Raw genomic sequence first — 144179 nt, 5'->3', positions numbered from 1 at the left:
TGTATGTATTCATAACTAAAATAAGGACCCAAAAGAAGATTTTTTGTTATATAAAATTTTATGTTTTTCGTTTGGTTTTTTGCCATTCAATTTCTAAATAAAAACAAAAAAATGTAAGGACACTTATCATAAGCATTACAATATTGTAAATGTAACCATATTGAAAGTCCACAAAATTTTAATAAAAATTTTTCATTATTCTTGGATTTATAATGAACTTGAGTGTATATGGTGTAGTGCCCTTAACACATTATTGTCTTTCCTTTTGCTCAGTTTGATAGCAAAAATGGCTCAAAAAATAGCTCAATGCGGCTCAAAGTCAGAAACGTCTCTAAGAATTCTGTTATTTTTTGCGAAATGGGCCAAGTTTTTGAGGCCTTTGGTTCTGGAAAGTGACTGGGAAAAAAAATTTAAATTAATAGGGTTTTAAAGATTATATGAATTTCGTTTAAAAAACTGATAAAAAGGGTTTTTTTGCAAATTTTGAAATCGAACTTACTTTGAGGCAACATGAGACATTGATACCTTTCAAATTTATGTTCGAGCACTGGTTTGGAAGTCAACAAACCCTGAAATCAATTCGCTCAAAAGATTCTTCAAAAAATATTTAAAATTTGCCTAATTGTGAGAAGCCTCATCTCTCCCTGTTTTGCCGGAAAACACATTTTCGAAGATAAAGTTTTCAATATTATTAAACGTAGTTTTTTGATTTATTCGATTTTCGAGGAATTTTCTAGGAGTATAATTTTATTCGGAACATTCATTGTGACTTTGGAGTAGAGCACAAATTTCGTTGACAAGCAGATAACTTTGCTAGTTTGAATATTAAATTAAAAGGATATTGTAACACTCTGAAATTTCTTGTGTTCCTGTTGTGATCGTCTTTTGTTGAAATTCAATTTTAAGGAATTAAGACCAAGTAAAGGCGCTATATTAGTTGTCTTTTAACTTATATGCAGCTAAATAATTTTAATAATTTTTTGCAGTGTCACGTCTCAACAAGGACCACTTTTAAGCTCCTTATAATTACAAAAATTTACAATCACCCAATCCAATTTCCGACAATAATCAAATCTGTATACTAAAGACCTTAATGAAATATCTTGTTAAAGTTGTAATCATTAAAATATTTATTACTTACATATTAGAATTACGTTCGTAATTGCACACATTTACAAATCTAATTTTATTTTTCTGCAATTGTAATGTCAAAATTTATATTTTCAATAGGAAAATGATCCCAACGTATAAGAGTTCAACTTTTGATCTTTTGATGGAACAATATGTTTGTGGTGTTTTACTGGACATTATAAACAATTCCGAATTACCTCCGCAATAATTATGTAGCTCATATGAACTTATAAATATGCATAAGTGTGTGATTCTATACTTTATTTAATATTGTATAAGATATTTTATATGAGATTAATAAAAAATAATTTAATTGGTTTTGCAACATACGCTCAGGATGTTTTTTTTTTCCATTATAATTACAAATTATGATTCACGATAATTTTATAGTCCTTTTTTATGCAAATATTATAAATAGAAAATTAATTAAAATCACTAGATCGAAATAATTAATCGAATTTTTTTTTTTCGTATTCGTTTAGTTATGAAACTTGTGTTTTGTGTTTTTCTATACTAATTCTATTGACAGACTGGTATCTGTATCTGTAACGAAAAAATATATAAATTTGTATGTACGAGTGTTCTATATTAATAAAGTTGTTAGTATTTTGCACCCAAGTGGGAATAAGATTGGAATTGTATCGAATATTATGAGTTTATATCATTTAATTGGAAAAGAAAAAAAAAGAAGGTAACAAACAATATTTTTAATTTGATAGGAGAATTTATTAGATATTTTAATGAACACAAATTTGTTTTTATGTTATCCAATAAGATTGCCGATTTTATTGAATTGGAAAGAATTATGGAGTTGGATAGCATCTGTATGTTGTTAAATTAAAGTAAAATTTTAAAAATTATTCGATGCAAAGCCATTGAAGATGAGTGCTGAGTTTTCATTCAGTATATACAATTGCCATTGTTGGACTCAATGTTCTTATAATTACAAATTATATTAGTAAACCAGTTAAGGTATAAACTTTATATTTACAGTCTCTATATACAACATTGGGGAATTAATAACATTCTTATGAAATGGAACGGCCAGCAACCAAAAGACAGAAATTTGTTTTTTAACAAATAGAACAAACAGAGAAAACTAAGAAAAATCCCAATAATATACGTGAATCTGGTAACCCTATTCCGAAATATGATAATGATGTGGTTAAAGAAAAAAAAAAAAAACAAAAACAAAAAAAAGGGATAAAGTACCAAGGATATCGATAATAATTGCTGAAATATTTCTGTTGACTCTTAGTTTTTTATCTGTTAGAAGATAAAATTAGTTTTTGAACAAATCTTTGTGGTATCGGTTTTCAATGAAATGAAAAAAGAAAACAAACAAAAAAAAAAGAAACTGAAAAAAAAAAAGCATGGCTTTTAGAAGCTTAAAATAAAATATTAAAAACCTTTTTAGTGTCTGTGTGTATGTAAAGGCATTAATAGCAACAAAAAAAAAAAAACGGAAAGGACTAAATATTTTTCTACTTTTGGGGATTCTACTTTAATTTGAAAGGAGTTTCGATAAAATTTTTGCACAGAAAAGATTTTCCAGATAAAATGTTTTTTTTATGTACGTATAACTGTAATTTAAACGTGACGCTTGCACTTTATTGTTTACCTACATGTAAAAACTATAAAATACTATAAACTTTCGCTTGAAAGGATTTAGGTTAAACAAAAAACATTAAGGTTGTCTTATAAATGGAATTATTAGAGATTTTGTAAAATGGAAGATTTTTTTCTTTTTTAAAATTGTTAATTAGTTTTTTTGATAAAAATCTTAAAATCGAATTAAAACTATGCGACGTTACTGTGGGCTTTTAAATTTTTTAAGTTTTATAACAATCTGTGGTAGAAGGGTGCATGTGAGAGAAGACGATGAAAGAAAGTAACCTTGAAATTGCTCTACGATTTTAATTTAGGGTGATTAGGGAAATGTAGATAATGAAATTATAAAATAGTGCACTTATGGTGTATTTAGGAATAAAAAGAGAAACGATGGAACGTATATGAGAGTGTTCTACATATGAAGGTTTCTTTGTATATAAAATGGTTGGAAAAAATTTCAGCAAATGTTTTTATAATTTTTAAAATATTCTTAAATAACAAATACATAGTTCTAAGAAAATATTCGGTAAGGAAAATAAAATTATACGCTGTAAAAAATATTCATGTAAAATTACTGTAATAAATAAATGAATGTATAGGTATCTTCAATAGTCTTAATAAAAGAGCCGAAATGAACAATCGAAACTAGAATCACAGTAGAGTTTCTACTAAATATTTAATTAAATAAGGTGATTTCCAGCGAAAATTCGAAAATATCCTTTGAAAGAGTAAAATATTACTCGAAGAAATTTCCATCTTATTATCAACTGACTGCCGGCAGAAATTGTTAATTGTCAGTAATTGGAAGGGAAACTGAACAAGATTTCTTTCAATAAAAAAGAAATTTACCCTGTTATACATCTATTATTAGGAAATACAGAAATCTAGTGTGATTGTCCTCATTTAATGTAGCAAGTTTTACCCAATTTTACTGTTAAACTGACTATAATTCCATAATTTTAATGAACTCTAAAAGCCTATACCTTTTGATAAGTTTTACTCTAATATAAAAATTATTTTCAAGTGTTTCGTATTAATATCAAAATAATCAAATTCCACTTGTTACAAAATATAAATTTAAGATTTTTAAAAGGAACACTAAACCTAAAAAATATAACAATTATAAAACATATTTTATGTAGTATATGAATAAATATTGTGTATATCATTAGTATAGTATAGCAATTAAAATTTAAAAAGTATCGAAAATTACTTTTATTTCGATATGCAATTAAGCTATATACATACATATATGAGGTACTGGTATATATAAAGGAATAAAAGGTTCACAAAATAATATAGGGCGAATAATAAAAAGGTGTTATAAATTCAAACGAATTATTTTCAATCAAAACTTTCTGAAAATTATTTTAATTTTATACATTACCTTTCTATATATATATATATGTATGTGTGTGCATATAAATATAGAATAGGATGAAAAGAACACTCTTCAAAACAATTTAAAATAAATGAATACTTAGAAAAATCGAATAAAAGATTTTCTTATTGATTTGGAGCACACAATAAAACAAGAATGTATGTAGGTATGTAATTATTGTTACGAAACATTTACATATATACAAACACAATACAATATACTTAAAATTTATAAAGAAAAACTTTTCATTCTTAACAAAAGGAAATAAATTAGATTGAATTTAAAAACTATGCATGTGGTTATTAAATGTTCCAGTGGCGTTGTAGTCATTGAAATTAAGGATGTTGTTGCATTGGATTTTCGGAATGTAAAATAGATACACAATAGATAATGTTACTTACTCTCGTTTCAATAGAATATAACACTCAATTGAACACATTTTGGAATAGTTTTGTGAGTAAATAGAACGCTGTAGTAGGTATAGAAATATATCCAAAAATATAATATTATATTCGATAAGAAGAATTTTCAGCCATCTTCACAAATTAATACGTGTTACTTACTCCTCATAACTACTCCTTTTAATTACTCTTTCTAGGATGGTTGGGACTTGAATCGTACTATATATAAGGTTATTTATTATATATCATTAAATGGAACTATTCTATTTATGAGAAAAAATTAATATAAAACTAATAGTAAAAACGAATTAATACATAATACCTATGCGTCTGCCTGGAACCAATCTACAAGCAATATAATAGGAAAAAAATTAAAATTTTATTTATAACGGTATATTATATATAATTAAATTAGTGACACTCGTAGTTGCAAAATAGTGTTAGCATCACTACTGTTGCTCCACGTTTATTCTGCATTAAAATAAGTAAAACTGTTATACTTGTTAATCTTGAAATAGGAGTTCATTATAAAACAGAAAAATGATACGAGCAACAATTTCCGAAATTTCCATAGAATATTCGAAATTAATGTACCGAGCAGAATAATTCATTGACATTATTCAGAAAATAAAATTCAAAGAACGCCACTGATACTTTCATATTTTTTGTAATAATAGAAACAATATCGATCTCTCTTGAACTTTCTACACAACAAGGATGTTATTATAATGAGACTTTGTGGGTTTGTGTATCTATGTATATACAAATAATATAAAATTTTCAGTTAAAAATTATATTAAATATAATTTCCTTTATAATATCAACTATATAGAGAAATAGGATAAAAAGTAAATATTTTTACCTCAAAAACAATGAAAGAATAATGCTTGCTGTTTTATAAGTCGATTATTTAAAGTTTGGTGGTAAATTTGACATATTAAAATTTTGTTGAAAAATTAGTAATAAAAATAGGTAGAAAAGGTTATACAAAACCAAATCTCATTAAAGAAATCATATCACCATTATTACCTCTAAATTTTTTGTTTTGTATAACAGAAAAACAAATGGAAATCCTTTAGAAAATCGAACATATTATACAATATAGGTTCTGTAAACCTTTAATTTAACACAAACTTTAAATGAGTGTTTTAATTACAAAAATTTTTATTACTTCTATAAAAAAAAAAACTTTAAGGTAAAAAATTTCCTTGAAAGTTAATAAAAATTTTGGTAATTTGGTAATATGGGTGAAAATTTTTTTTTTGTTTCTCTCTCTCTCTATTTTATTCGCTTTTAATTGAAGACCTAGAATGTATAGTCTATGCTTTACTATTTTTTATACTCTTAATATAATTTTTCATATATAAAAGGACTTTTTACTTATTATGATGTGGTAAGGAGACGAGAGTTGAATAATAAACATTCCAATTTTAACAATATATCCTTGTACAATTTAAAAATAAGAAAAAAGAAAAAATAAAATGGGAAAGTTTTTAATATACAAAAAAAGTTTTTATAATTGCTCGAAAGCAAGGAAGAGAGGGAAAAAGGGAGGCAATTCTCATGGAAATAAAATGAAAAATTGGTTTTCTTTTTTCGTATTTAACATGATTTTAAATGAAAGGATTCACTTTTAGGTCAAAATGAGAATATTTGGTTTTTGTATTTTTTGTCTTCTTTAATTAGTTGTTTTTCACTTTAAATGGAGTAAAACACCTGTATAACATTAAAAAGATTATTATAAAACAAGAATTTATGTATTTATGTATAACACATTTATTTTTATATATATACACTTACCCACATTTGCCATAGTTAATATTATAATTTCAATATTTGTAAAGGTTTACATATTATGTATACAATTAATTACGAACATATGATGGTGAAGAGGCATACGAACATATGAGGATGAGAAGCTAGAGGAATTAATTGGAAAAAAATATCTACTACATTGAACTAAAAATAGTTTTTCCTTAATGTGTTGGGAAAAAATATTTAAAATTTTTAATGGTTATTTTTTAATGTGCACTGTGTATTTCACATATTTTTTATAGAAAATTGGAAAAATTTTGTAAATTATTGATAAAAATAATGAAAATGGAAAATTAAGATGTTCATAAGTTTGGTTATGAACTGTTTTTTCGGTGCGTATTTGTCGTTTATTTTTTGAGTTCCTGTTGCAGAATAATAAGAGGAATAATAGCAATCACTCCAGTATTTGATTCAAAATACAATTATGTTACAAGTTTATGAATACATCCTGCCAAAGTTCCTTGAAAAGAATTTTCCCAAATCAGTCTAAAAATTTCTATGAGCACAATTTCAATTGAAAATTTTACAATTTAAGAATCCTTCAAAACAAATCCTGTTTTGTAAACATTGTACACCTTCTTTCCACTTTTCCATCAGGATATTTCGAAATTTCAATAATATTTTTAAATTTTTAAAATTTAAAGAAATTTGAATTTCCGTTGGGTTTTTGATTTATGGGAAGCATTATTTTATATGTACTTATAAAATATGATATCATACAATTTTTATAAGAAACTCGAATTCATCCAAAAAACAAAAACCATAAGGAAAACAATAATTTTAAATTTTCTTAAGAAAGAATGGAAAATTTTCATGAAAATTATCTTTAGGCCTTATATACGGTTTTTTTTTTTCAAAATTATTTCGAAATCAATATTACCTTAAGCATCTTCTAACCTTCTTTATAATAAGACAATAACGTACTCGTATACATTCGTATTTACTTTTATTTTTTCATTAGAATTTTATTTTTTAATTTTTTTTCATCTTATAAAAATTTTCTATAAATGCGAATTTGATTATGTTCTTGTGTGTTCGTGTGTAAATTGTACTTTGTATAAATATTTCTTAAGTAAATCTAAAAAATATTATTATTGTGAAATTGAGAACAATAATAAAATTCTATAAAATATTTTATTATATGAAAAATAAAAAAATATTTCTGCGCTATAATAAGGTACTTTAAATTTACATCCAATGAGTCTGAGACTTGACAGTTCTTCCGTAGCAGGATGATAGAATGTCTTTAGACGAACAAAAAATACGCAAAGATATTTTGATTTTTTAGCCCTCTTTCTTAAATTATTAGAGTTCAAAGTTGGAATTTGGAAAAACTGCTTAATTTTTACGTTTTTATTGATAATTTGAGAAATATGAAAGGTAAAGCTGACTTTGTATACTGATTTTAAAGCTCTTGAAGTACTCCTACTCAGTATTAATGTCGGCGAAAACTTTCATAGTGTCAGAGATATTTAAGTGGAAATCCAAAATTTTTAAAAAGGTTTTCCAAGAAATTTTCATTTATACGTCATTTTCTATCCTAGGCATTTAAATGTCTCAAAAAATATGACGGACGGAAATTTGGGTATATGGCGAGCTTTTTACTGGAATTTGTAGTGTAACCACATGAAATACGTGTTGAATCACGAATTTTCTACATATTGCACCAATATCCCACCTATATTTCCAAAAATTTTAATATTTATTTACTTACAATTTTTGGACTTGCAAATTCTTTAAAAATTACACTATTTTAATAATTTTTTCAGAAGTAATTTGGACCTGTATTGCTTGTTCAATATTTTAAAATTTACCTTATTGGCGTAAGAAATTAGATAATTGTAAAATTCTGAACATAATTTAGATTAATTACGAAAAAAAAGAATAATTTAGATTAATTTTGCCTGTAGATTTAAGAACTTACTGCATATTTTTCTCAACATTACAAATATTCAAGGTCATTAATGTTAAAAATTTTCATTAACAATTATTATATACCTCATATATTATAAACAAAAAGGACATAAATTATTCGCTCTATAAGAAAAAAAAAGCATTTCTTAATATTGTGCCAAGAAAGGAAATAGAAATAAAAAAAAAACAACCAAAAACAAAATTTCATTATCTAAAAATAAAATTAAACATAAAATTCTTTATCTACATCGCAAAACTGTTATACATATAATACATTGTAAAATTTCATTTCCTTCCTCTTAATACACAAATTAATGTTTTAATTACCATTTCCAATTTATTTATTTTTCCCTTTTTTCTCTAGATATTTATATTTTATTAGTATACTAGCTGTATTAGAAAAATAGAAGAGCGGAAAGAACGTCGTCGTAATTCAACAGAAAAACAAAAATACCCTATTTAAAGAGAAACGCCTAAAATTTTTATAAACCTAAAATTTGTAATGAAGTCCCTAATAGCTTTTCATCTTTAAAATAATCGACTTCTTCCTATAAGAATATTCGAAATACAAATACCTATGTATATGTATATAATTCTACTTAAGCAATTTGGGAAATTTGAATAGAAATTGAGAGAAAATCAATAATATGGTAATTAAACGAAGAAGAAGAAAAAAAAGGCATTCCAAACAATATTTAATTTCGCAGTCAGCAGAAGAAATAAATCACAAAACATAGAAAACAACTATTAAAAGCGGTACAATAAGAAAAACATACAAAATGAAGATGAAAAATAAGAGAAGGAGTAGGTGTATTCTATAAATTTTTCCTGATTCTCTTCACTTTGTTAGAACATTCTTTTTATAGTATACATAATATAAAACACACGTTCTAATTATAATGTAGTGCCTATATAGCCTTAAAGATTTAATGATAAAATTTCTAAGTAAATAATTTCGGTATTAATAATTATTATTCTATACACTTACCCATACATATACATAAACATTCACCCATACATATACACACAAATAATGGTAAAATTCTCATTAGATATGGTTTGAAAAACTCTTAAAATAGAGAGAATGTGTTATTTTGGTTTTGGGTTTACATATTTTTTGTTTGCATTTTATGTGTTTCATTAAGTGAAAAAGAAATTTTAAATATTTAAAAATTTTGGAGCAGGCTATTAAAAATTCATTTTTTCTTATCTCTTGTCTTACTTTTAGGAATTCTTTAATATAGGAAGCACAATATAATAGTGTGCAATGTAAAAGTTTAAAAAAATGCCTATAAGTGTTTCTCATATAATACTCGTATAAGAAACCAAAAGAATTCTTTGGTTTTACATAATATACGAGTAGTTTGTTCTTTTGGGGGGTAAAAAACTTAAAAAAATATTTTTAAAACCTATAATGAATGCATTGTAAATAATCCTTAGGTGTATAAAGGGTAAAATAGAAAAGGGAACAACACCTGAATAAAATTTTTTTTATAAATTTTATATCGTAAATGGTTTTCATTTCAAGAAAATATTAAAGTGGGTCTTCTCTCTATCTCTCCCACCCCATATCTGAATGTTTAATTCATGTAGTTTTAATTACAAAAGTATTCAAATTAAAAGTAGAATTAAAAAAAATACCTTTTTTTCTTTCTGAAAAAAATTTTACAAAATCTAAAAGTATCTAAAATATATTTAGAAATGAAGTATATATAAGGATAAAGGACACAAAGAGAAAATAATAAAAATGGTCATTAATATTTATTGGTTTTTTTCTTCTATACAGACAATATACATTTAAATAGGATAATTACAAGGTATAATCAAGAAGTATGAAATTACTTATATAAGGATATTATGAATCACAAAGGAAGGCAATATTATATATGAGTAACAAGAAGTAATTAATATGAAGATTAAAGTTATATAGGGTGAGTATAGTTATGTAGATCTTTTATATATTATAGAAAACATGTGTGGACTTCATTTTTATTGTGGTTTTCTGTAATTTTTTGAATTTGAATTTGAAAATGAATTTTGTGTAATATTTCAATCCCGGGCGAATAATAATTGAAATCAATTTTGTAGAGAATATTGAACCAGGAAATTATTAATTGAAATCATATTTTAGAACCTTCGTTATAGCAATAAATATTTTCATAAATTCTGGCAAGCGTTTTTTACAAACTTGAATTCATTATTAATGCAAAAATTGTAATAAAAGATTAAAAGATAAATCTAAGATTAATCTTAATAAAAAAGAAATCTTCAATGAAATATTGCATACTTTTAGGGGAATGATATTGAAAATTAATTTTTAGTATTTTTGAATGTAATCAAATAAGATGTAGTATTTTTGAATTTAATTGCCTTAAAATAAGGAAATGCTATGTTATGAAAAGAGTTAATATCGATTAGACATAGACCTAAATTTTTAGGTCAATCCATGCTACGAAAATTTTGTAAAAATTTTATTACTTTTAAATAATATTTTACAAATTTACTATAGGTTTAGGAATTACAGTTTCTTTACAGCTCTGGGAGGTACCAAACTGGTCACATGGGGCAGATACTGTGTGGCGGGGCTGAACGAGATATATGGATGGAAGATTTAGATGGATTTCTCAAGAGAACCGGCTGGCTTGTACACCTATAATCGTGCGCTCAATGACGGCCTAGTGAGTAAGAGATAGTGGTAGTAAGAAGGCACATTTGTGCTAATTGGGGCGCAGCACCTGCCATTTGAGCGCCATTGATTGGTATCCATGCGTAATATGTTAATCTTAATCGTACAAAGTAAATTTCTTAAAATTTTTGTCATCTTCTTTTCAGCACATCGCTCAATAATACGAAAAGAAATTAATTTTTAAAATATTTGTAGAATATTCAAAAATTTAATACACAATTTTAAACCAATTTTTTTCTTATTATGATTTTACCTTGTATTTTAATTTTAATAGATTTTACTCGAATTTCCAAGGATGAATAGAGAGATACAAAAACAAAAATAAATGAATCCTCTCTTCCTCGAAAACAAATTTTTTAAAAGAACTTTTATAAATAATAAACGATATGTTTACTCTCTTTTATGATAATTTTATTATTTAATAAGCGTATAGCAACACACAAATCTTTTAGTTAACTTTCATTTTATTTTTGTATCTTAATAAAAATCTAATCAATCATTATTTGATTTGTTAAACAAGAAAAAAAGTTAAAAAGGGAAAAAGTTGAAGAAAAATTATTTTTTGTTTTTCTAATTATTTTAACAAGTTTACTTTACTCTCTGAACACATTATAGAGAAGAATAGAGAGAGAAAGAGAAAGAAAGAGAGGGAAAATGTATAAAAGTGTTGTAGAAAAGTTGAATATTTTTATGCTTTACTCTTTTTCCTTTGTCATTTGTTGTCGGTTGTTTGCTGTCTCGCAAAAAATATTATGGGAGGGTGGGCAATGAATGAATTCAAAAGAAAATCCACTCTTTATGTGATTATTATTATTATTCTTTCACCTCACAACCCCCCACCCCACCCCCTCTCCAAAAGAATTTATATTTAATGTCATTTATAATTTATTGTCATTAATTTAATTGAGTATTAAGAAAAGTGATAACTCATTTTGGATTGATTTATAGAACTAAATTTTATTAAATTATATTTTAAAAATAAAGTATAGAAAAGAAATTTTCAATGAGTTGAATGAAGTTATGGAATTTCTTGGAAACTTTATTAAACTTTCTCTTTATAATTATGAGTTATCAAATAAGCTGTATAGTCAATTCAAATGATATTATTTTTTGGTAAAGTATTCAAATTTTATTAATAGTCTTGTTTCATCTAAATTATTTTTAATGTGTAATGTCTATTAGATCTTAATCTTTCTTATATATTTTATCTTTTATGATTTTGGCGGTATTATATTGAAAATTAAATTGAAAAATGCGATTATTTTAAGATTCTTGATCTTTTTTTTTCTGAATTAATTATTAATTTTGTTATTAGAATCATCGATTGTTCTTTAGATGCTGAATAAGGTTATTTTACCAATATAGACAGTGTTCTATCTTTTTATTCAAGAGTTCAAGTTCATTATTAAAAGATTAAAAACTAAAGAGTTTTTAAAATATTCACTTTAAATTTTTGCTTTTGATTTTTATACAAGTTCTTGTAGACAAAGACACTATTATTTTATTAATTGGAAACAAAATCGTGGATAATTATTATTGCATACATAATATTGGGTCAATTTGACCAAAATATTAGAGTCAAATATTATTTGAATTTAATACAAATTCAAATTTTTTTAAACATTTAAGAAAATGTTCTTATAGGTTTACCATGCTATGCAAATATAGATCAGCAAATTATGCTATAGACATTGGTAAAACTAAACAAAAAAAAAAATTCTGGCTCGTTCCTTTAAAGGACAACCATTAATAATTAAAAGACGCCTGAAAGTATTAAGAACCATAAAATGAGATTAACTTATTTGTCATACTTCTTAAAAATATAATGAAAGTCTAGTCAAAAATTTAAAAAAATCAATACAAAAAATCGCTTCGCCAAAATATATGCAATTTTCGAATTATCAATAATTAATTAAAATTACTATATTTGAATAGTTTATGTCGTATTTATTGAATAGTAATTAAAAACTTGGTTGACTGACTATTTGCTTAATAGCACATTTATTTTACTATCCATATAAATTTCAATTCCAAACTCTTGATATTGTAATTGCTCTAAAAATAAACGAGTTTTGAAATTCCAAATGAACTTAGATCAATTTTTAAATAAACCCTGAATTTACGTGCACTCACAAAATAAATTATTCGAACAGAATGGAACAACGCCACTCTGTAAAATAAATTTAGAATAATCTCATTTTATATTATTTCAATATGCATTAATCTTAATTTCTACTAAAACTACTATTTTAAACGGAAATTCTAAAACAAATAATTTTTAATTTCAAAACAATTAAATCTCATATCATAGACTGTACATGATATTTACATAATCCAAAATAATAAACAATAAAATTTTATTTAATTTCATTCGAAAATTTTTTTTTTGTTTTGCAAAATAATGTCCTTTCTCGTATACTCTATACATTTTAACTATTAAAATTCTAATTTGTATGTTTTCTATCACTTGTTTTCGGACATAATTTTTCCTCTATATACATTCATATACTTATATGTATATACTGTAATAATACTGTAATATTTAAACAATTTTTAGATTCTGATCCTTATCGGATGTATGTGTGTTTAATGTTCCTATTCTTTTTTTTTTACTCTCACTCTCTCTATTTAGTTTTTCACTTTCTTTATGGTTGGGCGATTCAATTATTTATTTTGTTTCCATAACACTTTTTAAAGATGGAAAATGAATAAAAATGAAAATAAAAGTGGAATATACTTAGTCTGAATTCTGAAATTTTATATGTATGAGTATAAGGTCCTGTATAGCTATAACACTATGAACTCTATGTTGAAAATAAATAGGAAAAAAAAAAAACAATTTTGTTACTCTTCCATTAAATGATTTCACATTAATTAAGATAAAGCGTTAGTAAACAAGCCATTATTCTTTAAAAACAAAATATAGTTTTATTTTTAGCACTTTTTCAAAAAATTTTTGAAAAAAAAGTGCTTATTAGTTTCACTTTGTCCGTTCGTCCGTCCGTCCGTCCGTCCGTCTGTCCATGTGTCTGTTTACAAAACTTCTATACCCTTGAAGATAGAAAGCTGAAATTTTGTTCGTACATAGATCTTTACTAGAGACTTATTTCCGTAGAACAAAATTTTTACCTATCTCCCCCCCTTTAGAAGTTATACCCCCCCAAATCCCTAAAAATTGCCATTTTTAACTATTTGTTGCAATGAAACCATAAGCATTTTTTTGATTCATAAATTTTGCAAACGCAGAAAGGCAGCGGCTTGCTTCCCCTAGCGCGATATACTATAGTTAAACTTTAGGAAAACAAAATGGCCGTTCAAATTAACCGTTATCTAAAGTCTTTTTTTTCCAAATTTTTGATATCGTTTTTCTTTTAGACCCCAGTCTGTAGAAACTTGAAATTTTAGAAGCTTTTAGATATTAATAAGTAGTTGATTTTGTTAGAAGAAAATTTTTTTCCATCTGCACCCCCTCTCAAGTTATCGCCTCTTGAAATTTGAAAAATTTGAATTTTTAACACCTTATATTTCCGAAACCGCAAGCTTTTTCAAATTTCTAAGAACGCAAAAAGCTAACGGTAAATTCCATGACATTAAAAAATATAATTATTTTTCTTAACTCACACAATTAAACCTTAACTCACACAAAATAATAAAAATCGAGCATTATGTTAACCCACTTTATATTAATTTTTGCTTTATTTCAAAGACTGCATAAATCACTCATCCTAAATATATGCAATCCTAGAAATAGTTTTGTATATGAATGAAAATAATTTTAATAGTGTGATAGGTATACATAGACTGTATTTAAAAGCAGTATTTTCACTTATTGAAGGGAAAAGTGCTACTATACAAACCATTGCTTTGATCCAACTTTATTTATATATACACGTACATACATACTTATATATAATGCAATATCAACACACATGTGATGCATGAATTATTGTGAGTGTAGGTGGAAATATGCTCAATGCATGTGTTGTTTATTTATAAAGCATATTATGTCAGAAAAAAAATAAATAAGATGTCAAAATAATAAAGGATCAACCAAACTTTAAGGAATTTTTTTTCTCTCTGCTCATTCTTAAGAATGAATACTATTATAGAATAATTATATTATAGACGCCTTTCCTTTAATTATCATATTATAATTTAAAAGTTTTTCTTTGCGGAGATCTGTTAAAGATATATGAGATCAAAGAAATTATTCATAATTAATTAATGTCATATGAGAAATTTATATTCAACTTATAGAAAGAAAAAGGCTGACTAAAATTTTTGGATATTTTTTTTTCTATTTGCTCTTAAAAGAAACATTACTAATATTCTAATTAATCGTGTAAATTAAGATATTTGAGGTACTACATCATAGAATACCATACAAAGGAGAGTAGCCGTGTGGAATTGTGAAGAAAAATTTGTCTCTCATAAATCGAATTTGGTTTAAGGATAAAATGTAATTTACTTCTTTGAAAATATTGTAGCTATTTCAACTTTAGTTCATAAAGTAAATCAAATTTTACAATAGCTTGTTAAATTAGTCAGCTGCATTTATTGCGTTTTTGTAGAGAGTGTTGTAACACGACTTACCATTTATATACTCGTATTATTTCGGTAGATTTTAATTTAATTCCCAATATAAAACGGTGCTCAATTTGGTAAAATAATTTTTTACCCTTAAATTAAAATTTTAAATAAAAAATATAATAAATTTTAGTCGTTTTCCTATAAATTTTGATTTAATTAGGACATGTTCAATGAATATTGGCAGAATATAGATTTAGCGAGTAAGACTTTGAATTTTTTGTTAAATTGGGAAAGACGATACTCGGCAACATCTGTAACAACAAGATAATGCGTTTAATTTGAATCTTAACACAAATTTAAAAGCCTTTGATATCTCATTCTCAATTCTAATTCGAATTTTATATAATTCAATAATTTTCTACAAGCTGTTGTTCGATATATTTTCCTTAATATCTCTATATTGATATTCTCACCACTTTAGTACACACTAATGTTTAAGAGGATCTTTACTACTATGACAATTTATATAAATTATATTTAATAATAATCCACAGCTTCACCTGAAATCATGTTATCCCTACATAAAACTGATTGTGTTGTTAATTGCAATTTTCTTGAATTTTGCTCTTTTGCTCCAAGACGTTTTTCTCTATAATTATGCAATTAAAAATTTTTACTATTTTTTCGCATACATATTACAAGAGATTGAGATATAAAAATGTCAGTACATTGCGGAAAATTTTGTTGCAATTTAATTGAATGTTTTTTTTATATTTTAAAATAAAGACGTGTTGAAGGACGTGCAATATAATTGCATTATAGCTATAATTAAATCCTTAATGTACAAAACGTTTTAATTATTTAAAGAGCATACGTTCGTTTTGTTATTTCTTGAAATTAAATGCTTATTTAACTACAACCATTAAGTAATTTAATGAACCAAAGCAAATGTAGAACATATTATCGAATTCCAGAATAGAAGGAAAATGGATATTTTAAAAATCTTTAATGCTATTTTAAATAACTACAATTGTCAGTTTAAGTTTTTTACTCGGTATAAGTGTACACGTTCATTTTACTGCCAGAATTGATTTATTAAGAAAGAAAGAATATTTTTTCAAAGAATTCGAATTTTCAAATAAATCCAATAAAATATCATTTTTGAAATTTAAAAAATCCTTGAAAACTCTAAACAACCGACAGTGTTTTAATAATAAAGCAGCGATTCTTGAACGGGGAATTGGGTCCACAAGTGCGATCGGAGACACTATAGAAGTAGTCACACAAATAATGAACTTATCCCATGTTTATATATCATTGCATACCCCTAAGATGACACTTCCGGTTTAGAACCCCCATTTAAAATAATAAAAATAAACTTTAATAAATTTCATTTATCAATCAATTTTTAATATTTCTTTTTCGATATTTTGATGGCCTAATATCAAATCGCTCTCTTCTGATACAGAGTATCATTTTCACAGTTACCACAATTTGATTCATAATCACTCGGACAATCATATAAAGCATCTGCGTGTAATTCATTGAAAGATTCTTCATAACGTTCTGTCATCGTTTTTTTTTAAATTTTTTTTAATTATTAAATATTTTTTACAACAAAAGATTTGGCGGGTCTTATGAGCTAGAGAAACAGCTTGTGTTATACTGATAAACAATTGCACTATATGATCTCCAACAGAATAAAAAACGCATAACGAGTTTACTCGTGGCCGGTCAACAACGTTCGGCCATAAAAACACGAGTTAAATCGTGACCGGTTAACAATGTCTTAAGGCAAAAATTTGAAATTTAAACTAATGAAGGCTACGAAATCAGTGGCTATCAATTTTTGTGGTCCCGTTATCATGGAATTTGAGAAACGCCGCTCTAGACCAAAGGGAAATGAATTCAATGTAGAAAAAGAAAAAAAATTTTAATTCTATGTATTCAAAAATATTAGATACAAAAAAAAATGGAAATTGAAGTAATGCTGTCAGTTTTTATCAAAAGGATTTCAATAATTATTTATGAGTAATAAAAATGGGGGAAAAAAAATCTTTTAAACTAATTCAATTCGTTTGATGTTTACGACAATGGTGGATTTTTTTTATCATATTTGACATATTGAAAAATTTTTTTACGAGTTTTTAATTATTTATATTTTATGTTAAAGGTTCTCATTGCTGATCACCAACAAAAAAAAAAATTGTACTAAAATTAAACTAAGGGAGATTTATTGTATAACCGCATAGTTTTGCACCAGAACCATTTGAATAAAATAGCTCCAACATCAATAACATTGAAAAGTATTAAAATAACAAAAATACTATTTTTTTTTTTTTTTACTAAAACTATTTTCCATAAAATCGATGAAAATTAACACAAAATGGAAACATCACAAAAAAATTTTTTTTTTGCGGAATTTAATTTGAAATTATTAAAAATTCATCATTGAAAATACAACGTTAAAAAATAAAACAAAATAGGAAATATCGGGAAAAATATTGGAATTAATAAATATTCTAACAATTTAAATGAATATTATTGATGCTCGTTCAAAAATCATTTATCATTTTTCCAAAAATGTGAAAAAAGGAGTAGAAAAACAGAGCTTGTATATGCAAACTAAAATTTGTAACTAATGTAAAATGAAGCCCAATGAAAAATTAAATTATCAAATTGTTATCCTTAAAATATTTTTTTCGAAATTTTCTGAAATATTTTTGTACCAAGTCGATATGGAACTATATAAGAAAATATTAATACTTTTCGGCTGATTTACAATAAAAATAAGAGAAAAGCAACAGAAATTGTTGTTTTTAACCCCCTTGAAATATTCTTTTTCCATTGTCAAAACAACAAGCACTCAGACAACAATAAGAGCTACCACGCACAAATGATAAGTTTAACTAAAAATTTTAATTATTTTTTCGAATCTAAATTCTCTCATTTCTAGAAAATATTGCCAATGTCAAAGGAATTTGTTTTTTAATCAATCATTTTCATATTGCTTTCAAGATTGTTGACATTCAAAAGAGCACAAACAATTTTTATAACACTTTTAACATAAATAAATCGGGAATGAAAATCTAAAAATATTGGCATAAGCTTGATATAAAAATAAAAATTATTCCAACCTCCTAGCATAATCTTCCATGTTCTTAAAATAGTAAAACCAAATCAATAATATTGTTGGTCATGATTTCATAAGGATTGAAAAGAAAGAAATGGAAAAAAAAAATTAATTTAATTTTTCAAATAAAATAGAAGAAGAGAAAAAAATTTTAATTTTTTTCCTTTACATTATTTTTGCCTTTTACCTTTTAAGATGCTAAAAGTATTAAAAATCGTTTAGAAATTCTTTTAGAAAAAAAAAATTGCGTAACAAGCAATAATTTCAAACCTGATTTTCTTAACTTTAACAAAATGGGGAAAAAGGACATTCCTCTTCAATTTATTTAACAATTTTTTATCTACTGTATTTAAGGTAAAAAAAAACAAAACAAGCAAAACAAAATAAAACAAAAAAATTAAGAACGGTGAACAATTTGTTGTCCTTTTCTCAATTTTTTTTATTAAAGTTTCGTTATTGGTCTTCTTCCTCATCCTCGTTTCTACAAAATAAAAATTTTTTCATTTGAATCTTTTTGAATAAAAATGTGTAAAAAACGATTCATAGATTTTGAACTCGTTTCCTGTCCTTTTTAATATTGTTAATATTTTTTTGGGTATTAAACAAAGCTCGTAAGTAATTCCTTCCCTTACTTTCTTTACTATATTGTCACCGTCTATACCATTTCCATTTCAATCTACTTATTGACCTAAAAAGGAAAACCCTTACATCAAAAAAATGTACCTTTTATATTTGCAAATATTTACCGGTAAATAAAAAATGAAAAATACAAAAAAAAAATTCAACACGACCATTACACATTGTCCCTTTTCCCAAAAAATTATTTTATTAATTGTATGTGAACTTTGTATCCTTACTTGAAAATTTCGGGTATTTTTTTTTTACCTTTTTTTCGAAATAAAATTGAAAAAATAAAAAAGGTAAAAAATATTTTCAAATAAAATTCACTCACTCTCTCTCTCTCTTCCCCTTTTTGTTTTTACTTTGTTTTTCTTTTTCCGAACAATCAATTGATCCGACCACACCATTTATTGCCTTTCAATTTTCAAAGTAAAAATCAAAAATTGAGTTTTATGTATGGGAGAAGTAAGAAGAAGAGAGATAAAAGCAAAATGCAAAACAAAAACAAATTATTATTTATTCTCTCTCATCCCCACTCCTCTTCTTAAATTTCACAAAATAAAAGCACACATCAGCAAATTTTTTTTCTACGTTTTTGTTTTTTATGTTTTTCTTCTTGTTGTCTTGTTAACTAACAAAATAAACACATTTTTAAAGTATCATTCAATAAACATATTTCGTTTGAGTACAATTGGAATTATGTAAGCAAGGTACCACTTATTGTCAGCATTAAAATCAAAGTTTAAATTTATCTTACATTTAATGTTAAAAATATTACAATTTTTATAGATTTAAGTCAACTGTACTTGGATGTAACTAGTTCTTAAATTTAGTATCAGGTCAATCAAATTTAAGATGGAGCAAAATGTGAATTCAGGGTAACAATACGAGTATTGTTCTTCTTTTTGTTAGTCGTAATTGATATAAAATTAAAATTTCTCAATAACCGTAAAAATTGTTGTAAGGGTCGATTACCTTTGGTCATAATGGATTTGCACTGAATTCCATCTTGTTATCTGTAAAATCCTTCTCCTTCAATTTCAGTCTATAGTTTAAAGAGGATGTGAAATAAGCGCAAAGATTTGAGCAAATTTAATAATTTGAAATAGAAAATTTTAGAAAATCAACTACTGCTATACATTCATTACAATTAAATTATTATTAACAGTATTATTAATATTACTGAGACTCCATATAAAATTATTGCTAATAACATATGCATAATAATGATTGAATAGTTCCGTAGGTGTAAGTAAATATTTCGTTACATGATAGTGAATTATCTTGTAAAAATATCCTTCCTTGCATGCAGTTTGTATAATAATTCAATTTTGTTATATTCGTACCATTTTTCCAGTTAAATGACACAAAAATTACAAAATCAGAATGAAATCCAAAGCATTTGATGTTTCGTAGAAAAATCTGACGCACTATTGTTTTTCTACCATTATAGTATTTACGTAGTAAGAGAAAACGAAAGGGCGGAAAATGTAGTCGTTCGTTTAAAAATAAAAAAAAGAAATGACGTAAAAATCCTTTTTTTTTTTTGTTGTTTTTTCTTGAATTGCATATTATGTAAATACATACATATATACTGAATAGTTTAATCAGATTACACTTATATAGACAAATTATTAACAATAACATTTTCTGAAAAAAAGGACAAATTGTAAAGAGCCATTTGAAAAAAATAAGAAAAAAAACAAGCCGTGATGCGTAGTTTTGCTTACCATTGGATCTGTTGGCGTATAGGCGGCGACATACAGAAAAAAACACATTGAATTTTTATTCAATTTTAATGTTTTTTTTTAAGATTTATTTTTCATTATTCATAAAATGGGAGAAAATGTTTTCTTTTTCACACAGCATGTTTCGATTGATTAATTTTTTTTCTTATTCTTCTTGTTTTCTTTCAAAATATCAAATGAATTGGTTTTCTTCTCAATTTCTCTTAAATTTCTCTTCAGTTTCTCGTTTGTTCTAATATGATTTTTCATTTTGTCATAAAAATCGTAAATTGCCTCATTTGTTGCTAGTTTAGATTTGTAGATTGTAGATTCTAAGGGAACTGAGTGGGGACAGGAGCATCCCCCCAAGCCACCGCAGCCATTTTTGACTTATTGTAGCCACCCCACCCTCCCGTCTATAATATCCCCGTCCCAATCACAAAGCCGGAGATATCCCTAAGGGAGTTGGACAATAGTTCCCGAACACTTAGGGACCCATGCCGGACAGTCGCAGAGAATGTGCACGGCGGTCTCATCGCCACCCCCACAAAATCTGCACAGAGGGGAGCCCGACTTCCCCAGCCTGTGCAGGTGGTATTTCACCGGGCAGTGCCCCGTGAAGAAATTCGCAATAGTGCGAACCCGGCTCCTGCTCATCCCCAGCAACTCCGCAGCGAATCCGCCGGAGCACGCCGGAACAAACACCTTCGCATGACGGCACCCTTTCGTGTCCCGCCAGTGACGACTGCATTCCGCCGCGAGTAGGCAGGCAAGCCTGGCCCCCACGGCGGAAGAAGGCAGACCACAGAAAGGCAGCGGCTGCACAAAGGCAGCCCCAGATCCCCTCCGCGCCAACTCATCGGCAACTTCGTTGCCCGCATGGCCACTATGGCCCGGCACCCAAATGAGCATCACTCTGTTTTCCGATGCCAATTCCATAAGTGCAGCAAGGCAGCTCCAGACCAGCTTGGATGTAACCTGAGCTGAACGGAGCGCCAGCAGTGCAGCCCTGCTGTCTGAGAACACATAGATGGTGCGGTTTCTATACCCCCTTTCCAAATTGATTCTCAGACAGATCTCTATTGCATGTATTTCGGCCTGGAACACTGTGCAATACGGGTCAAGGGTTGCATATACACGCGTGTCCGGGCGGACACCGTATACGCCCGAGCCCACACCCGACTCCGTTTTGGATCCATCCGCATACCACACGCTCGAACCCGACCTAATTACCGGACCACCCCGATCCCACGTCCATCGATCAGGAAACAGAACCCCGTACCTGTGGTCGAAGTTGTACCGCGGCAGACAGGTATCTGACATGGTTATCCTTAGAATCGGATCGCCCTCAATGAAGTCTCTGTGAGTTCTGTGGGCCAACTTTAGCCCTGCCCCGTCCTCGCCAGAGAGAAGTCGGTAAGTCACCAGCCGAGCTTCCTTCAATATATGGAGATGCAGTGGCGGCAATCCGATCATCACCTCCAATGCAGCGGTGGGAGCCGTCCGCATCGCCCCGGTCACTCCCAGGCAGGCCAGCCTCTGTAGCTTTTCCAGCTTGGCCCGCACACCCGCCTGCTGAGCTTTACGGCACCATACAATCGACGCATAGGTGACGATGGGCCTAGCAAGGGCCGTATATAGCCACAGTGCTATTCTGGGACCAATTCCCCAGGTCCCCCCGATGAAGCTCCTACACGTCCACAAGGCCGCCGTAGCTCTCCCGATAACTCTATCGATATGGGTATTCCAAGAGAGACGATCATCCAGGGTTACCCCCAGATACTTCACCTCCCTCGAGTAACTGATACGTTCACCAAACAGAATTGGGCTCGTTAATCTGTCCATGCTTCTGCGTCTGGTGAAGGCGACCAAAGTGCTCTTGCTTGGATTTATATTTAACTCAACGCCTTTGCACCACCTTTCCACAACACGTAAATTTTGCTGCAGAAGATCAGAAATAGTGCTCTCAAATTTTCCCCGCACGACGAAGGCCACATCGTCAGCGTATCCCCAGACACGCGCCCCGGAGCCCCTGAGAGCAGCTATTAGATCATCCACTACAATGGACCACAGGAGGGGCGAAAGAACCCCGCCCTGCGGACATCCTTTTGCAGCGGAGATGAAGAGTATATCGTCAGCTATGGTGGACTTAATAATCCTATCCTGTAGCATCCGATTGACCCATCTGCTAGTCGTCGCATCAATCCCTCGTTTGTGCAACGACTCACAGATGACATGATATGGGGTGTTGTCAAAAGCTCCCTCTATATCAAGGAAGCAGCCAACTGCTACCTCCCGCACTTCCAGTGAGTTTTCAAGGACCCCCACCAGACTCTGCAGAGCGAGTACAGTAGACCTTCCCGACTGATAGGCGTATTGAGATTCATGCAAGGGATTGCTTCCCAGTGCAGCGTCCCGTATAAATCTATCAATCACTTTTTCCATTGCTTTCAATAGAAAAGAAGTAAGGCTGATTGGACGGAAAGACCTTGGGTGGTTGCTTGGTCGCTTACCCACCTTCGGAATATACGTCACCTTAGCCACCCTCCATGCCTGAGGGATGTAACCCCACGCATAGCTGGCGCGAAAAATTCCCAACAGTGCTCTAGCGATATGTTGGAAACCCCTCTGCAAAAATGCAGGATATATCCCGTCATCACCTGGAGATTTGAAGGGCCTGAAAGAGAAAACAGCCCATCTAATCCTGCCCATCGTGAAGACTAGACGGGATCGTTGCCAGTCATCCCTCCTGGGCCAGGGTGCCCCCGGTTCGATGACTGCATTTGAGTGATTCCGAAGAATCTCCGAGTCAGGAAAGTGCGTTGACGCCATAAGCTCCAACGTCTGCCTTCCGTTCTCAGTCATGGAGCCATCAGGACGTTCCATTAGGCCCAACCTACTAGCATACTTTTTGGAAAGCACCCTGTGAAGACGCGCACTGCTGGGGAGTTCATCAATGCCCTTGCAGAACGCCCTCCACGAGATTCTCTTCGCTTTCCTAATTTCTTTATTGTATTTTGTGAGTGAGTCCTTATACTCTTCCCACGAACCTGACGCCTTGGCCTTATTGAATAGCTTTCTGGTCTTTAGTCTAAGCCTTGAAAGCTCTTCATTCCACCACGGGCACTTCCTATTGCTCCGCCTCGGCTTAGCACGGCAGCTCCCGTGATAGGCATTAGTAATAGCCGCCGTCAGGGCCTCGCTGGCCAGTTCGATATCCATCACCGTTCTGACAGAAGCAGGAACGGATCTAATCCCATCCATGAGGAGCGTTTCGAATTGACTCCAATCTGTGGATTGGGGCACCCGATATATTTCTTCTGCCAGGCCCCCGGAGACCATGATATCAAACCTAATCTGCCTATGATCGGACATGGATGTCTCATTTGAGACATGCCATCCACCAATCCTACTGCCGATAAATTCAGTGCAAAGGGTGATGTCAAGGACCTCTTCCCTAATTGCATTTATGAATGTCGGCCTATTGCCTTCATTCATAATCATTAATTTATTGCTATATATAAATTCAAGTAGGCACTCACCTCTTTTGTTTATATTGCTGCTTCCCCAGACGGTGTGGTGGGCATTGGCATCACTTCCTATTATAAGTTGGAAGTTCCTCCTTCCACAAAAGTCCACTAGATCCTTCAGTTGCTCGTCCGGGTGGGCACAGTCCCCCGGGAGGTAGGATGAGCACACAATGAACTCTGTCCAGCTCCCGCAGGACTTCACCTTCACCAACGCAGCTACCTGATCCTTAGAACAGTAATCTGGAATGGGAAAATACGTTAGCTTTTTACTAAACAAGATGCAAGCCCTAGGCCTGCCCCCAGTTGTATTATCATACAATAGCTCACCTGTTAGGCCCTTAACCTGATCCTTCACTATGTAAGGCTCTTGGATAAGGGCGATATCGAGGTGATCCTTCATAAATCTATGAGCCAGAACATCAGTAGATGCCCTAGCATGCTGTAGATTTATTTGGATGCACCTCACAGCCATATTATTTCCTCCGGCTCTTGTCTATGGGCTTTGGCCCTTTAGACAAAGGCTTTACATGAGCCTTACCTCCCATTTTCGCCTTTTTACACATCTTGGTGGGCGCCTGCCCTGCCACAGCCTCTTTTGCCGCACCAGGTGCCACGCTGGCCCCTCCAACAGCAAATACCGAAGCATTTCCGGGCTTCCCAATGGGCTTGAGCCCTTTTGGTTCCCCCGGGACGCTTGTATTTGGCGTGCTGGTCGATGGTCCTTCCGTTTCCCTTGCCGCCATTTTCGGAGCGACTTCAGACTTTCCAATGAGTTTTGGCTCTTTTGGTTGGCCTGAAGTGCTCGTCGTTGTCGTTGTCGCGGTGGGCACTGGTTTTTTATTTTGTCCTGCCCTGCCGCCAGCACCTTGAGAGGATTTTCTTCCTTTAACCCGAACGGTAATACGGAAGAAATTCAGGAAAAGTCGGAACTCCGCTTTCCGTAGATCTTCCAATCCGGAATCATCCACGGAAAAGGTGATGGAGCAGCCCCCGTCCTTTTCCTTATCCATCCTCAGCACCCTCCAGGAACTTATCTTGAGGCTGGGATTTTGCTTCCCTATCCTACTTAGAAATTTGTCCCTGGAGAGACTGACGGTTGTCTCGTCCTTTGGTACGTAGGTGACGCAGACATGCTGTTTGGGCATGCTGCCGCCATCCAGTACCACGACATCGCAACCGTCCCAAGGCTTTATCTTCCTGCAGACACTGGTTATCCACTCCCTGGTGTCTTGATTGTTGCATGTTACGGATATCCATCCGTCCCTTTGCAACGCTGCAGTGAATTGTGGATGAGAGTCCACAACCCTATCCATTTCATCCATGATGGCTACTTTGATTTTCCCCATCTGGACTTCGGATAGCCTTTCCTCTGGATGCAGTCTATGAGTGATGGCCACCTTGACCTGTGCTACTGCATCCCGATAAGAAGTCATTTTCGGGTTTTGTTGAGGAATGTTCCCAGGGAGCTTTTCCTCAACATTGCCCTTCATCGACCTCTTCTTTGAGGGCCCTGCATCAGGGGTGTTGCTTTCCGACCTTTCCCTCTTTTGGGGATGGTCGGCCACAACAACCGATCCGCAGGCCTTCAGCTTTTCCAGCCTTTCCTTCTCGTATCTGCGAGCTTCCTCTGGGGACATGCCATCCCTGATATAAGCCGCGATACGCCGCTTGGATGCACCAGAGAAATATTGTTTTTTTCCCCTGATGTCCAACCTTTTCAGGTCCTCCTCAGTTTTTTGGATAATAGGTCCAAGAGGATCCTGATTATCCGTCTCCATCGGAGGCGACGCCTTTTCCTCCACTGGCGTGAGAAGGAGTTCCTCCTCTGCGTCAGTTGAGAGAAGCTCTGGTTCCGAAGACCCTTGAGCACTAAGTGGTTGTATGTTGTCCTTAGTGTCGTTGTTGTTGTTGTCACTGTTGTTATTTGTCTTGTTGTTGTTGTTGTTGTTTTCCATTTCTGTCCCACGAGTAGCGCGGGAAAGTAAAGTCACCCATGGCAGAGCCCGGCATACCATGGGAAGGCTCATTTAAACTGGAGGGCGCCTGGTATCCAGAGTCCGTATACTAACGACTAAGCTCCCCCTTAGCCACGCAGTCATCGGCATATGCTGTTCCACCTTGACTTGGGACGCCTGTCGTCAGCTGACGTATAGATATAGGGCTGAAACTCACAAAGCAAGAGGCTCGCCGCGAGACATGACCACGACACGAACGTAACTTTGATCGTTTCAATCACCCCTTTATCCTCCGCCATTACCGGGGCCCACCACTAGGAGGTGACAGTGCGGTTTTGGGCCCCTAGTTTAATATTAATGTTGCTAGTTTAATATTATAATTCTCTTAAAAATTCTATTTATGGTTGTATATGAACCGGAAATTATAGGCGAATCTTGGAAATTGATTTTATTCTACATTGAATGAATCTATAATTAATTCATATTAACAAAATAAATTCTATAGAGCAAATAAAATTCAATTAATGAGCTCATGTAAAATCTGCATTAAGATCCTAAATATGTAAAAAATTTCTATATTGAGCTTCTCTTTCAATGAAGACCGAGCCCAAAAATGATTATTTTACCATACAAATAATTTGTAATACCAAATGAATTAAATTTAACATTGTGAATACAAATTGTTAGAAGACTAAATCTACTGTTTATAAAGGGATGTACAGTCTAATTCTTTATAGGCAATGTTGAGGGACTTTTAACGATTAACAATGCTAGAATAAACTTTAAAAGTTTATTTTGTAATATACTCAACTTTAATTTCAATAAATGATATGGAACATGTTTGAACACTACAATTCAACTTAATCGATGACAAAAGGAAAAAGGCATTTTTAGAAATCCAATTGATAAGATCAAAACTATCAAAAACCAATTCATCTTCAATTCTTCAAAGAAAGACACTCTTAACTTTTACCAAAATCATTGACTTTTCCTGAATTATCGAAAGTTTACGTTACCAAGTATGACTTCAAAAGTTGCTATACCCTTAAAGTTTTACTTTGAGCAGTTGATTAAATCAAAAACAAAAAAATTTTTGAATTCAATTGGAAATTGGCCTCTTTTTGCTTTCGATTTTCTGATTTAAATCAAATCAAATTTTTGGGAAAATATTTTTTGACCAAAAAAATTTTCTCTTTTTCATTTTTACAATTTTATCCGAATTAAGAATTCTTTTATGTTTTAATAGCTTTTGAAAATGAAAATAAATAAATTTAAAAAAAAAATTGAAATGCGAATAAAAATACAAAAATATTTTGATTTTTTCTTGTAATTTTTCTTTTTTCTTTGATTTGATCAGTTTTTTTTAATTCGATTTTCCAATTTTGTTATAAAATTTCGCATAAAAAAAAGAAATTTTGGATCCAAAATCCAAGTACAATATGAAATTGTTCCTCTTCTTCTCTTTTTGAAAAAAAAAATGCAAAAAAAATCGATTCATTGAAGGACCGATCACCAGCTGTGATAAACCATTCTTGTGGAAGACGATTTATTTTAGGTAGAAAAACAAAAAAACAAAAAAAAAAAAAGAGAAAAATTCATTTTTTTTTCCAAACTCCTTTTTCCATTTTGATTTTGTTTGTTAGTCAATGTTGTGACTTAAAAATCGGATAAACTTCACAAAGAAAAAAAAATATATAAAAAGTTTATTTAATAAAATAATAATAACCAAACACACACATATCAAAAAAAAAAAAAGAAAAGGAAACAAAAATTTAAGAAGAAAATAAAAAAATATAAAAATTTTAAGGATATTTGGAGATCGGAAAACGGATATTCAATAGCCTTTAACAAAATAATAGGACGAGATGGTTTTAAAAAAGACTACCCAAACACACACAGAGAATATTATGAAAAAAAAAAGAGAAAAAACAAACAGAAAAGAGAAAAAAATTCAAAATTGAATGTCCATGCAGAATACTGAACAGCAGATTTTTCTTCTTTTCCAAATACACGATTGTATACAAAGGATTCGATTTTATTGTTGTTGTGCTGCTCTTTTTTTTTTGAATTAAATTTTTGCTGTTATTAATATTTTCTTGTTGCTTTCTTTCATATATCCTTAGAAATTTATATCCTTTTTTTTTTTATTTTTTGTGTTCTATCTACTTATGAAATTTATATTTTGAAGAATAAAAAGAAAGAAAAGAAAAAGGTATAGTACATTGACATTTTCATATATAATATTTTTTTTTTTTTTGCGAGGATTATTTTTCATTGTTGTTATACGTATACATTACGTGTAACGTGTGTTCATGAAACATGGTCGATTTTCTTCCATAGAAAAAATATTTATAATATTATGAATATAATTTTATAATAATAGATCAATATTCTATTGTGCTTTATAGCAGATGTACAGTATAATCTTCAGATAATGTCCGTTCATATAATTGAGAGACACAATTCACTTAATTTGGAGGCTGATTTTATGCGAATTCGGTTTTGATTGCATTTAAACTCAGAGTAAGTTGCGTCATGTTTAAATAAGTCAGCTGTTAACTGTTTCACTTATTTTGATTTTATTTTATGAAGATGGACATGGAATTACATGGCATGAAAAAAGGACATGGAATTACTCGAATATGAGGTTTAATATTTCAGAGAAGTTTTAAATTTATTATTGACACAAGTACATTTTTTTTTCGAGTCTTGCAATCACTTCATGACAAAATAACAAAAAAAATTTTATTTATTCAGTTTCATTAGGGTCTAGTTATTCGGAAGAAAATCATGTCTTAGAAAATCATGTAAGAATTAGAATTTTAATGGTTTATTGAGTCAGTGGTGCAGATGAATGGAATTCTTTTAATATTAAGAACATGATCGTCTATCCCACTATTTTACTCTGCAAGTGAGTAGGAAATGAGTAACTATCATAATATTTGTATAATGCGATCTTGAAGTGAGAAGAATCATTCACTTCTACACAAAATTTATTCACTTTGTTTTTTAAAGTGAGACATTCAGTCGATAATTTGAGATAAAAGGAAAACACCCAATTGAAAAAAATTAGTATATAATAAAATGAGAATAAAAGACGGAGAATTCTGATTTGAAAGTGAATAGGAAGTGAGTAAAAAAGCGAAATACACGATTAGGCTTTAAATGAGTGCTCCTTTTCCCCCCTTCGTTCTCCAGAAAATTGCATTAGAAATTTTATTTTTCGCTTTACACAATTGCAATTATTTGTGGTTTACTGTATCCGTTCTCATGTACATATAATGTGATTTTAGATATGTACGCATGCAATTCAAATATTTATTGATAGCGTGTTGGTAATTTTAGAGATTTTTCGTATTCTTATAATTTGGCAGTTAAGAAAGCATAAAAAAAAACGAAAAAGAAGAAGAAAACAAGTAAAAGAACACTGAAAAGAGCAGTCATTTTAGACATATAGAAAAATAAGAACAAAATATAATAAAGGATAACGGATAGATATGCTTAAGTCCTTTATTCATTTTTATTGATTTTTTGTTTGTTTTTGTGTTTTTTTTTTTTTAATTCTCCGTATACGTTTTTGTATACGTGTACAATCTTTTGCGTACTTATTCTTCAATAAAGAAAAAATTTTTTTTTTGTGTCTTCAAAACTGATAAACTCAAAAAAATTTTTTTTTGGTTTTCTCTTTCTTTTTTTTTTTTTTTTGTATAATTTATTGGAAAAATTTAAGATTTTAATAAGATTTTTTTTTTCTCAAGATTTGAAAATTATTATGGGAAAAGTTTATGTTATAAAAAATTGTACTTAATAATTTGCCATTTTTAGATGATAAAAATCCTTGAATAATTTTCAAGATTTTCGTATTTTGTAGTGTTCCATGTTTTCTTTTGCTTTAACGAATTTTAAAATGTTTTAAATTTGAATTAATCATAAGATTCGGAATAAATCGAATAAGTAGTAGATTAAACAGTTCTAGAGAAATCGTTTTAAAGAACACAATTTAATTTAATTGACTTGTTGAATTTGAATTATTAAAATTATTGCAATTTTTACGATTTATTTACGATATTATTTTTATATTTGTTTAATAAAGTATGTTTATTAATGGTAAATCACTTGAATATCATAAAAATATCAGCTATAGTAAAAGATTTCCACAATTTGGTAATGTTTGTTCTTTTATCCTTCCAATAAAAACATGCCATAGTGCACGTTTTACAGCTCAGTTGGCTGATTCTAAATGATGGAAGAAAAATTTCATATACCAACCTGTTATTTAATATATCCCAAGGGAAACGAGTCTTTATAACGAAATTTTATAAATTTCCAATGTCTTATTATTATTTTCAGATTATAGAAACAATTTAACTATTCAGTGAGCTTGAAACACAAAAAAGCTAGTTTCTTGTTGTACATTTTAATATTCTACGATTTTCAATTGTGTAATTAATTTTGGGGAATTAATCTAGCATACGGCCTTCAATCGATAGAAAATATTCAATTAGATCTCAAGTCTGAAATGGGTAGAAGAACGTATTTCTATTTGCAGTATTTATTTAATACAATAATAATATTAAGGCGACAATTATGTGCTTTTTAATAAAGTAAACCCGGCTAACCATAATATTTTCGAAATTAGGCAATAATACTCGGCTACAAATAATATGCAAGGCAATGTTATACCCGAATATTTTATTATCAAAAATGTTCGAATAAATTAATTACCTCAATTACTTCAACTCTATATATTTTATACTATGCATTCACAAAATTTACAGCTTAAAGCGTTGATATAAAATAACCCAGAAAAATTTTTCAAACCGATACCTATAAAAATTACGTATATATGTGAAACGGTTTAATCAACAAATTTATTATAAAATTTTTTGAAAAATGTACAGGATAAGACAATTCCAATCAAAATGATTTCTCTACACATACGTGTGCAGGAGTGTGTATTAATCAAATATATTGCTTTCGATGACAATTTTTGTTTTGAACTTGTGAAAGTATACAAGTATACTGTGATGGTATTAAAACTTAAAATTATTAACTGGCCAAGAAAGTTAAAATGTTTCACATAAAACTTTAGAAAGAATTTAAGAAAAAATAATAAATGATTTTTTTTTTGTTCTGTTCTTCTTAGTCCTTAAATTTATTGTGAAAAAACAGAGGAAAAATTTAAAATCCGATAAAGTTTATTCGATTTTTGTTTAAATTTTTTATACCCTGCGCACCTTTGTGAAAAACTTTATCGTCCGTCCGATCTCACGATAACTTAAGAACGAATAAATCAAACTTTACTAAACATTCAGAGCCTGTTTCTTTGCCGCTAAGGACAGACCCTATTATAATTGGACTGATTAGGACAACGGATTCGAGTAGCTGCCATATAACTCCAAAAGTTTATTTTAAATATTTGAAAAAATAATAAGGCTAGCCACGTGAAATATGATAGTTTTGTGGCCAATTATAGGCCAGAGATATCGTCTAAGTTATATCAGAATGGTTTGAAAGGTTCGAATAGCTTCTACACAACTATGAAAGCTGATTGCAAATATTTCAAGAAATTCGTTTTTATGTTCAGATCGTCATGGTGCAGGGTATAATTCAGTTGATTTGAACCGACTGAACTATTTATACTTGTTTCTTCTTCTTTTTATGTTTTTCGGGAAAAGTTAATGATTCGAAGTACGTAAATTCTTTTAGATTTCCTACATTTATATAAAAAAAAACTTTATTCATTCTCAACTGTTATATCAAAACTTTATTTTATATATTTTTCTTTTTATATTTAAGTATGAAAAAAATCTTTTAGTTATTTTTCATATTTTCTCTTAAATTTTTGGTTTATTTCTCCATTTTATCTTCGTACATTTTATTGAAGTATGAAGAATTTTCTTCATAAAGGAATCCGGCCACAAACATGTAAATAATGTAGGGGGGGTATGTACAGCGGATATGTACAGCAGGCATATGAGAAGCGAACAGTGTTATTGGTATGTGCATATGAGAAAAAATAAAATTTTTGAAAATCAGATTGGGTTTCCAAGTTTTTTTTCGTTGAAATTTCTTTTAATATAAAAAAAAAATTTAAGTTTTATATCAAGTTTAAATATGAATTATAATATGAAAATCAGAGTGTATTTGATCTGGTCTAAAAGTTGTGTGAGGAAAAATTTAAATATTTATTTCAGAAAAAAATCAAATATGGTTTGAATGGAATATGCGATGTGGTTAGAAAATGCACATGAGTGGGTAATATTTTCTTTTTTGTATATTTTATGTAGGTCCTTATTATCTGTTGAATATTTATTCGTTTCCCAAATTTTTTTTTGCAAAATTTTCCTTCTTGCATACTTTGATCCGTTTTCTTCCCCTTAATTTAATTTAATTTTTAGAAATTTGGAAAAAATTTCCATAAAATTTGAGTACGTACGATATGACGAGAGTATGTGTTTGTTTGTATGAAACTTATGTGAGAAAATTTATGATGTATAATATTTTACTTAAAGAAATTTATGCACACTCGCTTACACAAAATAATAATATGTTGTGATGATGATGTGGTGTTACCGCCCCAATCATTTATTTTGATTTTATAACAAAAAAAATATTGTTAAAGTGCCTTGTTATAGCTGCGGTGGGTAAAAAAATAAATTCATTCTTGTTTTGTGTGTTTTTGAATGTTCGAATGTTCAAATAAAATTTCTTACCATAATATTGATTTGTTATATTTGATTTTTTTTCTCAGTGTTGGTTTTATGATTTAGGATTCGTTTTATAGCTTTTTTTTTGTATAAACATAGGTAAAGAGATTTATTTGTTTTTGTATTTTTTGTAACGCAACTATGGCAATAAATAATTTGTTTCTGGAAGATTTTTTCATCAATATCGAAAATGTCATAGAGAATTCGGCTACAAATTTTTTATTTTTTTTTTTATAAAAGCAATGAATTTTTGTGTAAATTTTGGTATCATATTGAAGGTAAAAGGGATTAATTGAAATTTATTCTTTGGAAATGAATTGAATTACTAATTGAAAGAATAAATTGTACGTGAAGTCAAGCCCTTTAATAGTCTACGAAATTATTTGAAAGAGAGAAAAAAAAATTTTATTGATTGAAAATTTTCAAAAATATTGAAAGATTTTTGAGGTTATGACCTGTTTAAATTCAGTCTTATATTCTGTACTGTATTAGAAATTCAGTAATTTTCAGATTAAACGAAAAATATTTTTGAAATTAGAAAAATTTTAAAGAAATATTTAATTGTTAATTGGTTAGTTTTCAAAAGCATGTGAAATCAATCTTGTGCACAATAGGCTTCAATTTCAAAATAACTATAATGTGACTATACCGCTCCATTATAGACTATAGTGTAATTGAATCACCTACAAATAATACGGCAAAAATCACATTTGGCATTGTATGACAATGTACTCAGATTAATAGATCTTACCTTAACGAAATTATTCAAAATAATTAAAATGAATTCAATGTTATTGTTAATATTTTAGTGAAACCAATATGAATGGATCACTTAGAGAAGAAGATTTGAGAATTAGAGCAATTATAAAATAAAATATCAAAATAGTATATTTGTGATTTGCGTGGTAATGACTTCTGTAAATTTGTTCGCGCTCTAGCCCTCGAAATCACCAAAAATTATGTCCAAGCATTGATTAAATTTTAAATCGAATATTTGAATAAGTTTAACATTCTATAAAGAATAATTCAAAGTATGCGTTAAAAGTTCTTGAAAACGACTCAAGTTATTTAAACAAATACGAGGAATTTTAAATATGACGACGATTCAAGTCCCACTTGAGGATAAGATAAGTTGTTATACAACCACAGCAAATCATTTCTTTATTTAAGAAATTAAAGGGTTGCATATTTTCTTAGAATTTTTTTCATTTCTTGTATTATACCCGAATTATTTTTCATATTTTTTAACTTTAAAAAAAAATACACTTTCATGTTTTTGAATATTTTTTACCTGATAATGACAAAATTTTATTTTTTTTTTTTTTTGTAAAAAACATACAATTTCCAACACAGTTATTTTGTATTTCAAACAAAATTCTTATACATACAATATACCTACGGACATTAAGAATACAAAATACAAGTGAATATGTGTACGTGTACTTGATAGAATGCCAATTTCCATTAACTTTAAAAAATAATAATTTAATATTAACACATGTATGTGAATAATATTTACGTAACAAGGTTTGTATTTTTTTTTCCTCTTTTTGAAAAGAAAAGGAGTAAAATTTCATGTAAATTCAATTTAAAAAAAAATTAGGAGAAAAGAAGTAAAAGGATAACAATATTTTGAATGAGAATTGGATGAAGAATGTGAAATAAAAATAAATAAGAAAAAAAAACAACAACAACAGGATCCTTCATCATCACTCTCTTATGCATATTTTATTTTTTTATATTTTATTGTATGTATATGATATACAAAATATCAAATTTTTTCTCATATTATTCTCATATTTTTATAATGTATAACACAATAATATCCTATAGGTGTATTCGATTATAAAGGCTTTTATCCCCAGTAAAAATGGGTAGCTGTTCACTGATCTGTAAAAAAAAAATTATCATATTATACTGTTATACTGTTATATAATTCAATACCGTTACTTTACGTTATCAATAATTATTTTTGATGTTAAAAAAAAAAAAAAATTTCATTTTTTTTATAATATGAAAATTTTCATTGATGTGGAAAAAAAATTAAAATTATATAAAAAAAAAAAAAAAGAAAAATGAAATGCCGTTAGCGGAAAATTTTCTTTTTCAATTTTTTTCTTGCTTTCCATTTTTTTTTATATTTTTATTGAATTTTGCATATATACAAAAAGGTGGTAAAAGGTAGTAAATTGATAGAGTATATTTTTTACCTGAATATAAAAGGATAATTATATTTATTATTATAGCATTAAAAACGACGCATGAAAACAACAAAAAAGTTCGCCATCAAAGTTATGAAAAACAGATTAGGGATAAAAATTGGCATCTCATTATATCAAAAAGGTTAACGAAGAAGAACAGCAGCACGTCTATAGTATAAGCGTTTTCATAATATTATAAAAAACTCATAACATTTTTCCTTTATTTTCTTATAATACTATGGTTTTAATTCCTGCGGCCCACAGCCCGTAAATGCTCTCATCATGACATTAAATGCTAAAAAATTGATTTTTATTTTTATTTTTTCCACCCGCTCGATATTCTTTTATTATAATTTTATATAGAGACCCGGATTGAGTGTTCAGAATTTTAAAAATCACATTATAAAGACGTAGTTTTGTATTGGGTTGGGGATATAAGGAAAGATAATAAATCTTTTATCTGAATTAAATTATATACTGTACATATTTGTACTATACACACAGATTTATTAATATAGTGAGTATGACAGTTATGATAAAATAAAAATTCTATTATAATTATGGATTTTCTTTATTTTCTATTATATGAAATAAAAAATAAAGTGAAAATTTTATTATAGAATAGCAAAGGTGGTTTGTTATTGAAATAAATAAAATAAAAAATAAAATTCGAAAGAGTTTATTAGTATTCATGGCAAGTTCTTTGTTTGTTCATTTAATAATTTTAATATTTATTTTTTATTTTATTGAAAAAATAATAAAATTTCTTAGTAATATTTAATTATGCATTCTACTTAATGTAATCAAAATTTTTAAGGCAATTTTGTGTTTTTGCAAAAAAAAATTACACCTTTAGCTACTTATAGCGTGAACGTGAGAAAAGATTGTGGGGTATAGGGATAATTTTTGAAATTGGGAATAAGAATTATTATTGCTGCTAGTGAATCAAAGATCTCACTTCTCAGGTCTGGTTCAGAATTGTTTGGCGCGCGACGCGCCGAAAGTGTATATGCAGAAAGTGTATATGACAAGCATACTGAATGCAAGATTATTCATAGAATTAAAGCCTCGAATTAAATTTTTATCTTTTTGTTTTGCTATGTTTGCATATAGGTGCATGTTATCGAGGTAATTTTTGCCGCAAAAAGAAAAACAAAATATTCTTTTATTTTTAAAAAACACGTTATAGAATGAATTTGAGGAAAATTTTTATTTTGTTAAGTTTCAATGCTACCCCGGCAAATAATTGCAAATGTTTACTTTGCATATATGGAGACCCCGGCACTGCTATACTACTACAAAATTTGATTTTTCCTTATATGGTTGTCAGAGATTTAGGATATTGTCGCTGGAACAATAAGAAATACTATCGATGTAAAATAATTCGAATCAGAAATAATTGGATTCAGCATGGCAATTATAGATCACATTATTTTGGTTATGGTGTACGCTTTCCAAAAAAACAACAATTACAACTCCTAAAAAAAAAACAACAATGTACTGCTGATATTTTCAGAGTTCATAATACATAAGTTCTCAATGCATATTTGTTAAGAAATTTTGTTTCAATTCAATTATTTTTATAAACCAAGTTCAAACACGATAAACTACTAGAGGTTAATTCTTTCAAAAATTATATATAGAAATTTCTCATGAAATTTACTACAATTTCTAAAAGTATATGTTCTACAGAGTCTATAAAATATGCCAATACTTCTTAGGTTTAGTCATTAAACTAGCATAAGACTACTAACAAATATATACCGCTAACTATATATACTAACAGATATATACCGCTTCCAAGTGGCATGTGCGGACCGCAGGTGGAGGGGCCTGAGCACATGTGCAACGGCTAGGAAGACGTGGCCGAAATACGACCATAAGAAATCAATGAGCCTCCTGGCGGTGCCTCGACCGGACATAGCTAAGTTAGTGGCTGTGTACACGGGGCATTGGCCTGTGGGGGATCATGCAGCTAGGCTGGGAATTCCCTTTAATACGTCATGCCGCAGTTGTCGGGAGATAGACAAAAAAGAGACGCTTTTTCACTATCTCTGCGAGTGTCCGGCTCTTCAAAGGGCCAGGTTGTTGTCATTTGGGGAAACGGACATAATGGAACTGGGGAACATTTCTAGTAAAAGTATCGGGGACGTAAATAAGTTCCTTAAAAGAACGGGGTGGCTCTGATCGCTGGCCCTGGACCAACGTACTTTGACAACCGGGTTTCACGAGGCGGTGGTAGCAAAACGGCACGTCAGTGCTAATTGGGGTGTTGGCCAGTCGGGTCGCACCGGCCACTCTAACCAACCAACCAACCAACTAACAAATATAGTGTGGAAGAATTTGGTATATAACACACGATGTGGTTCTTCGGCAATTAAAATAAAATTTTTTATGTGGAAAACAAAATTTCCACACCATTTTCAAATTTATTATTATTGTATACTGTTAAAAATTTAATTACAGTTCATACCTACTTTATACTTTTCTTAATTTTTTGTTAAACAAAAATAATATTATTATTATAAATAATTATAACCCAATTAAACTGCGATAGAACCCACACATTTACTTTATATTATAAAATTTAATTTATTTACATTCCCTTGTCTAAATTTTCTAATGTAAGCATCCCACATCAAAAAGACAAACTAATGGCTTATCCTAAATTTTATTATAAAACTTTAGATTTCTTATTGTTTTTCTCTCTCCTTTTTTTTACCAATATAAAATATCGTTAAAGAGAGAAGTAAAACAAAATAAGAGCAAATGAAAAAGTAGAAAACTTTTAAAGTGTCTTTATAATAATCGTCATGATAGTGTTGAAGAAGTTTAATGCCTTAATTGAAGGTTACTATTAAATATGTTCTTGTTATCAACTCATCCCGATTCCACACACACATTACACACTCTTATGAATATTGTTTATAAAATTCCTGTATTCTTGTTGGAGAAACCAATATAATAAATAACTATTTTGTCTATATAGTCGTATAATATTATTATACTTGATATTTAATAAATGTTGTTTGTTTGTATGTATATTGAAATTAATAAATTTGCCATTTTCATTTTATGTAACTGCTTTAAGTCTAAACATTTCCACCCATAAAATTGTAGAAAATTAGTCTATTTAGGCAATATAATATGGAAGAGGCTAAATTTCTAACAAATTTTCTTTTATATACCTACTACATGTGAATATAATCAGGATAATGTCGAAATTTCAACTACTTAACAAAAAAAGACAAGTTCCCTCTCATATATCATTTATTTTTATTCTTAAATTAGATTATTATGTATGAAAACTGTGTGTGTTTAGACAGTATGTATGTTTGTAGATCATGTCATACAATTTGTCTTCATACATTTTATTGGGTTATATAGACAATGTTGTAAATCATCATTGCTCTCTCACTATCTTTATAAATGGAAATAAAATAGTTTTTTTTTTCTGTTTCTTTTTGTTTTTTTTTTGGCAAAATGTCCTTTATTTTCGCATTTTTACGAGAAATGTACAGTAATGAAATTTTCTGTTTATTTATCATTTTATTTTTTCTGATATTTTTCTTATATTTTTTTGGTTCATTTTGTGTTTTAAATTCTCTTGTCTTTTAGTCTTTGGTGCCAACTATATACGACCACATCAAATGTCCAATAAAAAATAAAGAAAATGAAAACTGATGATTTTTGTTTTTAACTTTTTTTTTGTTCTACAATAATCTTTACGATATTATTTGTAAAAAGGGAGCTTTAGGCAATAAAAAGGTTTTACTTTACTGAATTTTCCAGACACACATGATATGATGAATTTTTTTTTTTGTGTATATCTACTCTGATGTTACGAACAGATTCTCAAAGGTCTTTTAAGTGGTTATCCTTATTTATAAAAAAAAATAATGTTCTTAAGATCATTTTAGAGACATCAGAAGAAAATCCAACATTACACACAACATTTGGGAATATTATGGGCAGAACATATCCATATATTAAGTATGTACATAGGATAGTAGTGGATTGCATTAAAAAGAAAGTGAATTTAAAATACAGTAATAAAGTTTTTAAGGGAATTTTTTTATAAAAATACACAAAACATAATAAAATTTGTAAAAAAAAAAAAAAAAAAATTGAAGTGTGATGTAAAAATATTTGAAAGTTAAATTTCGAACAAAAGAATTCCAAAAAAAAAATAATAATAAAAATTTGGCATAAAGGGGATTTTAATCTCAAAAAGGATGCATTTTGTTTTTGGAAGATAATGGAAATTTTTTTTTTATTTATAAAATGAGTTTTGTAGCCAGCATATTTAATCTTGAAGAATACAAATTTTCGGTTTAAAATGCGAGAAATAAAATAAATATAAAATATTTTATGAAAATATTTTTTTTTACGGTAAAAGAAGGAAATTGATGGGATTTGTTTTGTAAAAAAATAAAAATGGGGTTGAAAACACACATTCCTAGTTCAAAGTCTCTTTAATTTTAAGTTTAATTAGTAAAAATTCTGAGGAAAAGAAGGAGAAAATCTTGAAGAAAATTAAAAAAAAAAATTTTTGTGGTTGTAATTGCACCCTTCGGGGACTGCGTGATCCTAATAACCTATTTGATCATAACCATTGTAAATTGGAAAGGTTAAAATTTATATATGTATCGCTAGTTTACTTCCTCTCCAAGACAATCAGATGGAAGAACTCAACAAAAAGTTGCTGCTAAAATCTAACCGATCCTTTTCAACGGATATATGACGGGAATTTTTTAAACGGTTTTCTATTAAACAAGACTAGTGATTTTAGTTGTGAGTTCAAGGATGACGTATTACTGAGATTTACACAAAATAAATCATTGGTTCCTGGATGAAAAATAGATCTGACGCATGATATCGTAGATAATCATGAACCAGTTTTTTGCGTCATTGCGTTTTACTAGGTATAGGTGAAAAGCCTACCGTAATTTCTAACTTAAGAACTTACAAATGTGAAAACAGTTCACAACAATTTATGAACTCCAGGAATTCAGGTATTGAGTCATGAAAGAAGGAGATTTTCAAGCCATTTCAAAATGTTAGAATCAGAAGATAAAACCTCGTTTTGTAACAAAAAGATTGATATATCATTAAGATTGGAACCTATGTTCATTGTCAAAATAGGTGACAATATACGACAAGTGTAACTTGTTTAACAGATGTTGTGGCAATTTAAAAATAAAATTGTATTGAACATATGCAATTATAAACTTTATTAAAAATTTTCATTTTATATATGAAATATCACTGATTTTAAGTTGAATATGGCCAATATTATTTGACTACTGAAATCTTCATCGAACCTTAAGAAGTAAAAGAATATTCGTTTAGCAATAATTCTAAGCAAATAATATTTTAATTTTTATATACAAAAGATACAGATAGAAAATATTGAAAAAAAACGACTCCTGAAAGTATGCTAATATTTAAAATTCGTGTTAATATTTTAGCTTTTATATTTATTCATAAAAAAAAAAATTTTGAATTTCAGTCGGTTCATTGAGCAAAATTTTCATTATTTCTATATTAAAATCTTCATCACGCCCATTATAAATTTTTCATATTTTTGCATTTAGTCAATATTATTAAAATTAAAATTTTCATTTCAATCACAAAATCCTTCAGAATCAGTTTCAAATGTACCTCAGATATCCACATTTATTTTACTTCAAAATGTTATCCATTTTATTTATTCCGCAATTCATCATCAAAATCACATCTGTTTATGAGATTTTGTTAAAATTTCCTTCTTTTTTTTTGGTATATTTATAACTTAAATAATTTTTACTAATTCATAATTTTATATACATTGTATACGGAATACAAGTACTTCTATGTAAACATACATAATAAATATCCTTATGATAGGATCCTTTTGATAGGATTCAATGTTAATTTCTTTTCAAATATCCTAAAATAACATATTATACGATTTTATCTATATAATAAACTATTGGACATCAAACATATCCAAATATTTTAACAATATAATATACAAATAACTATGTAAGAGATAAAGTACTCATTATACACAGATATACAAACAAATATATAATTTAAATATTAGATTTTTTGGAAATCTATACATTTCAAATAAAGTATTAATGGTACTAATGTGTTTACATTGTTCACATATATACCAGATTTCAAATGAACATCCTGTTTTTGAAGAATTTTGATATTTTTTGACAGTATGATTTTGTATACATACTTGTCAAATAAAATAATATTTTGTTATTGTTAAATTTTCATATTATACAGTGAGAGAGAGAGAGAGAGAGTGATTGAAACTATAATGTATTTGAACACTTCATTATATTATAGGACCAGATAACAATTAAAGACATATGTTCCATTTAGAAAATGAAATATGAATTTTCAAAATATTAATTTGTAAATGAAAATTGAATTTTAAGAGAGGTTTGATGCTATAGTGAAATATAGGAAAATTTTTATATTTTAATTCCAATTTCTCATGATTCAATTTCTTAATCACGAAAAATTTGAATGAGAAATTTGTTTTAAATAATTAATAAATTAGGAAGCATGAATACGTTCTAGAACAATTTCATTTACATTATATTTGTTATGTTCAATCTCAGATGGGCGAATAGAATAACATCTAACATGTAACATGGCGACAAAAAAGTTGTAGCCAGCGCTAGACTTACGTCGCACAAGGGATCTGATATCTGTCCGGCGTTAAGACATTGGCGCGATGATAGGTGTTTTAACTGGACATTGTCTGATGGGCAAGTCATCTCTGTAGGAGCTTTTGTGACGAAGATGAGGAGGAGACCGTGGCCTTTCAGCGGACTACGGACTTAACAAATGTAAATGCTAAAGACTTCTGGGAAATGCAAATGCCAGTTTCTGAGGAACTCCGGCTGGTTCTAATTAGGGAGAAGGGATAGATTTGGCGACACCACAGCGAGCCTGATCTATCTCTACCTACCAATAATGGTTCTATTAAAACTGATTAATTAGATTAAGTAAATTAAATCTGGAAAATGGTTACACAAAATCCTAGATCTTTAAACAATTTATATAGACATAACAAAAACAGAGCAAAGAACAAGACTAAAATTAAACTAAAATGTAAGAAAACATAGAATACACTTAAGAAACTATATTAAGTTGATCCTTGTTGACAACATTAATAAATTTTAAGAGTAAAAATATTTGAATTTATATTTTACAGAAAACTGAAAATTTAACATCCTAATTTTGTTAAACAAATTATACATTTCTTAAAGAAGAATTCCAATTTGATTTATCACTTTAATTTATATAGACACCTATATATTAGCGCATATATATTTTATGTATATTAAGGTGAAATATATACAAAATAAATTTCAAATATCAGGTCATTAAGGCATATAACAAAGCAATTGGGAAGTAAAAATACACAATATAATAGTCTTGAATTTTATAGGAAAATAGGAAATTTGAAATGGTTTAATTTTTGATATTATTTACATTTTTATTATACATATTGTTATATAACGTTATACGCACATTATATAGCCACATTGTGTTCTACATAAAAGAAAATAAAATGCCTATTCATGTCCTTTTATCTAAACATTAAATGTTTAATAAAATTCTTTGATTTTTTGTTTGTTTTTTGTCTTCATTTCAACTATTTTTTTTTCCTCTATAAATCTTATAATTCTATTTTGTTAGTTTTGTATCCTATGTACATATAGTCCTAGAGATTTTCTTTTAACTTATGCATAAAAAGCAATTTTGCCTATGCCTATATATTTTCTTTTCGTGTTTCTTCTCTCAAATTAAATAATGTTAACAGTACATACAAACAGTATAGTAGAAAATTGAAATAGTATACACTAAAATATATGATGATAATGAGATAACTTGATTCAAGAGAGAATTATTGATATGAGAGGGAGTGAGTGAATAAAACAGTACAGTATTATTTTGTTTAGACTTAATAGTAACACTAACATGATATTTTTACACATATATAGAATTTACTGAGAATATAAGAGAGTGAAACATAAAAGCAAATCTTTGATTATATCAACAAGATAGTAATTGTGCGTTGTGACATTTGCTATTTTTTTTTTTTTTTGCTGGGTGATGAAAGTAAGTATAAAGACATTATTATACAAGGATTACAAATCAATGTAAGAGAGTAGATATTCTCATTTAATATTTAAAGAAGTTAATGTTGTAATATTAATTTTGTCATAGAGGTGATGTTGGTATGAGCATATACTTTGTCTTTTTTGAATTAAGAAAAGAAAAATGTATAGAATAATAAAAAGCAAATGAGCAAACAAAAAAAAAAAATTGAAATATATTATGTAGGGATCTTTTGACATAATAAATTTTCCAGAAAATTTAATTGAAATTTATTAAAAAAGAAATAAGGAATTTTTTATTTTCTCATACATATACATATATATACATATATATTTATATTATATAATAAATTTTGTTAAAGAGACAGATAATAAATTTTCTTTTTAAAATTAATTTTCAAAATACTTGGAATTCTTTAAAGTTTAAATGTATAATAAGTACATATATAAAATAAAGAAAGCATACAAATAGATTACAAGGTGATTAAGAAATGAATACTTTAAATAGTTTTTATAGTAAATTTTAATATTTGTGAAATCGTTTGGTATTTTGTGATGCATAAAACTTTTTAGTTTCGAATATTTTACTCAATTTTTAAATTTTCAAATGACTTTTTTTAAAAATTCTTCAACAACATTTTTAATATTTAAAATCTAAGTTTTGCTTATTGTTATATATTTCAATGTTATACAAAGAAAAAAATTTAGAAAATATTACAAAATTATGTAATTATAATTTCAAAAAATTTTAACAAATGTCTGAATTTTTGAACTTTTTTAAATAGTATCTAGAATATTAAAAGTAACTCGTAACTTGGTACCTTATCATAAACTCTGAATTATGAAAATCGACTGCAATTTAATCAAATTGCTATTAACAAGTTAATTTAGAAAGCTATGCTATTAGATAAGACGATTTTATTCAATAACTTTTTTGGATTTTCGATAATTTAGTTGTAAATTGGGCCTTAGTACGTTCGATGAATTCATACTGCAAAATTTGCAAAAAACTATCAGAAATACAAAAATATTATAAATTAGAAGAAGAGCACAATAGAAAATATTGTTGGATATTGAAGAATTACTAGTGTATTGCAGCGCATATTGAATTTTGTTCACTCAGTTGAGTTTTCGATTTTAAAAAAATTTTACTTTTATAATCCTTCTGAATTCGTCCAAAAATGCTTTCAAACAATATTTATATAAGAATTCGGCTTTCATTTATGCATAAACCTACCTTTTTCTTTGCATAATAATGTCTTTCTCATTTGTATGCCTATAATTACAAAAAATTTTTGCAAATAAATAATTAGATTTAAATTTTAAGATTGTAAAAGACTCACCAAATAGATTTAGACCAGAACCGTTTTTGCACTTATACACCAATATTAATTGCTTCAATCTGTTCTTATTTTTGTATTTCTAACATTAAATTTAATATTATTATAATCAAAATAAATTAGAAATTATATTTAATCTAATCAGGAAGAAAATAAGATGCAATGTTTAATATATTCAAGTAGAAAAATAATTCAATTAAAATGCCTGATTTTCAGGGCGAAAATATAATTGAGCAAACAAATTCTAGTTGGATTTTTGTCTTATGACGAAACAGACTTATGTTACAAGATTTCAATTAGGAATATCGGAATGCATTTAATGGCCCAAAAATTTTCAAATGGGATCAAAAAAAGAGAAAATTTTTTTTTAAAGGGCAATTAAAACAAAATTTTTTTTTTTTTTTTTATAAAAATCATTTTACGATTCGTTTTTATTACATTTTCTTTTAATTTTTTATTTTTTTTTTTAATTTTAATTTTTTTTTCTTGTTTTTCTTCTGTTTTTCATCAATTTAAATACAAACATTTCATTATTTTTCTCCCATATCCTGTTTTTTTTTTTGTTTTTTTTTATTAAGTCCTTTAACAATCATAATTTCCTAGATTTTTATGTTTGTTCTGTTCTTTGTTTTTGTATTTAATGAATTTTTATAAATTAAATTTTTTTTAATTCTGTTCTGTTTTTTACAATTAAATTTTTTATTATTTTTTTCTTCTGTTTTTGTGTTTTTCTTATTTTTTTTTTTCATTATTTATTGATTTATTCTCCATGTTTTATTTTTAATTTTTATACATTTTATATATAAATATTTTTGTTATTAATTTTTACTTATTAAATTTTATTGTTTTGTCCTATTTTTATTTTTCCTTATTTATTTTTAAAGATTTTTATTTTTTTTCTTTGTTATCGAATTTTAATTGTTTTTGTTTTTTTTTTATTTATATATAAAAATATATAATTTATTTATATTTAATATTAATATAGAAATGCATTGTAATTTTTTTTTTTTATTAATTTTTAATAATTTTTCTTTTAAACATTTTTTAAGTTATGGTAAAAATTTACAATTTTTTTTGTTTTGTTTTTTGTTATTGTTACATAGACAGTAGACACAGTGAAAATAAAAAAAAAAAATATTTTTATGTAAGTATTTTTTTTTTAATGTAAATATTATTTTTTGAGCGTTTTATAATTATTAAAATTATTTAAAATAAAAAAATTACACTGAGGAAAAATATTGTTAATATTTTAACAGTTTAAACAAAATAAAAAAAAAAAAATATGAAATAAATAAATTTTATCTACATTTTTTTTTCAATATAAATCGATTAACAATTAATAAAAATTATATGAATAGATTTTCATTAATAAAATTCTGTGCTATAATATGAGAAATATGAAAATTTCAGATTGAATATAAATCGAAATTAACCCTTTGAGACCAAAAATTTTCGTTCCCTTTAATTGTATTAGACTGAAACTATTTTGTTTTTTGACTGATTAATATTGTAAATAATAAAAATTTAAAATATCAAAATCATTATTAATTTTAATAACCTTTTGGTTATACATAATATCCAAAGAGTCATATTGACAATCAGTAAGTAAGGCAAATCAGATGATTTTTGTGCAAAATTCCCAAAAATTTATACAATAATTTAAATTTGAATTCCGAAAATTTCGAAATATTTTTGAATATTTTAAAAAATTTAACAAAATATTTCTAATAACAAAATTAAAATCTTTGAGCAGAGCCTTACTTTAATTACAGTTCTGAGAAGGAATATTTTTCGAAATTTAAGCGAAAAACAAAATTTTCCAAAAAAAAAATTGAATAATATTATTGCAAAATATTTAAAAAAATATTTGATTTAGGCTTCGCAGTGTACGTTTGTATTGTGTAGTATAAAATAAAAAATGTTGCTGAAATTTTAATTGAACGGAATTTCGTATAACATTTGATTCAAAAAAAAATTTAGTATTGGTTACGTATTTCCTGTATATAGGCTCCAGGAATTAATGTTATACAATATTTATTAAATAACAATTGGTTTATTTAATAATAATTTGGAAAATAGTCACATTTTAGTCTCATTTTATAAAAAAATCCGTCTTAAGATTTTGTTTTTTTTATAATAAAAGTAAATAATAATTTATTTAAAATATAAAATGTTAAAAATTGGTGGTTTTTTTTGTTTTTCCTTTATTAAATTTACCTATAATTTTTTTCTATTTAAATATGGTAGATTTATATAAATACACATATAATATATATAATTATATGTATACAGTGTAGAGGATGATGATTCTGTAATGAGTACAATATTATAGTAGAGCATTTAGAAAATTAGATTGATAAATTTTAGATTTAGAAAACAGAGGGATTGATAAATTTTCAATTAACAGTGGCAGAATATTGTGTCTGAAATATTGAATTTCAACGAAATTTTTAAGAAAATGGTGGGCACAATTCGGCAATTTTTCCGATATGTGAAATATATCAGAATTAAGTGAATGTAATAATAATCTTGTACTCTTTATAGAATCTCAATCCCCACCTGTATATTTAATTTTTTTATTCGGAATTTTCTGATCAATTCTCGTAGTGCTATTACTAAATTAGGAAAAAAAAAAATCAGTATAAAAGAAAAAATTTATTAAAAATTTTTTAATATTTTTTTAAATTATTAAATTTATTGTCTTTTTGCAAAAATTAAGGAAAAATTTTTAATTAAAAGAATTTTAATTAAGAAATTTAAACAAAATTTTGATTTTTTTTTTTGCAGAAATTTTCTATTTATTTTTAAAAAATATTCTTTTTTTTTGTTAATTTACTATAAAAAGCTTTTCTTTTATTTTTTTTTTTGTTTGTTTTTTTTTTTGAAAATTCGTGATGATAAGTACAATTACAAATAATAAAAATTATTAAAAAAGAAAAAGAAAAAATTGAAAAATTTAAGAATGAATTTTTTTCTTCAAATCACACACTAAACTGGAGAAGTTTCTCTCTTAGAATTTGTAAATGGTTTGGTTTGGTTTCACATTTTTTTTTTGTGTTAGTCCTTGAGAGCCAGAGTTCCAATTTAATATTTAAAATATTCAATCGCAGTTTTTTCCATTTTCTTTTTCTTTTATTATTTTCCTAATTTTCTTGTAACTATTTTAAGTATATATATATATATATATATTAAGTATATATATATATATATATATTAAGTATATATATATATATGTACGCATAAATATTTTTCAAAATATTACAACAACCGTTAAAATTAAAAATTAATAGTTTTTTTTTTCAAAAATGTTTTTTTTTGTTTTTTTTTTCTTAAGTCTTTTTCTTACACATTTTTTTTTTAATATTTTTTTATACATACAGTATATAAATAATCAGTATTACTTATTTTCGTGACTTTTGTAACGCAGAAAATTTTATTTAATACAAAAAAAAAATTAAACAACTTAGAGATGCCTTTGATTTCATTAAGGAATTGGTTATTAATCTAGGGGTCCAAATTCTTAATTGAATTTTAAATAAAAATTTTTCATAATTTAATTACAAAACTTCAATAACTTCAGAAATTAAATTTTGAGGGAAGAAAACAATATTGCAACAAATTAAACTTGAATTTTCTCAAAATTTTCTTAATAATCCTAGGCTATGGCATTTGAGACATAAATTCAAAATGATCGGTAGAAGGAAATAGAAAATTAATTAGAGTTTTTGGGATAAAGCAATATTATCAATAAAATTGTTACAAAACCTCCCTTAACATCTAAGGGTCTTAAATTTGTACCTAATAGTAAAGCAATAGAGAAAATTTCATTTAAATATGCAATAAATTTATTTAACTTTTGCTCTAGTGTGTGTTAAATTTTTGTTAATTTACAAAAAATTCATAAAATTGATAGTGCAACATAAAATGAACACAATTTGTGGGTTTTCAAAATATTTAAACAAAAAATCACAATTTTTTTGTTTTTACAACCTCAATTTTTACTCAATAGTGTTAATTACTAACAATAGTGTTATTTTATTTTGTAATTTACTCCCTTATATTGTTCTCTTACATTTCCAATTTTTTTTTATGTAAATTCATACTGTTTTATGCTCTTTTAATCAGTGTTAATTTTGTTATTGTGAGTAAAACACTTATGGAGAAATTAGGCGGGAGCTGTAAAATAAACTACAGTCTCGACGAATATGTAATAAAAAATTTCACCTTGTAAGTATTTTATGTATTTACATACGTGTTTTTTCCGAATATAATTGAGCTTTGATAAAATTTTTGATAAAATTTAGAATTTATGAGTAGTTATGAATGATGAAGTAGTTATAGATTGAGAATTTTATACTATTGTAGTGCATATACAATATACATACATTAATTACATACATTACTATATACCTACCTATTCACGATATACGTACATTACCATAATATATTCATAGCATACATACATTGCTTACCTAAACGGTTTAAAATTTCATTACTTGCAAACAAGCGGCATATTATCATATGGTGAACATATGTTTCGCTTACACTTTATGATGTGTATAACAACAATGCATACCTTTATGTTTATATTATACATTAGAGTATAAAGCGGTATGCATAATGTTAATATGAAAAATGCAAGCCTATGCATTTTCAGTCATTATTATTGTTTGACGTAATTTTAAGTAATGAGTGAATGAAGGTATATGAATTGCACTTTCTTTTCCAGGAAATAGAAATAATTAACTAGAAACCTAGATTTTAAGAAACATATTGTAAATATTACAATAACAATTTAAAGTAAATTTAGAATAAGAATTTAGTATAAATAGTAGAATAAGTTTTTGAAATAAACAATCAAAGTTTTGAATCGAAACTACAAACATCTTGTTTTTCTTTTTAAAACTGAAGATTCTCCAAATCGGCAGTAGTGCCAAACTTGGATAGATCGGCGTTTATCGCCATTAGGGAAAACATAAATAAAATATAACATAATTTTATTACACTATGTTAATTTCAAATAATTAAACAATTTCTGTTCAAGATGAAGTGAAATTTAATTACAGAGAATTCTTCTTTTTTAACAAATATGAAAAGCCTAGTTAAGAAAAAATTACATGCATGTTAGCTGTAAAATGTGGTGTTTGCAGGAAAGGGAGAGCATTTTTCCTTATTACATTAGTCACTAATTATGAAATTAATTGAACCTAAATTAAATTTTTATTATTAAATTTAATAAAATTTATTAAATTATGTTGAAAATATGTAGTTTTTAGTACTCTACACTAATTAGGTTTTGAAAGAATTTGAAATTTAATTTAATATTTCTGTTTTTTTTTTAAATAAAAATATTTGTAAAAAAAATATTAAAATCAACGAAAATAAGTAATCAAAAATGTCATTTTTTTTTTTATTTTAAAACAATTTCAATTTCTGACCTAATTTTTTTTAATAATAATAATAATTTTATAAAAAATGTTTTTTATTGTTTTATTTTGTTTTTTTTTTTCTCTTTTACATTTAATTTAATTTATAACAGCTCATATATAAATTTTTTTTTTCATTTCTTTGTAACATATTATGATTTTTTTTTCTAATTTTATATTTTTGTATAATTTTAAAATATATTTTATTCATTAGAATTAAAATAATAAAAAAAAAAATTATAAATTTTTTATTAAAATTAAAATTTTTTTCAAATTGCAACCTGATTTTGTATAAAAAAAATTGGCCTGTAAACAATGTACAGTGGAATCTTGATTAAAATTTCAATAAAAATAAATTACATAGTAAAAAAAAAAAATTATTATTGTAATTATTTTGAAGTAGTTTAAAAGTTTAATTGGTAGTTTTTGATTAAATTTTAAATTAAGGATTTGAAAAAATTTCTTCCATATTTAATTGAACTCTGGATTACTGTTGGAAAATCATGTTTACTCTTATTTTAGAATAACATATAAAATATATGAATTTTCGAGTTCAGTTTGATGGAAGGTACTATTCATGGAATACTTATACTGGACCCTATTTAAATATTTCATGTTCTGTTTAACCATGCGGTATCTTAATGTTCTTTGTAAAATTTCCTGAATTAAATTTTGTTGTTTAAAAGTTAAATATCCTTAATAATCAATTTTTATGTATGAAAAAGTTAAATTTTAATTTTGAATTGCACATGCAAAGATACGAGTATTTTACTAGTTGTCGGCACGGGTTCATTTCCATTATTATAATAGTAAGATTTCTATTATAATAATTATTATAACAAAATTCACTATTTTCTTTTTAAGAAATTTACATTTTAAATCATGGTAAACTCATTGAATTGTTTGGAAGCAATCTTATTATCTTTGAAGAATATTTGGATTTCAATAAAGAGAAATTAAAATTTTTTTTAAATTTTGAAAAAAATTTACATTTATGTGTAAATATAGTATCTGTACATTTATTTTCAGTAGAGTAAAATTAATATTAAATCATATTGATTGAAATTCCGCTATACAATTGAATACATTCGGCTTCAATTTTCATTTCAAATTATTATATAAAAAATAATATAAAATATGTAAATTAATTCCAAATATAACATTATGACAAAATAATGTATGAATATATTATATTCCTAAAATTTAATACAATGTGTTCAAATAAATTGTTCAAAATTTATTGGATATTGAGCTTGAAATTTTTACTAAATTTACAAAATAAATTGAAATTTAATTTGAAATTTATTATTTTCGAATTTAATTTTACTAATTTTTAAAATTATTAAATAACTATCTAAATAAGTAGCCATTTTTCTTTTTAAATACAATAACAGAAAAATAGAAATTTTCTGTAAAGTTTAAAGCAATTGAAGAAAATATGAGTTACTGTTCGTGCACATTAAATAATTTTTATGCATCTATATGAAAAAGTTTTTTTAAAAATAATAAAAATCTCTCTTGTTCTAGTCATTTAAATTGGATTTTTCATACAATACAACAATATACCACATCATAATTTGATATTGCTGAATAAACTGCATTAAATAGAGAAAAGCCAATTGCATATTCCGTAAAATCATTCTCGAAAACCTGTGAAAGTGTTATTGAGGCAAAAATCACAAAATTGGCATATGGATAAAAATTGCATTCACGCGACGAATTATTGTTGTAATTTACATTATTTTGAAAATTTTATGATAAAAATATTGTGATTTTTTATGGTTCTTTCTTACATTTTGTTCAAATGAAATTAATTAAGGTGTATGGGTTGGTATTTCTGGAAAATAAAATATTTTTAATAATATTTTCACATATATTTTTAAATACATATTATAAACATACCCTATAATTTTAAATTGAAACTAGCATCAGAGTATCGAAGAGAAAAATTTAATATTTTTAAAAAACTTTTTCATTAAATTATGATTTCAAGTTTGTTTTTCTGTATGTATACATGTAGAGTCAAAGGAAAATTAGAAAATTTTATAAATTAAAAATTTGAATTTCATATATGTATCTATTATTATTACATAATAAATTATGTATATATATATATATATATGTATATAATTGAAATTTATTATTTATTACATTTAATTTAACTGTACATTTTGTTTTTTTGTTAATATATGCGACACACATACACATATTTCACATTCTTCATTCTCATTTCATACAATTTTTTTTTTATTTTAAGTGTTTTTTTTTTTTGTTTTATAATTTTTCCTATAAATTATAATTATTATTATCTATATATTTCATCATAGTATTACAATTTTATATATTGTAATATTTTATGCATTTATATTTTTTATTTACACATAAAAATTACATTACAATTCAATTTACCTAAATTTTTCCATATTATATAATATAAAATGCATATATGTAATATGAATGTATGTATGTATATACATATGTTTTACATAAATAATAAGGATGCTTTTAAATGCATTTATAGAGAATTTTGGGAATTATTAATTTTTGAAAAACAAGGAAAAATAAAAAATTTTAGTCAGCTTATTTTGAAAATAATAAAATTACATAATATTTAATGATATAAATACACTCACATACGCACTTACATACATATAAATAATATTATTGTTATATTATTAAGTATTTTAGATTTTAAATTGAAATTTTTTTATTTTAAATTTTATAATGAATTGTTAAAATTTGTATTATTTTATAAAACATGAAGAAGAAGATGAATGATAATGCATAAATTTTTCAATTACACCAGAAAATTTTTCATTTTATTTTCAAATTAATTTATTTTTAACAATATAAATTTCGAAAAATAAGATTACAATTCGAAATTATGACAAATTTTATATTTTAATAAAACACAAAAATATGCTTTGTGTAACTGAATACAATATTACATTGAAAATTCGAAAATTATGTAACGAGTCTATTATAATAGAATTGAGTATTTAATATTATTTTGACATTATTTTAATTAAAATATCTGTCTAATACAAAAAAATATTGATATTGTAGTCAAAATGTATGAAAATAATCATAAAATTTTGGTTTTTTTTTTTAAAGAAAAATTATTAAATTTTCAGAATAAAAAAATATTTTAATATTGCTAAATATTATAATTTGTTAGATAAATTACGTAAACACTTCATTAAAATTTATGCTTTTTCAAAAAAAAAAGGTAAAATTATACCTTTTGTTTAAACATTTTCAAAATTTTATTCAATTTAAAACAACTATATTCAAGTCTAGAAGTAATTTTAAATAATTATGTACAATAAAAGTATGCAATTTTGTGTGATATTCAATTATCGACTACTACTAATTATTTCTACTTTGTAAGACAATTTCTTGTAAATTTTGTGATAATTCAAAGGATATTATTAATGAATAAAAATTTCAAGAGCAATTTGTTATTTCACTAACATATTATGCTACTGGTGTGTCTAGTATGATTTTGTCTTGGAATTTTATTTTGAATGGAAAATTCTGCAAAAATTTAATTCCAATGACGTTTTATTATTTTAAATATTAGTATACGAGTATGCAAATACATATGTGAGAATAGTAGAATTTATGTATGAAAGTAACAACTGGATACTTGTATGAACATTATTACAGCAATCGAATATAATTTCAATGTTTGTTATCCTGTTTAAATTAATTTAATATGGTACAATGTAACTCATTTTATATTAATAATTTATTATTATTTGAAATGTAAAAAAAAAACTAATTAAGAATTATTAGTTTCTTCTTTGGTTCATTATTGTTCATATACAATATTTCCCATTTTTTTTTTAAATAACATAATAATAGCTAACAATTAACACAATTAACTAACAAGCTCCTAGTCTCAGATTTCTTCATTTATTTTCATCATTTAATTATTTAGTTCGGTAGGTTTAATTAGTATACTAGTTAATTATTCGAACAGAATTTACAAAGAAGCTGCAATATAGTAATATTTAACAAAACAATTAATCATTTTTCAAAAAAATTCTGATTAAAATTTTTATAATTTTTAAATATCCTTTTTCATATTCAACCATTTTCTTTCTGCTTTACATTCAGTAAACTTAAAAAATAAATTTAATAATCTTAAAAATTAAAGTAAATTCAATAAAACTTAAAAAAAAATTTAAAAATATTTTATGTGATGTTTTTTAAGAGTCCTTAGAATTTACACACAGAAGAAAAAAAAAAATTCAAAAAATTCCCATTAAAGCATCCTTTTTGCATTTTTGCAAAATATTATAAATAAAATTATTTATTTTATTCTCTTTTACATGCATATGTTTTCCATATGTGTATATACACACACACACTAACATAAAGTAGTTGTTATATTACATAATATTTTATTTATTTAAATTTTTCTGTTTTACTTTGTTTAATAAGTCTTGTATTTTTTATTTCTTTTTATTTTTTTTTTTTTTTAAATATACAATATTATAATCCTATTAAATACAATTTTAACTGTAAAAGCTTTTTTTTTTATTTATTTTGTAGAATGTATAGTATAATTGTTATAAATTTATTTTTAAAATCTACGTATATGTATATGTATATATACACTTAGGTATACATAAAATATAAACATAAAAATAACATTTAAAAAAAAAAAAATATTTTATATATAAAACAAATTAACTGGCATATTTTGTATAACAGTTTTTTTTTTAATTTATTTAATGTATGTATTTGTATATATATATATTTAGTAAATAAGTTAATTGTCTTATGTAAATAAAATGAGCGGGGTGTTTAAAAAAAACAAAAATTTTTATTGAATGAAATAAAATAAAAATAAAAGAGAAAATAATTTTTTTTTTCTTTTGTATTTATTTTTAATTTAAAAATTTATAAATGTATAAAAAAAATTTATTTATTTCTGTGTATATATATAAAATGTGTGTATATGTATTATGATAATTGCACTAAAATGGAAGTTCATTAGATTAAAAGAAAAATATATTATAAAAATAGTTAATTGGTGTAAAAATAATAAAAAAAAAAAAAAAAAATATTGCGGTCACATAACAATTAACTTTCATTCTACAAATTTTTAATTTTTAAATTTACATTAAAATATTTAACTAGTTATTATACAATTATAGGATAAAATTAAAAATTAAAAAAAAAAAATTAAACGAATAAATGAATTTAAAATTAAATTTAATTAAATTTTTTTTTTAAAGTAATAAAATATAAAAAATTTACGAGATTAAAAAATTAAATTTAATTTTTTACTAAAATTTTGACAAAAGAAAAAAAAAAATATTTTCTAAAACCAAAAATTCTTAATTAAATTTATTTGTTTATTTTTAATTTTAAGTATTTTTAGTTTTTTCTCTGTATTTAGGCATTTTAAATTTATTTTAATTTTTTTTTTAGGTTTTATGCGTCTTAATTTGTATAACACGTTTCGGTATCCGGTATCATGTTTTTCCACTTGGAAAATTTTCCTTATTTATTCTTTGATTCTGTTTACTACTATTAATTTCATTATTTTTATTATCATTATTATTATTTTCCATATTTTCTTTATGATAATTATGATGTTGTTTTTTTGATTTCGGTTTCTGTTGTTGTTTTATACTATTATATTGTTGTGATTGTAATTGTTGTAACTGTTATTGCCTTTGTATTGTTGATTCTTGCAATAATTCCTGTTCTAATTCTGGATTATTTTTAATATTATATAATTTATTATTATTATTATTATTTTGACTACTATTATTTATAATATTATTATTATTACTATTATCATTATTATTTTCATTATTATCATTATTATTTTCATTATTATTTTTCTTATTATTATCTGATAACAAATCTGGTATATTGTTATTAGTCAGTTCATATGATTTAATATAAACCTCTTCAGATGGTAAACCTAATATATGTTTTGCTTTATGATCCCATAGCATTTTGTTGGCCTTGACCTAAATTTTCATGTTTATTTTTGTTATTGAAAATAAAAAGACACAAAAAATAAAAATTTATTTAAATATCATGAAAATTTTATGAAAATATTTAAAAAATATTTAAAAAAATTATAATAACAATAAAAAAAATTACTTATTTTTATGAATAAATTTTGGAAAGAATGCAAAGAATATTTTTATTAAAATTAGAAATTAAAACATGCAATAAGAAAAACCTTTAATAAAAAAGTAATTTTTTAAGTGTATAGCAAAAGCTAATTTACAGCAGAAAGCAAATAATATTTACAAACCAAAATACTTTAATAATTTGTGTATTACTTTTGTATTTTTGTATATATAGGGTAAGCTTTATGTAAAATGTAAAAATATTTTTAAAAATTTATTTTTTTAGATATAGTGGTGCTTAATTTAATTTAGTGTTAGTGTTGAATTTTAAATAATAATGAATACCATTAAGTAATTAAAATTTAAGAATTTTTTAAATATTTTGAGAAAAAATTTTGAAATTTCACAATTTAAACTCAGTTTTATTATAAAATCTAAAAGAAATATACTAAAGAACATACCAACTTTTATTGTTATTCTTGAACGAATTCAAATAAGAGAAAATGTGAGTAAAAATTGAGATTATTATTGAATTGTTCAAATTATGCAGTTGGATTAATTGAAAGTTTGAAGGAATAATTGATAACTGAGCACCTATTGTGGATAAATTTCTGATTTTCGACTCTAATTACCAAAGATTCTTGCAAATTTTTAATTATACAAATTCAAAATAATTTAATATGTTTAATGATTATTGATTGCTGTACAATTTCTTCAAAGTAAAAAACTTAGTTGAATAATTCTTTTGAAATTTAATTTTATTGTTTGAATTTATTAAAGAATAAAGGAAGTATTATAATATATAGGAAGTAAATATAATAATTTTTCAATAAAAGTGTAATATAGAAAACTTAAATATGAAAATAACAATATAACATTTAAACAATTTTATAAAATATTCTAATGAATTTAAATAATGTTTAATTACTATAAAAAATTTTATTTATACTGATGGATTTTAACTGAGTTCAACTCTCAAGGCATGGTGGCTTTAATACTAAAATATGCTTGCAAGGGTATTCACTATTTATTTTTATTCTAAATGTAATAATGGTTCTGTTAGTTGTCTCCTTAATGAATGCTATACTATAAATAATAAAATATATATATGTATGTGGTACAAAAATTTCTAGTATATGAATGCTGTACAATGTTGAGATTATGCCAATATTTTTCAAATATAGTATATTGTAAAAAAAAAAAAAATATAATTAATTTTTGTAACTTACACTGCAAATATTTTTGGTTTTACATTCAATATAGCTATTAATTTTTCTAATTCAAAATTACATAGCGATTTTTGTTTCCTGACCTATTAGGGAATTTATAAAAGATTTCAAAGCAGAAATATTTAACAGAAGCAACTTTTATTCCTCGCAATTGGTAATAGTTCATCACCAAAGCTGTCTCATTAAAAAAGAATTAGATAATATGTGTTATGCCCTAATAAAACAAATCAAATTCCTGACTATTGTATAATTTAAATAAATTTCTTTTGTACACGATTTACGCAAAAAAATGGATTGAAAATTTGACTAAATTTTGTGAATAATTTCAAATATTTCCAATTAAAATATTTAAAATATCCTTTTTCAAATATAAATTTGCTATATATAAAAACTTGATTACTAAAATATAAAAAAAAAAGTTTTGAATTTAAAATTAATTTTTTTTTTTCTTAATTTACATACACAAATAAATCTAGCATGGGCTAATGTACTTATTATTTGACTTTCGTAACCAAATTTTAATATTTAATCAACCAATATGAAATTGATTTAATAAATTTAACAAAATTCAAATATTTATTTTAGTAATTTTTAAAATTTCCCATACATTTTGAATTTTTATAGAAATTTTATTCTGATTTTAAATTTATTGGAACTATTTAAATTTAGTCTACTTGGTACTACTGGACCAAGGGTATTTTGAACAACTTAATTATTCATATTTGAAACTTTAGAAGGACTAAAAATAATGTTGTATGATTTCATTTCAGAAAATTTTTGTATATTCAAATTTAAAATTGGAAATTTACTTCAAAATGGGAACGAACGTAGTAGATGTCTGGTTTTATTGAACACGATTGGTTTTTCATTAATTGCAATTATTAGTATGTGTACAGTTTTTACATATAACATCCTACGGTGCCAGTATAAATGGAAAAAAGTGAATTACCATATTATGAATTTTACTAATACAACATTATAGTTGCGGAATCAATAAGAATGTGCCTATTACACTACTAATTTATCTTAATGGAAATTTCTTCATGCAACTGCGGAACAGATGGATGACGTAATCAAAGGAACGAGTTAAAGGCAGAAAAATTATTCATTAAAAAAATTTTTCTCCTCGAACTGGACTCGAACCAGTGACCTACCGCTTTCTAGGCGGACGCTCTACCAACTGAGCTACAGAGGCATGAAGAAATTGCCGACGAAATGTTCTCTACCATATTTGAGCAAGGTGTCTCAAAATAAAAAAATTCGCTCTAAATTTCAAAATTACAAAGTAACAAAAATATAATTAATAGTAATAAGATTCAAGACGACGTGTGACTTAGGCAAAATCCTCTTATAAAACAAACACTTTTTTTTATTTTTACTCATGGAATCTATGGAAATTTAAAAAGATTTAAAATTTGTGTTCATTTAAACAAAACAAATTTCGCCTGTTCACTAAGCCAACAATATCTACCTTTTCATCGTAATGGCGAACATTTATAAACCGAAGAAAAATTGGCAATTCGATGAGAATTTGTTATATGGTAAGTACTCAATGTTACTACATATTTAATTTGAAGCGAACATATTCCGGTGAGTACTTGGTAATATAAAAATTTTTCGTATTTTTCAATAACTCTTTTAACCTCTGACATATTAAATCCGACTCTGTCTATATTCATCACTTTTTTTTTGTTTTTGAATTGTTGACTATCTTTAATTTACGTAAATAAAGTAATGAAAATTGGTAAATAAAAATACAAAAAAATTTTTTTTGTTTGCACTCGAAAATGTCAGTAATTAAAAAAGTTAAAACAAAAAATTAAATTTTTTTCTATTTGGAAAATCTTTGGAAAATATTTTTTTAATTAGCGTTGAAATCTAAAAGTTGCAAAATATTCAATAAATAAAATCATGGATGTGTGTAGATCAAAGGTTGATTGTGATTCATATAGACTCCCGAATTGCTGTATAAAATTAAACACTCATGTTTGAGCATTTCGTAAGGGACTGAAAGTATTAATTAACTGTCCTTTTTATCAGAACTATTCATCGACTTTAATCAGTTTTACTGATATTCTGCCTTTGTATGAATAGGAATATCGAAACAAATAATTTAAAATTGATTAATTTTAATTGTACAGGATTAAGTGACTAGCAAAACAGAAAAACATTACACAGCAAAAAAAAAATATTCAAACGTACACAAGTAATTTCAAAATAAACAAAATTGCATACAATTTTCACAATATTTTTAACAAACATTGCAAAATAACAAAAAATTGAGCAAACAAAAGATTAAACTCACAATACATAATTAATTTCTATAAGACATGCGTTTAATTTTAATGCAAAAAAATAAGAACAAGTCTATATATATATATATATATAATATTATGCACATATTGTATATCGGTAGTCGGTGGAAATTGGTGTTTTATAATAACAAGAACAAATAACAAGAACAGCAATGACCAACAAGAACGAACGTATAACAAAAACTATCAAATTTATAAAATGAATTTGTAAAAAATTCCTACTTCTGTTTTTCTATTGTTTTTGTGTTTTTGTAACACCAAAATGATTGTTTTTTTTTTTTTTCTTTTACTTTACACTACTTTCCAACCCACATACCTTATACGTATTATCCTGTACCCATGCATCTGGCTTACCATAATTTGGTGGATTCGCATATGGATCATAACCTAATTTTGATAACATTGGTGCTAAATTTGCCATATCACGTACAACATCTTCTGGTATTTCACCAACCCATTTTGTTAAAGCTTCCAAATTAACTGGTTTAATTATTTGATCTGATGATCTTTCAACTCTATTTAAATTTGAAAAAGAAAAAATTAAAGGAAACAAATAAATTTTATATAAACGCAATTGTTTTCCTTAAAATAATTAATTTTGCAGAGGAAAATTGCAAAGTATGAGAAAATGGGAATTTAAATTTCCTATTATAACTGTTATACGATATAAAATGGTAGAATATTTAACATTATTGTTGTTTTCTCACCATGTTAACCACTTCTTTTTCACCATGTAAAAGAGTAATGAATGGATAACGAGTATGTCATAAATTAATGTAATACTACACTACAAGTGAACAAATAATGTGAGGGAATATTTTCCAAAAAAATTACATAATATGCATTGTGTATTTCTCTTTAACACAAAATTTGAGTGAAATTATGTTAAACAAAACAGAGAATCTAGAAAATTTATTTACTGAGAATGTAGTTTCTCTTAAATTTTACTGATCACAATATGATGGCCAGCTTTAATATTATTCTACTGAAAATAGTATGAGAAAATTGATTGAGATCAATGAAAAATTCTAATTTAAAATCTGATATTAAAGTAGATTTTTTATTAAGTACATTTTTTCTCTCATTTGATGAGTAATAAGTAATGATACACAAAATGAGAATAAGAGATTATTGTACAATACAGGAATGCAAATATTAAAAAAAAATTTTGTGTTGCGTTATTACAACTCTTAATGTCGTAAAAACTCGCTACGCAATGAAATCGTTAGTAGTTCCAAAAATGCTATTAAAAATTTTGTTTGGATAATCTGGATAAGAATTTAAAAAAACTTGGATAATCTAGATAAAAATTTACACAAAAACTGTATACTTTGTTGATAAAATCTCGACAAATTGCAATATTGTTGAAGATAAGGATTAATTAAGAATTATTACTGTTGCATAGTTATAACACAAAACATTCCAATTTCCATTATTTTCTCTTTGTCCCTTTTTTAAAATTTAAAAAAGAAAAGAAAAATGTGTTAAAAACAAAAAAATACAAACTTGGTTGCTTCTCAGAATCTTCAAATTTTTTTCAATGTTCATTCCTTTGATGACCATTTGATAATTTTCTTTTTTTTTAATAAAATTACCTTGCTCTAAATTCTTTATATTTCAATGTGTATACATTGTACACATAACATAAATAGTATAACAGTATAAAAGTAAATTATATGAAGGATTCGCAAGTTTTATTATCTTTTCATTCATATTTTATCTTTGACAAAATGAAAAACGAAAAAAAAAAATTTTTTTTTTTTGGGACATGAAAAAAAGTTAATAGAAAAGTAATAATAATTCCTTTTTTCTCTTCCATTCTATTAAAGTGTCCTTTAAATTTTTTTTTTTCCTTTTTCATTTTTTTTTTGTTTTGCCTTTTGATTATTATTGTACTCACTTTGAAAGTGGGACTCCATTTGGTTTGTTAATGAATTCCTCATGATGAAGTACGGACTCATTCCATGGAAGTTCCAAAAATTTCAAAATTTTTCGCATCCATTCTTCAGGATGTAAAACCAGCTGCTCATAAAAGACCTGCAATTAATAAAAATTGTATAATAAAAGAAACAAAAAAACGAAAACAAAAAAATTTAAGAGAAATAATGAAAAATTGTTTTTTTTTTAACTCTCTTTTTCTGTTATAGATTCCAAGGTTATTATAAAGTTATTAAACAGTTTACAATGTTAAAAATGATATGAAAAACTAATACCAATTTTTAATACTAATAGATTATTAGAAAATGGAGATTGGATTATTTAGATCTAGCCGATTCCTCCCACCAACATTGAGCTTCAATTTTTTTATTTTAACCAAATGAGGTAATCGCGTTATATGCTATTACTGTAAATTGTTTCGATTTTGAAATGCCGTTGAACACTCAAATTTCGAAAAAGACAATCAATATACAAAAGCCATTTAACAAGAATTCAAAACGAATCTTCTGGATCATTTATTCACAGCCACTTTCACTGAAGATATTTGTGAAAATAAGTAATAAGCATAAGGGACTCAAAAAAAACTAGCTCTTTTTTTTCTGATGCCCAACAAAACCCACATGTATGACTTGCCTCTTCAAATGTTGTAGACCTACTATAGATCTTATGTACCTATTATAGTTCTTATTGATAACAACATCATAACAACACTATTTTCTGAAAATCTGAAGTGATTTACTACAATACCAGTTCGTTTCTTATAATTTTTATGATTCGTACACAATTTCCATCATGCATGTCATATGTAACACGTAAGCTAGCTACATACTTAAACTATCATTAAATTCATTAGCAGTACAAGACTTCCTTAGCGGATGTCGTATCCTCTCTTCTTCATTTCTATTTTTTACATACAATTCTCGATTATAGTATTAAAATAACCCTAATTTCAATTTTAAGTATCTATTAATACCCAGATTATTATGGCATGAAATTGACGTCCACCTTCGTATAACAAACCTCTAAAATTTCATACTTTAGCTTTTAAAAGCGAATCTCCGAGTTGACCTTATATAAACCGCATATATTTATCAACAACATTTTTTTAACATTCTATATTCTTTATTATCTCGACGGAATAAAAAAGAAGGATAACATTAAAAGAGATCCTTTATAAATTAACAATGCCAAAGAAATTGCAAAAAAAAAAAAAGGAAAAAGGAAAATTGTGTAGTTATGGAAATACCATGACAATGTTGTTGTCAACGAAAATATATTTTGTAACTTAACCTCAACCAAACAAATTGAGCATATTTTCTATGGTTTATCCTAAAATGTATATAAAATGTTGTCAGATTATTGATATAAAAAGGAATTCAGATTTTGCTTTATTTCTTATTTTCCACTGAAATCAAATTTTAAATTTTGAACAAAGAGATTAAAGAGAAGAGTTTCAGTATATTTTTTACAAAATTAATTTAAATCTCTTTTTTTCTGTATATAGTGAAATTGTAAGTGGTATGACCACCTATTTTAAAGTATTTTTTATTTATATTAAGCTGTCACGAAAGAATGATAACTGAATTATTTCACAAAGGCATAACATAGTTGTACGATTTAAAAAACAAAAAGAAAGGAGATGGCAAAAACATTGTAAACACTTATTTATTTTCTCATTTTGTCCTTTTTTCAGCTGAAAAAATACTTAATACATATTTAACACAGAAAATAAGTTGTAAAGCTGTACGCCTCCCTTTTATTTCATTTTTTTACTTTAAAGGCATTTTGGACTTTAATTTTTTTTTTATGAAAAGCTACTGTAGAACTAAACAAATTTATTATAAAATCTCAAAATCCTCTTCGTTTACTAGGATTTGTAAATTGTTTTCTTTCTTTTGCTGTTGCTGCTGCTGCTTCTCTTATTTTATTTTTATTTTCTTTGTTCATTTTATTTTACCCAAAAATTTTTTAGGACAATTTTCAATTCAAAAATATAATGATGTATATGTAAATATATGTGTAACTTTTATATTTAAAAAATTATGAGATTTTGGGCCAAAAAGAAAAGCATAGTATAAGTATGACACGAGTAGTATTTGAAATAGCGCACGGCTAGAAGTTAGGGCACATATAGGAATTCATTATTCTTGCAATTTACGCGTTAAAAGCGGAAGTGTATAATAGAAAAGGAATCGTTTTTTCTTTTCGTAACAAAATAAAACAACAAAATACATGAAATTTTAGAAAATTCCCCGAATTGAAGCTTTGAAGGCTTGATTAATTTCCATTTGACAAAGAGAAAAAAAATATACATATATATAAAAAAAAAATTTTTTTTTTTACTTAAGACTAATTTATAGTCAGTAATTTTTTTTCTTATTTTACACAAAATTGAATTTTATGATTGTTAGAGGCTAAAAAAGCAATAACAAAAAATTAAAGAAAAAAAAATTTTATCCAATCTTTTGTGCTTTCTAAAACTGTTTTCATTGTACACATAAAGGAAAAGGAAAAATTGTCATGGGTACTCAACAATAGTAGCAATAGGAAAATCAGTATATAATTTAAACATAACGAGAGAGAAAAACAAAGAAAATGGTGGAAATTATGAGCAAAAAAAAAAATTTTTTTTTGTTGAAAACTATATGAACTTTCCTGTGCCTGCCAAATTTTCCCTTTCGGCAATAATTTAAATGAACAAAAATTTCAATTTTCTATTATCCTTTTTAGTTCAATTTTTTTTTTATTAAAATACTTAAAGCACGGTATTAAAGAGTATTAAAAATTCAATTCCAAAGATATTTCTAAAATCTTTTTTGTGATTTTCCTCGTGCCTGAATCCCACCAAATTTTGAATTATTCAAAAATTGAAATTTTTCAATAAATAAATTCGCTTAAGTTAATTAATTGAATTATATTGTGAATAAGACAAATACCTTAAACATTTTTTATAGAAGAAAACTCTTAGGATTAGATTTTTAAATTGAAATTTCAAAAAAGATTTTGTATATAAGAAATGAATTTTAAAAATAGTGTTTATGTTCAAATAACATGGGAACGAGTAATAATATTTTTGATGATTTAATCATAACCGCCGCAAAATTGTATAACAATAACTAAAAAAGAAAAATTACTATTATATTTGTAGAAGAATTTTCAATGAGATTCATTTAATATTCAATTAAATCTTTTTTAATCCCCAGTATATAAATTTTAGTTGGATTCCTGTTTGAAAATCTTATGGTTGAAGAAAAAGTCTTTTGTATTATACTTTGTAGAATAGGGTTGAGTAATAAATTTAAATTCAAATATACTTGAAATGTTTTACCTTTCTTTTTTTAAAAATCAACTCTTTATTTGCCTGGTCAATTGACTTCGTAATCAACTATTATTTAGAAATAATACAAAACAACTCTTGGCTGTAAATTAATGTAGCTAAAGGTGTAAAATACCCTACTTTTCTTCAAAACGAGAAAAATTTATATCTATGCATAATCTAATATAAACAAGTTAGCCAATATGACAAGGATTTCAGTGGTTACAACGAAAAATTGCTTGAGTTATTCGAAATTTAATACGGTATTCGAAATTTTGTAAATGCCTTTCAATATTTTATTGAAATTTTGGTAGCAATATGGGTAACAGAACTGAACAAATTGATTTTCGAGTTGATATATTGACCCTTTTAATGCATTCATTCCGATTACTCTGTTTTTATTCGAATCTTAACATAAAAATTAGCTTAAACACTATACAAACAGTAAATAATTTTTATAAATATTTTAATATTAACTTACCATCATACATTTATCTGAACCAATTTCTTTACACTGTTCATTCATTATTTCAATTGCTTTATTCCATTTTGTCATACATTGCCGATAACTTGTCAAATCAAAACCAGTTATTGTCACTTTTCTTGATATAATTGAATGAACTGTTGCACGACCATCACGCACCATAAACAAGAATTTTGCCTAAAAATATAAAATTTTATACATTTTCAATATGTATGTATGTTGTATACAGTTATATGCAATTTATATAGAAAAAGTTGTAAAAATCCGAATTTTCAACCAAGAATCGTAGATATAAGAAAAAATTCAATTATTAAGAAAAAGGATATTTTATTTTCTTAACACATAAAATTGAAAGAAATTTTCTTCTTGGGTTGCATGGATAAAACAGCAGAGCAAAGAAATAAATTATTTTAAATTGAATTTGGAAAAATATGAAATGAAATGAACACACCTTTATAACAAATAAGATGAGAAAGGATTTTGTAAAAATATAAAAATAAAGTAAGAATAATATAAAGGATATGTGATGCCTTAAAGAAAAAAAGAAGAAAATTTAATATGGTAAGGAATTTTTCTTTTTTAGTATCGTATTTTTTGTTTTCTTTATTTCATTTTCATATATACTTACATTTGGGAACAATTCAATTACATATGAACCCGTTTTAAGTGTTAAAGGATCTTTATTACATAAACGTGGTGCTGGTTCACCATGTTTTGCTATTATTTCTAAACAAAATTGAGCAATGGCACTATCCATTACATCTTTGGTAATACCGGCTTCATTTAGCCGTATAGTCTCTTTTTCTGATTTAATCCAATGTGAACGTAATTGTAACAGACGTGGAATGACACGTGTCTCTTGACCGCATCTGAAAATATAAAAAAAATAAAAATAAAAGTAAAATAATTGCAACATTAGAAAACTTTATACAAAGCAAAAAAAAAATTTTTTTTTATAAAAGGATAATTTGAAAAAAGGTTTTTTTTTGTTTTTAAACAAGAAAAATTTTCCTTTTGTAATGAAACCAAATACGGAATATAAAATTTAATAGTATATAAAACGTATGTATGTATGGTTTTTCCATTTTTTTCATTTTTGAACTTAATTGGATTTTATTTGGAATTTCTAATTTTAGTATGAGAAACGTTTACAAAATATGATCTTTAATAGAAATATCAAATTATTATTTCACATAATTTATTCAAAAATATTGGGATTTATTAGTAAAAATTACAAAAATGGATTAATTTACCAATTATTTGTCATAAAATTGACAATTATGAAATATACTGGTGAATTCAAATAGGAAAACAATAGGAAAATTTCCATGTCATTAATTAAATTTTTTGTTATTGTGTCATCGATTTTAGGATTTTTTTTATATGAAAACCACAATGCGCCAGACTTTTTTCGAGTAGTGTTCTTAAAAAATGCGATTTCTCATTCATCGACTGTTACAGCCTTAACGAAAGAATTAACCACTCTTACACAGTTACTTGAAATTTAAAAATTTTTAACTTTTTTTAAAATATTGGGCATCATAACTTTAAAAATGAACGAAATTAATCCACAATAATACACACCAGGTTCCTATATATGATGCCGTTTTAATAATTTTGATTTTATTAGAATATTTATTAAAACAAGTTCTGTTAATAAGGTCAACTAATTAAACAAAATTTAGGACAAATTTTACTCTCAAACTCCAAAACTATGGTGAACTTATGAAGGAAAAACTTTTTTAAGGATTAATAAATTATTCGAAAGCCCATTCATAATTGTGTACATTTAAGACTGCATTTCCAATTATAAAATTTCAAATATTTTACATTTAAATTAATCCCTTAAATAATTTACAGTACAATCGAAAATTAATTTTAATCATTAGAATTACAAGCTAAGCAATTTTTAATTTAATTTTTAACAAAAATTTTTGCTAAATTTTCATTTCAAAGAAGATTATCCTTTATACCACATATATGTATGCCAGAATAATATTCACAAATGTAAAAATCTAATTAAGTATGATTAAATTCAACTACATATAGAATAAAAAAAAAATAGTTTGAAATATTGAATTTACATAATCAATTGAAAAACGTATACAAAATTGAAATTCCCTTTGAACTTTTATCAAAATATTGAAATAGAAAATATTCCTTTGTATACGCGTATAAACTCATATATGCAATGGTTTATTTTCTAATGCAAACGTGTTATTCTCTTATGAGATCTACTTCACGAAACAAAAACAAATAAATTACATAATAAAAATGTAAAGCTATAGAATACATCAACATTTCGTAGAATACCATAGAGAAACGACGCAATTTTTTTTTAATAATGAATTTTCTAAATATATGTATATGCTATCATGAAATCGATTAATTAATTTCAAACATCCTTTGGCGTTTACCTTTCATGTCCTTTCATTAACCTAATAAAGTTCATATATCAAAGAATATTTCATTTATAAATTGTACAATATTTATACATATGTGTGTATTGAAATGTGTGTTTTGCTGGTCTCTAAACACAATATTGTGTATAGAAAGAGAAAGAGAGAGAGAAAAAAGAACAATGAGTACACAATTTTGTTTTTCTTTTTCTTTTTTTTTTTTCTTTTTCTCATTGTTTTTACTTCTTTTCTAACCACCATCTAGTCTGGCAGATGTAATATTAATGATGTTAACAAAGGTAACATTCACAAAGTTCACACAAAGTAGATATACATATACATATCTTGAACAACAGTACAAACCACTATATATACTTAGTTATATAACATATTTTTTTTTTTGAATACAAAAGAAATCCTATTAAATCTATTTTCACCTGGTATATAAAATAATATAAAAAGTAACAATGGAAAAAAAACATTAGCACTTGTTGTATAATTTTTACTTATGTCAAAATATTTTAAAAGCTTAAAAGCTTTTCGAAACCTCATACATAATGCCATACACAATATGTATGTACATATGTTCAATAGAAAAATGTTAAAATCAAAGAACAGTTGAAATTGAATTCTTATATATAATGAATTTTAATACATACATACATGTATAGTGGAATATATGTGCATTAAATGTACAGGAAAATCTAATGGGAATTATAAAAAAAAAAAATAAAATAGCAAGTGAATCAAAAGAAAAGAGTCCTTATCTCCAAATCAAAAATGAATAATTACACTCATGTACAGTACTTTTGTTATTAAGGATGTCAGCTTATATTGTCGTCCATGATAATACCTTTTGCTGGCTGTTGTTGCTATTGGGTTTTTTTTTGTTTGTTCTTTATTCTTTATAAATATATGAACATAATAAATGTATAAGTATTAATCAGCTTAAAATTATAAGTTAAAATACAAAATGGCAGATTGAAATGTTCATGGACTTTTCCATTTTTTGCACTTATATATATACATATATACAATCAGAATTGCAATTTGAATAGAAATGAATTTTATGGTTTTATATACGCCTTTGTAGGCTTAATATAAAATATAAAGTTTTCTATATAGAATTTAATCTTGTAATTTGTAAAAATTTTTTGTATAGTATGTTTTGTACGTTTTCATAGTTTTATGTATATAGTGGACCTGTAGTGTGGTCACTACATAAGTCACTAATAAGTTTTTTGCTATTATATTTTTCTTATTTTTGTTTTACTACTTTATCAGGGTTGTAACCGGCATTTGGAACAGAGGCAAAAAATATTGAAGTTTTTGTATTAAGATGTTGACAATGCGGATTTAGTAGCACTTGACTTGTTTAAAAAAGGCAATATTTGAAAAATTGAGTGTAATCAAATTAAACTCGGACACCGCATTCGCCTAAAAATAATATAAAAATTTTAAAATAATCAAATTAATTCAACTGCTTGACTTTCATTCGAACCTGAAGTTGTGTAAAAAATCGAATTTTATAGAAAATCATTGCATGTCTGCCATTTTTATATTTTAATATTTTTTTTTAATCTCTACTAAATTTTATTTTACAGTTACAATCATAGACTTAGAAAATGAAAAATAAAATAATACTGAAAAATTAAACATTCAGTGACCTCTTTCCCATCCAGGATAAATATTGTTTCCAATAGAATTACAAGATCCACAGATCTCCATTTTATTTATGAAAAAATATTTTGCATTACAAACTAACCACAAATTTTTGAAACACATTCCATTTAAATTTCTCAACATTTTTTTACCCACTAAAATTTCAATAGAAAAAAATTTTATTTGCACCTAAGTATATGCAATTTTTTTCCAAATAATCAAATAAATATTTTTTTTATTTAATTTTCATAAGATCTTGTTTATGTAATGGTTAGAAAAATTTCTCGTAGTCAAATCAATGCAAATTCTGAACTGGATTGTGTTTTAGCTGCTACTCTATGTACTACACTACTTTATGTACTAAAATGTGCGTTCGTTCTAATAGTCATGATCCTTGGTAGCAAAGCATCCATCAGTTTCCTTTTATGAATTTGTTAACAGTTAACAATTTTTTATGGTACCAACTTATGGTCGTGGATAGAATTATTTGAATTTTCGAAATCCTACATAAAAAATTTTTATGCTTTCGCGAATAAAATAAATTTTGTGAATCTGATTATTTTTATTTGAAAATAAAATTTTTATAATTTAACTTTATTAATATATAAATAAATTCTTTAATTAAAATGAATTCTCTATAGTATTCATCTCCTATTTAGATTGGTTTTACAAAATCATAGCCATTACAACAATGAAATCATAAAATGTTATATAAATAAAAGCAGCATTTATATATTGGGGTACAGTAGTTCCATATATCGTAAAAATTAAAACTCTTTAACAAGTTCATAAGCATAAAATTAACGATTAAGATGACATTTATACTATTCCTTGGACTCCATGAATTGCATAAAGACGCAAATGTACCGAACAATTTAAGTATTAAGAAATACCAAAAATTTTTGATTGACAATAAAAACTAAGCTATCACATACACAACACACAATACCAAATTAAATTGTAAATTATTTGACTTTTTAATTTAAATAATATTGCAATAAAATAATGCTAAATTTATTTCGTATAGAAAAATTTAGGACACATGCCGTAGAAAAGTCATAAACAAAAATTTGCTTTTAAGTATAAGAAAATGTTTCTCATTATCTAGGGTTTTATAGTTTTACATAATAGAAAAATGTATATACATACGTTATATGTATGCCTTTATACAAAGGGAAGCACGTGTGATTATGATAGTGATTCATATGAATGAGTTCAAATTTATTTGTATTATAAAAGGATACAAAAGAAATGAAATATTACATTTGTGTTATGTTTATAGTCCTGCAGGATGTTATTCCTTATTTTTATTTCTATTGTTCAATGTTTCTGTTTTTACTATTTTTTTTGTTGATATTGTTGGTGTTAGTGCTCTATTTTCTATTATAAAAGGACAATAAAAAGAGAATTTCGAAAAGATAAAACGGTATAATCAATAAAATTTGGTGCTTTGTTAGCTGACTGACTATTTCTGTTCCATTCTATTTAATTTTTTATCTATTTAATTTCCTATTTTATGCATATGTGTATATGTTTGGTTTTCTTCAAAAAAATACAAAAATTAAATGTACGATAGTTCGTATTTTTCTCGATCATGTTTTACAATTAATAGACTTAACATTCAAGAGCAAGAGAATGGCATACCAAATTATTCTAATATGTAAACTGCAACAATTAATTAATAACAACAAGAGTATTGCGATAGCAGTATAGCACAATTCATTTCGTTCAGCAATCTTACACAATTATGAATATTATTATGACAATAATTTTTTACGATATCAGTACATTTCCTCTTATTATCTTCTGACTTAGGCACTAAAAATAACCAGTTCTAAGCTGGGTATAAACAACTTTCAATTGAAGTTATAATGCATTCTTCGCGATTCAGCTATTTTCTGTTATAAGCTGAATTGAGTTCAAATAACGTATTGCAGAAAGTTTTAAGTCAGATAGAATTAATTTTAACTACTTATTTCAACCTTAGAAGCAGAATTATATTTAAATAGGCTCCGAAAATTCATCATTTCTATCATATACACTGAATTGTGAATAAATGCAATAATATGGAAATTCTTGAAGTCAGAATAATATTTTGCTTTAAACCAATTGATCAAATAATGGCATTTCTCTCCATTTCATATTACCAACCAACAGTAATCGGGAAAATTCATAAAGAGCACATCCTTAACATAAGATATAAATTTTTCGGCATCATCAATGTCCTAGCCACTTGTGAAAATGGAATTTATTTCGAATTTACTTTAATTTATTTAATTTTTCTTTATATTTTCTTCTTATATTTTCCTTATTTTTTTTGTTTGTTTCTATTTTTATCTGAACATTCTGAACTTTTTCTCTATATCTTTCTTTAGTCCAATTTTTTTTTTCTTGTTTTGGTATGGAAATGGCAGAAAATTTGAAAAAAAAGAAAAAAAATTTACAAATATGTGTGTGTGTGCATAAACATTTTCTTCCATTTTTCTTTTTTTAATAATTTATCCTTATTATATGGTATAAAAAATATAATAAATAGGCTATATAACTAAAAGATGTGGATAAAAGGAAAACCATGAAATAAGAAAAAAGAAAAGGAACTTGAATAATCCATTGGGATGGGAACTAAAGTAAAATTTTATGAACTATCAGAAAGTTGCAGAGAATTTGCTGGCTTGCTTGCCATATTGTTTTTTTTTTATTTTATTCCCCCATATTGCTCTCTTTCTCTGTTATGTAAGTGTTTCTGAAACTGACATGTTTTACATATGACGGAAAATATTTTTGGGATAGGGCAACAAAAAAAAAACCTAAGAAATTCAATTTTCTTTTGCGAAAATTTAATAAAATAATTTAATATTTATTTTCTATTTTATTTTATTTTTTTTTGTATATTTTGACATTAGAAAGAGATTTGAATGTAGAACAAAAAAAAATTCGAAAATTCGAGAATAGATTGATATTATTTTTTTTTCTGTATATGTAAAAACAAAAAAAAAAATTTTTTTTGATAAAAATTTAATTTAAATTTAAAGAATTTCAAGTGAAATAATAAAATTAATGAATATTCTTAAATTTAAATCCTTGGGCTTTATTTTAATGATTTTGAATTTGTAATTTTAATCAAAATTGGCTTATCCTGGAAAACGAATCACTAAGTGATAGTTAAATTTACCGTAAAGAATAAAATGTTTTTAGTCTAAACACAAACCAATTCATATACAAATGATTTGTGTTTGAAATAAAGTTTATAAAAATTTTTACGATAGCTTAATGATTCGCTTTTAACAGAAACCTCGAGTAAAAGAAAGAATACTTAAATATGCTTGGTATATTAACAGAGAAAATACTCTCAGGCTGTACATAAAATATCAACGATGTCTACTAAACATGACATATTTTTGAATATTTACGATATATGTGATGCGCAACATATGAGTACAACTGTCGAACATAATTAGGTTTTTGAAATGAGGTGGAAAAATAAACTGTTCTGTACATATTCATGAACTTTAGGAAAATATTAAGGTTACAAGAATTTTTATCGTATATTTTAAGAATATTACGGTAACAGAATATTCGTAATTTGACTAACAATTTCTAAAAACCAAGTAATTATTTTTTTTTCCCAGTTTTAACTAAATCAACTTCCTTACAGGATATTTCGTTATTAAAATTTAATCCGACAAAATCAACTATAAAAACAATGTATAGAAAATGTGGTAGGTGAATAACTTAGAAAAAAATACGTCTAACTATTATTCTTCACATAATTTTCAATACAACATCCCTTTATACATATATAATAAAAGAATTGTGATTTTAACCATTAAAGATTTACGTAAGACTGTGCACACATACAAAGTTTTCAGTATATACTATTAAATTCTCATAAAATAAACACAACAATTTGCATAAAATATTATGCATCTTATTCACATATTTAATATTTTGACATAATATTATGCACATATCCTATTTAAAAGGATAAAATTCTTTATACACTTGGAAATTAAAAATAACAACGAAACCTTTTGCCTTTTTTTTTTTTTTTGTTTCAACATATTATGATATTTGGCTTATACATGTATAATATAAACGGATCGTGTATAATAATATAAAGCCAATGAGACTAAAAAGAATAATTTATGATATAAAATTTTTGCCAACTCTAAAAAAATAAAAAAGAACAAGACAAATGAAAATGACAAACGCTCAACTCTAAATGAAGGAAAACGTAACAAGAAGAGGGAAAATTTTAAATTTTTAATATTTACTTTTTAAAAACCATTCACGTTGTGTATAAGGAAAAATTTTGAATTAATTCAGATTGCAGTTGAAAGGACGAATACGTATAACAGAATTCTAAAAGTAACAAAGATGTTCAAGAGATTTGACTGAGCGTGCTACAAAATTTAATAAAAATTTTTTTGAAATTCAAAAATTTCAGTATTGCAATACATTGCTTTCAAACCGAAATGCAAGGATGAAAGGATTCTTGGATATGGAATTCAATGCCAACTATCCGCGCCTACTATAAATGATATTAATACCCGCTACGTGTAGATTCTAAAACAATTAAATACTTAAATTATTGCAAACTATTAGAAAATTTAAATATTTATGCGGCAGCTTAAATTTGATTTTGAACTTTGAGCCCGGTTCTGTTCATTTGCCTTAATTTAAAAATATTTGCTCAAGTATTACAAATTGAGATGTTTTTCTAATTTTAGTCATATATGATAATTATCATATAATAAATCCCTAAAAATATAGAATGAGAATTCGATAATACTTATTTCATTTAATTTTATGACTACACATTTTAAAATAAAAGTTTTATCGACTGCTGTGAGTGGTAGGGCCCCAAAAGAGCATTCAACTGTTAACCAATGATATAAAAATTGAGTTCATTTAAGACATGTTGGCATTTTAAACTTCTTTTGAATTCTATTTTATTGTATAACAACTCATACTGTGGTATCTAATTAAAAATATGAATTCTAAATATCTCAAAGTTAGCAATCCAATTTTTATGTTTGTTAAAAAATTTTTTATTGTACCCAATTTCTTTTTTTGTTTTATTTTTGTTCGCTTACAAATAATAAGTAATAGTTTCTAATAAACAATACATAAAATTATTATTGTTTTTTTTTTATAAAAAAGAATATAAGGAGCAAAGACCTACATATGAAAACAAGCAGAGCTAAAATAAAAAAATATGAAAACTTAAAACAGAGAAAAAAGAAACTCAAAACAAAAAAAAAATGGGTTAAGGATAAAAATTTTCATCCGGATTCCGGAAGCAGCATTTATTTTCAACTTCTATACACTAATATGGAATCTGTTATACGTGCATATGAACAAATAATAAAAACAAAAAAAATTTATATGTGTACACACATAAAAATAGTTTGCCAGTGTTTATGTTTACGCTCTTCTTTTCGTAATACCGTTATTAAAATATGGTTGTGTACAATACTAATAACGTACAGTTAAAACTCATACAGTGAAAGAGACGACGACTAAAATATGGTGGAATATTTTTTTTTTGTTTCTTTTAAACAAAACTTTATTGTTATTATATCCGTATATGTTGTGTGCATAAAGGAAGAAATGGAGACAAATTCAAAGCAGCTTTTTAGAAGCTGATATTTTTATAAATAGGTGCAGACATGTAGGTACTCACAAACGTATATACAGATTACTGTAAATGTTTACATAATACTTCATACTTTTTTATTTTATTTTATATATACAGTTTTACATAATATTGTTTTTTCAACAATTTTAATTTTAATACTTTACTTTACAATGTATAAGTTCTTGATTAAAATTTTATGGAAATTGTACTATCATATTGTATGAGAACCATTTTGTATATACGATTAACTCTTAAAATTATTTGGGGATATTTGTATACTGTTATATCGTTGATCTCTTTATTCCCTAGCAGTGAAAGAATCAAAATAATGCATTAAAATAACAGTATGAAAGTTATAAATAGGTGCCATTAGCTGTCGTGACACTATAAAACGATTTTATGCAAGATAAAATTACAACCAAAGTTCTAAAATTAAGTTAATATAAATTTGGAAATCATCTATTTTTGATATATTATTTTCGGACAATTGTGATATACCCTGTGAAAGGCAGCCCACCCAACACATAAATAAGTGAGAGGAATAGGAAGCAAACCTGAAAAAAACAAGTATTTATTTGCTATAAAAGAAGCTATTGGTCTATGATCGTATAATTAATGATTTTTTTCTACAATTATTTACAGATTTGGTTTGTGTCTAAGATAATTGTGTCGAAAATAATAACTATTAAATATTCATATTACAATTAACGGCAAAATAGTATTATCACCTAATATTAATTTTCTTTTAACAATGTTCAAAAGTCTTAAGCCCCATATTCCTTTCTATGATATTATACATAATCTATAGTGAATCAAGTTTCAGTAATGAAGGACTTTTCGTTTATTTTTTATTACTACAGCAAACACAAACAATGTTGAACTTTCATTAACAATTTACAGAATAGTCTCAAATTTCCAGTTATACTCGTAAGTCTTAATGAAAATTCTTATGTTATCAAGTACAATAGCTAAAAATTAAAGATTTGAAGATTTAGTCAGTGAAAATGGTCTCGGGCTTCATTTAACAACGCTCAAATTGGCAACCCTTTCTCAATCAACCCTGGATACTATAAAACTATCTGGGCTTTTGAAACCTGGCACTACTAGCTATATAAACCAAAAGATAAAACACAGTTAAAACTTTAAATATGCAATTTTCAATAAAATATTATTTAAACTGTTGAAGATTACATTCAATGGAATCGAATTTAATTTCAATGATTTTCTCTATAAAGACTTTTCATTGATTTGAAAGCAAGTACAAATTTACATAAAAAATATTTACAAATATTTTATTGAAAATTACACAAATGAAATCCTTTTTTGATCAGTAACTGTATATACAAATATTACACTTATTATGTAATACATATATATAAATTTAGCTCATACATTAATAAAAAAAAAAAAATTATTAAAGAAATGTCGTACTTAAATTCTGGTGAATTTATTATGCACGATCTCACAATGTATTTAAAAATAATGAAAAAAAAAACAAGAAGAACAAAGCAAAAAATCAAAAAGCAAAAATTTTGTATTATTCTTCCTCTATATAAGGAGAAAAAATATGATGGAAAATAAATTTTTAATTTTATCCTTTTTAATATTTTTTATGTTTTTTTTTTTTCGTTTCGTCCTTATATTTCTAAATCAGGAAATAAATTGAAGCAATTTAATATAATTATAATATGTTTTATTCAAATTATTCTTTTTATTTTTATATATTAATTTTTTTTTTGTTTTCCTCCGCTCGATTTATTTCTATTGTTGCCATATAGTTTATAATATAGAAGGGATTCTTTATTGTTATGCATTTCTTTTAAAAAAATATAAAAGAGAATTATATAGGATTTGTGTTAAAACAAATAATGGATTTTAAAAAAAAAATCAAAGAAATTTTTTTTTAAATTTAAAAATTGTGGACAATAGAATAATAAGAAAGAAATTGAATAAAGAATAATTGGTTAGCAATATAGCAAAAGAAGAAAATGTTATGAATCCTTTATTGTTAAATAAAGGATTCTTTATTGAATGTGGTCATATAAGCAAATATTTTGTATTCATGCTGTAACACAGATAGGGATTTAATTTCTTTCAGATTAAATCAAGTTTATTTTCAAGATTAAAGATTTTTATTGAATCACTAAAATAAAGATATGCAATTATTTTACGAGATTTTCATATTTCAAGCAAGAAAATCATAATATAAGGTGATTCTATCTCTATTTACAATTTCATGATGAATTATAGCCCTACTGCCTGTATATGGGATGTAAATTGATAACTTATTAAAGCACTTATTGCTATTTTCTTTCACAGTGTTAAAAAAATAATAGTCCGTTCTATTGTATTTTAGCCAATAACGGGTTAAAAATCATTTATTTGATTCCACGTAATTTTCTTTTCACGCATTTCGTTCACATATTTGTTTAAACATTGGAAGAAAATGTGAAAAAGCAAAAAAAATTTTCCTTAAAGAATTGAAGAATATATTAAAGAGAACCTTCAAATTTAATACGAAAAAAAAAAAATTTTCTTGCTATTTTATTGTTCTTGCAGACATGAACAACAATAATATTTTTATAGTAGCGACATGTGTATACAAATCAAAAATTAATTTATTAAAATGAGATATTAAAAATCCATTAAAGGAGTAACAATGGCAATTTTCAAAGAATAACAAAAAAGAAGCAAAAAATAAATTACTTTTTGATAATTGTCTCATCAAAAAACGTGTAGCAATCTGAAGTGCTCGAATTAAAATGTAATACTCATTATTTGCATTTTAAATATTTAATAACGACATTTTAATGTTCTGATTTTCTTATTCTGGAAAAATAACAAAAATCATAGAAAAAAAGAAGAAAAAAATTTAATTTTTTTTCTTGAAATTTAATTTGAATTCATTTTCATCCTGGTACACCTATAATGTATGTTATGCATGCAGGCATTTTTGCTTTTTACAATTTCTATCTACAATATATAAAAGGATCTCAAAATGAAAATACTTTCCCGCTTCATTCAACATGAATGAGAGTGAAATTTCAAAAATGTTTGTAAAATTCCCGAATTCTTGAATATCAAATTATGTTTAAAACGTCCAATTATACGGTTTATTAGTTAGATCAGTTAAGATAAGCAACTGTACTTGCTTTCTTAGAAAATATTTTTAAATAAAAATTTTCGGAAATGTGCGAAATTAATAAATTGCGCCTAAAAATTTCTGAATTCTTAATTTTAGTTAGCATTTTTAACAGGCAAATGAACTGCCTTTTGTCCTACAGTCGGGAAATTACGTAATGTTAGTTGCCTATACCAAATATCTCCTATTACGACTTCTTTTACTATAACAAGAAAATTGAAGTAGCTCTGTTTTTGGGTTGGAATCATTGGCGTTTTGTGTTGCCACAAAATATTTAATTCTTTATGAAGGTTTAGTCTTTCACAATCACAAACATCTTAACATTTTATGCATATACGAGTAAGTAAGTAGAAATTCTTATTAGTACATTAATAAATTGAATTTTTAATATAGCTATCATTATCACGGTTGTGTTCTATATTATATATATGTATAAGTATATATGAAATTAAATATTTAAAACATTTACATTAAGCCCCAATAAATTTTGTTCTTGTATACAAGATTGTTTACCCGCGTATATTTGCTACTAAATAAATGAACTTCGAGTGTCGTTACCTAGTGAGTTAATTGGTTTCTCTTGAAATTTTTTTTCCATTTTCTCATATACTTTTTTTCTTTATATATCTATCTCTTTCTTTCCTTACCTGCTTATTTTTTTTCCGTATAATATGTTATCAACACAAGGATATGTGTATGTTTGTTTGAATGTATATAATATGTTCTTTAATATACAGGATGTAAAATTTTTCTTATGATTTCTTTTTTTTGTTATTTTTTTGAGGAAATTTGCTTCTTTGAATATTTCAATACCAGTGTTGTGTATTTTTAAATCCCAATATTCTAATATTAAGAATTCACATATACAGTTTGTAAGGTTGAATATGTGAATGTATATGGGCTAAATAAGTTATTTATTTTTCTATTTTGTTCTTCGTTCCTGCTAAGTAATATATATATGTATATGTATGTACATGTTATATGGGTAGCATTATAGAATAGGTGTGCATTATTTATGTACAGGAGCATAATTTGATTTTGAAATCATTTTTTTTTTTCAACCACTTTTCTAGATTTTTTCAGTTTTATATTTTAACTGTTGTGTGTTATGAAAATGTTACACATTTTATAACATTAATGAGCTTATAAAGCTCATAATGTTGTAACAACTTCGAAGAAAATTTGAATAGGATTGTAAAAAAATTTTATAAGAAATTTGGATGCTATAAGTAACAGTGGCGATCACTGATAAGTTTTAAAGTCGAGTCTTAAACCAAATAGAACTCAGTCTAAATACAGCACAACTGGTTAAACTGGTAATACAGCACAACTGGTTATTAAACTGGTCTTAAACTATTTTCAGTCTAAATATAGCACAAATAACTACGATATTTTTAGTTTTCAGTTAAAGGTATTTCAAATCCTTATAATGTAAAGATTTGTTTCTGTGTCTAAAGGCGAATAAAAAGTAATTTTGAAGTATAAACATTTTTTAAAGAGAGTCCAAATGATATAAAACAGAACATCAATATCAGAATCCTTTACTTCTCTTCAGTTTAAGAATACCTTCTAGTTAAGGGAACAAAATCGATTATTTTGTTGCCTACGGATGTAATAAAGAAAAAACACTCATATAGGCTCAACAAAAAGTAGAAATTAACACAAAAAATACAGTTTTTTTTATTGATCCCGAGTTGATATTCTTGTGTTGTCGAAATCTAAAAAAAAAAGGATATTTCTATTTTTATATTTAAATGGTAGTTTTTACGTGCTTCCGCGTTTTTTTTTATTTATTCATTTTTATAAAATCCTTGCAATAAAAATGTTACACATTAAATGCCTGTTCGTTGAACACAAATTGGCAAAAATTGGTTTATTTATTACACAAGTCTATGTTCATATAAATTATGTATAACACTTTAATATTACAACATTGAAATGTAAGAAATTTTAGTTCTTTTATGTATATTAAAATTTTTATAGCTCGCATGTAACTTTAAGTGCCAATGTAAATGTCAGAATTGATTTGAAAGAGTAGAATTTAACTATGAGAACATTAATAAAATATTTGATTAAATAGCTTTTTTATTATGTGGGCTTTCCAGGAACAAATTGCTTTCTATATAATATTAGGCTATAAATTGATGTCCTTAAAATAGAAAATTTTTAAATAGAAACATAATATATAAAATATTTAAGTAGGTTTCCATTAAAAACAAAATGTAACTAGGGGGATGCTTTAGGTACAAACAAGAATTTCCTATAACCCGATTCTGAGTTATATGGCTGCAACGCAAGAATTTCCTAACTCGACTGGAATAGTTCTTTAATTTATAGTAAAACGGATATACATTCAATATATGTACATAGATAATATACACACGAAAATTGAACGAATTTCAACAATATCGTAAATAATTTTTGACTATTGCCTATAGTGTTATCGAACCAGGCACCTGTATTCCACGTGATAATGCAATCGGTTTCACTTAAAGCGGAATTGACTTCTCAAACTTTTTTAATTTAAATTTTCTTTTAAAAGTATTTTATACAATATTGATGTACAATTCACATGCACACATAAACTCAATTCCTTCATTTGTGATATAAGTTTCTAATACAAGGCGACAATAAATCTTTTTATCAGTGTGTTGGTAATGAGATAATTAAATATTCACGCTTCTGTTTTCTTGTCCTGTCATAAATTATTATAAATAATATTTTATTGATGGTGTAAAAATCTTCTAATAAATGGCAATATGATAATGGCGCCTACAATATTTGGCGCCTATCAATTTAATAAAACCTTATGTAGATACAACAATGAATGTTAGGAAAAATTCACTGGAATTCTTAAAGAATTCGTAGAAATTTATTAAAAATGTAATAAATCTTAAAGTTTGTGGAAATATGAATTTAAAAATTTTGTTGTTTTAGCAACTTTTATCGTAAAAAATTAAACCGAATATTTAAATTTTTTTGTCATGCTTATGTGTGTGTGTGTGAATTTGCATGGGAGCTCATTTAAGCTTAATATTGAATAATTTTTATTTATAAATATTATAATTACATATGTATGATATTAGGAAGAAAATGTCCTTGTAACTGAGTTATAAAACACATACGGCCTCGTTAGCATGATTTACTTTTGATCGATTTTATCACAATTAATTTGAATTAAGGGTTCTGTTATGAATAATAATATGATTTATGCTAATTTATTAGATTAATTAATGCCAATTTGAAAAAATCCATAAATTATTAGGTAACTGACAATTTTAGAGCTTAAAATATTGAATAGGAATCAATGAAGAATTTATTCTAAAAATTTGTTAGCAAACTAATTTTTTTAATGGCAGCGAAGTAATAACTATTTATTAATATAATGCCGCACCCAATCAATTATCGGATCAAATTCAAAATTGCGAAATTTGAGAATTTAGAACCAGAGTTCCATTAAAATAATGTTTCAATATTATAGAAGCTATACAAAATCAAACATGAAATTCTTAAATTTTTAATTTTTATTCAAATTTTTCATTCCTGCCTTTTTAGAAAAACTGTATATGCTTTATCCGTTTCATTTTATACACACACTGCATAAATATCCAATATGCATATTTACAATTATAATTTTAAATAAATTCTGATGTAATTTAATACAATCGCGTATATATTTTGTGTCTTATATCTGAAAATAACCTGAGAAAATTAATTTTGTTGCTACCGGTACAAAATATTATTTTATCTATATGCAAATATGGAAAATATTCATAATTTCATAATATTTCTTAATACACGGTATATTTATATGAAATTTATATTACAAGAAGCTATACATAAAAATAAAAATATACAAATAACTCTAACTATGAGTCTACACAGAAAACTAATAACCGAAAGAAAATTAAAACTCAAAAAAGAAAAAAAAATATTATAGAAATATTTCATAAGGATAATAAAGTTAACCCACATACAAATCCCCAAGGATATCCTAATACTTGTGTGTACAGAAAGTTTTGACTTTTAACCAAATTTTAAGGTTAGAGAATTTCGGTTAAGATTTCGGTTGACTTATTATATGTGTATATAGAATTTTTTATTATAGAAGAGAAACAAAATATCAAAATATTTAAGTTTATGTGTATGGGTGCATTTGGCACAAGTCTTTTAATACAATATTTTCGCATATACAAACGAGATGCACATAACAAACACAAAAATTTTTTATAAAAATTTCTGTATACACCTACATAGAAGACACAATATACTTATGCTTTCGTTGTACATGATGACGCCTATTAATAGTATATGGTGTTCATAAATTGTTGTTAAAATTCATTTAAAAAGTAAAGCACATATAGAAAATAATAAAGGCAGCATGAAAATATGAAAGTTTTTTATTTTTTTTTTTGTTTTGCTTATTTTCCTATATGATTAATGCAAATTAAATTGAAGAAAATTTCCATATTGAGAATGAAAAATTTCTCCTAGTATATTGCATACATAAATTTTTCATAAACATTTTAATAATATACTTATGGTACCTATATGTGGTTAAAAATCATATAGATATATACATATATAAAATTTGCTAAACGGCAAGGTGTACATAATTTATTGGTAGAAAATTTCTTCAAAGTTAAGTTTTTAAACTTTCCATACTCGTATGTACGGATACAATGTGAACTACTAAAGCTTGACATAGTCGAATAAATATTAATAGAATTTGAAAGGACGAAAGTGTTCATGGAAGCATTAAATTTGAGGAATTTGTTTATCTTGTGCTAGTTTCAATGATTACAAACTTCTTGAGAATATTTTGAACTCAATTTCTATACTGAAAATAATTTTAAATTGTGCGAAATTTAAGTAAATACAAGGTTTTCGCATCAACTTCATTCACAAATATAATAGGTAACGTATTTCAATTTACATGCATGTAGGTATTTATATAAGATTATAAGAAGATGAGACTAACAATTGTTTGGAAAAGTGTGCTCGTAAATGCAGATTGAATTTTAAACAAATAAACCCAAGTATTACTTTGGCTATGATAAGGACTTTTAATCTCACATAAAGCATAATTAGACACACGCCATCAGGGGTGACTGCACGAAGGTGATAAAAGGCAAAATTTATTGTATTAAATTGTCATTATTTTAAAAATTGTTATTTGTGGCATAAAAGAAATTAACAGCATTAATTAAAATTAATAAGATCCGAATTTAATGAAAAAATAAATTTCCTTTGAATTGACATTTTTAGCAATTTTCTTTTTTCATTAATTGCTCTTTACCCTTAATAATTATACTTATATATTTTTTATTACTCGATACCTTATAATTTCGAAGAATTCGAACAAAAATATTTGCTTCTTTAAACTGACTCTTATTTATACACATGTATTAAATACAAATATCCTTTTTTCAACTAGTTTTTAAGGTACTACATCAATTATTCTCTATACATATTTATGTATATCATGTTTTATGTATAAAATTTTGTTATATAGATATCGGCTCAGTTCTATAGGGACTCTACATAAAATTTATACAAAATATACTAACAAAACACAAAAAGAAAAATAGAAAACAAAATGAAATCGTAGTTAAATGAGGACAACAAGCTCTGATACCCAATCATGCCTTAAATGAGAAATTACAGTAATAAAAAGGATATTATTTGTATATATATATATTATATACAAATTCTCATTTTGTAAACATATCATGTATACAAATCGAATGTTAAAAAAAAAAGGACGAAACAAAAAAAAAATAAAACATAATATTAATCAAATTGCTAATGTCCACCTTTTACGAGAGAAAAAATTTACGATCTGAAAAAAAGTTTATATATAAAAGTAAACCTAATGGTTGTCATATTGACAACACAAACAAGAACAAAAAAAAGAAAAAAAAATTGATGCATTAAATCTGATCTTTCGCCATTTTAATTAAATTTTTTTTTAAATCACTTGAATCAAGTTTGAATACAAATGATGTTAATTTTGTTATACCTTTTGATTTTGCATAAATTTAGGGGTTTTCGAGAAAAGTACATAACAAGAGTATATTATGAAAGTTAACAGTGAGTGTCCAGTTTTTCCATCTAAACAAAAAAAAAAACATATTAAAACTTCTACAAAATTGGCAATTGCTGAATAAAATTCCAATAAGAATGAAAATTTGTCTACTGCTCCCCATAACCTTTTAATAATTCTATTAAATTTATCATAATAATTCTATGAATTAATTGAATCAATTATACAGGGTGAATCTGCGGTAAATTCTCTTGGGACAGAGAGATTAGATACGTGCTATATTCTCTCAGAGACAGAAAGGTTAGATAATTTTACGAAAAAAAAAATCGGTTTCCTGAAAACTATCCAGTTTTCAACCGAATTATCTCGGAAACGAGGCATCGTACAAAGAAAAATTATTAACGGAAACGGGGCATGGTACAAAGAAAAATTATTAATATTTTTGACTTATTTCCTCAATCACTTTTTAAGTAACGTCTTAAATTACACAAATAAAGAGACTAACTTTTCAGCTGTCCATTGCATATTAGTTTTTTTTTTTAAACGGGTTAATAATTATGCAAGTCACACTTTTTTATCGAAACCAAAAATTTTCAACTGGGATTTTGGGGGTTAAATATTCGTTTGCGGTCTCCACTCCTTTCCGGGAACGATTTTTTCATAAAATTGTCCCACCTTGCTGCACCCGAAAGATTATGCAACGTTACAGGTAAGCCCTGCATTTGAGGACTGATATCGTTTAACAGTTTTTAAGGGAAAACTTGGTCTAAAATCGAAAAATTTTCTTCTTACTATGGAAAGAAAAAAAAAAACATTAATAATTTTAAAAGTTCATTTTTGATTTATTGTTATGGATTTTATTTTTTTCTTATCTTCGCCATATGTGGTGACAAATATCCTGCTATATATAGAAATGAAATCAAAAATATGAAAATATAAAGTATATCTAGCTACGTTATACTCTTTTTCAGACAGCAATTTTTCACCCTAAAGCATTCTGATTAATGTTTAAATGCTAGATTTTTTCGCCAAATGCATTTTTCATTTACAATTTCTTTTAACAATTTTTCATTCTTTTTTTTTGTTAAATGAATATTTTTTATATCATTTGACTAAAAATTCTGGAAATATAATAAAAAAATGTAGAAAACACATAGTTACATTTAGTTAAAGTCTTTGTCCGCCAAAAAAAAAAAAAATAAAACTCCATTGTAATTTAAAGTGAATGGGAGTTTTAATTGGAATGAAAAACTGGCGTTTCACATTTAAAAGAATTTTTTTATTGTGTTTTGGTCAGCGCTACCCAAGTTTTTTTTTATATTATATAAAGGATATCAAATTGCAATTTATATTTTCATGGTGTGATTGTATAAAATAAGAAGGAATAAGATAAAAAGGAGAAGAAATTTTGAATCGAGGTCATAAAAGGGAATAAAATCTTTTTTTTTTTTTAAAATAAATTTAAAATATTAAAGGGCTTTAAAAATAGTTTAACAATTTGTTTTTGATTATAAATTAATATGACATTGTCTTACAATATTAGATGAAACAAAGCCCTTTCCCTTATCCTTTTAATAAGAGTCAATTACTTGGATTTATGTTTGGATGATTGAGATGGTAACGTTTACATGGTTGTGTGATTAACAAAGTAAATTGCAAATATGAAAAAATGCCTGAAATATTTATAGGTTAAGAAAGAATGCTTCCAATTTAATTATACTTTTGTTTTCCCTGATCCTTTCTTAAAATTATCATCATCCACTTTTGAATTGCCATATAGTCAAATTTTTGTAATAAAAATATCTATTGCATAGTCGTTTTTGTCAAGGAATTTCTTTAAATGTTTCTGAAATGAACGTCTGTGGTTGTATAAATATAAAAAGTTACTTATGAAAACAACAAATATCCTAGCGATATATGGCAACTATAATCTTAAGTGAACCAATTCACAAACCGTAAAAAATGAGCTATGGATAGTGATAAGGCTTTAATTACTCGTAATAAATAGTTTTCTGAAAATATAGGAAACGTGATAAATATCATTTTCAAAATGATTTCTTCTTATATCTGCACCTTCGTGAAGGATATACAAATTTTTGTTAAGAGTATTTAACCATTCTTGCTTAGCGTAAAATTCTGCGTTGATTTAGACATTTCCGTTCGTCCGATCGCCAGATAATTCAAAAACTAATACAACAAACTTCACCAAAATCTCATAAATTGTTTCTTTCTTGCAAAGGACGGACATTATTGTCATTGGATCAATTCGGACAACGGGTTCGGGTGGCTGCCATACAACTCAAAGAGATTATTTTAAATATCTCAAAAACCAATATTAGTCCCTGTATTTTGACTACAAAATATATATAACAGGGTTTAGACCGACTGAAACGTTTGTGTAAATTAATAAAATTAAAGACCAAAAATATTTTCAAATACAGAAATGTGACAATAACAAAGATTCCCAAAAAGAGAGTCATTAATTTGTGATTGTAATTATTATCAAAAATTAAACAATAGTAATCAGTTTATATATCGAAAACAAAAAATACTGCAAAATAAAAAAAAAAGTACATAACAATACGCGAAAAATTACAATATATAAATTCAAAATTCAAGTCAAATTAATATGACAAAATTCACAATACAAGCCCCTAATACTAATTGACCAATTTTAAAAATTGATTTATGGCCATGTTGAAAATAATTTTTTATTTAATAAAAGCAATCAATTATATTATAAAAACCACGTTAAAAAAAAAAATAAAAAAAAAACCAGAAAATTTTTAATTTGCTACATTTATCCATTTATTTTAATTGAATTTAATTATGTATTTTCCACCTGTATTAAAAAAACATTGGTGTTTTTCCCTTAAAATTGGAAAAATTGCGTACAAAGTAAAAAAAAAATGAAATTTTAAATATTATCTAATAAAATAATTAATTAAAAAGAGCTCAAATTGACAATATAATTATAAAAAAATTTATAAAATTATCAAAACAACAGAGTTATTACGAATTATCCAACACCCCCATTTTGTGTTCTGAATTCCGTTTGTAATGGAGAATTGAGCATTTATTTTTAAAAAATCACTCCCTAATTAGTAGGCGGCCATGTAAGTTAAAAGAGTAACAAATTTATCAAGAAGAAATTTTGAGAGCAAACAAATAAATTGGAACTATTTCGACTTACGAATATTGGCATTGCGAGTATATGGTATTTAAAATCTCTCTTCGGTTGATGTGTAAATAAGTTAAAAATTTTCAAATCCAAATATTCTGAAATAATTTATTTAGGTACAGGAAAAATTCTAAATTTTGTATAACATTCAAAAGTGGGAAAAATTACACATTTTACTAATTTATTATATCTTCATTTTTACTATATAACAATATGTATTTCGAATTTTGTTTTAAACTGTTAGAGCCACATGCTGTGCACTATATGAACCTACTAAAATAAGAGGAAAGTTATGTTGTTTTCAAAAGCCGATAAAAATTTGAGAGAGCTTGGAATCTACAAAAAACCAGTGCCCATTCGGATTTTACGGTTATCACATCATGGACAAATTAAAAATCTTTCTTATTTATACCAATATGTATAACATAAATTTTTAACTATCTATTATTTTTAGTAAATTTTCTCTGAGTTTATTCTACACTTGGACCATATATTGTATAATGTGTTTGCCTTTGGAAAAATTTTAATATACCTAAATAATACATAAATTAATTTATACGCGTGATTATGTTATACTCGTCTGTATAAAACTAAATTCCGTTATGTAATTTATCAATTCCAAAAATTGGAAAATAATAAAAAAAAATCAAGTTAAATTTATAAATAATTACTCATTAATTATTTATTAATATCCTATAAAATCATATTTTTTACTATACAATTATAATATTATAACAATATCGCAATGTATACACTTATACACCTATATATATATATATATATATATATATATACATATACATACATAAATGCCTACGCATATATACTCGTATTACAAAATGAAACTAATTAAAAATTAATTACATATAATATTGAAAGGGGGAAATTAACATAAAATGTTATACATATATACATATATTTTTTTATAATGATGTGTTATATTTTTTAGAAGTATATTATGTATTTATATTTTAATCTACATACACATATGTTGTTATACATTTATTATTATATTCCCCATCAAGAGATTTATACCCAAATAAATGCCATCATATTATATTTTTATACGATCCTATAAAAAGTGTTATATATATGTATAAGTGAATGTAATGTATATATTTTAAAAAAAAAGTATAACAAAGTTATTTTATGTTTAGGGATTTACTTTCACCCACAATATAGCATGAAACTTTATAATTTACATAAAGCATAAATAATGATTCAAATTGAAATTAAGACCTTGTTCTAAAATTTATCCTATATATTTTTCAAAGTAAAATTTATATATATATGTATCTGTACAATGAAATATGTTTATACAATGCGTACATATGTATATGCAGAGCGGAGTCATACATATATTTTTCATTTATTACGGTTTCTCGATAAGAGCGAGAAATTGGTTAAGAAGAGTTTTAAAAGTATACACAAGTATAAGCAACAATGTGCTTGGTAAGATTTTTATAAAGATTATTTTGCATGCATAATTATTGTGAAGAGAACGTGATAAAATTTGAGAATAGAAGAAAAATTTATTTTGTTTACTTATTCTCATTTCGTAAATTGAAGAAAGAAATAAAATAGAAGAAGAGTATTTGTCTCTCTTTTGTTTAGATGGGCTCCTGTACTTCTAAAATTTTACTAAATAAAAGCCTTCCACTTGTAATTTGGGACAAAATGGTCCGATTTGTAAATAACAAAATTAGTCGATTTCTTTATCGAATGGGTTTATGCAACACCTTTTTGTGAATATTAAAATTAGTATATACCATTAGTACATACGAGTAAACAAACCTTGAGATTAGCCGTGCCTTGGCATTGAATTATTTTCACGAGCTCGTCAAAATAAATAAATTATAATAATATACCAGTGTTGATATACAATCAAAACTTGAGCTCAAACCTTTTCAGTTTTAAAATCTATTGAATACGCTTTTTAAAGCAATAACAAAAATAATACCAAAATCTGGGAAAATTTATGTAGCGTCGTCAATATTTTTAATGCCTTAAATGTGGTAATGATTTTACTCAATATAAAAGTAGAGTATAAATTTATTACTCACAATCATTATGCCAATGTATGATGTTATTTTTTTTTTATCTATAAAATTCATAGAATAATAAAAATATTTTAGGCTTCCAGTGAAATTTTTTTTTTGAATACAAGAAAAATCGAAGCATATAAAAATTAATTTTTTTTATTTTATGCATAATGTGTACGGTAAATCATAGGCAAATTACTCGCAACTTTATTTCTCTAATATTCTTAAGACCTCTAAAATATTGAAGAATTGGAAATTCTTCCAAACGTTAAGAATATTGGGAACACATGTGTATAGAATTTTGTATATTAAAAATAATAAAATCGAACATTTGAATTTTGAGGACATTTGAATATTCCTTGCGATATTTGAATATTTTAAAATTTGTTAATATACCATAGATAATCAGTATTATGTTTTAACCCAACAACAAGAAGTCTCTAATAGTAGCAAAATTCTTCTAATTTTTTTTTTCTTAATACAGTAAAAAGTACTATAGTACTATCTTAATTGTGATAAACTTGGTGTTTAAGAGTTGTTTACAAATTGTTAATACAGAAACCGTAAAAAAACTTCAAATATCACTAATTCGGCATTTCTTTTCAGTATAAGAATATTAAAACCTGCTATATTGGAACTTATTTTTAATAATATTTTCTAATTATTCTTCAATAATAGTCGGCACGTAACAATTGGTAGCATATGATGTATATAGCGCCTTCAAGTTTGTCTTTTCATCACAAAAATGAATTTTTCATTCAATCCTCATTAGTTACTTAAAACATTAATGTATAATCGAAACTATGTTTTCAATAATAACCAAATATAATTTATCATTCATTATAAATTATTAATATAATTTTTTCGGGAAAAAATTTAATATGGGTATTAAAATAATTGAATCCCATCTATCAAATATTAAAATAAATAAAATTAAAATTAAATTAAAAGAAAAACCAAAATTATGTATAAGCACCCTCAGTGGAGTGCTTACGATAGTAGTGATTTATGTATATGATCACGTATATGTGATGTGGGAACAACGCAGACACATTTTAATAAAAATAAAACAAAACAAATAAAAAAAAAACAATCCCTCATTTAAACGATACTGACGTTTAGAATTTTAAATAGAACTCCTTCACTTCGCCCCATGATTGTATAAAAATGGAATAAGGAAGCGAGTTGTTCACAATCAATCAACAGAAAATCCTCCAAATGTTAATTTTATATTCCTTGTTATTTTTTTTATTTTTTTCATTATATTTCCGTCTCTTTTTTATAATTTATTTTATTATTCAATGTTTTTTCATCGTTTTTTTACCCATTATACATATACACACATTATGTATATTAAGAAATTTCATACATAATATTTAGAATAGGGTAAAGTAGAACATGATTCTAGAATTTATGTGTATACATACATAGGATGTTCACATAATAAAAATGTGTTAATTTCTTCCCAAAAAAAAGGAAATAAGAGAAAAATGTATAAATAAATAAAATCAAGGATTTTATTCTATACACTGTACATGTATATAAGCGCTGTATGTAGGTTCTGAGAACGCAAGAAATGAACGCAAAAGATCTGATATCATAAGAGAATAAACATATGATATGTAAATTAAGATAAAGGAATCAAAAAATATCTTGCTACATATATGTGTACAGGAAACAAAAAATTTCATCCAAAAGAATAAAAAGAAAAGCAAGGTTATGTAGCGAAGTATAAAATTTAAGAATTGAAATTTCCTCATTATCTTATTTATTTCCTTATATTATGTTCTTCTGCTTGAATGATGATCATTATAATATATTCATAGCTAATGCAAAATAAATGTTCAAGAACATTTTGTTTTACGTTTATTATAAAAAAAAACAAAATAATAAGAAAAGAAAATTAAAGGAACGACAAGCAACCAGTTTCTAGACAGCTATAAATATTAAACGTGACACTTTAATCATTTCTTTATTACAACATATATAGAGGAACCGGCAACGTGAATTTATGTAACAATTTAACATAAATTAAAAGCTTATAAATTATTTTATATATGGGACATTTTACAAATTACTTTACTTGTTCCAATAGAAACACATATTTTAAATAATGAATTTAAACCGTATAAGATTTATAGAAAAAATAAAATTAAACTGAACTCAAAAGTTTAATTTGGGGTAAAGATTTGAAACAGTGCATTATAACAAGAGAAATTTAATTGTTATGTCCTTCTTATCGGTGTAGAAGGCTTCACAGGAGCCATAAAAATGTGTAAAATTGTCACTAACTACCACCTTACACAGCAATATTAGCCGGAGTAATAAACTCTTAAAGATCACAAACAATTTAAAAATTTAAAAAAATTTCATAAGAAAATCAAGTCATGATTTTTTTTCTTAAATTAATTTACTAAATAAAAAGCACCAAAAGATCACTATCTGTAAAATATCCTCCAATAACACTCAATGAAATGATTCATATCAAAGTATATAATGGAAACATTTAATAAACAAATCATAATACGAGCAAAAAAAAATTTAAATTAAATAAGAAAATTGAATTTTGTATATAATACTAACCAAAAATAGCATGTCTGTTCCGTTTAGGGGATTTTGTTGAAAAATAAAGTTTAAGGCGATTATTAAGGAAAGAAAGAACAAGAACAAATAATAAATAGTCACACAATGAATACCACACAAATATTTTAAATTTCAAAAATTTTAAACATAAGAAAATTATGACCCAATCAAAAGTTTGATTTTAACAGCAAGAAGTTGTTACCAGAATTAATAACAAGGGAGTGCTCTCTTCAATGTTTGAATGTTTATTGCTCTTCATACAAATTTTTCGAACGAGATGTTCGTTACTATTCTTATATGTATTTATTTTGATATATTAAGGGCTAGGTTGACATGCAATTTTTTAGTTTTCCAATTACTACTGCTTGATTGTAAAATCGTTGTGCACACATCTATGGAACTAAAATATGTATTTTGCCAATTCAAAAAATTACAAACTGCTTGATAGCTTAATTGCATGCGATCATACAGAATTGCATGGGTGACTGCTTCAATATTAACCTATGGAATATGCAAATAAGCAATCAAACAGTTGCAAAATTAAAAATTGCATGTTTGTTTGAACTTTAAGTCGTTTGTGTATCATGATTTTTAAAATACAACAAATATTTTTAACGTTTTGGGAAAAAAAAATTTGAAAAGATGGAAAATGGCATTGGTCTCATGAGAAAATCAGAAAATTTTTCCAAGACTAATACGAATGACTCAAATTATATAAAAGGACTGTACCTAAAGCATCATTAAGTTTAATCAGACTTAAAAAGAGCATAAGTCATACAAATATTCCCCATACGAGCAAATTTCTTGTATATAGGAAAATAAAACCATACGAAATTTTCAGAAATTCACTGTATTCATAATTCCAATTGAACAACAATAAAAAAGTTTCAAACAATTAGAATTAAATTCAAAAAGTATTCTAATATTCTGGTAACACCATTTAACAATTATTATTAAAATCAATTCAATTTCACTGTTTGGAATATAACAAAAATTTTAAATAAATATGCAAGATGATGATGATTATGATGATGATAATAGGTTATAGTAATCATCAAATGAAATCATTTAAAAGCAAATTTGATATAATCATAATGATAATAATAACAGCGTACAAAATATTCAAAATTAGAAAACAAAATGAAAGAAAAATAACAAAAAAAAACAAATAAAAACACCTATACAAAACTGCCGTGATTACTTAATTATAAGAATTTCCAACAAGGATTATAACACTCAAAGAATGGTTTTCTTCTTTTATTTTCCAAAAACTCAAAAGAAAAAAATTTGAATATTTCTAAGAAACTTTTTGTGAAAAAATTTTTTTTTTTTACCTAAAAATAACGCGTAATTATTATTTTGTTATTAAAAAAGGCAATATTGGTGGTGGCCGCCATAGCACAATAACAAAAAAATCGATAAACCATTGAAAAAAAAAATTCCTTTTCAAGGAATAGAAACAAAAGAAAGCAATATGAAAGCAATACTCCTGAAAGAAAAACTGAAAATCTTCAATTTTATTAATTTTTTCATAAAACTCTGGGAAATTCAACAAAAGTAAAAGAACATTTTTTTTTTGTATTTTGCTCCCAAACTTATGAAATATTTACAAGTTAGGAAAGTAGAAGGAAAAAATCGGCGACGACGATGAAAAAACTGAAAAAAAAAAAAAAAAACAAAAAAAAATTTCAAATTTTAAGGACTTTTGATTCTCAAACAGATAATAAAAAAAAAAGTTTTACTTATTCCGTTTTTTGTTTTTCTGATTTTTTTCTTCCTTATTTTTATGTTTTGATCGATATTTGTAAATTTTCGTGATATTTTTGTTTTTTGCTTTCTGACTAAACTTTATTTTTTAATATTAAAGTTTTACTCTTTTAGGATTACCAGTTTCACATAATTATTTTCGTTTCATAATTTATCCTTTATTGTTTTTGTAACATTTTCCAGCAATACACCATGGAACATAGGGTGTATATTAAAATATACACTGTTTAAAACAATATGGACATGTAAAATTATGTTTGAACAGAAAAATAAATCCGAAAAACCTTTAATCTTTGTTTTGACGAAACACTATCAAAATTGGCTGATGTTCTGGAATATTATTTTCGATCAAACAAAATGTAAAATTATACACCACATGATTTCGTATTTCGTAAACTTTAAGTAGCTTTTGATCCAATCAAACAAAGTTTATGGAAAATGTTTGATCTGTAAAGTAGGCTTTAATAGACATGGACATATCAAACTTTTGATAAGTTTGTTCCAAATCAAACAAAAAATATTAACAATGTTTGAAAGGTAACAGAAGTTGTTTTAATGTTTTGGCAGATATGCAGTAATTAAGCAATTAAAACTGTTTGAAATTATTAAATTGCAATTAGTTTGCGAAAAGTTATAAACCCATTTGATTGCATATCATACAGAGTTGCATATGTCATACAGAGCGCTTGAATATAAACCTATGATATACAGATGAGCAATCAAACTGTTGCAAAACTAAAAATTGCATATCTGCCAGGGCAGTTAATCTTAAAAAAATTTGGAGTTAACAAAGTCGCCCACGGTATTTATAGAAAAATTTATACATCTGTTAATCCAATTTTGTTTTAAAAGATTTTAGATATTACAAAAATATAGGAAGTTATAACGGAATGCAAAAAAAAGCAAAATGAAAAAGAGAAATAAACAAAAAGTTATCGAGGACATAAAATTAAGGGAATTGGTTCCGTGGGAGGATGATTTGGATGTTATGAAAAATTCATTTTAATAATTTTCAAACTTTCTTCCTTTGTTCTTATATTTTTTATATTTTTTTTTTCTCTTCGCATTTTTATTTCTTTTTTCCTAATTCTTTTTTTTTAATAGAAATTGTTTTTTAGATCAAAGAAATGAAAAGACTTCCATTTAAAAAGGAAAGCAACGTTTAATATAACGGCAAAATATGGTAAAAGTAATATTGTATTCGTGTTTTCATTTTTGTTTTTTGTAATATTGTGCAGAATATAAAAAATAAAGGAAAAGGTTAGTTCAAGGGGAGTCAAAGATCTCGCGCGCGCGAACTTTTCTACATTGAGCGGAAGATAGAGAGGAAGCAAAAGAGGAAGAGAGAGCATGAAAATTCTATATAAAAGCATAATAATTTTCTTCTTTTTATATTTACTGTTATTAGAATGTTATTAAAAGAAATTAGGTCTCCTCGAGTTTTTATTTAATTTTTGCTGTTTTTTTTTTTCGTTATTTTTTTAATATTGAATAATTTTTTTTTTTATTTTCTTTTCTTGGTTTTCGTGATCGCAAAGAAAATTATATGCAAAAATAAATATTATTGAAGAAAAATCGATATTGATATGGTAACCTGTTTTCAAATTGGAAGAACAAAGAGTAAAAACAGAAAAGGAATGGGGAGCGGAATGGGGGATTAAATGGAATAACAGAAGGAGAAAAAAAATATAAAAATGACAAACAAAATTCGTTTTCGTTTTTTTGCTCGTTTTTATTGGATTCAACGATACTTTTAATATTAAATGGAATTTTGTTATTACATTTTTTTTACAATTTTATAATATTAAAAAAAAAAAAAATTCGTCATTTTAATAATAAAGGATAAATTAATTTGAAAACGAATTTAAAGGACTTTTTGAATTTGAATTTTTAATTTTAATTTTGTTGCAATTACATTTTGTTGCCGGTTACATATAAATACGTGCTTCTATATTATTGTACTAAGTGTACAATTTTTAGGCATTTAAAAGGTATCGTGCACGTTTCATTTGAAATAAAGGTTGCTATAATAATAATAATGAAAAATTGATTGGATATCGTGATTGCATTTCTATGTTATATGAATTGATTTTATTTTTTGTTGTATTTGAATTGTACAGCGAAAAATTTACAAACCATTTTCCACACAAGAAGTAATAACGGTTAAAATATAAAATTAATTTTGCAGTTAATTGTTATTATGAAAATCAGTAATATCAAGTAGGACGTTGCATTGGACGATAAGAATTTTATATGGAAGTTCGTACCTAGTACATTTGGGGAAACATCTAGGATTTACAACACATCATAGGGGATATATTGGTATATTGTAACTATGTTGTTATATTGTTTTTAAACAGTGTAAATTGATTTAATTATGGTTTTAGAAATTTTGATATCAATCTGTCAGCTCTGTTATTACGGTGAAAAAAAAACGAAATTTTTATTAGAACAATTACCAAAACATCAACATCAAGAAAATCACTCAAAAAAATCACTTGAAAAAGTCACTTAAAAATCACTTAAAAAATCCCTTGAAAAAAACTCCAACTAAAAAAGACCAAACTCCAGCTTTCTACCATGAGAACATTACCAAAAAAATCATCATCAAAGAAATCACACGAAAAAGTCACTCAAAAAGTCGCTTCAACAAACCCCTTAAAAAAGGCACTCAAAAAAATCACTCAAAAAAATCAGTCAAAATAGTCACTCAAAGCTTCCCGGCGAAGAGCTGTGTCTAAAGTTCCAGAACCAAGCTTTCTACGTTTTCATATTGAAGCCATTCAAAAATGTCATCAAGTGTATGACCGAGCAAGAAACAGACTAACATACAACATTGGGCTATTATTATAATAGATCAAGCTGTTTTAGTTTTTCTTTATAACATCGTTACTGTGATAAATGAGTGCGTCGAACGAAATTTTCTTCGATTTACAATGAAAATTTTCTTAGCTTCTAACTTTTAAACTTCATAAAAAAATATAAATTTAATGTACACTTTATGTTAGCTTATACGAGATTGAAAGCTATCCAGTTGAAAATTATGAACGTTTCAAATTTGATTCTATAGATTAAGAACTTATATAGTAATGAAGCCAAGGTCCCAATGAGCGGGTAAAATATTTCACGAACATTGTTCCCATGTTATTATAACTCATTAAACAAAAATTATACAAAACGCCACAAAATTTGTTTAAATATAAAAGTTAATTTGTTTTTTTTGTTTTGAATTCTAATTAAAGCTGTTATACGTATTATTTATATACTAATTTTAATACTCATATAAAAAAATTTGCTTTAAATCCATAATTTTCATAATTAAGGTAATAATTTTTTATAATTAAAAATAAAATTTGTTATATCCTTTAAAAATGCCTACTATAGCCAAAAAATGGAATATTACTGGAGTCATTTAGACCGCATATATAGTAATTTGTAAATTAAAATAACATAAAATTAAAAATTATAAAATTGCTAAAAACGTACATCTATATGTACATAATGTACATAATATAAAATAAAATTACAACTAATTTACTATTGCAGAGTAGCAATTTAAAAAGCTAATTTAAATTCTGAAATTCAAGACAATTACTGGTCATTAATTATTTTTTTCCTATATGTATTACATTTTAGCATATTAACGTACTTGTGTATGTATGTGTATATTACTTTCCATATAAACTTCAAATTTCATCGAAACAATTCAACTTTTATTTCATTTCAATTTTTGCCCGCGAAACCTTTTAACTACATTACCATAATATTATTTTATAGACACATACACATTCAAAAACGCATATCAGGCTGTAGTATAACAGTATAACTAATAACATTGCAAAAATGTATTTAGTAAAATTTAATCCTTTTTTTTTTAATAAAATACAAAAATTTTAAGAATGGTATTCTTTACTTAAATGACCAATAACTTTTCTCATTGTGTGAGCAGGTATTCAAAATTTTAATGTTTGATTAAAATGGTAAGAATTATGTTTATTATATTGTTATATTTTAAAATGCAAATTGGGATGGAAGGCTGAAAATATTACAATTCTCTTAATATTGCAGATATGAAAGAGGCATGAACGCTTTGCTTGCTAAAATTTGCCAGATTTTAATAAAACACATTTGGTTATTTACCATCTGGAACCCAAGCTAAAAGCACTCCACAACAGTTTTTGGTGAATTACCACAAAAAAATTGTTTTACCAAAATGGGTGCCTTCTCACAATTTATTTCTTATTTTTTTTTTTGAGTTCTCTTTGAAATAAAAGTTCGCTTCGGATTTAATCGGAGAGTTACGAAAATTATCGATTTAATCGTTTATCGTAAATGAGAGCACTTTTTGCGAAGATCTACATATACCTTCATTTCCCTTAATCTGCAAACGAACTGCAAACTAAATACTAACTAAGTCAAAGTAGCAAAGTAGTGAAGTGTCAAAAACGCCCTTTTTATGCAAATCGTGAAAGTTTTGGTGTTTTATACTGTTAAAGTAATAGTATCGAATAAAAGATCTCAACACATTTATTTTATTAACTAATTTTTCAAAGGAAAATATTTATTTAAATTAAGCACAAACATACATATATTATGAACCTTTTTAATTTGCAAGAATAACTCAAATAAAAAATCCTCACTTCTTCTACAGTAATTATCGTAAATTTAAAACTATTCAACTATAACAAAATTGGACGGAAAATTTCTATATATAAGTATATACAAACCTACTTAAATGATTATTATGTATATGTGTAGTATAAAATCATTAAATCTGTTTACTTTACGTTTCCCACTTTCATTCGAAATTTTATCCTCTTTGTATAGAAAAGAAATAAGAAAAAGAAAAACACCGAAAAGAAAAACCTATACTTTAATTCTCTAAATTCAATATTTATTTTGGTATTAACCAACTTATACTTGCTATGGTATATGTATATGTACAAGTGCTATATATTAAGTATAAAGTACTTATGCATGAATATTTTACTCGCTATTATCATTTACCACTACCATTTATCATCTATATTTTAAACCTTGTGCAAGTTCAAACCTAATTCACTAGTGAATCAACAATTCATTAGGCTTTACAAGCCAATTACCAAATGGATGAGCACAGAAAAAAAAAACAAGAGGAATATAACTAGAAAAAGAAAAATATAACAAGTAAAACTTTTTGTATAATATTATATAAAGAGAAAATGAGGGATCGAATTGGGTTTTTGCTACTTTCCATAATCGGATCATGAGAAGATTTCAATATTTTTCCTATGCATTCCGCACACACAGTTATCGTATTTGATTTTTCATTTTCTTCTTTTTTTTAATATATTCGTACTTTTTTCCGGTCTGTTTATTTTTCCCGGAATTCAGAGTGGTAAAAACTAAAAGGAAAAAACAAAATTAAAGAAAAAATTGAAATCAAGTGAAAAAAAACGAAGAAAAAATCCCTAAACTAACATAAAAGTCAAGCTGACATAACCTCATTTTCATTTCTTGTTCTTCACTTGTCTTCTTCTTCTTCCATTTTTTTTTATAAAATCTTTTATTTAAAAAAAATAAGGAAAAATACAATACACATAAATCAAGAGATATTCATTTTCGTGTTATCCCAATACTGAACTTTTAAATGCAATATATATAATAAAAATATTTTAAATAAAAGGAAAACGGGATCGGAAAAGGCGATCAGAAGCAAAAAAAGAAAAACCAGATTTTAAAATAAATAAGAATATTTTCTTTTTTTCCAATTTTTGTTTTTTTTTCCCTTTAATTACAATATTTAAAAGGCTTTTATTGTAATTCCGACTGGTAATCTTTCACAAGTTTGGATAATTTATAAGATTCGAAATAAATTCGGAAATATCCAAATTGTTTGTGTCTACTTGCCAGAGTGGAAAAACGAAAAGAATTTAATGAAAATGTTAAAAAAGAAAATTTTGATATTATCCATAAGATTTATTTACACTTAATTTGTCAATAAATTTTAAATTGATAGTCGGAAAATGTTTTCTATTAATATTATATAAGAGTTTTCGGCAATTATTCAAAGAATAATTATTATAACCGGAAAAACACCATAGAAATATCCGAAATATAGTAACTTTTTAAACAAATCATCCGGTAAAGAGTTTTAGTTGAAGTAAATTTCGCGAAAAATATGGACATAGTTCCAATAATCAATAATGGGTAGCAATACGCTTTGTCTTATTTAAATTTCAAAAAATTTACTTTTTTCTTTTAAATACTTATTAAAATTGATAAATTATATGTATACCGATACCACAGAGCAGATTATATGTGCACGCAAGAATGAAATTTTTATAATAGAACGTATACATGAATTTGTGCCATATCATAGCACAATTAAATCACTTCTGCAGAGTCGTATCACATTCTGTCCGATAGCATTTAAAAAAGGAATCAGAGGGGACATAGTCAGAGCACTGGCGGAGCCCTCCCAGGCTGCAACAGGGCAACGAGCTTATGTATGGGATATTATGATCAAAAACAATTAAAGAAGATTATATAGTTGGGGAAATTCAGGTAAGAATCCTCTCCGGAGTCATATCGAGGACACTTGCAGGTTCTGTAGGTAGGATGAGCAAACTTTAGTACACATTCTAAGAGAAAGTGATGCTCTCGTTTCTTGAAGAAGAAAGGTTTTAGGAGTTGCGGTCTTCTGGGCCTAACAGTTAGCTCGAATTCATCAGAGGGTGGGTCTCGAGCAGGTGCTGCAGGTTATGTCTCGTACTCAAATGAGAAAATAAGAGATCCTTATACGTGATCCTGGTTACCCCAATTGTACAAATCTATAAATCTGCTACTAACATTTTCAATATAATTTACAACTTCATCAACAGAAATGATTTCATTATTAAAAACATCAACGTAAAAGATCAAAGTATACGATAATGTCATATGTTTTTTTGGATGAATGACCTTTTATTCCATTTTATACTACGTAAATTTTAATAAATAATAAAAAAAATTCTTTTCAAAATCTTCAAGTTGAAAGCATATTTAAAAAAAAAAAAAAACAACAACAATAACTAAAATATTAATATTGTGATGAAAATTTATGATATTCCAACTTTTAGTGTAGATAAGCCATTAAACTTGTTTCCACAAACCCTAGTATTAATAAATAAAAAAAAAAAACTAAAATGTTGGAGATGAAAAATAAAATACGACAAAAAAACTTATCAAAATTCTAAAAATAAATGTGCCTTTCATACAAAATTTTTTTTGTTCTGCTCCTTATGACCTTTCACATCACCTTATGCATTATTGACCTTTGCTCCTCATTTTTTTTTTTTGTGTGTGTTCTTTTCTTGTACAAATTTTGTGTTTATCAGGATAATGATTTAGATTTTTTTCCTTTTATTTTTAAATTAAAACATAAAACGAATAATGAGCCACTTGTAAAATTTTCTCATTTTTTATATACACATACAATAACAAAAAAAAAATATTATTATCCTTAAAATATGTTTTCTTGATTTTTTATATTATAGTTTTTCTTTTTTCATATCCTTATATTTTGATGCTTTCTGAATTTTTTATGCATATTGTTGCAAAGAAATATTGGAAATTTTTTTTTCTTGTTTTGGTAATTTTTATTCAATATGAAATTTATTGAAAATATTTTTATGACTCTATTAAATTTATTTTGGAACTAAAACAGTTTCAAGCTTGAAAAAACTCCTATAAAATTTGGAAACCTTTTAATTTTTTTTTTGCTTCCTTATTGTATTCTGTTTTGTTGTTGTTTTTGTGTTATTTACTTTTGTATCCTTTTTGTTTTTTATTGTTTTTCTTTTGTTTTGATAATAATATGAAGTTATTAGGTACGGATTATAATGTCATTAAATATTCTTGTTTTTCGTAGTTTTCTTTTCCCTTTGAATTTTGAATTTTTTTTTTTTTTTGTTATAAATAAATAAAAAAACACAAAAAGAAGAATAAAAAGTTTTGTAAATAAATAATCGAAAACAAAGCAGAAAAAGGAAGAAAAAAAATAATTTATGTAAAACAATAAATGTCCTTAGGGAATTCCTTTTCGAAATATACAAGGTTTTTGTATAAATAATAAAAAAGAAAACAGAAGGAACATGAAGAAAAAAGAAGAGAATAAAAATAAAGAGAATGAGCTTAGCAAAGATACGGCAGCACTGTCAGTTTAAAGCAGACATTTAATATAAAAATTTTATACGAAAAAAAAATGGTTCCTGATTTTTTTTTTCATTTTTGGAGTAAGAAACATGAGAATTTTATTTAATTGAATTTAAGGAATTTTTAAATGCAATAAACATTAAATTTTTCATATGTATGTATAATTCTTGAATATGTGAATATGTTTATTTGTGTGTAATACAATTTGAGAGTAATATTAATTCAGAGAAAATTTATGTGATTGTTGTATAAATATTTCTAATCATTAACATTTCTTATTCTACTTCTTATATATATTTGAACAGAAAATGAAAGAGACTGGGAGAGAGACAATCAATTACTAAATTCTCTTCGGAATTAAATTCAATTGGTAACCCTATATACAATCATAACAAACTAATTAATTTTACGTTATCTAAATGTGCAAGTATATTTTAACATTAAATTACTAGTTAATTTTATTGCACATTAATTAATTATAAATATTTAATCAAATTTAAAGTGAAATAAAAATAAATAGTACATACTCGTATATTAAATTAAATTAAAATAAAAAAAAAAAAACTATAGGACAGCATTTTTTTTTCGTGATAACTCCCCATCAATTTATTGCCAGTATCTGATTAATTTTAACCGCAACTCAGAACCAAATACAAAAACAAAAAAACAGGAATATTAAAAAAAGGACATTTAATATTCACGTTATTGTTGAAAATTATTTTTAAATTCAACTCACGTTCAATCAATTAATTTTTGTTGGTTTTTTATTATGGTTAAATAGAATGACAACCCTATCCCTATATATATAGTTGATTTTAATTATTATAATTATTTTTCATCAATCGGTTACAAAAAAAAAAGGAAAAATCAATAGCAAATATTAAAATTAAATAAAATTAATCAGAAAAAAAATAATTAATCAATTCTTACCTCACATCTGGATGTGCATCCAACATTGCTCTCATTAATGTTGTACCTGATCTAGGTACACCACCAATAAATATTAATGGCATTTCACGATTATATGAATAGGCTTTATGATCACTTCCCGTCACATATTTCTAAAGAGAAATAAAAAATTAATTAGAAAAAGTTTATTAAAATGTTTTGCATGCACAAATATTGCGACAATTATAAATTTACTTGCATGCAAGTGCATACACAAAATAATATCAACATTTTCAGCAATACAAATACAAATTTTGTGCCAGTTTTCTTTAATCTTTCAACTACATGCCTATAATTGGCAAGTATGTAATTGAAAACAGTATTGCGTTCGAAAAACTGAAACAGTAATTGAAATATATTGGTCAGAGTTTTTATTAGAATCTCACAACTATACTCGTAACTATGCAATTGAGAAGTAATTGAGAGACAGTATTGGGTTAGAACAATTGAAACAGTAACTGCAGACAGTATATTGTATTGTGACAGTTTTTATTAGAATCTCATTTTAAGAATGGTTTGACCGAGCTAGTTGTTTAATTTTAAGCGCAAAATTAATTAAAGAACAATTTCAAAATATTAAATATGCAAAGCTCAGAATTTAGCATTAAAAAATCTCTTTGTTCCAGTTCTAAAACACGCAATTACGTAATTAAAATAAATGGATATTTTTCAAAAAATTTTAATACTTTATTAGTAATTATTAAAATTTTCTGGAAAAATTTCTTTAATGCACGTACAGAAATAAGCAATTGAAATATCTAAAAAGTATTAAATTTACATTCACGAAATACTAATTTAGCATTACTGAAAACAATCTCTAATTTCAAAACTGCAGCAACAAGACATATTTATATACACAATTTAATTTATGAGTTTTTAATTGTCGAATTGTGCAGAAATAAGAAATTACTGCCATTTTCAACCATTGTAATTATTCATTACTGATATTGTAAAAATTTAAATTCAACTTTTTCATTTAACCCTTATAAAAACTGAGTTGTAATTAAAATGGTATGTGCCACATTTTAACTAGAAATCGTCTCTTATTTAATTACTTTAAATTTCATTAAAAAATATTGAATTTTCAACATTTTTCCATTTTAAATTAATTTCTACATTCCATATGATTTCTAACCCTCAACATCATATACAAAATTGAATAACGCAAAGGACAATGACATTATTTACGATTTATTGGAGAAACAATTTATCAATCTTCTTTGTATACGTATATATAGAGAATTTTAATTTTTCTCTCTCACACTCAGTCATTATTTCTTCTTTTTTTTCCAACACACACTTTTAAATAAATGTTATACACCATATCAATTGATTTATAGTTTGTCTCCTTTTCAATTCTGATAATATTATTTTCATGACAGAATTTTATGTATTGGAATAATCAGAACTTTTATGTATTGACATCACTACGTATGGCCTATTATAACATCAGATCTATCAACAGGATTCATTATTTTCAATAAACAAAAAAAAAACAAAAACAAAAACAATGAACGCAATTAGGATACATTTTTTTTTTGTTTGTTTTTTATTTTGTTATTTTTAAGAATGATTTATTGAGAGTTAAAGCTAGAAAATTTGTAAATTAAATCTAAATGTCTTAATAATGAAATTTAAAGACTTAATAAGGATTTATTAGAAAAACCTTAAGTGACAGGTCTAAAAGTTAATTTTTCAATTTTTGTCCTTTTTTTTTTTTTAATTTTGATTTTAAAGGGAAATGAGTGTGAATAAAATTTTCCAGAACAGTATAATGATGTCTACATACGATTAAAATGATTAATATTTAATACGTGTGGATAAAAGTTGTAAGATATTCAAAGTATGAAAAAAATTTCTTAAACTTTTTCTTATTTAATTCCAGGAAATAATCAAATTTTGTAACTCACACCACTTTTTTGATATCTTATTTTCATTATTCTTTAATGATATTCGATTTTTCATTTTGTTTTCTAAAAAAAAAATTTTTATTTGAATATCAAAGAATTCCGGTTATCAAATTTCATAAATCAAAAAATTTTATTTCTTTTCTTTGAAATAATAACAAAAGAAAATTGTACAACTCCCGGTTGGTTGGCAAATATTTGTCTTCACATATGAAAATATTTTTAATTTGCATCTGATGAAATGAAAAATATTTGAACTAGTTACTAAAATATTGTATTGGCACTTATTTGGGATATTCAAATGGTCTCCCATATAAAAAGCTGTACTCTTCATTCCAATTCATTTCTAAACAAATTTTGAAAACAAGAGAATGTTACGCATAGCATGTTGCAGTACACGGTTAAATCTATTTAGGCATAGGGTTTTCAATTAAAATTTTGGAGCTAGTATAGAATCTAGAGTTTGATCTTATAAACAAAAATTTCAGGACTCTAAAAATCAAATGGAAATTTTATAAAAATACTTATATTTGCTTTTCCTTTCATCATATTTTTTGTTTTTATTAAAGTCGACAAAATTTAAAAGTAAGAAGTAAACTAGACAAAGCAGTAGCCCTGCATGAATTTCTATATATAAATTTCTTTCAAAAAAAGAGAAACTCTGTTTTCTTTCATTCACTCATAAATGAATGAAAAAATAATTTATTGTAAAAAAAAATATAAGAATAACTTAAAATCTATAATGATTTATCAATAATTTCACATACCCCCATTATCATTTGTTCCCTTAGTAACATAAAAATTTTTAACAAATTTATCTATGCATTCAAAATTATTTTTTTTTTTCTTTTCAATTCTCCTAAAATATCCTTTTCTTCCTATATTACGCATTAAATTTTTCCTATATATATGCTAAAAATATATTTTACATAATTTTAAACAAATTTAATGATATCAGCAGAGTTCATTTTCTTTTTTGGTTTTTTACTATAAAGTTATTTTACTATAGTTTCGAAATTATAATTTTTAATTTATTTTCAATTTTAAAATTGTTTCTTTATTGCAATGTTCAATTCCTATAAATTTTTTCCCTACCATTAATTTTTATTTATTCGTAATACTATTATCTAATATAGGTTGTATAACAGTTTAATTTGGAAAATGAAATTATTTTCGGTTATTGTTTAATGAACTTCCCATATGAATTTTCATTCTAAATGCAGAAACTATTAAAAAATGGTAAATGTTTCCATATTATAGACACAAGTTCTCTTTCTTTTACAATTTCAAACAATTTTAGGCTTACTAGAATTAAATATTTGAAAATAAATGTAATATTAAAAATTCGAAATAATTTTAAATTCTACTACAATTAAATTTTTACAACTCGATAACACTTATTTCTAATTCGTTCTTATGATTCGTAAAATTTTTCAAAAAGAAAGATAGGAGAGAGAATATAAACTACGAATATAACGAGAAAGAAGAAAATAAATGGATTCGGTAATCGGTAATCGAATATTGAAAACAAATAAAGAAAAAATGACAAAAGAAAAAATATACAAATTTACTTTTTTCTGTCTCTTTCTAAAATATCTTTTAGCATTTTCTTTATTTTCTTTTCTTCTGTCAAAATAAAAATATTAGGTTCGCCGAAAAAGTAAAAATAAACTTTTAAAATCTACCCTTTTCAATTCGGTTTCAAAACTCAAAGATCCGTTTTTACTGTTATTTTTTTTCAGATGAAAAATTTCGACGATAAGAGTTTTTTTTTACTGGTTTTCTCTTTGTCCCACATTTGTGTTTGTTCGTGTAAACTTTTATGTTTTTTTGTGTTGTTTGACTGCTTTTTCTATTATCTCTTGTATTTTTTTTTGTTATATTTTTTGGCAAAATCTTTTACTGTATGCAATGAACTGAAAAGCAATAACTTATTTTTGTTTCCCCTGTCTGTTGCGCTGCTTTCATTCCGCAAATTTTTTCGTTCTTTTTTAGTTCTTTTTTTTTTAAATTTCAAATTTTTAAAATTCTTTACATTTTTTTCAACTTTATTTTCTTTTATTTACACAAAAACACTTTGGGGAAATCCTGTCCAAATATAATCACCATCCACAAAATTCTCTGTATATATAAAAATGAGAGAAAAAAAAGAGAAAAAACGGAAAAAAAAATGCTCTTAAAATGAAGTGAAGGATATCGTGGATATCTTTGTAATAATGAAAATATTAAATACAAGTTAGATTAAAAGTAGCAGATTATGGGAAAGTACATTTCTCTTTAATATTTTTGAGCCGTTGCAGAAAATTAGTATTGCTAATGGCAAATAACTGAAAACATGTTGAGAATGATGCTGAACACTAAGAAGATAACGTATATATAACGTATACATAGAACGTATAACGTAGGATAAGCTGATAATAGGGTAGTAGAAGACAACAACCAACAAACTTGTCTTAAAACACTTAAATTCTCAATTAGGTAAGTAAATTCTTACAATTTTAAGATTAAAAGACTTTTAAACTTTGCTACACGAGTCCGTTACCTAGTTCCAATGTAGCTTATTTTCCTGATAAGAAATATAGTATCCGAACCTTCGATAAAAATTATTGGAAAAATATAATAGCCAACACAGTCGCACAGATAGACCAATAGGAAAGAATTCCAGTAGCAAATTATTTTTTATATTTACAGAAAAAACACCAACAATGTATGCATATAAAAATTAAGAATAATAAACGAACAAAAAATTAAAGCGAATAAGAAAGAATTTTTGAAAAAAAAAAAAAAAAAAAAAAATTCACTTTACACAATTTAACAAGCCACACTTTAAACATTGATCGTACATGGGTTGAAAAATTGTTTGAGAAAAGAAAAAACAAAAAATACACTTGGGGCTTCTGACACAGAGAACTACAAGTGTTAAAAATTTACAAGTTCTTTTTTAAAAAAAAAATTTTTGTTTCTTTAAAAAAATAAAAAAACTCACTTTAAATATACTTGGAAAAAAATGTGACAATGACGAACTTAAGTTTTAAGTAATTTTTAACCAGAAATAATCCAGATTGTCTTGCGAATTGATTAAGAGATAAAATAATTTATTCAATTAGGCATAGGTCTATAATATTCAAAATATTTCCGGTAACAAAAATGACAAAACGAATATTGACATGAAATAGGAAAAGGAAAAACGAGTGTGAGTCAAATTTTTCAAAGAATAATTTAAAGTCGATTTCGAAAGTCAATGATCGTAAAATGAAAACAAAGGAAAACAGTTGAATTAGTAATAAAACCCACATATTTATTATTTTTAAGAATAGAACGGTACGTAAAAAGGACAATAAAAATTGGTAGAGAACAAACGAAAAAAATTGCCTAAATTTATGCAATTTTTCATATTTTTTATTAACAGCCTTTATAAGCTTTTCGATAGAGTAATCAAAACTAGTTTCATGTAATCTTTCTATTTTCCTTCGGTTAGATGTTTCTATATCCTACTACATGCAGTTGGTTAGTAAAATTCCTAAAATTTTGCATTTTATCGTTTTGATAACAACGCGAAATCCTCTAATTTTATGTACAAATTACAAACAGTATTTTAACAATTGCAACTGTATATATACCAAAAATTATGACCCATATTACAGTTATATACAACATAGTGATTTTAATTGAAATTTATGCGAAATTAGGTTTTATTTCAATAAAAAGTAAATTTCTATTATATACAAATCCTTCATTTCTTATAACATTGATTTAGGAAATATAAATAATTTATAAATAATTACACAAATTCAAGGATTAAGTAATTTTCTTTCGTATATTTCATTTATTTATTTTATTTTTTGAAAATATTTTTGTTTTTTTATTTAAAATATTTAATTTACATTTACATTCCGGTAATAAATTCTCATGGAGTAGTATATTTACACAACATTAAACTTTAATATAATTTTTCTCTTTTAGTTATTAAACAATTTCATTATTCAATAAGAGAATTATTTTGTGTCATACAAGTGCTTACTAAAAGGATACAAAGAGTTCGAGTTAAAAATTTTGTATTATAGCAATTTTCTTCAAAACAACTACTGATGTGTAGTTAAAATGAGTAGTAGTTTATTCCATCATATCCTCTCTCAAACAAGCTCTCGCTCTCAATTAAAAAAAACATTGATTTGGCCAGTAAATAACATATCACCTATGTATTTCAAGGATAATATTTTCAAACGAAATTAAAGATAACATTATGTGATGTAAGTTTTAAGCTATAGCTAGCGCTAACCTATATTAAAAACTAATCTTAGAACAAACAAGATGTTTTAAAATAATTTATATTTAAATATGGAATGCATTACGAACGTATAAGGAAATCTAAACGCACACAGTAAAAATCACAAAATGCTAAAAATTCAAATAAAATTACAAAAACTTCCAAAAATCAAAAATCTACTTACATCCCAACATCATATAGAACAAAAATGAAAATACAAGTTTGACCCTCTTTGGGGATATAACCGGAAATTGCGTAATTATAACTCACAAAAATAATCAGTAACAGTAAAGAAAAAAAAAAAACTAAATGAAAAAGGAAAAATCTTAATTCCGTTAAAATCCGCTTACAAATTTTAATGATTATTTGAAAATGTTTTTCCATTATACGATTTAGAATTTAAGCAAAGAGGGTAAATAAGAGCAAGAGAGAGAGAGAAAGAGAAAACATAAAAAAATTTTTTAAATTATTTTCAAAATAATATACAACTTTTATTACCGTTATTATTGTTATTGTGCTCTCGCTTTTGTCTTAATTTTTGCTCTTTATTATTTTTATCTTCTTTTTTATTCTTTTTTTTTTTTTTTAAATAAAAAAAACATGGCTTTTTCCATTAGCAGGAAATGGAAATGGAATTAGTCATGTTCAAAAATTGTACGGAAATACGAAAAAATACAACTACATACATACATAAAATATTACAAGAGTACCAAAAAATAAAAGACATAGAAACTCTTTAAGTTCAGTTCTCCTTGTTTTGCGTTTTTTCATTAACTTATTATCTTTAGAAAGACCGGAAGAAATCCTTTTTTTTGTTATTTTGAAATCTGTACAGTAAGGTCATAAAATATAGTTTTAAAAATAAATTAAAATTAAATAGTCTACGACTCAAACTGGTGGAATATTCATCATAGAAAAATGCGGAAGCAGTTTAGAAAAAACTAGGAAATTTATAGAAAATTTTGATTTACAGGATAATCTACTAAATTTTATTATAAACTCTTGAAACTCTGTCTTTAAAACACAGAAGTTGGCTACCGAGAACAATAACCACAAATCTACAAGCTAGTAGATGACGTCCACATGCAATTGGACGTTTTTGAAAAAAAAAAAAAAAAATATAATAGAAAAGTACATAACTAAAGTAAAAGCGAAAGGATTAAAGCTACGAAGAAGGCAAACAAGTTTCGGCAACCAAAATAAGCTTTTGGGTTTCAATGTGATCAGTTGAATGAATTGAGTTCAATATTAAACGGGGTGTAGGACTTCAAAATCATATTTATTGTTCTGTATCACACTCTGTATCACAATGCAATGAGAAAATATTTTTTTTTAAATAACTATTTTTTTAAAATTCATATTTGTTTTTACGTTTTTTTTAGTAAATGTTGAGAAGATTTAAAACAAACAAACATTTACACTTTTAATATTTATGAAATAGAATATTAAATATTAACTGAACTAATGCATACAAAACACAAAAAAAAAGAATTATTGTAGAAAAAAACAACACTCACCTCTTCTCTTATCATTAATGGTTCATCTCTAAGCAAACATGTTGGACGTAATTCAGTAAATTTGAACACAAACATTGTAATAGCTACCATACCAAACATAACCCAAAATAGGGCTATTTTACGATTTCTGTAAGGCAGTCGCATTTTCTCTTCTTTTTTATTATTATTAACACTATTTTCAACTAATTGAATTCGGCTATTACTACGTACAATATTTGTGAACCCCAGGTTGAAAGTTTTATATATACTAAAAAGAAATTAAAATAAAAAAATTTGATTAATTATTCTTTTTTTTCAATTAATTTTAAATTAGATTAAATTTTTAGAATTTAAATTTGTTTCGAATAATTCAAACTCGAATAATGTCATATTTTTGAAAAAAATTAAATATTCTGACTTTGTAGAATTTAAAATTATTATTTTCAGTGATTGCTTTTTTTTCAATATTTCAAAATCATAGTAAATTCGAAAATATAATATAATTTTTTCGGATTCTCACTTCAATTCGATTACCGTAAAGTTATTCCAGTTAAATTACCCTAAAGGTGTAATCAGAAACGAACATGGGATTCAAAAATTTTACGCAAAAATTAGAAAACTGAAAAATTTTAAAATCACAAAATTTTTGTAAGTATATACAGGCCAGGTTCTGACTTTTTACGTGCCCTATGCAGTTTTCCGAGAAGTACGCTCCGCTTTGCAGAGAAGTGAAGAATAGGCAATTAACATTGCGCCCTTGTTTTCGGTGCCCATTGTATATGCTTACTTTACAAATATGATAGATCCGGCACTGCGTACGTACATACTTTTTTTTTAATCCTACACATTAAAATTTTTGGCATAAATTTTAAAGTTTATTTTTTGTTTTTCGTTTCTTTTCTTTTTTTTAAATCACTGATACGAACGAATCATAATGTTATATAGTTTTTTAAAAATTGGAACAAAAATCATTTATGCTCTGTTAAATTTAGTTTTTCCTCCAACACACCAATTATTTTTTATATATGATTTTAAATATTATACTTATGCTTTAAAACCAGTTTACACACAAAAAACAAAAAAAAAAAACAAAAAAAAATAATTTGAAATGAGAAGTTTAGGACTTCACAAAATGCTTAAATTTTTTAAAATACTTTTAATGTTCTTAACCCAAAAAAGCAAAAAAAAAACACGTAACGAAAATTGTCCTAAAAATGAAACAAAATGAAAAGGAAAAAGAAAAGAGGGAAAATCGATATGAAAAAACGAAAAAGAAAATGAAAATTTTTCTTCCGTTTCAACAATTACCATTCAATTCGAAATTTTAAAGCAAAATATTGTGTGTAGGTAAAATGAAATTTAATGTGAACATAAAATTTTTATTCTATAGAAAATTTCTTTTAAATTCAATCATGTTATATAAGTGTGTTTTCATAACACAATTTAAAATCAGGTCTAACTCAATTATTTGAAGATGATTTTAACAAGCATTTAAAGTTCATTCATTATTCTAGTGAAAATAATGGAAATTCTCACTTCTAATAACAAAACTAATTTTATGTCAGGGTCAAATATGTTGTCACCTCTACATTTTTAAAATAGAACACTATACATACGTGTCTCTGATCTTGACAAAAAGGCGCAATTATATTTACGATCAAGTTCATTTTAATTTAATTTAATTTTTCACAAAAAATTTTCACACCATTCAAACAAAAATTATATTATGAACAATGCAATAAAGAGAAAAAATTCAAGGACTTTTAATTTTATATATTATGTGTAGGTCTGTAGAGATGTATGTGAATAAATTTGTACAGTTAGAAATTGTATTGTTCTCATTTGTTTTAAGAGTCAAACAAAAAAAAAAAATTTTTTTTTGTTTTCTTCAAAAAAAAAAAGGACGGGGCTCTCCTTGGATTTAAATCATTAAAATAATTTTTATTTTATATATTTATTATATACAAGTATTTTTTGTATAACACTTGAAAAATATGAAGAGAAAGGAGGACAATCACCTTGAATTTAAATATTATGTGAGGACAGATAAAATATGAATGCTATTTTAAGAACACATACAAACGTTTGTGTATATTGTAATAAAATTTTGGAAATTTTAACCCGATACTCTTTAATGTTGCCAATGTTACTAAATTTTTCGGATTTAAGTTAGTTGTTTCCCTCAAATTAAATTATAAATGCATTTGTGATGTACAATTGGTTTTCTCCTAAAATTTTATTCTTTTAAAATTTTTTTTGCTCCCTATAAATCCATTAGCAGAAATATTAGTTAGGATAACAGAAAAAAAAAATAAAAAAATACAATAAAGTGCTAAAAATAAAAATTTATATTGACAACAAAATTCAATTAATAATGAATGAAAAACAGGGTGAATTAATAATGAATGAATACAGGGTGAATCAGCAACAAACTAAGAGCTATGTATCATCAGGGAGAAACGGTTTTTGTGCTAGAACTCCTGTATCATAAAACATTTTTAACGCTTAATGACTTAAATTAAAGCTTAAGCAACTGAATTCTGTACAGGGCATTTTGGAAGTTTCAAAAAATTTCGTGCTTCTTTCGTGAAAATTTCGGGGGGAAAAAAAGTAAAACAAAGAAAAGATGAGGAAAATTGGAATTCTCCAAAAGTTCAAACTCTTTTATATTTTCAAAAAAGCATATGAAACTTAATAACGTACTTAATTTTAAGCCCTTTTAAAAACTGTTTGTTTGAAGCTTCTACCTTTTTGAGAAGAGAAGTTATAAACCAAAAAAACTTAGATGTGTTAAAGATCTGCTCCATCAAATTTTCTTAAAATTCCTGTAGCTCGAAAACGGGTGCGATATAACGCTATATTCCGAATAAAAATTTTACTCATCTACTTTCGACCATATACCCGATGATATATGGGTTCTGATTTCTTGCTGAATCACCTTGTGTATATATATATACATTAAAAGATTTATACAAAATTTAAGAACATTCTGTGGTTCTGAATAAAAGTTTATTGAACTTTTAATGTACCTAGGTATAGGTGAATTTTAAATAAAAAAGTTAAAAAATGGCTTTTAGGGATTTGTAGTGTATAACAATGAAATTCCATTTAAATATGATAGTATTTTTTTTTTTTTGTTTAAGACACGCCTTTAAGCCCACATAACATACGTTGGAGCAATTATTTTGAATTAAAAATTTTTTTGTTAATAGATTAGAGTATTTTCGTCAAATGCAGTCCTGGTTTGAATCTTAGGTGTATGAGGATGTACATGCCCATATTGTAGTATTTATAGTGTAAAAGTTAATTTTCTATATAAACAAACATTGGTGACGATTTTCGAGATAGACGCTGTAATATTATAACTGAATTTAATTTAGAAATTAACACTCGAAATTCACTTGTTCATCTCTAACGTAAATTAGATTGTGCTGCTTAATTAGAATGATGAGATTCTTAAATTTAAAAATGGTTTGAATATTTGCAAGTCAGAAGAAATTGTGTAATTTAAGCCACGAATTTTCATAAGGAATTGAATATTTAAAATATCTATTCTTTCCAATTTATCATATTTCCATATTTTTGGTACGACACAAATACTAACTAGATTTTACTAAAAATGAAGTATATTAATGATTTATTATAGATCACATACAAATATGGCAAGCATTTCAGATGCACAATTTCAATTTCATCACCACCATCGATTTTAAAATTAAATCTAAATTTAATTCTGATATATTTTAAAAAAGAATGCTTACCTTCAATATCACAAACCAAAAAAACAAAAAGAAAAGGAGAAATCAGACGATCCTGGTTGAAGAACAATTGAAATACAATGTGCTCCTGTAGCTGTTGCAATAAAATGTTGAAAAATTTATTTTAAGTTGAAAATTTCACACAATTCACTTTATATTTTTTTTTTTTGTATTTTTAAAAATTTCTTTTTGCTTCAAGCTTTTCCTTATTTTTTTTTGAGCGTATAAATCTAGCGTTAAGTATCCTTATTTTACTTTCTTTTTTGTAATTCGTTATATTATGCGACAAATAGAATGTTCTTCAAGGAACTTGCATAAGATAAAACAATTTATTTATAACAAAAAAAATAATAAAAAAATTCGTTCAATCCTCTGTAAAATTTTTAAAAATTCTTTCCCTTCAATAATGTCAATGATTTTTGATTTTGCAAGTTTGTTACAAAAATTTTCCAAGTATCTTCTCATTCAATAAAATTTTGTTCTCAAATAGTTTCCACTATCCTTTTTTTCCCAACAACATTCATAGAAAATTGAAATTATTTTTATTTTTTTTCTTTTTTATGTTTTTGACAGTATTTTCAAATACACATAATGTAAAAACCAAAAAAACCAATAAAACCAAAGGCAAATAATGAAAATTTTTTCTGCTTTCTAACACGAATCCTGTTAGAAAAAAAATTATTGTTATATACGTTGCAATTGTAAAGGAACAGTAAACCGGAAGGATATGTCAATAAAGAAATTCTTCTTTTTTTCCTCTTTTTATTGTGCAGTTGAAAAAAAAATGGCGTGTAAAATTAAAAAAACAAAAATGAACGGAGAAAAACTGAAATATCCAACAAAAATAAAATAAAATTGTGCGATTTTTCTCTGTTGTTTTACTTTTCTTTTTTTGTCTTTTGATCGTTGCTTTTTTTTTATATAGAAGAAATTATTTTAATTCCAACTACTTAGTGATGAATTGACTTGGATTTTGAAAAGTTTTCTACTACTTGCTTGATTATTCTCTTTTTTTTTTTCCAAAAATTATTGTTTTAAGCGTATGGCAGCAATTCTATATGTACTCGACGTGTCGTACAAAATAGTGAAGACAAAATGTTTCCGATAGAAAATCAAAAAGTTTTTTCGTTGTAAAAATTGATTTGCATTGCTTTCCGAACATCTGCTGTTGTAATATTAAACTGCTTCTCTAATTTTAAGTATTTTTCGTATTTTATTTTCTTTTTGTTTTTCTACTTTCTCTTTTAAAATTGAAACATAATTTTTTTATGTGTTTTTGATGAGATTGTAAGTAGTTATCGCTTAAAGGCTTTTCTCTCTATTGTTGAGCTTAAAACTTATTATTATTTTGTATTTTGTTTTTTTCTTACTACTCAGTAAACTATTATCACTAGTGTGGCGCTCTTCTCTTACTATTGTTCTCTTTATTATTGTGTTATTACTGTTTTGATTTTTTTTCTTGATTTTGTGCTGCTATTGCAGTTTTGATGACAGTAACGAAATAAATAGAATCTTTAAAACTTATTTTGTTTTTTTTTGTTTGCTATTTTATGCTTTTTGCTTTATCGTTTTTCATCAACAATAACAACAACATCAACAACAGCGAATAAATAAAATCATGTAATGTAAAATCGAGATTATGATGCTGCTGTGATAATGTCGAAGAAAATGTTTAAAAAAAACAAAAGAAAAATGTTGCTATCTTCTTAGCATCTGAAAAAAACAAAAAAAAAAGAAAATAAAAATTATTTGTATAAATAAAATTTGTAAAAAAATGAAAGAAATAAAAAATTTAAGAAGAATGTATAAGGGAGGAGATTATAGAAGTTTAGAGAATAGGAAATGAAAATTTGATGTGGGGGAAGGTAACGCAATGAACAAAAAATAAGTTGAAGAAAAAAAGAGAGAAAATACAAAAAAGCAAATGAAATAAAGAAAACTTCTCTTTCATTTGTTTTCAATTTTCCTTCTAAAGAATCTCTCTTGTGAATTCATTTAAAATTGAAATTTTTATTATGTTGACATTATGAAGATTTCAATAAATTTTATTGTTTTTATAAGTATTTCCTTTTTATTTTATTTTCTATTTTGTTTTTTTTTTGTTTTTTTTTTTCTTTTTTAAATTTTCATCTCAATTTTCTTCATATTATTTAAGATATTACATGAAAATGAATTACAATTTTATTTTTTTATTCATTTTATTGAAAAATTGGGCAATCTATTAAAGTAGTGAAAAATTGAGTTCATGCTCAAATTGTCGATTAAAAGCTTCTTGAAATCACTTGAAAGATATTTGAACCAACACAATAAATTGGGAAAAAAAGCAGCTATTAAGGAGTATTAAAATAAAGAGTGAGGAATGTAGATAAAATAAATTGGATGATCAAATGAAGATTTTGGTTTGAAAAGTTTGAAAGCAAATGCAATAAATTCAATATTATTTAGTGAATATTTGCACAAAATTAGGCACATTACGTATTTTAACAAGCTAACAAGCGCAATAAGTATTTATAAGCTTGTAATTCTTCAGTTTTTTTCTTATTCTTCAAAAATTCTATTAGTCATTTTAGTTTTCATTTTTAATTCAATTCTTAACGTGAAAATGTAAAATAACTCGATTACCACTGATACAACTGATAGTAGATTACCCTTCATTGCTACTTAGAGATGTTAAAAAGAAATTTTCTATGCATATGTAAGTTGAAAACAAAAAAAAAAAACTTTTGAAATATTTGAATTTTGAAATGAATTTACAAAATTATTTTTAGAAGTGCATTTTTTAAAGTTTAATATTGAAATTTGCCTTAAATCATGAAAATATAATATAAAATCATCCTAAAATTATGCAAATTTTTTCGTTTGTCGTATATTTTTTTTTGTTGTAATAAAAATTGAATACGCGTATAATATGTTTAAATTCTATTACAATAGCATTGTATAGCGTAATATTTAAAACAATTGTGTCATATATTTCTTCACATAATTTGGAACGATAGCAATAATATACGAAAATGCATTTTTTTTTAAATTTTTAAAAAATTGCAATATTATTCTTTAGATTGTTAAAGTTTATCTAAAAATATCAAGTATTGCGTGGCACAGTATAATCTTTTCTCCTATTATTGAAATATGGTGGTTTAGTTACAGAGTTCACAAAATTTTCTCATCAGCGGGTTCCCGAATGTGAGGGTGCAGTAATTTGATAAAATGCTTAATTTTGCCTTATTATAAGGCTACTAGTATGCCTAAAAAACTATTTAAAATTCTGATCAAGTTTTTATGGAACTCTTACACTAAACTAAAGACTTGGCCATGCATTAATTACATTTTTGTTATAAGTATTTTTTTTTAATAGAAAACGAAAATCGAAAATATTAAAATTTAAATAGCACACAATACATTATAGAACAAAGGTTAAACACCGAAACAAAATTTGCAAAAAAAAAAAAAAAAAATATATTAGAAACACAATTTTCCATTTGAAAAACTAATTAAATCTCAATTCAATATCGATTTCATAATAACATTGTGCACAAAAGTGCATCTGATAAATTTCAAATAAATGTTCAAAATAGCACGTACTTGGTTCTATTGTATATTTCATTAGTAATCACCACACGATACATGCATTTGAATTTTATAAAATGAATTTTAATTGCTATATAGTGGAAAGGTGATATTTTAATTTCAATTTATTCCAATTCAATTTAATAAAACAATAACTCATAAATTATAGTTTTTGTTTGTTAATTCCTAATTTTTAGATAAGTTTAAACAATTAGAATGTACTGGAAAAAAAAATTTAAAAAAAAATTTATCAAAAAATATTTACAAAAAATTTGCATATTTTACGGGTTCAATTTTTTATTAGTTTGTTCTCACATTTATTTATCGTTTTCGTGAGGAAAAAACGGTCTTAACTCCAATATATTTGGATTTGTATTTTTGGTATAATGATTTTAAAAATTTGCCTTTGATTTGATCTAATTTCTATAAAAGAGCTCTAAGAAAAAAATCGAAATTAAGACGGAGGCAAACAAATGAAATTTTGAATAAAATTACAGAATTCAAGAGGCATAAGATTTACTTTAATGTTCTTTAAACTCTAATCATATTGTTTTAAATGTTCGATATTAACGATTTCTTGATAAAAGTTTTTTTAATTTAAAATATTTTTAAAATATTTTGGAATAAGAATGTAAAATCTATAGTTAAAGAATTAAAAAAATTGACCAGAATTATCGCCAATAATTATCGGTAATTTTTAATACCAATAATTTTTGAAAAAATTAAAAATATACTCGTATGTTACTACTATACTCTTGAGGCAATTTAAAGTTATTTAGAATTTTAAAACAGAAAATTGTATCACTCAACTAATTTAATCTCATGCACACGTTTAATCAAAATTATAAAAATTGAAGACGTCGAATAATTTATATTTCACTCAAAATATTTAAAAAAAAAATTCTCATTTTAAATGCATCGTTAAATATTCACCAGATGTTGAAATAAAATCGACACAAGTACAAATTTTTCGAATATAAATATTTGCTATACCATTTAGATATTTGCTATACCATCGCAATAACCAAATATATTAGAAATGATAACTTTGACATCAAACTACATAAATATACCAATCTAGCTATATACAATGGTTTGGTGTATATAATGCTTCTAATACATAGGCACACTTATAAAAATGTTTTGGTAAATTAAGAAAAGAAAATTAAAAAAATATGCCCTCGAATAATGTAAACAAATAACAAAGAAAAATAAAAAATATTTCTAAAACCAGATGACATGGGAGAGCATAAAAACAAAAACAAAAAAAAACGAAAAAATAATAAAATTTATGAAATTTTCCATCTGGTCTATATTAAAATTTTCTGATCAGAAATAAGATTCAATGGTCCGATTTTAATGATTATAATATTAATAATGACGATAATGATGATGAAACATTTTCGAAATATTTTGCAGAAAAAATAAATTTTTTTTTTTTTTTATAAAAATTTCAACCAAAAATTAATGAAATGAATAAAAAAAATATTTACGGAACTCAATAGCTGTACCTAATATTGTAATACAATAATGTCATATTCGAGTACATTTAAAAATTTTTTTAATATAGGTCTATTAATACATAAAATCCAGAAGTTTGTACCTATTTCTGCTCTCTAATCAGAAAAATATTAATTCTAAATAAGTATAATTTTATCCATTTGAAAATCTACGATCAACGCGAAATGAAGAAATTTTATTTCCTTACTTTTTATGTTATCATTGTAGAATTTAAATTAATAAAAAAAATTCAGGAAAATTTCAGAAAAATTAAGCAAACTTGAAGCAATAGGAACAATTTAAAGGATTTTTTTCTGAAATCTTCTATTACAAACCAATTAAAAGCATTAAAATAGTACAACTTCACGATTTCAAAAAATTCAAATTTTACATTGTTTATAAAAGAAAAAAATTAATATTAAGTAATTACCACGTTTCCACAATATCCAATATTGAATATCATTGACCAGCAAAATAAAAACAATAAATATCAAAAACCTTAAATATTTAATATGTAGAGAGAGCCCTACAGTCACCTACCTAGTAAACCCAACGACGAAAGAAACTTGTTTTCTACGATATCATATACTAGCCCCATGATCCTCCCAGGAGAGAATAGCTATAGCTATATGAAACTATAGAACTGTGGTTCAAGAAATAAAAATTTTCAGCTGAGTTTTGATTTTTCCACAACGCTACACTCAATAAGATTAGAATTCAATTTTTAGAGAAATAGTTTTCGACAAACTTTACTCGAATTTCATGCCAATAAGATCATAATAAAATAATTAAATTTTTTATTTTTCAATTTTCAAAAAACTCATAAACAATAATAATTTATAAGAAGCTCGAATTCAAAAATAAGACTTAAGAATTAACAATAATTTATTGATCACAAGTATGAAATTAAAAAAAAGAAAATCGATTAATTATGGTAATGAAGTTGAAATCAGAATTAAAGAGAGTGGAGCTGGGTAAAAGTGTTCTCTTTTGGAAAATTTCTCGAAATTCATTTTATTTTTTGTTTTTAATTTTCTGTTTTCTTTCTTTTCATCTTGATTTTTTCCATTTTTATTTTTTAATAGAATTAGTTTTGCTTCCATTATCGAAGCATATCGAATCTAATTTGCATAAAATTAATTAGAGCAAAATAAAAATGTAAAAAACAAAACAACCATTAAACCTGATGTGGTCAGCACATAACCGACCGCAATATGTTTGGTGAAAATGCTACAGAAGGATTTTGGGATGTTAATAGAATTTTTCTTTGTGCCATACGAATTCCCTGAAAAGATTACCAGTTAGTTTTAGTATCAACCACAACTCAAATATCAAAACTCAAAAATTTTATCAATCTGTTCCGAAGATATAGTAAAAAATGTAAAGTCGGCCCTCAGTTGGATTTTTGAGCCCGGATTTTTCAGAAAAATTATAGATTCACTGTTTTAACACCCGAAATTTATAAATTAAATTTCAAGGAAATTGGTTGATAATTTCTACTTATGCTCGCAAACATGAAAAATTGGCCCCAAAAACGGTCCAGTTCCCGAGGTCTAATAAGATAAATCCCCCCTCCTCTTAATTAATGCCTCTAGATTAATTCGTAACATAGACAAAATAAACTCACATATAAAATTTTATTAAACGGTTCAGCCGAGCTTGAGATATACGTGTGCACAAACAGGCCGACATACTTACATCTCTCCAAAAATATTTTATTTACACTTCCCTACTAAGAAGAAATGTGCTCCCACCGAATACTAAACATCCGAAATTTGATGCTATCACATAACCTCCCTTATGGTATGCAATGCCGTCGGTAACAAAAACAAAATTTTTATATTTTGCTTCTGAATTATTGTGTTTCTTCTTCTATATTTATTATTTACTTGTATTGGTGTGGAACTGCTAATGAAGCTAACGATGATGTAGACTTATTTTTTATTCTTTACTTTATTTAGCATCTTAAATTTTAATATTAAATTTTCCACAAAAAATTAAAATCTTTATTCAAAAGTATTTCTTAAATTAAAAAGGGTAATGGGAATTGTACCAAAAAAATCTTCATTTTTAAAGAGTTTAAAATCAAAAGTTGTTGAAATTAAGAATGAGAAACCAAATTTAAATTTATTTGAAAAATTTAAAACAATAATAAATAATATTATTGTTAAAAAAATTTGGAAATAAATTCTTCGCTCCATGAAACTGTAACATATGCCGTCACTAGAAATTTTCTGTTTATTACAAAACATTTTAATATAAACAAATTAATTAAGAAAGGAAAAGGTAATCTTGTAGAATTTAAAATGTCCCTAATTTTTATAAATAAATACAAAACAATCTTATTTAATAAATTTACGTGAATAAAGTTTTTATATTGAAATTGAGATTTATTAAATCTCATCGTTGTATTATTAAAATAACCTGATTTCAAAAAAAAATTAATTCATAACTATAATTAGATATTTTGTATGGTAAATTGGAAATAATTGACCTATTTCAAAAAATAAATCAAAAATTTTAATTACAAAAACAAGTTTTATAATAATTTTTTGCATAATATTCTTAAATTTGAAAATAAAATTTTCAATTTAGTATTTTTATCAATATATCGAACTATTGCTTGAAAAATAATTTCCTAATTTAATTATTATCCTGCTATATTATGTTTAATTAAAAAATATTGAAATGTAGAGGTAATAATATTTTATTTTCACGCTAATTTTCCAAAATTTCAGAATAAATTTTTTAATTTTCATAAAATTATAAACTGTTCAGATTCATCGCTGTTTAAACCTGTCCAATTTCAAGAATTAAATGGCTAACTATGCCAATTCTAAGTGTTGAAACTTATGTTTGACTCATTTGAATCATAGAGTAGCACTGTCATGCAATACAATAGAACAAAATTCACGATCCAACATTCTTTAAAACAAAATTGTGAATTATTATGGAAAATTTTCTTTGTTTACATATGGAACACTTTTATAAATGTTATGTTATCCTATATAGTACCTACTAGTTCAATCACCTTATATACAGTTTTTGAACGTCTCTATTGTGTTCAATTATATGCGTTATATGTTAAATGTTTAACTTCCTCGCTAATAACAATAAATTTTGTAAAATGTTTTAGCATTGAATTGTTTTGAGTTCAATACATACGAGTATATGTGATTTTTATTGAAAACACAAATTCCAAGGTTCAATAAAAATAATTTGCAAAAACCCTAATTTTTTTTAATGTTATAAAATTTTATTGAAAAATTAAAATCGATTTCGGTTATATTGTTTTTACCAATTTAATATTGTTGATACTCGTATTGTGAATTTAATTAGAATTAGAATTTTAAAATGAAATTCCAACATAATTTTTCCTTTTTCAATTAAATTTTATTTTTCAATTTTGAAAAGGAAATAACAACGACAATTTTAACAAGTTTTCGATGTATTTGGAAAATATTACAAATTTTTTGATAAGTACTTAGATAATTAGATCTACAATGACCATGTACTTTCAATTAAATTTCCTTTTTATTCACCAAGGTTGCAAATATTTTTCTGTAATACGAGGGTATGATAACACTAATGCTAGTTGTATGTAAAATATTAGCGACTATTTGTATTACAGCAATTGCAATGATTTTTATTTTACAAATTAAAATAAGTATTTACAATTTATTGAAATACATACGAGTATACATATTTTTATTTTATTTTTATTAATTTAGGGTAGACAATAAATTGATATTTATTATTCTAGTCACCATAAATTTTGCTTTCTAATATTGTCAATATTTTTATGAATTGAAAAGCAAACTAAGTATAATATAGTATGTTTGTAAATAGACAGTAGTTAGACAACAATAACAAGAATTTATTATAAAAATTGCAATAAAAAAATTAAACAAAACGATTACGTGGCACAAAGTCAGCAATTTGTTATTTTTAAAGAGTACATTGTCATATGATACTCGTATAAGCCATATTTGTGATGCCAAACTAAACAGAAATTATTCAACGATCGCTCAATGTTTGTGTTTAAGTTTAATTTGTTCCCCGTAAGGATCGTTCATTCGTTCTGCTCTTAATTCAATATTCTCTCTCACACAATTTTTCTTTGATTCTCTCTGTGTGTTTATACAAGACATTAATATTGAATATCAAATTCAAAGATGAAAAGTGTTCAAAGCATGCAGCATTTCTATACCTTGACGCTGGGAGTTTGTGAGAAATCGTAAAATTTATTCTCTCTCTTTAATTGTATTTATTACAATATGCATTTTATTCGAATTCTCATATTATGGCGTCACCTAATTTTCATATACAATTGAACGTAATTAATATGCTTACCAAACTTTTAATTGCTATTTTAGGAATAATATCGTAAATTTTAAATTAAATTGAAAAGAAAATAAACAAAATTCGATTAAAATGAAAACATATAAAATATCAATTAAGATTTTAAATTGCCTGCATAATTTATGGGAATTTTTAGTTTCCCTTACAACAGTACATAAATTGGCAATGTTTAAATGTACAGACAGTGTTTTTGTATTAGATAATTTTAAAATATTTGGTTTCAATAGTTCAGTATCAATTTTAAATACATATATCAAATAGAAAATTGTGAATAAGTAATATTATTGAATTAATTTTTTTACTACTTTTTCTACATCTATCGTAGTTTATAATTTAAATTTTTATCGAGTTTAAATTTTTCTTTTGAACAAAATTTTCATCCAAAGTAAAACAAAAACAATAAATCGAAATCGATTTTGAATTTAATTGACTTTTGACATGATATCAAATTAGCGAGAAATAAAAATGGATGACCTTTAGTTTGCAAAAATAAAAAAAAAAATTTTTTTTTACATAAAATACGTGATTCTTAACTGATTTTAATTAAAAAATCAATAGAAACTAATAACAATTTTATAGTTCAGTGAAAATATGAACAAAAATATTTTTCCAACATGAGAGATTCTAACGAAATTAATTAAACTCTTAGAATTTAGTACTCAATATTTTTTTGATTGAAAATATTAACAAACGGATATTTAAAAGTGAGTAATTATTTTTGATTACAAAGCATTCAATAATTTTTATTTATTCAATTATTTCAAATTAACCCTTTCTGGCACGAGCTGTTTTTGAATTACGAGAAAAATTATTATGTTACAAGATGATGTAAATAAACTTCGATTTTTGTTAATTATTATGATTTTGGAAAAAATTATGGACTCGTCTTCATGCATGGAGAAATTGGTTATTATAAAGCAGCATTTAATTAGGTTTTGAAAGGGTTAATTGCAGCATGTTAACTAAAATTTTAGTAATCACAACATCAAATTACGAACACAGTGAAAAAATTCTTTAAGAAAATTTCGCTTCATACGAAACATTCGTGCATGAAGAGGTTAATAAAACACGTAAATTATTTAAAATTTTAATAGTAACATTCAATATTATAATCACATTCCTTTTAGAAATAAGCATAATATAAACAAGTGTTCTATTGTATAAGTAAATAATTTAATTAGATACATATTAATCCAAGACCGAAATTGTGGGAGTTGATCTCTTCGCTGAACGTAAATTTAAAAAACTATTTACTTATTCGTCGATATTTAGATTCAATTGCACAGTACACATTTATATTTTATATAAAAGTCTAATTGGTTTAAAAAGAAAAAACAATTCTGTTGTAAGAAGTTGCGACATTTAAGAAACACATTTTATTTTTTGGCAAAAAATCAAATGTTTATTTTTTGTGTCTGGCACAAGTTTCTCTAAACTTAGTGGTAACATTTTTTAGATATTTATTTATTATCATCTAGTAAAACAAAAGTTTAAGTAATTGCATTTTGGTTTTAACTTTAATCAAGAGGAATAGCATATCCCTAAAAATATCTAATCGTTTTTACGTTATTATAAATACTTCCAAGCTCTAATAACAAGTTTATGAAATTGAATAAAATTTCGAAACGCAATCATTACAAAACACATTCAAGTAATACAACGATAAGCTGTACAAACCTGGTTTTTGTTCAGACCAAACACAAAAGCCGAATTTTTTTCTTTAGATAATGGAACGGCTAGTGACTCATTATTGAACAAAATGTCTTGTGTGTGCTTATAATTTTTTATGTTCCACTTTTTATTTTGGACAATTTAATAGGTTAAAGCTTCTATAAAAGCTACGTAAACATATGTGGACAATCCTAAAATTTACTCCACCGTTATTAACATTGGAATTAACACCAATTTCAACATATTTAAAATATTTATATGAAAAGAAGAACACATTCCTTTTTCCTTTCAGCTAAAAAGAAGAAAAACTTATAGAAATGGCAAATTAAATTCCTAAACTTTAAAATATCAACATTTTTATTCAAAAAAAAAAAATCCTTAAAATTTATTCATATGAACGTATTTTTAAAAATTTTAAAATCCTGACAACCATTTCCACACATATGATGATAAGCTTAAATAATTTTTCAAGTTGAAAATACTAAAAAGGGAATGCTGCTTACTAAAATTTAATCTTTAAATACAAAAACCAGAAAAAAAAAATATTTTCATGCATTCTTAAATCTTTTGAAACTTACAAAAATATTTTTTGAAATAAATGGGAGGAAAGTGTTGATAACATAATAGAAGAGAAAGAAAAAATTACTTATGCAAAAAGCGTTTAAAATCTAATAAGCATTAAATCGCTTTTTAAATTATAGAATTAAAATCGCATTAAACGTTCTTGTAAGCATAATATTTTAATTTTTTCTCTATTATCAACATATGATGAACATTTCTAGGAATTGCACATCCACATCTTTGCTTTTATAGCACGATAAATTCATTAACGTCTAACGAAAAATGGTTCGGTTTTTTTTTTTGAAATTTTCTTGTTTATACGCGTAAATTTCTTTAGAATTTTATTTTTTTTTCTTTAAATTCATGTGCTTACGGAGAAGTAAAAGTTTGGAAACTTTTTCTTTTTTAATATCCGTTTTTATCAATTTCCGTCATATGGGACGAAGAAAGTGAGAAAAAATAGTGAAAACATCATCCGTTCTACAATGATAAGAAAAGTGATGGTTTAATAAGACTTCTTTGCTTCTGAAAAAAAAAAAAATTATTTTGCTTTTATCCTTTTATTTAGTGCAACACGTCTAGCTAGCTTCATTCATTTAATATAGGTGGTAAATTTCAATAGAATATTCAATAAACAGTAAGACTCTCTTTATAAAGTACATAATATTCTTGTATACAGTAAAATCCACATAATACGAACGAAACTTAGATGAAATTCAGCTGGAACTATTGCGTTGCGTTTAGCGTTATAAAGCGAATTTTCTTGTATGTTTCGTCTCTGTACATGAAATTTTCATGAAGCGAAATTCTCCCGAAACTTTGACTAAAATTTTCACGCAATTTTTTGTGAAAATTGCCTGTATTATGCATAATTACCAAATACAAATTCTTTTTAGGCTGAGATTTTCTCGAAAGTTAGCAATTTTAATGTTAGCAACCTTTTTCAGACAAAATTTTTAATTTACATATTGTTTTCTCTCTCTCTCAAACAGTATGTCGGTTTTCTGCGCACAATTGAATGACTTTGATGTTATTAATTCGTTTTAATTTTCCAAACTCGTTAATGTGAATTCTCTTTAACATGAATATATTTTGCAAAATGATGCGTCGGGTTATTGGCAGCCAACTGTGTTTCACATTCAATTACGTAATTCGTTATTTTAATTAAAAGAGAAACTCTCATCAACTCAAATTTAAATTAAAAATTTTTAGAACAAAATTAAAGTAATGGAAATTAAAAGTAAACGTTCCCTGTTAATAACAATTCAACGTATAAGGTACTTGCTTTGTGTGTTTGAAGTAATAAGAGGATAAGAGTTTCACTGTTATGTTGTAAATGAAACCACTTTAGCGTCATATCGTACGCATTTGAAAAAAATTCATCCCAACAAAGATTTCTAAGTAAAAACTAAAATACAACTGCTTGAATAAGTCATTTGACAACTCAGATTTAAGAAGACAATGAAAAAAATGAAAAATATCCTTAAATTGCAGTTTATTTCAATTCAAAGAAAACTGTTGAACAGCAAGTGATGAAGTTGAATGGCTAATGAGAAAGTAAAATATTTTCTTTTAAAAAAGTTTTAAAACATGAGGTTTCCACTCTTTTCTCTTGCTTTCTTCTCTGTTTTCTCTTCTTTGGGACGACATCATTTGTATAAATAAAAAAAAGTTGAAAAACATGTATTTCAATTTAAATGTGATGTTGTAACTTTTAGAAAAAAAAAAAAAATTGAAAAATTATTGTCTAGAAGCAAGTTAATGTTTTTTATAAACATCCCTAATGTGTCTCTAGTTTTTCTATGTTTTGTTCCCTCGACTTAGTTAAGATTTTTTGCTTCTTTTCCAATTTGCAAATACAGAAGAACATTTAAAAAAAAATCAACAAAAATGAAAAAAAAACTGCTTTCCGGGAAGAACACGAAGAAAAAAGAGGAGCAAAAATGCAACAGAAGTAAATTGACTGGAATGCATCCTTATTTTTTTCTTTTTTTGCATGTAGAATGAATAAACATTTGAGTGAGTTAATTGCTTGTTTAGTTAAAAGTTGAAGATGAATGCAAAAAATCAAAAAGAATACATGCATAAGCTTTCATGTCCCTTTTCTGTTAAATGAATTTAAGGTTGATTTATCAAAAGTTCTCCAAATATAACTACAAAATTTAGGATGACAATTACTTAAAGTTTAGAGCAAAGCATTTCAAAGGAATATATTCTATTTCATTGACAGCAACTGAGTGATTTAAATCAAAGTCAATGTAACTGAAAACTTAAAATTATAAAATTGAGTTCGATTTCAAAAAGTAATTAAGTAATTGCGAAGAAAATATTCGTGAAATGAGATCATCTAATTTTAACCGATTCGGATCATAATAATATTTCCAACGAATATTGCTTGCAATACTACAGCTATTAATGGACCATTAAGTAGAAACTATAAGCTCATTTCTTACATGTATTGCCTACGTACAGCGTATACCAAGTTAAAAATTTGATTTTTTGAATTTAAGAGCAATCTGAAGGAAATAGAATTGATTTAGTGTAGCGTTTATCAAATTTTCAAAGCAGAATCGAATTGAAGACAACTTAATAGCTTTCCTTCATTCTACAAGACTGTAGTCTGGAATATTAAATTTCTAAGAAAACAAAATAGTGGATAAGCAGGCAGATGGAAATCTTAAAATAGTGTACGGTATTTCAAAATACAACACCAGACATTTAGTACAATCACAAAATTTTCTTCAATTGCATGCATTACGTTCGTTAAAAATATAACTCAAAACGAATTATTTGCTGTTGCATAACAATCACAACTACAGTAACTATATAATAATTTTCTAAGCAAAATATAACAATTAAAACTTGGTGAAATTTTAATGCAGCTAAAAAAATTTGAATTTTTTTTTAAATTATATTAAAAATTCTGATCAATTACCATGTGCAGTAAAACTGATAAAAATATTCACTCTAAATTTTTTATGAGTAAAAAGAAAAATTTATTTATCCTCCGCAGAAAAGGATGCACAATATCATAAGAAATTTTATATAGAAATTTTATTTAAAATTTTATATAGAAGTTATATATAAAAATTTTAAAATTTTCTGATTAGCTAATTCTCAACGAAAACTTTTAATTTAGAAGCTAAAATTGTACAAGATGCACAGAACAACAATGTATTTGTACTTTTTCTATACTTTGTACAAAATAAAATTTATTTATTTATATCTCTCTTAGTCTTCTTCTTGCTTTGTTGCAGTAAACTACATTAAAAAGTTTAAAACAAGGAATTAAGTAAAAAACTTTTCTTCTTCTTCGTCTTCTCCTCACTCTCTCTCTCTTCTTTCTCTTTTTATTTCAATACTTACTTTTAATTAACTCGAAAATAACGCTTTCTATATATTATTCTCTCAACATTTTTCTTCGCGATAAAAAAATTTTAAAATTTCATTAGATTTTCTTCTGTTTAATAGTGAAATGCGAGTGGAAAACTTGATGGTATAAAATGGAAAAGTTGATCGACTCATAATATTCAATATTTTACCACATTTTAAAATATAATGATATTATATGCTTATAACATAGTTATATAAAATTCTAGATATTTTCCTAAATATGTCATGAATTAATATAAAAATTTTCCAAGGTTTTCAATAAAATAATTTAAAAGAACGAGCAAAACTTGTATTTCGGAGGAGAAACTTTTAACAAAAAACTATTAGTAATTTCCGTTTAAGAAACTTACAATTCAATTAAAATTCTAAATAATTAATGTTCTTCTTCTAGTACTTTTTCCTAATTTTTAAAAGTAGATTATATAAGTAACTAATCTATATCGTTAATCAACCATTTTGCTTCTTAAATCTTTAATACTCAATGGAATACATAAGAAAATTTATATTACATAGTATAAAATATTTATAAAATAAAGTAGTTTTTAGGTCATTATAAGAAATATTTTATTTAATTTAATTAAAATATCAAAAAAGGTTTCTTAGATCTTTCGAAAATCTTTAGAATTTCAATCGAGAAAATAAGGATGTGGTTTTTTTTTAAAAGAAAATTACCATTAAGTAATAATTTTGGTAGTTTTTAATAGAGATTTTCAATTTTTAAAATAAAATTAGTAAAAATATTCTCCTTGTCGCTTATAAGCAGTAAGAAATGCTCAAGAAAGGTAATTTGTAGAACCGCATTGACAAAACCATGCCAAATATTTGGAGCAATTATTATTACTTGTAATCAGGGATCGGGTGTTGTGGCCGACCATCCCCAGAAGAGGGAAAGGTCGGAAAGCAACACCCCTGATGCAGGGCCCTCAAAAAAGAGGTCGATGAAGGGCAATGTTGAGGAAAAGGTCCCTGGGAACATTCCTCAACAAAACCCGAAAATGAATTCTTATCGGGATGCAGTAGCACAGGTCAAGGCGGCCATCACTCATAGACTGCATCCAGAGGAAAGGCTATCCGAAGTTCAGATGGGGAAAATCAAAGTAGCCATCATGGATGAAATGGATAAAGTTGTGGACTCTCATCCACAATTCACTGCAGCATTGCAAAGAGACTAATGGATATCCGTAACATGCAACAATCAACACACCAGGGAGTGGATAACCAGTGTCTGCAGGAAGATAAAGCCTTGGGACGGTTGCGACGTTGTGGTACTGGATGGCGACGACATGCCCAAACAGCATGTCTGCGTTACCTACGTACCAAAGGACGAGACAACCGTTAGTCTCTCCAGGGACAAATTTCTAAGTAGGATAGGGAAGCAAAATCCCGGCCTCAAGATAAGTTCTTGGAGGGTGCTGAGGACGGATAAGGAAAAGGACGGGGGCTGCTCCATTACCTTTTCCGTGGATGATTTCGGATTGGAAGATCTACGGAAAGCGGAGTTCCGACTTTTCCTGAATTTCATCCGTGTTACCGTTCGGGTTAAAGGAAGAAAATCCTCTCAAGGTGCTGACGGCAGGGTAGGACGAAATAAAAAATCAATGCCCACCGCGACAACGACGAGCACTTCATGACAACCAAAAGAGCCAAAACTCATTGGAAAGTCTGAAGTCGCTCCGAAAATGGCGGCAAGGGAAACGGAAGGACCATCGACCAGCACGCCAAATACAAGCGTCCCGGGTGAACCAAAAAGGCTAAAGCCCATTGGGAAGCCCGGAACTGCTTCGGTGTTTGCTGTTGGAGGGGCTAGCGTGGCACCTGGGACGGCATGTGTAAAAAGGCGGCAATGGGAGGTAAGGCTCATGTAAAGCCTTTGTCTAAAGAGCCAAAGCCCATAGACAAGAGCCGGAGGAAATGATATGGTTGTGAGGTGCATCCAAATAAATCTACAGCATGCTAGGACATCTACTGATGTTCTAGCTCATAGATTTATGAAGGATCACATCGATATTGCCCTTATCCAAGAGCCTTACATAGTGAAGGATCACGTTAAGGGCCTAACAGGTGAGCTATTGTATAATAATAAAATTGGAGGCAGGCCTAGGGCTTGCATTTTGTTTAGTAAAAGGCTAACGTATTTTCAAATTCCAGATTACTGTTCTAAGGATCAAGTAGCTGCGTTGGTGAAGGTGAAGTCCTCCGGGAGCTGGACAGAGTTCATTGTGTGCTCATCCTACCTCCTAGGGAACTGTGCCCACCCGGACGAGCAACTGAGGGATCTAGTGGACATTTGTTGAAGGAGGAACTTCCAAGTTATAATAGGAAGTGATGCCAATGCCCACCACACCGTCTGGGGAAGCAGCAATATAAACAAAAGAGGTGAGTGCCTACTTGAATTTATTATAGCAATAAATTCATGGTTATGAATGAGGGCAATAGGCCGACATTCATAAATTCAATTAGGGAAGAGGCATCACCCTTTACACTGAATTTATCGGCAGTAGGGTTTGTGGATGGAGAGTCAAATGAGACATCCATGTCCGATCATAGGCAGATTAGGTTTGATATCATGGTCTCCGGGGACCTGGCAGAAGAAATATATCGGGTACCCCAATCCACAGATGGGAGTCAATTTGAAACGCTCCTCATGGATGGGATTGGATCCGTTGGAAATTAAGAAAGCTATTCAATAAGGCCAAGGCGTCGGGTTCGTGGGAAGAGTATAAAGACTCACTCACAAAATTCAATAAAGAAATTAGGAAAGCGAAGAGAATCTCGTGGAGGGCGTTCTGCAAGGGCATTGATGAACTCTCCAGCAGTGCGCGTCTACACAGAGTGCTTTCCAAAAAGTATGCTAGCGGGTTGGGCCTAATGGAACGTCCTGATGGCTTCATGACTGAGAACGGAAAGCAGACGTTGGAGCTTATGGCGTCAACGCACTTTCCCCACTCGGAGATTCTTCAGAATCACTCAAATGCGGTCACTGAACCGAGGGCATCCTGGCCCAGGAGGGATGACTGGCAACGATCCCGTCTAGTCTTGACAATGGGCCGGATTAGATGAGCCGTTTTCTCTTTCAGGCCCTTCAAATCTCCAGGTGATGACGGGATATATCCTGCATTTTTGGAGAGGGGTTTCCAACATATCGCCAGAGCACTGTTGTAAATTTTTTGTGCCAGCTATGCGTGGGGTTACATCCCTCAGGCATAGAGGGTGGCTAAAGTGACGTATATTCCAAAGGTGGGTAAGCGACCAAGCAACCACCCAAGGTGGTGGTGCGGGAGGTGGCAGTTGGCTGCTTCCTTGATATAGAGGGAGCTCTTGACAACGACTAGCAGATGGGTTAATCGGATGCTACAGGATAGGATTATTAAGTCCACCATAGGTGACGATATACTCTTCATCTCCGCTGCAAAAGGATGTCCGCAGGGCGGGGTTCTTTCGCGGTACAACTTCGACCACAGGTACAGGGTTCTGTTTCCCGATCGATGGACGTGGGATGGGGGTGGCCCGGCACTTAGGTCGGGTTCGAGCGTGTGGTATGCGGACGGGTCCAAAACGGAGTCGGGTGTGGGTTCGGACGTATAGGATGTCCGCCCGGGCACGCGTGTATATGCAACCCTTGAACCGTATTGCACAGTGTTCTAGGCCGAAATACATTCAATAGAGATCTGTCTGAGAATCAATTAAGAAAGGGGGTATAGAAACCGCACCATCTATGTGTTCTCGGATAGCAGGGCCGCACTGCTGGCGCTTCGTGCAGCTCAGGTTATATCCAAGCTGGTCTGGAGCTGCCTTGCTGCACTTATGGAATTGGCATCGGAGAACAGAGTGACGCTCATTTGGGTGCCGGGAAATAGTGGCCATTCGGGCAACGAAGTTGCCGATGAGCTGGCGCGGAGGGGATCTGGGGCTGACTTTGTGCAGCCGCTGCCTTTCTGCGGTCTGCCTTCTTCCGCCGTGGGGGCCAGGCTTGCCTGCCTGCTCGCGGCGGAATGCGGCCGTCACTGGCGGGACACGAAAGGGTGCCGTCATGCGAAAGTGTTTCTTTCGACGTGCTCCAGCGAATTCACCGCAGAGTTGCTGGGGATATGCAGGAGCCGGGTTCGCACTATTGCGAATTTCTTCACGGGGCACTGCCCAGTGAAATACCACCTGCATAGGCTGGGGAAGTCGGGCTCCCCCCTGTGCAGATTTTGTGGGGATGGCGATGAGACCGCCGTGCGCATTCTCTGCGACTGTCCGGCTTTGTGATTGGGGCGGGGATATTATAGACGGGGGAGTGGGGGGGGGCTACAATAAGTGAAAGATGGCTGCGGTGGCTTGGGGGGGTACTCCTGTCCCACTCGGTTCCCTCAGAATCTACAGAATCTACAGGGGCATTGAGAGAAAATTCGAGGCCTGGGGTAACTAATATTTAGAAATCTTGAAATTTTTCAAATACAATGAACAGAAAAAAAAACAGAATAAAACCTTAATGTTTAGTTTAATATTATTTTCAATTATTGCACAAAGGCTTTACGCGCTTTCATATCAGCAAATTTGAAAATTATGTCCGAAATAATTTACAGAACGTGAAAATTGTGACTTAAGCACAAATGAAAATATTTAACATTTTCTTCATTGATGACATATTCTCCGATTAAAATAATATTTTCTTAAAATATTGAGTTGTTCAATTGAGACCCCGCAGAAAGCAAGTTCCAGGACAAATTCCCTTCTTGTCGTCCCTTTTGATAGAGCCTCCTTGTAATTATCATCCTTTACAACTAGCTTAGAAAGATTCGATGAAATTGGTTTGATTTGTAAGCGAAAATTTAAGATTTAGTTTCTGATTTCAATCACTATCCTTTTTAATAGAATTTTCACTGTTTAACTGAAAAAAATTATTTTTTCTTATAACCTTTTACAATTTTCTAGCACACTTTTCATATTTTTTCCCCATAAGTAGTGGAAAAAAATAATTTATAAATGTTTTTCAAAGTTTTCTTTTACATTTCACCTTTTATTATTTCGTATCCTTATTTTCTGTTCGTTGCAATTCAATTTTTTTTCCTATTTAAAGGAAATTCAGTCTTTTCTTCATATTAAAAGAAAAAATTGAAAATTATTATTTTGCCTTTTAAGAACAAATTAAATTTTAATTTTTTGTCACCAATTTTTTTCAAAGAATTTCGAATGGAAAATATAGATTTCATTTTAAAGAGTTACAAATATTACATAAAGAAAACATAGAGAATATTAAAGAATTCCATTTTGAAAATAAAACTTGAAAACCTCAAAATAATTAATGAATAAGTGTTTTTGATGTCAAAAAATTTATAAAATAAATGTGACCGCAAATTAAAACTTGGAATATAAGAAATGGTTGTCTGTTGTAATGAAAATTAATATCGCACATTTGCAAGGATAATAACATATTTAATTAAAAAAGTAGAGTTACAAACCCATTTTAATTATTGCTTTAGTATTGAAAACATTTTCTTCAATAAAATAATGCAGAAAATTTTTCATAATTATGAAGATAGCGCTACCAACATTTAAGGGAATTTTGAATTGCCTATGGAAATTTATTTTGCTATATGCAAATGAATGAAATCAATCGTTTATTAAAAATAATAGAAGAAACAACTCGCTGATGCATTCATTACATTCTTAAATTTTTTTTTCTCGTTGTAGCGAAAAGTTCATCAGGCAACTAAATTTATTGTGTCTTCCACAGCAATTAATTAAGAATCGCATTTCAATGTTAAAATTTATCTTTCTTGCAGAAAAACGAGCAACACATTTCAATCTCATAAATTAAGAATTTCAATTTCAAATTTATATATATACAAATGTATGTATAAGTATATAGTTTTATCATACAGGCATGTTTCTCCATTAAGCGCAAGACAAAAGAATATTTAAAATAAATACATAAAAAAAAAATTCTTGTAGTTCAACTCTTGAATTTATTATACTTGTACACTTAATAAAATTTTCACCTCTGTTTCCTTTTCATATAAAATATAAGGAACTCGAGAATATTTTAATTTTCCTTATCCAAATTTATATAACACATATATATATACAATGTGTTCAGGTGCATAAAAATACTATATGTGGGTATGTTTTCAAAATTTAATTAAAAATTTATAAATATTTTAATAAATTTCACACTCAACCCCCAACAAATACTTAGAAAATGTTGCATTGTACATGACATGTTGTATAGGAATATTTAGTAAGAAAAAGTATGCAGTACTCAGATAATAATAAAATTGATGAAATTTATGAAACATGTTCCATATGACCATCTTTTTTTGACTTTCAAGTATTTAAAAGAATATCTTTAAAAGTTTTAGAAATTAATTTTGAATGACAGCATTCGTTGTCTTCTAAATTTTTGGCTGTACAAACCATTTTAATTCTAATAATTTAAAAATAATATTTTCTCTACTTTAATAAATTGAAAAGCAGATTTCATTTGTCAATTTATTGTTGAAATTCAAATTATCTAAAAATAAATATTTATTGTTATCCTTTTATTTAAATTGTAATATTCAAGAAAAAGAATTTCATATTAGCAATTAATGTTTATTTAGGATAATTGAATAAATAAATTTTATAAATTTTGGATTTTTTATAATATAGATTCAAGATTTATTTAGTAATATAGAAGTCTTAAATAAAATAACTTTAAAATTAAATCAAGTGCTATACATAATTTATTTTTTTAATTTAATTGCTACAAACATGATTCTGATCCAAGTTAGCCATACACTGGATTTGAAATAATAAAGGATAAATGGAAAAATGCCAACCAATGATGTTGAATTCAATATAATTCCAAATCAATTTAGAAGTGCCGTCTTCAAGGATTCTATGAGAAATTTTGAACGTATCATGGTAAATTTAGTTTCTTCGTGAAAAGAAAACATTTCGGGGTAGCAGGATTATCCTATATTCCTGTAGAAAACTGTTTAGCTATTATACAACCAACAATAGTGGAAAATTAATAGGGTACATACATCTTGGATCAAAAATTCTAAACTTATTATTAAAATTATGGATAGATTAAAATTAATATTGCACATTTATGTTGTGTACCACAAAAAAAGAATGGAAATTCATTTCAAAAATAATATGTTGAATTGACTTTAAAGGATCATATTTGTGTACATTTACAGTTAAATTTTCTGATTATAACATTATATAACACATTCTTTTTTAACACCTTTTAAATATAATATCCTCATTCACGTACTAAAAGTTAACACGGCGAAACTCTCTTTAAAAGGAAACAACTTCCACGTTTCCTTTTTCAACAGTGAAGCAATATGAGTTTTTCTTTTTTGTATTTGCAAATTTAATTTTATCCCGTTCATAAAATCATAAAATACTTAAAAAAAAAATTAAAATATTCATGGAAAATATTGAACAACAAAAACATACAAAATAACATAGAGAATTAATTACTGCTGCATTAAATTCAACATGGATGAAAAATAACTTCTATAAATAAATTATTATTTAATAGTTTAATATTATCAAACACCCACAATTTCATTACATATAACTTTGCATTTAAAACTTTATTTGTTGTTGTTTGTTATTTTAATTTTAAATTTTTGCATTAAAATTTTTTTTAAAAAAAAATAAAATCGTTTCATTACGCAAAACTTTAAATTAATATGAGTTTTGTATACAACGGAATTGGTTTCGCCAACTCTCAGATATTTTTACATAAATTTTAAAAATTATGATTTCAAGGTATTCTCAAAAGTCATACTACTACTTAATTATATATTTTTTGTAATAAATCACAATCATAAGTTTTTCTATTTTATAACATGATTAAAGTTTAATTTCAGTAGAAATATATGACTAATTTATGACAATTTTACTTCGAAATAGCAATTCCATATAATTAATGAAGATTTTATTGGATGAAACTCGCTATAATTTAGCATAAATACTACCACACTCGTAAAATTTTTGAAGCAACATCATATATTATTATATGGCTTTTATATATTATATTATGTGTGTATGTATGCAATTTTATATATTCAAAATATGTGTGGTTACGTACATTTAAAAATCTTAATCTAAATTTCTTATATTTAAAAATCTAAAAAAATTTTGTTTATCCAACCCTATCAACTATGAGTTCTAACATAAATGCCATTGTGAACTAAAGAATCTAACAAAACCTGTCAATAGTTACAGTCAACCGCCTCTCGATTAAGAGTTTTTTTATTGAATTTTATTGAATTTTAATATTAAAGAATTTAATACGGAAAATGATGGAGCAGTATAAAGCAAGCCTAGAATTAAATGACATATTTTTAACAATCAATCAAAGAACATTTCAAGTCTGTCGTTTGTAGTGCCGTCAAGGGTTAAAATTTGTTTAAAATTTTTTTCAAAATATTATGGCGAATATATAAAATAATTAACTCAGATATATAAACGGTTAATAGATGAGTCTTAATTCTTCATCTCAGTAAACTCATATTCTATGTTATAAACGAAAATAAGTAAATTGAAATATCACACGCAAATTAAAATTACGAGAACTCTATGAAAAAAGCCCCAATATATAATTATAAAATTTTAAAAGTATGTACAAAACTTTTATGTATAGGTAATAATAGATCCTTAAAATATTATATTCACCAACACGAAGGATCTGCAAGAAGAAAAAAACAAAATAATAGAATGTAAAAAAAAAAATAAAATATAATAACATTAACACCGTTATTTAGTGCCCATAAAGAACGATGACTTTACGAGTACAAAAACAACATAAAAAAAAAAAACGAAATTGTTATAAAGTAAAATTTTTATGCTTGTGTACATAATTGTGTATTTAAACGGTAACTCTGTATTTATATTCATGTATGTCTGTATGTAGGGTATTTATAAGGGGCTTATACAACATGTCGTCGGTTAACCGCATTACAAACTTTTCAAAATTGGTTGAGAATTTCGCTTCAATAAAATGTTCTCTTTTATGTTTTATTTGCTACTTTTTATTTATTTTAAAATGAATTTTTCACATTTTTACTTGTTTAAAATTTATTTATGTATGTGCATTACTTTTTAATTTATTTACATGTCTGTAATTAAGTATATACACGAATTTTATATACATATATACGCAATGATGAGTTTATATTATACATATGTTATACATGGTGATCCCTTTTCAAGGATTATACAATTGTGAAAAGTAAAATATTTTTTTAAGTGGTAAAATATTTGAAAACATTTAATTGGTGCTATGTACGACGATATACATCAAAAGAGTAGTATAACAACAAAAGAGTAGTATAACAGGGAAATTTTTGTTATATAATTTCGAATTCTCATTTTAAATTACATAATTATTATGAATTCGTTCTAGTATTGCATTTGTTGTAGTTTAACAAATTGATCAAATTTATTTTTAGACTACATGGAAAATTTTAAATTTATTATGGTAAATTTGCGAAAAAAATCACCTGTAGTACCTTGCAAGGATAAATGGAAAATTACTTGGTACTTTCTAGATCGATTTCCTACATTTCACAGATTATTCGCTAACATCATTCTTATTACAGGCACAAGCCAATACAAATATTTGATTCGTGTCTTTAATAAATAATCCTTCAATTCTCAGAATAAACTGCAATGAGCGTGGTGCTCATTAAGTAAAGGTTCTTCAAGTGTCCAGATGATTATTTTGTCGATATTATAATGAAGGAAGTTTGCTTGAATCACTCTGCATTTTGATATATTAGATTTTTAATAAAATAAATAAATCACAGACAAAAAATATACTAAGTATTCTACTTATAATATTGTAAAATTTCCTCTTGCATCAAAAAAAAAAGAAAAAAATAAAATGTTTTGTTTTGTTCTATTTTAAATAGCCTCTTTTACAATGTGAATAAAAACTACAATTTCACATGTTGTGATTTACTGAATTAAATTCTGGAGTATTATCGTCCTTATACACCAGGATTTGAATATATATGAGAAACCAAATTAAAAAACGTTGCTATTGTAAATAAAAAAGTATACACATTTTTTTTATTTTTCGTTTTTTATTTTAAAAACAAGTTAATGAAAGTTAAAAAAGTTAAATAAAAATTTTTAACAAAAATATTAAAGTGGTTTTGTTTTTTGTGCACATAAAAATTTTAGTTTTAAATAAAAAAAATTTCAAAATTAAAGTCCAAATATTGCAATTTAAACATTTCTTTTTTCAGAGGTCAAAACTATAAAAAATTTTCAAAAAAAAAAAAAACATTGACATTTTGATTGTGTATAACAGAATTATGGTAAAACAAGTGCATTCCCTGAGTACAAGATTCCTAAAAATTTAGATTTTTTTTAAGTATCTTTAATGGAACTATTCCGCAAATTAATTGTGGCAGGCAAATATGAAAAATAATTTTATTTTAGAAGCTTTTACAAGTAATTAGGTGTTTCAGTTGTTTAATATTGGCAACCCAGGCGCGTAATTTGTCTCTCTTAAAAATTATAATCAAGATATAGTAGCAATCCTTCATGTAAGATTTTAAAAGTATGTCAGTATAATAAAAGTAAAAATTATTATTCTAAACGGAAAATTGTTGTTTTAAATCAAAAATTGTTATTTCAAATGAAAAATTTTTGTTTTCAAATGAAAAATTGTTAATCTAAATAGAAAAATTGTCAATTCAAATACAAAATTATTCAGAACCAATACAAAATTACTGAGAATTTTTAAAAATTTTTGAGAATAAAAATAATTTTGATTAAATCAAGAAAATTAAGAAATGACAACCAAATAATTTTCGATATGACGATGAAAGAACGAAAGTACGATCTGCTGTGATTGAAGTGGTAAAAAGCAAAAAAAAAAAAAATACTCAGGGATCCAATATGCAACAATACGTGCATTTATTTTTTCTAACTTTCAATTTCAATAAATTTGAAAAATTTTATAACTGAAAGGACTCAAACGTATAGTTAAAAAATTTTCTGAAAACAAAAACCCAAAAACCAAAACAAAAGAAAAGCAGATTTTCTTTTATTAAATTTCATTTTTTTTTCACTGAAAATTCACATTATTTTTTAAGTTCATTTTATATTAGATTATGATCCATGCTGCGACATTTTTGCACGTGCTATGAATTATAATTCAAGAGAGAAAAAACCTTTCATTCTTTTATAATCCTATACACAATAACCTCCTGTATACAGGGTGTCCGGGACTCAATGGTATTCCCGAAGCAAGGTGATAGAATACATGCAGACGAACAAAAAACACCTAGTGACATTTTCCTTTTTGGGCCCTTGTTCTCGAGTTATGGGGCCTCAAAGTTGGAACATCCAAAAACCGGCTTATTTTCACATTTTTATTTATAACTCGGGGAATGTGACAGGTAAATCCAATCTTGTACACTCGTTTTAAAGCTAATGAAATACTCATTCTAAAGGTTTACCAGCGGTTGCAAATACTTTTTTAGTTTCAGAGATATTCAAGTTCAAAGTCAAAATTTGTTAAAAAATTTTTTTTTAAATTTTCGTTTAACCGTCATTTACTCATAATTCCACGTTATCAACCTATCATTTTTTTTACAGGAAGACGAGCCCTATATTCTGACCTTTATTTTGATATGACATAATGTTGGAAAAATTTTAGAAATAACATGTCTATCAGGCGAAAACTGAGGCCAAAACCTTAGAAAATTAACTAAAACAACGTATTTTTCAAACAAAAACAAATTTTTTTAATCTTTATTACGCAGTATTATGCATTATTAACTTGTACTTTTTCTTTTCCAAAACGAAAGACATTTGCATTACCTTTTTTTCTCCACAAAATATTTCCAAAAGTTTCAGGAATATCGTGTCTACGAGGATCAAATTTATAAAAAACAACAAAAGCGAGATTTTTCACGATAAATTAGTTATAATTCAAGAAACGTTCACCCTTTAACCTTCTTTGTGTTTTATTATTATTCAAAAAATGTAATTAGTGATCTTCACCTGTAGGTAATACAGAAAATTTTAATTTTCTTGTTACTTACAAGAGTGTTTTTTATTAGGAAAGCCAAATTAAAGTGATCAAAATTAACTAAAATGCTATTTATACAAATTTTTCTATTTCATATCCTTAATAATAGTTTAAATAATATGAATCAAAATTAAAAGTATTTTTTTTATGGAAGTTCATTAGTGTTTTAAATCTTGATGAAACAGAAATTTTCCAATTTTTTTGATACTTAAGTTGATTTAAATAAAAGCGAAAAGTGGTTGGAGCAATAGGGTCCAATGTAGTTATGATAAAAAGTATTTAATTTTTTTTTCTGATTAAGAATACTAAAATACTTACTAACTCTACTTTCATGTGAATAAGAATATTAAAAGTACCAATTAAAAGTATTAGTAAAAGTATTATTATAAGGATATATGGATATAAAAAAAAGAAGTTTACTTACAAAAAAACGTTCTTGTAAATAATATGAAAATTAAAATTTTCCACATTAACTATACCTGTCAAATATCAAAATGTAATATCAAAATACGCAGATGATCAGAGGGTGAACATTACTTGGATTATAACTAATTTATCGATTATAACTAATTTTTTTATAAATTTGATCCTCGTAGACACGATATTCCTGAAACTTTTGGAAATATTTTGTGGAGAAAAAAAGTAAATGCAAATGTCTTTCGTTTTGGAAAAGAAAAAGTACAAGTTAATAATGCATAATACTGCGTAATAAAGATTAAAAAAATTTGTTTTTGTTTGAAAAATACGTTGTTTTAGTTAATTTTCTAAGGTTTTGGCCTCAGTTTTCGCCTGATAGACATGTTATTTCTAAAATTTTTCCAACATTATGTCATATCAAAATAAAGGTCAGAATATAGGGCTCGTCTTCCTGTAAAAAAAATGATAGGTTGATAACGTGGAATTATGAGTAAATGACGGTTAAACGAAAATTTAAAAAAAAATTTTTTAACAAATTTTGACTTTGAACTTGAATATCTTTGAAACTAAAAAAGTATTTGCAACCGCTGGTAAACCTTTAGAATGAGTATTTCATTAGCTTTAAAACGAGTGTACAAGATTGGATTTACCTGTCACATTCCCCGAGTTATAAATAAAAATGTGAAAATAAGCCGGTTTTTGGATGTTCCAACTTTGAGGCCCCATAACTCGAGAACAAGGGCCCAAAAAGGAAAATGTCACTAGGTGTTTTTTGTTCGTCTGCATGTATTCTATCACCCTGCTTCGGGAATACCATTGAGTCCCGGACACCCTGTATATATAATAAATATGTTGTCCATTTTAAAATTCTGATCGTATATATATTTTAGAATCTTCAAAAGAATATTGAAAATCTTTTTCAAAAATTATTGGAAAAAAAAAGATGCAAAAAATATAAAATACTTAAATACAGACAAAAAATATACAAAAAGAAATCAGTAAACGCTAGAAAAGATTTTAATGTCAAATACTCTGATGTCTGCGACAGAAAAATGATGCATTGAACCGAAAATCAACCAAAAATAATAATATGAAAAAATAAAAGAAAATCTGGGCTTTATAGTGGGCGGGCATTTAAACTAAATATACCTTATCTTTTTATTAGAATAAGTAATTCTTTTAATACGGTTTCGAAAGTATTTTAAAATTTTCTTTAAAGAATTAACATTCAAAGAATCATCAAAAAGGAAAGATTATTTCGCGGCTAAATTAACTGTAATTTAATGAATTTGAATAAATTTACTAAAAAAACAAAATTCCAGTACTATAATCTTCCCTCTATATCAAAATATTTAAAAAGGAAAAATATAAAGTGACAAACAGAAAAAAAAAAAACTGATTTATGGTAGACAAAGTGAATTAATAGCGTGAAATTGATTCTAATAAAAGCGTGCTACCCAAAAAAACATGATAAAATAAAGTAAATATAAAAGCAGAACTAAAGTGACATAAAATATAAAATTAGCTTTCAAAAAAACACTGCTTGATTATGTTGTTTAGTATACAAACTAATTTAAAAATGAACAAGTAAAAACGCTTCAGTCGGTATAAACCGATTGAATTATACCCTACATCTTTCATTTTTGTATAGGAAATATTCAAATTTGTGAAATAATTCTATAGAAACTTGACGATTATGTCTGACGTATAATTGGACACACGACTGCCGAGTTTCATGAATCTGGCTTTTTATTTTTCCAAATATTTAAAACTAACTTTCGGAGTTGTATGGCAGCTACCCGAACCTGTGAAGGAATTCCATCGAAACTTCAGAAATATATCAGACCTGAAATTAGATACACGACTGCCATATATTTTTATATTTTTTTGGAATATATAAAATTTGCTTTTGGAGTTGTATTGCACCAATGCCACTAAAATTTTTAGAGCATATGTATAGAATGTAATTGGACACACGTATAAAAAATCTCATATTTAAAACATTATTATTTTTTCAAATGTTTAAAGTA

The 144179-nt window shown here is 26.1% G+C and overlaps 1 protein-coding gene across 2 annotated transcripts; it reads right to left on the bottom strand.

Annotated features, from left to right (window-relative positions):
- Positions 1-55639: 55639 nt before the first annotated feature.
- On the bottom strand, positions 55640-116351 carry LOC129605239 (protein-tyrosine sulfotransferase). Of its 2 annotated transcripts, none has more exons than XM_055514868.1 (8): positions 114648-116351; positions 110908-111154; positions 103199-103329; positions 66259-66499; positions 65628-65807; positions 61793-61929; positions 60209-60407; positions 55640-56240 (listed from the first exon to the last, which is right to left on the bottom strand). In XM_055514868.1, the coding sequence occupies exons 2-8, from the start codon at positions 111049-111051 to the stop codon at positions 55929-55931; spliced, it is 1344 nt and encodes a 447-aa protein (XP_055370843.1). In that variant the 5' UTR covers positions 111052-111154; positions 114648-116351; the 3' UTR covers positions 55640-55928. The 2 variants fall into 2 exon arrangements, with proteins under 2 accessions (XP_055370843.1, XP_055370844.1); XM_055514869.1 differs by having other exon boundaries at positions 56070-56240; positions 60247-60407.
- Between the last annotated feature and the right edge of the window lie 27828 nt (positions 116352-144179).

This window comes from Condylostylus longicornis, unplaced genomic scaffold, assembly GCF_029603195.1.
Source record: "Condylostylus longicornis isolate FDR11 unplaced genomic scaffold, ASM2960319v2 ptg000013l, whole genome shotgun sequence".
Lineage (NCBI taxonomy): Eukaryota > Metazoa > Arthropoda > Insecta > Diptera > Dolichopodidae > Condylostylus > Condylostylus longicornis.
Note: the sequence above shows the minus strand (reverse complement) of the source record. Positions and strands in the feature narration are given on the sequence as shown.

Excerpts from the sequence above, each read along its gene's own strand:
- LOC129605239 (XM_055514868.1), bottom strand. The coding sequence starts at position 111,051 with ATGCGACTGCCTTACAGAAATCGTAAAATAGCCCTATTTTGGGTTATG. Across the intron at positions 103,330-110,907 it reads CATTAATGATAAGAGAAGAG|AAATATGTGACGGGAAGTGA; the intron begins GTGAGTGTTGTT and ends ATTTCTCTTTAG. Across the intron at positions 66,500-103,198 it reads GATGCACATCCAGATGTGAG|ATGCGGTCAAGAGACACGTG; the intron begins GTAAGAATTGAT and ends TTATATTTTCAG.